Source organism: Hyperoodon ampullatus, assembly GCF_949752795.1.
Source record: "Hyperoodon ampullatus genome assembly, chromosome: 8".
Lineage (NCBI taxonomy): Eukaryota > Metazoa > Chordata > Mammalia > Artiodactyla > Ziphiidae > Hyperoodon > Hyperoodon ampullatus.
In genome coordinates, this window is record NC_136921.1 from 39,434,941 (window position 1) to 39,548,323 (window position 113,383).

At 36.4% G+C, this 113,383-nt stretch overlaps 1 protein-coding gene across 1 annotated transcript; it reads left to right on the plus strand.

The window, feature by feature from the left end:
* Positions 1-20,766: 20,766 nt before the first annotated feature.
* On the plus strand, positions 20,767-90,579 carry PGAP1 (post-GPI attachment to proteins inositol deacylase 1; the record flags this gene model as incomplete). Its single annotated transcript, XM_079710761.1, has 27 exons — positions 20,767-20,934; positions 26,555-26,708; positions 29,978-30,153; positions 39,403-39,574; positions 42,741-42,898; positions 45,750-45,802; positions 46,642-46,708; positions 48,517-48,622; positions 49,297-49,352; positions 50,800-50,883; positions 54,358-54,404; positions 55,382-55,433; positions 59,611-59,688; positions 63,058-63,133; positions 66,660-66,733; positions 66,841-66,892; positions 67,382-67,448; positions 67,881-67,989; positions 69,884-69,922; positions 73,359-73,452; positions 77,031-77,121; positions 77,935-78,132; positions 79,297-79,432; positions 80,712-80,762; positions 87,876-88,063; positions 89,268-89,372; positions 90,441-90,579. The coding sequence occupies exons 1-27, from the start codon at positions 20,788-20,790 to the stop codon at positions 90,577-90,579; spliced, it is 2,769 nt and encodes a 922-aa protein (XP_079566887.1). The 5' UTR covers positions 20,767-20,787.
* Positions 90,580-113,383: the final 22,804 nt, after the last annotated feature.

The window sequence follows — 113,383 nt, forward strand, 5'->3', positions numbered from 1 at the left end:
ACCAGCTCCAAACTCCCTAGTTAAGGACAAATGAAGAACACTTGGAGATGCTCCAATAAAAACCACAGATACATTAAGAATTGAAGAATACATCCTTTTAGGAAGAGTAAAAGGAACTGAATTTAAACAGCTTAAAGTGTTTCTCAACTGTAAAATGTGGAGATTTGAGTCAGTAACTTCTCATATTGTTCCAGCTCTGACTTTTTAAATTCTTAAGCTAGATCCATTAGTCAACAGAGTAACTGCCAACCACCTACAGCATCTGAAGCAGTAGAGTGGGCATATGCCTATGCTTGGGAATACACATGATTGAAGGCTGACTGCACTAATAGTCCTTCCACTAATAGATGAAGAATTTCTTTTAGACAGAAGAGATTATGGAGATGTGCCTTTCCTTCTCTGAGCAAGAAAATCAATGGGCTTTAACTACAGCAAAACAAATTTAAAATCATGAAAAGCTATCTAAAAAATGTGTAGTAAATGTAGACATGTTTCCTACAAGACTGATTGTAAAGTCCCTTCACTGAAGACTTTCAGACCATCACCACTCCAGGATGGTGTTAGAGAGATGTCAGATGGCCAATGTGCTCCATAGCTTAGAACTCTTTGAAGCACCATGTACACTATCTCCACCAGTTTCTTGTTCCATAGATACTCAAACACACTTTTTGTCCTCTCTTCCTTGAACAACCTAATTTCATTCTTTTACATGTAGCTGTCCAGTTTTCCCAGCACCACTTATTGAAGAGGCTGCCTTTTCTCCACTGTACATTCCTGCCTCCTTTATCAAAGATAAGGTAACCATATGTGCGTGGGTTTATCTCTGGGCTTTCTATCCTGTTCCATTGATATATATTTCTGTTTTTGTGCCAGTACCATACTGCCTTGATTACTGTAGCTTTGTAGTATAGTCTGAAGTCAGGGAGCCTGATTCCTCCAGCTCCGTTTTTCGTTCTCAAGATTGCTTTGGCTATTCAGGGTCTTTTGTGTTTCCATACAAATTGTGAAATTTTTTGTTCTAGTTCTGTGAAAAATGCCAGTGGTAGTTTGATAGGGATTGCATTGAATTTGTAGATTGCTTTGGGTAGTACAGTCATTTTCACAATGTTGATTCTTCCAATCCAAGAACACGGTATATCTCTCCATCTATTTGTATCATCTTTAATTTCTGTCATCAGTGTCTTATAATTACCTGCATACAGGTCTTTTGTCTCCTTAGGTAGGTTTATTCCTAGATACTTTATTCTTTTTGTTGCAATGGTAAATGGGAGTGTTTTCTTGATTTCACTTTCAGATTTTTCATCATTAGTGTTTAGGAGTGCCAGAGATTTCTGTGCATTAATTTTGTATCCTGCAACTTTACCAAATTCATTGATTAGCTCTAGTAGTTTTCTGGTAGCATCCTTAGGATTCTCTATGTATAGTATCATGTCATCTGCAAACAGTGACAGCTTTACTTCTTTTCCGATTTGGATTCCTTTTATTTCCTTTTCTTCTCTGATTGCTATGGCTAAAACTTCCAAAACTATGTTGAATAAGAGTGGTGAGAGTGGGCAACCTTGTCTTGTTCCTGATCTTAGTGGAAATGCTTTCAGTTTTTCACCATTGAGGATATTGTTGGCTGTGGGTTTGTCATATATGGCCTTTATTATGTTGAGGAAAGTTCCCTCTATGCCTACTTTCTGCAGGGCTTTTATCATAAATCGGTGTTGAATTTTGTCGAAAGCTTTCTCTGCATCTATTGAGACGATCATATGGTTTTTCTCCTTCAGTTTGTTAATATGGTGTATTACATTGATTGATTTGCATATATTGAAGAATCCTTGCATTCCTGGAATAAACCCCACTTGATCATGGTGTATGCTCCTTTTAATGTGCTGTTGGATTCTGCATAGACACATTTTTTTTCCATTTCCATGATAGTTCTAGCATAGAGGTTGAAGGAGAAGAGGAATGCTCTCTGCTGGGATTTGGGAGAGGGTTAAATGGCGGAGAATTAGATACATTTCTGATAGTCCAGGTTAGAAGTCAGAGCACAATTTAGCATAGAAACCATGTGATTAAATGTGTTAAATTTTATACTATTTTGTGTAAATGTACTGCATTTGAAGTGTAATCAAAAGCTAGTGAGCCTCCTTAAGAAACTGGAAATTTACCATACAGTCTGAATTCCAAAGGACTTGCAAGCAAACGGTGCTCCCAAAGTTCATTTGTAAATTGAGGACTTTGTTTTCATCAAATCAAGACAAAAGGGCAAGTGAAATAAAACATACCTTTGATGATGCATAATTAGAAGAATAATCCTTAAAATTAATTACCAGGGTAGCACGAAGACTTTTCACCAAAGCACTTTATATCCATTGAATTGTGGACCACATGCATGTGATAATTATTCCCCCAGTAAGATTTATTTTAGTTTAAAATTGTTAGAAAGAACTGCCAAATTACATATTTAGAACATTTCTCTAGAGTGCAGGTGGACAGATACTATTTCTTTAAATTCGGGTGTCTTTCTCTGTTCTACTGTTGAACTTGAACCAGCTTGGTTATGGTGCCAATAAATCTCAAGTGATCTACCGTTACTGTAAAAGTTACTCTGCATGCTGGCTACTGCTCCCTGTAAAAATAATTATACCACTATGGGGGTAACTGACTTTGCCTTAACTATAATATGGCTATCTTTAGCGGGAACACTTATTCCCCACCCCTGGTGTTTTCTTCCAGCTGAAGGGACATCAATTAGAGTAATTCTCTCCATCCCTACACTCTACCCTAGGAAGGAGAAGTGACTTGCCCGTGAATTTGGGAGCAATAACTGGGCAATCAGAGCACCACTCCTCCACCTCTCCTCCTCTTGGGGACCAGCTGCCCACAGGAAGCATCAATGTCTCCAAGCCACAGTATTACAAGACTAGACCCTGTGGAGGCAGCTAGGGTTGGTCCACACCTGAGTGGGGTGTCAGTCTAATTCTGGGGTTCAGTATAGCTCACAGACGTAAACCACATTCTCCAATATCTGCTTTATCAGTAATCAAAATGCTATGTCAATCTCCATCTATCTTACTCCATACCTACCTCATCAAAACTCATGCAAGAAAAGCAGGAGTGTTTTGTACCTGTCCCTGTGGATATCACCTGCTATACCTTTCTTCAGTGATGCCCTGAAGAAAAACAATTAGAAAAAATATTCAAGTAAGATGCACTGAAGACATATTAGCATTGGAAAGTAATTTGGAAAAGAATATTAAAATGAGGAAAATCTAATTTCAGACTGAATTTCCTGTGCTTTGTTCCTTCGTTTCTCTCTATCTTTGTCTCCTCCTATTATTTCCTGGCTGTAGGTACACTCTTATTTCCATATTCAGTTTTTCACTCACTACTCAATTCATCCATGTAGCAAATGTTTAGTTAACTTCTACATGCCAAGCAGTGAGGATACAGAATTCCAAGATGACCCAAACAGAATCTAGTGGGAGAGATAGACAGCTTGCTATTTAATATTGCTATGAAAGTGTAATTGGTTAAGTACAGTGGCAGAAAAGTGCACAGGGAATTATTGGTGCCTCCAACCAGCGGGAGTCAGAGAAGATGAAGCCCTGAGCAGCAACTTAAAAGATGGGTGGGAAAAATGAGTTCTGTTAAAAAACTTACATTTTTTCATTGCTACTTTTATCTCCAAGAGGGTACATTTGCACAAATGATATTTAAAACAAGTAACCCATGCACCATGAGTAAACTTTGCAAATGTGAGATCTGGCTCTGTCATGCTACTGGTAGCAGACGCTTGGTGCACCCTCAGCCTACTTCTGGTTTCAGCCACAGCTGTGGTGGACAGTTCCAGGCATGCTGGCGGGATTCACCTCCTGTACCACTGTATGCACAACACTTTTCTGCCTCTGGGTTTCTCCAAAAGCCTTGAGCCTCGTCCAAGTGCAAGTTCAGCCCAGAAGTATTTTTGCATCTATGTTCATCCATGTGATTAAGCTGTAATTTTTTTCCTTTTTTGTACCGGATTTCATATCAAGATTTTTTTTTTTTTTTGGTTGCATCACGCAGCTTGTGGGATATTAGTTCCCTGATCAGGGATTGAACCTGGGCCCTTGGCAGTGAAAACGTGGAGTCCCAACCTCTGGACCTCTGGGGAACACCCTCAAGATATTTTAATATCATAAAATGAACTGAGGAGTCTTTATTTCTATCCCCTGGAAATATTTGTGTAAGATTGAAATTATTCTAAGTCATCTTTATCCTTATTGATTTTTTTCTGCTTTTATATATCTATAAATTATTGACAGAATTGTGATATTCTTCCACTAAGGATGGATTTTTTTTCTCAAAATTGTTGAATTTAGTGTGTTTTACATTTATAGTAAGTATTGAGCATGTGACTTTATTTTTAGCTTGTTATATTGTGTTTTTTATTTATTCCACTTGAATATTTGCTAAAAGTTTTCTGGGTACAATGCTTTTCTTTCTGGAGCAGTTTTAAAATTCTGCTTTAATTTTTTTAAGGGATATAAGACAATTCAGCCTTCCTCCCTTTTGTGAGTCATATTTATAAGTTATATTTTTCTAAGAATTCATCTATTTCATATACGTTTTCAAATTTATTGTATAAAGTTGTTCATATGAAGAAACTAATATTTACTGAAGATATATTACGCATTGTATTATATACTATACACTTGTGTTCTAGATTCTATTTTTCTTTTTTAAAGTTTTTTTAACAGATTTTTCAAGATATAGTTGACAGACAATAAATTGTGCACATTAAAGTGTACAATGTAATATGTTTTGACATATGTAAATATCCATGAAACCATCACCACAATCAAGAGAGTGAAAATATCCATCATGCCCAAAAGTTTCATCATGTTGCTTGGTAATCCCTTCAGAGTACTCCATCCAGCGTCTGTGAACTATGAGATTTTCCAAACTGGCTGGTGGTAGCAGGCACTATTCCTGGCTCTTTGCAAACTCCCAGCCTGCTTCCCTTAAGGCCTTCCTATGTTCTTCTCTGGCCTCAGGTAGTTTCCTCACACTCATGTGCAGATGTACTAGGTTCTCTCTCTGCAAGGTTCTCATTGTCGAGTGCTACTGTCTTGCAAACTCTAGCTTCCTTAGTGTCCCTGGACTCACAGCTCTGTACTCCCTGCCAATCAACTTCTTAGCAACTCAGGGAACCTGCTGCGCTCCACCTTGATTCCCCTTCCCTGCACCGCCATGACCTGGAAATGCTCAAGGTAGTAATTTCCAATCACAGGGCTCTCCTCATTCGTTTTCCATCTCTTAGGGAACACTGTTCTTTGTTCTCTGATGTTCAGTGTCTTGGAAATCGTTATTTCATATATATTGTCTGTGTCAACTACAAATTGGCACTTGCCATCTACCTCTACGAGAATTACATCATGTGCTGCTACAGCTGCTGACTTTCAACACCCCCTGAAAGGAGCTCAAGGTGGAGAGCAGAGATGAGGCACTCTGTGCTCTGGGAAAAACTGACAGAACAGGGCTTCATATCTAACAGGGTTAGATATTTTCAGGAGCCGATTTTATGAGCCCAATTCTTATATTTCCTCATATTTAGAAAAGCACTAAAATCCTTCATGGTGACAACTGCTCCCCATGACTAGCAGAAACTTTCTGCAAAAAAATATGTGCTTGATTGCATGTACTCCCCCTTCACCAAAATCACATATATACTGACCTTCCCCCCTACCTCTCTGGAGCAGTTTCTCAGAGCTATCTGAAATGCTGTCTCCCGGGCCATAGTCCTCAATTTGCCCCAAATAAAACTTAACTCGCAACTCTCACATTGTGCATTTTTATAAGGTGGCATCTGGCTTTTTGGTTGTTTTAGACAGGATGATAAATCTTGTCCCTGTTACCCCATATTGGCCAGAAGTGGATCATAATATCCTTTTTTTTTTTTTAACATCTACAACATCTTGTTTGCTTTTTCATTTCCTTTATTCCTCCTCTTTTTCCTCCCTTGATTAAACTTGCCCAAGGTTTGTCTAATTAGTCATCTTGAGAAACCAGCTTTTGTTTGCTGATCTTTCCTTTTATATGTATATTTTCAATTTCATTCATTTCAGTTCTTATTTTTATTCCCTCCCTTTTATTTCTTCATTATTCATTCATTTCTAACTTAGATTCATAATACCATGTCCTCCTTATATTCTGGTATAAGCATTTAACACAATAAGTTTACCTCTCAGTAACATTTGAGCTGCATCTCATAAGGTTCATTATGTATTATTTTCATTGTTCAATTCTAAAGATTTCTAAATTTTATCACGATTTTCTTTGACTCATGAATTTTTAGAAATGTTTTAAAACTTCTATATGGATTTTTCCTAGTTTTCTTTTTATTATAAATTTCTAACTTAGTTACTTTGTAGTCAAAGAAAGTTATCTCTGAGGTATAGTTGATAATAAACTGCACATATTTAAAATGTATAATTTAATAAGTTGTGGCATATGTTAACACCCATGACACCATCACCACAGTCAAGATAGTGAAGTTATCCATCACTCATAAGATTTCTCATGTTCCTTTTTAATCTCTTTGACCAGGCTTCAAGTAGATCAGGCTGAATAACAGAATTTTTTTTTCTCTTTAAACTGTGTTTTAATGGGTTCCAAAATTCTGTAACAGATTTTCAACAGGTTGTTTCCATTACAAAGTATTGATTTTAGAAATAATAACTTAAAACTGCCACACACATACACACAAATGGTCCATAACACATTCTCCTTTTCTTCTGAAGGTTTTACAATGTATCTGTATCATTAATCAGCCTTTCACTTAAATGGCCAATTGAGACAATCAGTTCTGAGACCATCCCCCACCACTGACTAAGACAGAGTGGCAGGTATAGGGATGATATTCATTTAGCCTTCTGAGCTTCCTGAGCAGGCAGGTGAACCTACAAGCACCAACAACCTTCTTGTCCACTTCTTTGGTGACACTCGCAGAAACCATCTGTCTCATGTCACCAGTAGGAAGACAACTCAGAGGAGGATAGTCAGAGAAGCTCTCAACACATGTGGGCTTGCCAGGAACCATATCAATGATGGCAGTCAGCTCAATGAAATCTGATCATCAGATTTGATGATCATCAAATGATCAGATCATCAAATCTGATCATCAGATTTCAAGACTTTGGGACCATATTCCATCTTTTTCCTAGAATGATGGCTAATCTTCTCCTTCAGCTCAGCAAACCTGCAAGTAATGGAGCTGTGGGACAGTCCAGCACTGATTTGGCCTGGATGGTTCAGGTGATCACCTGGGCTATGAAGTCAGCTGCTTCCATTGTGGGCCATGTTTGCTGTCACCAGCCACATTGCCACAGTGAACATCTTTGACAGACATGTTCTTGACATTGAAGTCCATACTGTCACCAGGAAGAGCTTCGCTCAAAGCTTCATGGTGTATTTCAATAGACTGACTTCAGGTGAAATGCCGACTGGAGCAAAAGTGACCACCACACTGGGTTTGAGAATACCAGTCTCTTTGAATACTTCACCCAGTCAAGGATTGGTATCATATAGATGACTGTTAGGATAATGTTGTGTGCAAGTAACAAAAATCTAACTTAAAATAGGTCAAGCAGGGGCTTCCCTGGTGGCGCAGTGGTTGAGAGTCCGCCTGCCGATGCAGGGGACGCGGGTTCGTGCCCCGGTCTGGGAGGATCCCACGTGCCGCGGAGCGGCTTGGCCCATGAGCCATGGCCGTTGAGCCTGCGTGTCCGGAGCCTGTGCTCCGCAACGGGAGAGGCCACAACAGTGAGAGGCCCACATACCGCAAAAAAAAAAAAAAAAAAAAAAAAAAAAAAATAGGTCAAGCAATAGGGAAATTTTACTATCTTAACAAGGAGTCCTGAGGAAGGGTGCCTCTAGGGCTACTGAATTCAGCAGCTCAGTGACATCACCAAGCTCTTGGGACTTTTATATCCTTGTAGCCTTGCATCTTTTAGGCTAGCTCCCTTCCTGGTTACAAGATGGCTGCCTCTTATCCCAGTTCAGATGCAGACATAAACAAGCCCAGCAGATGAAGAGCTCATTTCATTCTTGTGTACCCTTTTTAAGAGTGAGGAATAGGGGGCAGGACAGGAATAAAGACGCAGACGTAGAGAATGGACTTGAGGACATGGGGGGAGGGGGGAGGGTAAGCTGGGATGAAGTGAGAGAGTGGCACGGACATATATACACTACCAAACGTAAAATAGATAGCTAGTGGGAAGCAGCCACATAGCACAGGGATATCAGCTCGGTGCTCTGTGACCACCTAGACAGTTGGGATAGGGAGGGTAGGAGGGAGATGCAAGAGGGAGGAGATATGGGGATATATGTACATGTATAGCTGATTCACTTTGTTATACAGCAGAAACTAACACACCATTGTAAAGCAATTATACTCCAGTAAAGATGTTAAAAAATAAAAATAAAAAAGAGTGAGGAAGTGTCCCCAGCAGACTTCCCCTCATCTCATCATAGCCAGAATTGTGTCACAAGCCCTTGTCACATGCCAATCTAAGATAAGAAATACACCCCATCCCCTCCCTTCACAGAGTTGGAACTGGGACTGGCCTCCCTGAAGGATAGGGCTATGTGGAAGAGAAAAGACAGTTCCCAAGGAAAGAAGGAAAGTATTACAGGTAGCAATGAAAGCTATCTGCTACATGAAGCCATCCAAAAGATATAATAAAAAGAGGAGCCATTTTACAAAAAGAACCCCAACAAACTCCAACCCTTAGAACACCATAGCCCGCTTGTGTATCCCTGGGGAGTGTACTTATGTAATGGAACCACATCAGTGCTCGTTTTCTTACGAGATTAAGGGGCAAGTGTAGGGGGCAAAGGTGTGCATTCCTCTAAAAGTTTATAGCTTATAAACTAGCCTTGAAGCCAATACCCAGAGTGTTCCCTCGGGATACAGTCAGTCCTCCTTGTCTGTGGGTTCCGCATCCGCAGATTCAACCAACCTTGCTGACTGTAAGGGACTTGAGCATCACAGATTTTGGTATCCTCGGGGTGTCCTGCAAGCAATTCCTGGTGCATTTTGGGGGAGGACTGCATATTTAAGAGAAATGATTAAACTGATCATTTCCCAACTACTATAAGTACACCCTCTAACAGAAGAGAACTAAAATTAGTCATTTGTTTTATTGAAATTAAAACTATTCTCTTCCCAATTTAATAATCTTTATTGAGTTTACAGGTAATTTTTTAAATTGCATTTCATACTATCAGCTGGTTTCAGCTTTTCATCACAAATTAAAGGACAGAAACCCTTTGCTTCACTTGAACACTTCTAGCCCAGTACTATGCATACAAGATACTGAATAATATTGCAATTGAAAACTAATTAATTCACTCAGGGAACCTCTGGATTTATTGTTCTCCTTCTCTAGTAACCACTGGAGGGAATACTCAAGGATTAAACATTTCCATAAAGACAATTTATATCCTTACATGTTTGCCTACAAATTACCAGCCACAGGATGAAATGGTTTCCATGGTAAATTGGGAGGATCATTGTGGTAGTTTATTATCTTGGCTTTGTTCCTTAGATTCAGATTTCAAATGGCTATACACAGTAGTGGAGAGGTAATTGGGACTGGTACAAAAGTAGCAGAGATGGATGCAAGGTTGCCCAAAACAAATGCCTGCTACATTTTCCACGTGCCATGGTACTGTGCTAAGTCCTTGTACATGTATTAACAATTTTATCTTTCCACAACCTCATTGGCTTGGTGCTATATTATTCTAATTTTACAGGTGAGGGAAATAGCTGTAAAATACCTGTAATAGGGGGTCATAAAGGTTAAGAAACTTGCCCAAAGACACACTGCTAGAAAGTGACACAGTCCTAGTCTGTCTGACTCAAGAGTTTACACTCTTAACTACTGCATTAAGACACCAAATTGTAGACAAGGTCTACCTGGATTTAAATATTTTCGGTCCCTTACTACAGTTCTTGCTTTGGGCCTTCCTTTTAAAGCATTAAAAAAAACTGTATGCAACCAATCACTAATATTCTATACCTCTTTAATTCTAGAGCCGTGGTTCTTATAGTGTGGTCCCCAAACCAATAGCATCTGGCATCACCTGGGAACTTGTTAGAAATGCAAATGTTTAGTTCCTAACTGAGATCTACTAAAGAAAAATCTCTGGGTGTGGGCATAGCAATCTCTATTTTAACAAGCCTTCCAGAGGATCCTGATGCAAACAAAAGTTGGAGCACTGTTCTAGAGAAAGCATATAAAGGTTGTTTAGGCCTCCTTTCTCCTACAGAGGGTTACAACAGCTCCCAGGTTGAGGGGGGCTGAGGTCCATGCTCAGTTTCTCTCTCTAGTCCTGTTTTGTTCCACAGTGTCTTCTCTGTTGAGCTCTTCTGCTGACAGATTATCGTGCCTTAACGTTCCATGGTCCTTGTCGTCAGGCTTGCTGCTGAGGGTTCACAGACTTCAGTAGAAAGCTACTGCTACATTTTCTTCTTTTTCATCAGATTTTATGTTGCTTTCTACTTTGCACTTCTGTTATCTTCATTTCCCCCTTTCCTCTATTTTTCTTTTCAGATTTTTCCTGAGAACATTGCATTCTGCATGACACACTATCCTAATCTGCCTCCTTTTCCTCTCCTGTTCTTTCTCATAGTAAGATGTGCTCCTAATTACTCCTTCAGAAGCTATCATTTTGACAGCAAAGTACTGGCTTCTTCGTGGTGCCTAAAGGAAGACACTTCCATTTGTAAGCGATTCTAAAAAATCCTAAAACTATCTTTCGATACTTTCTCTTTCCTGAGAACAAGAATCATTTGATTTCTCACTAAACTGAGAATGCTTTGAGGACAGGATTCATGTATAATTCACACCAGTTACCCATTGCTGTGAAAAGTGATAATCCTCCAAGGCAATCACTCCCTTTAAAAAATTGTGGTAAAATACATACAACATAAAATTTACTATCTTAACCATTTTTTAATGTACAGTTCAGTAGCATTAAATACATTCACATTGTCATGCAACCATCACCACCATTCATCACCAGAACTCTTTTCATCTTGAAAAACTGAAACTCTGTACTCATTACAGAGTACTATCCCCCCCTCCCAACCCCTGATAGCCACATTCTGCTTTCTACTGCTGTGAATTTGGCTACTCTAGGAGCCTCATGTAAGTGGAATCATATGGTATTTATCTTTTTGTGAGTGGCTTATTTCATTTTGCATGATGGCTTCAAGGTTCATCTATGTTGTAGCAGGTGTCAGAATTTCCTTACTTTTTAAGGCTGAATAATATTCCACTGTAGAAACACATATATTGTGTACACACACACACACCATATTTTGTTTATCCATTCATCTGTCAATGGACACTTGGGTTGCTTCTGCTTTTCGTTATTGTGAATAATGCTTATATGAACATGGGTGTACAAATATCTGTTTGGGGACCATCACCCACTTTTACACATGATATCAGCACCATTAATCCATGAGTGCTCCCTATATTTACGATGGACAGGTAGATATGGATGAGGAAGGGTAAAAGGCAGGCCCATAGAGGCATATCTAGGGCCTCCAAGGCATGCTGGCATCTGACCACAGTGCAAGTCCCTATAATCAACTTAACTATATTTTCAGTTCCCGTGCTCTTGTCTCTCTGCCAGAACCCACCAGGAATCATCTTCATTTTGTTCCTTAGACTCTGGCTCTCTCCTTTTCTTCTATTCAGACTTGGGGCCTCTGGTTGTTGTCTTGGTTCCTTGACTTTGTTCTGTTCCTCACTCTGCTTTTACTGATTACACTTTGGCCACTTGTCACCTCCTCAGTTTCTGACCTCAGTCTTGCCCCTACTTTTTGGATTCGTTTCATGAACTGCTTGAAGGGACCCATCTCAGCACCAGTTGTGAGAAAAGAGGATCCGTTATCTTCCATCCGGCTAGGCATCAGGGTAAGTCAGGAGCACTGGAGTAGGAGATGTTGGGCTAGACTGAGCAGACGTGGGTACCAGTACATACCTGTCTGCCTAAAGCTCATGGCATGTGACCCACCCACAAGACCCAGGAAAAGATAGATTGAAAATCAGGCTAACCCCCCCCCCAGACAGTCTGCTGGCTCTGTCTGTTCAAAGAACTAAATGGGTGTTAGCCATGCAGAGCCTCTCAGAGGAGAGTTCCTAGAGCCTTTATAATGTGACTCATTGAATTGAGGGTTTTAAGAACAGCAGAGCCAGGGACCCTTTCTGTGTACCTATCTCGGCACTGGCCTCTTTTGACATCCAGCAAGTGGGCCTGGAATCTTCCCGTGTGTTTCACTTCTTGGGGTCTTTGAAGCAGGGCTTTGCAGCTGGCAACTGCCCAGCAGAGAGGGCTTAAGAAGCATAACAGCAGCTGTAGGTTTGCAGTAAGTCTTGCAGTAGCAGAGGGAAAAAGTGTCAACACAGCTTTAGGAAGAGCCACTAAACAGAAAAACAGATACATGCTGGACAGCTGCCCTGGACCATAGGTGTGATAGGGGTCCAAAATCAACCGTCCACAGAAACTCTGTGCCTTCACTTGGGGAAATGTGCTTCCCTTGGGGAGACTCCCTAGCTCCTAAACATACTAAAAGATAGTGCATCTTTCTGCTGCCTGTAAGTAGAATGTACTCATTTCTCCTTTTAAGGACTTCCCACCTTCTTTTATTAAGTTTCTATTTCTGAATGTCAATGTGGTGCCATCCATCATGTTAGCCTCTTTGACAGATAGAAAGATGGTGGTCCTTATGTTCTGTTAGTTGTGTACCATTAGTCTTTCTTTTTTATTTTTCCTTTTGGTGCCAGGAATGTCTCTTTGACTTTACTGGGGCTAGTACTAGTTTTTCTAAATAGCCAAGTGTTATGAAGCTCATAGTAATACTAGTTACATTTTTTTGAGTGCCTATTACATATCAGGTACTTTACACAGATATTTGTAATCTTCCCAGCAATCCCCAGAGTAGAATTATTCTTCCTATTTTTCAGATGAGGAAACTGAGGCTCAAAAAAATTAATTTCCTAAGTCATAAAAATTGTGAGTCAGAGATAAAAACGGAAACAGGCCTCCTTACATTAAGCTATCAGTTGAGAAAATTTCATTTTGAAGTTTGGACTCCTTAGAAACTCCCTCTGCTTCTTATCAGGTCATAAGTAATTTAGCATTAAAAAGCTAACTAATCAAGGAAAACAAGATAACAATTCTTCCTAGAAATGTCAGTTTGCTTCCAGCATCGTCTCCCATTTACTGAGATTATCTTAAACAGGAGTTTGTCCCTCAAGTTCAATAGAAACCCTCTGCTCACCCTGTTTTTAGCATAAAAAATATTTAAACATGATTTTTTATCTCAGTAGTCTATCACCAGGACCAGGAGGAGTATGCATTAAGAATTTTGTAGATGAGACACTCATGGTAAGAAAGGCAACAGTAGAACTTTGTGCAGGCTTAGGTTTCTGATACTGCTCTATAAATGACCTAGCATATGAGTGGCTATTACTTTGGTCCCTATCTCTCTAAGAGGAAACTTAAGAGTCATAAAAACAAATAGTATTTATTTTGCCTTAAAGTTCCTTAGAGAGATTTCTTATATCCATATATGTTTGAATACACTTCATAAAATATATTAGGTAGTTATTTAAAATGGATCTATTAATAAGATTAGTCATAATACTATATCAAGCAGTGTCACAATATTTCATATATATATATATGCATGGTGATATTGAATAGAGAAAACTCTGGTTAAATTGACGCACATTTAGCTAAAGTTCAAATAACACTTAACACCTAAGTTTGTCTGCTATCTCACCATTAATCACATTTCTTGACCAATGTCTAACGAGTTTGGAAAATCAGAAAATCTGCATTGGCCAATGTTAATATTCACATATAGAATATTGAATCTGGAATATTGAATTAGAATCTTCTAGCCCAGGGATTAGCAAACTATGGCCAAGAGGCCAAGTTTGGCCCACTGCCTGTGTTTATAAATAAAGTTTTATTAGAACACAGCTACACTTATCCATTTACCTATTGTCTATAGGCCCATTCATGTTACAACAGAAGAGTCGAGTAGTTGTGACAGAAACTTTACAGCCCACAAGGCTGAAAATATTATCTGGCCTTTTACAGAAAGTTTGCCGACTCCTGATTTAGTCCATCCTCCTCAATATACAGATGAGGACACATTTCCAGATCCTTTGCTAATATTTCTATAGGTCTTACCAAGTTCCATACTTTGCTTAAATATATGAACAAGTCCTTTAGCCAAAACTCACCATCTTTTCCTATGTGCCTTACTGTTCTCAAGATAAGTACATGTTTGTTTCACATGTTGGTACTGTATTCTCTTTTAATATAAAGACTTTTATGTTAGCTAAGGTAAATTTCTGGATTAATATTTTATTCTCCAAGTCTTTTTCAAAAACTTTTTCAAATATTAAGTATTGTTTTACAAAAAGTAGTCTACTTTGGCTATTAGTGTTTACAATTAAAATGTGTTTGAATACCACAAATTCTGCATTTCATAGTAAAAGACCCAAATGTAGCTAAAACCTTTATTTAAAATATAGGGTATTAGTAAATAAATAAAAAATATTTATTCAAAAACACTTATGGAAGAATACCTCCAATTATTAGGCCCTGTACTGAGTGTAGGTATTAAAAATGATCAAGACCCTTGTATAGGCCATGCCTTTGAAAAGCTGGAATCCTTTGGAGGAAATAGACATATAAGTAGAAAACTGATGTAAGGAAGCCCCCAAACAATGATATGAATCATTCGTTCCCATTAGAGCTGTTATCTGAATTTCAGTATTCATTATCTGAAAATATTAATATGCCATCTAAAGCCTCTTAAACTGTACTTCCATTAAAGCAAATTTCTATTGTGCACTTCACCCAAAAGAGAATCCTCTGGCTTTAACTAAATTTTTAAATAGAGGAATACTGCTTTTTATTCCCCCAGCTTTATTGAGATATAATTAACACATAACACTGTGTAAATTTAAGATGCAAAATGTGTTGATTCGAGAGGAATACTGCTTTTATAAAACACATAGCACCACTAGGTAACATGAAAATGCTAAATCAAAATTTTGTTATCTATAGCTATCTATATTGTTCCAGATCATGATTTTTATCCACAGTAGATACAAATATGTAGAACAAAGAACAGTGTTATAATGGTATTTTGCTCTGTTGAACGGAAATACAATTATTTTCCCCTTGACTCCTATCATTTTTTTAATCCCGTCCTCTCTCTCTTTCTTATTTCTTTAAATAAAACATTTCATCCTAGAAGTCTTTATCCTTTTCTTAGAAATTCTCATTACTTACTTATATTATTCCCAAGAAATGTTAAATCTGAGATCAATAATTTGAATATTTGACAGTTTTGATGCAAAAACATATTAAGTTATTCAGCAAATGTACATAGTACTTTATATTCAAAAGGTATTCTTCATCCCTGGGAACGAGTTTAACTCTCTAGGAGAAAACCAACATGTAACCCAAGAGATTAAATTTTTTGCCTGCTTTTAATAGCAAGAGACAACACAAACAGAATCAAGAATCTGAATTGCAAGGTTGAGTTTATGTTGCCTTTCATTTTGCAGCAATGGAGACTGAACTGGTGAAAAAAAGGGTAATCAGGTTGAAAATCCTTACTTTGTTTTTGATGATCTATTCTCTGTTTCCTTGGAAACAGAGCTGGCAGCCACAGAGTTGCTGGCATTATGTTTTCTTTTTAAGCTTTGAAGCATCAAAGAAGAAGGTGAGGTTTTATGACTGTAATTCATAGAATCTGAGTTATTTTCAAGTAAATTAAAAACAAATATTATTGAATGCCTATTGCATATAAGGTATTAGGAGGTAAAAACTAACAAGTTTGAGAAAAAGTTTTAAACCAATTTAGGGGAGTAAATCTTAGTTTCTAAGAGCCAATCTATTATATACATATTTTTTTAAGAAAAAGAGGAAGTAAAGCTTATTTAAAAACCTATAGTGTGGGCTTCCCTGGTGGCGCAGTGGTTGAGAGTCCGCCTGCCGATGCAGGGGACACGGGTTCGTGCCCCGGTCTGGGAGGATCCCACGTGCCGCGGAGCGGCTGGGCCCGTGAGCCATGGCCGCTGGGCCTGTGCGTCCGGAGCCTGTGCTCCGCAACGGGAGAGGCCACGACAGTGAGAGGCCCACATAACGCAAAAAAAAAAAAAAAAAAAAAAAAAAAACCTATAGTGTGAGTGTAGTACATTGAGATCCGTATAATTTATTGAAATTAATTTTAGAAAGAAAATAGATTCCCACACCAAACAGCGTGATTCTTTCTCCCTGTATTCAAAACTAGATAATACAGGGGTGGTTACCATGTGTTGAGAGGACAGTTTTTGCCTCCTGTAAATAAAACGGACAAAAGCCAAGGGGAGCTTAAGCAGATCTAAAAGGTTTCCTAAAAAACTGATATATTAATGAATTTATTAAATATTTCAGTCGACGGGTGATTGTCAAATAATTATAATATGGTCATTGCCTTTATGAAAGCTGCATTAATTTAAGTTTAAAAAGCCATACCTTTAAAAACCCTGACTGAGATGAGCAGGTAAGATTTACAGGCAGTAGTTGCAGGGCGGATTTTTCTTTTTCTTTTAATAAGAGCTAATGCAAATCAAAACCACAGTGAGATATCACATCTGTCAGAATGGCTATTATCAAAGAGACAACAAACAACAAGTATTGGTGAGGTTGTGGTACTGTTGGTAGGAATGTAAATTGGTGCAACCACTATGGAAAACAGTATAGAGGTTCCTCAAAAAATAAAAATAGAACCACCCTATGATCTGGCAATTCCACTCCTGGGTATTTATCCAAAGAAAACAAAAACACGAATTCAAAAAGTTATATGTACCCCTGTGATCATTGCACCATTATTTACAGTAGCCAAGATATGGAAGCAACCCAAGTTCCCATCAATAGATGAATGGATAAAGAAGTTGTGATACACACACACACACACACACACAGACACATATATGTGTGTGTGTGTGTGTGTATATATATATATATATATATGTAATGGAATATTACTCAACCATAAAAAGAATGAAATCTTGCCATTTGCAACAACATGGATGGACCCAGAGGGTATTATGCTCAGTGAAATAAGTCAGACAGAGAAAGACAAATACTGTATGATTTCATTTATATGGAATCTAAAAAAGCAAAACAAATGAACAAACCTAACAAAACACAGAATCACAAATACAGAGAACAAACAAGTGGTTGCCAGAGGGAAGGTGGGGTGCAAGGATGAGAGAAATAGGTGAGGGAGATTAAGAGGTACAAACTTCCAGTTACAAAATAAATGAGCCACAGGTATGAAATGTACAGTGTAGGGAATATAGTCAATAATAACAGAATGTCTTTGTATGGTGAGAGATGGTACCTAGACTTATTGTGGTGATCATTTTGAAATGTATAGAAATATCAAATCACTACGTTGTACATCAGGAACTAACATAGTGTTGTAGATCAGTTATACTTCAAAATAACGCACAGAAGAAGAGACCAGATTTGTGGTTACCAGAGGCTGGGGTACAGGAAAGGGGAATTGGACAAAAGTAGTCAAAAGGTATAAACTTCCAGTTATAAATAAGTACTAGCGATATAACATACAACATGATAAATATAATGAACACGGCTGTATGTTACCTATGGAAGTGGTTAAGAGAGTAAATCCTAAAAGTTCTCATCACAAGGAAAAACACTTTTTTCTATTTAATTTTGTATCTATATGAGACGATGGATGTTCACTAAACTTATTGTGGAAATCATGTCATGATGTATGTAATTATGGGGTACACCTTAAACTTAAAATTGCTGTGTCAATTAGATCTCAATAAAACTTGAAGAAAAAATAAAATTAATAAGATCTAAGCATGCTTGTATGCTTCAGGGGAGAGAGAAAAGAAACAGAGAGATTGACAGAGACTTTATCCTGATAGAACTAATTTCCTGAAGAGAAAGGAAGGAATGGGAACTAAAACACAACTAGAGGGATTTGCTTTTGATGTCCTCTAACGACATCGTAATAATATTAATGCTTATTACTATGTGCCAGGCATTGTTCCAGGCACTTCAGATGTATTACCTGAATTAGGACTGGATGGAGATAATGAACTTGGAAATGAAGAGTTGAAAGAATGTGCACCTGAAAATCAAAATGATCACTGTGAATATGAATAGGAAGATAAAATTATGTACTGATAATCTGCTAAAAAAGAAAGAAAAGATGGTGTAGGCAGCCTAAAAAGAGGTGGTTTGAGGACTAGGAGAGGGAGTTGACCAGAAACATATAAAAGTATTTCTGAACAGTAATTCAAGTGACTGTGTCATTTTCTCCAGCAGTGCTCAGATACACTGGTGTCAGAGCTCAGAGCCAGACTATACTGACCCAGGGTTGGACGTTTATAAGCAGAGTAGGATTGAAAGACAAGAGTTCAGGAAGTTGACAGCACTGGCAGAGGGTGGTTAAGTGATGCTCTGGGTTAGGTTAGACATGAAATGAAGTGAAGCCAGGAGGGGGATAATAATAGGAAAAAAGAAAGTAAAAAGGTAGTGATAGAACAATTACAGACAGAGTCCATTGAGTCTCTCTCCTACTCCCTTCTGAGTGTACCATCAAGGCAGCAGGTTGCCACAACTCATGAAAGCCACCAGAACAGTAAGCTCTGTCATCTTCAGGTTCGGGGGTTTCTCCACGGAGCAGAGTCCTAGGAAAGGATAAAATCCTTGCTACTCAAAGTGTACTTGACTGACCAGCATCACTAACATCACTCAGGAGATGGTCAGAAATGCAGAATCTTGGGTTCCACTCCAAAACGGAATCAGAATCTGCTTTTTAAAACAGAATCTCCGGGCTTCCCTGGTGGCGCAGTGGTTGAGAGTCCGCCTGCCGATGAAGGGGACACGGGTTCGTGCCCCGGTCCGGGAAGATCCCACATGCCGCGGAAAGTCTGGGCCCGTGAGCCATGGCCGCTGAGCCTGCGCGTCCGGAGCCTGTGCTCCGCAACCGGAGAGGCCACAGCAGTGAGAGGCCCGCGTGCCGAAAAACAGACAAAAACCCCCCCAGAATCTCCAAGTGACTCATATGTACATTAAGTTTAAGAAACACTGGGATAAACAGATGAGAGTGTAGCTTCACCCTTGGTTTATTTGTGCTGAGCGTGATACGCTAGGGGAAACAAGGAGCAAACATCCTGCCTGTGATGTTCTTGAGATCCCAGACTATTGAGTATTCCCTTTTTAATGCATAATTTAAATCCTTTCTCAAATGACTCCTTACGCCCTTCACAAACTCCTGCCTAATTCCACCCCGGACCCCAGGTGCTCTCATATCTGAACATCACAGTATCCTATGAGATAAACTATAAGCTTCCTTTTAGTTTTAAAATTATTTGATTTTATGTATCATAGCCAAATTTCCTGTGCACAGAAAAATTGCCAGAAAATCAGCCCAAGCGAAATGAAATTCAGTTAGTGCCAAAAATAATCCTCAGAAGCATTCGGCAGTTAGCTACACACACGCACACACCCCATCTGCTGTTGGGTCAGCTTTAGAGGGTGCTACCGTGTCTTTCTAACTCCTAACAGACACTGTTTTGAAGCTGCTATACGTGATTGTGAATGGTTTTTGAGCTGCTTTTTTACCCCCCTTTTTGTGCAAAACCAAACCGAAATTCATCTAAATGAATTTAGTCACTTGAGGGAGTCTGAGTGGAAGCTTGAGCGAATTTGCCTCCACATGTTAATGTGGAACCAACTTCCAAAGAGGTGGAGGAGATTCTGAGGAGTAAGGCAAGTCAGCGATAAACGGATCACACAGATACCTATCGGGAGCATCAGTGTTCATGGAAACATTTGGTAACGTTAAAGACTAACGATGCTTTTTGTGATTCAGGCTTTCATCTTATACCAAGACCAGAATCTCGTCGACCTGCTGGTGGTTTTTTAAGAGTCCGTGCTTTTAAGCGCTGTTAACCTACTGGGCCGGCGTCGGCGGTCAAAGAGGGGGAGAAAAAGCCATTTGTTCCCTGTTTAAGCTAACTGGTCCAGAGAGCTGTGAATGTGCTCCGCCACCGCTGCGAGAACCGAAATCGCGGAGGCCTGAGGCGTTTCAAAATTGAACGGTTAGGGTTTTTAAGCTGCGCAGGAGAGGTGTTCGCGACGTGACAGCTGATGGTCTCCGGGCTCTGATGTCCCCCCTCCCGGTTGGCTCACCACCATTAATCGCCTCCGCGTCTCCAGGTTAGCGCTCCCGACGCCCACCCCCAGCCCTTCCCACTCCTCGCTTGCAGGACCCCGCGCTCCGCCCATCCCTCGCTAGTACCCCCCCGGTCCCCACTTCTTCTTTCCCTCCAGCCAGCCTCTCAATTGCCCTTCCCTCCCCTTTCTCCTTTTCCTTTTCCTCGCGCCCTTCCCTCTCTCCCCTCACCCTCCAACCCAGCCCACTTCGGTTTCTCCCTTCTCGGCCCTCTCATTCGCGCTCCCACAGCAAACGCCGCCTCCCCCCTCTGCAGGCTAGACGCCTGGCGGGAGGTGCGCCGAGAGGCTACGCGCAGGCGCACTGCGCGGAGGGCCCGCGGGCTGGCCGGGCATCCACGCAGGCGCGCGGTGCTTGGACTTAGCTCCCCGGCGGGCAGCCGGCCGTTCTTTGACTCCCTGAGTCAGGGCTGGGGGTCCCGCGGCGGCGGCGGCGGCGGCAGCACCATGTTCCTCCACTCCGTCAATCTCTGGAACCTGGCGTTTTATGCCCTCATGATCTTCATGGCGACCCTGGGGTTGTGGGACGTCTTCTTCGGCTTTGAGGAAAACAAGTGCAGTATGAGCTACATGTTTGAGTATCCGGAGTATCAGGTGAGGTTTCGCCCTCCCTTCGCTGGGCGCTCCGAGGCTCGGGCCCCTCCAGCCTGGCCCTTCTGTGTGTTTCCCCTGCGTCGGCTCCCCGCCCCTCTCCTGCCCCCTTAGCCCAACCTTGTCCCCGCTTGCTTCGCCCCGGAGGACTCCGCAGCCCCCCGCGGCCCCTTTTTCCTGCCCTTTGTGTCCTCTCTTCACGGTGGGGTGTTTGATAGATGGTTCCCCGAGCATGCTCCCCGCCCCCCTCGAGGTTGCTCCCCGGTTCCTTCGCGGTCCCAAATCCCAAGCACAGGCTCATCAGGAGGGCCGGGCCCAACGCCCCTCATCCCCAGAGACGCAGCTCCAGTCCCTCTCCCCAAACCCAGACCCCATCCTCCCCGCCTCCCTGCCTTAACAGGTGCCCCGGGCACTCCTTTGCTTCCCACGCACCGAAATTCTTCCCCTCCCGCCCAGGGGTTTGCGCGTCGGCTCTCGCTTTTCTAGAAAGGAACCGAGCTTCTGCAGAGCGTGTACTGGCTACACAGTTCCCAGGGTTGCCGTAGAGACTTAAGGGGTTTACGTCTGAAAGGCTAACCTGATGAGTAAATAAATGGGGAACTAGCGCAGTTGTCTCCTGTGAAGGTTTTGCGGAGCCCTCTTGTTTTGTAGGTCGTGGGTCGGTGCGTGTGCATGCATCCTGTGTTGATGCGTGTCGCCCCTTACCAGTTGCATACGAAATCTATTTCATGGTGTTATTTTTGTTTTCTCAACTGTGTTTGCAATTGAAGAGAGACCCGGCCCTTCTTCCTCTTCCTCTCTCCGCCGCCACCTCTTTCGTTCCGTTTAGGATATTTTCAGTCACAGTTGCTTTATCAGTTCAGCATAGTAGACGCTAGAATTTCATTCATGACCAGCTGTAAAAAGAGATGGTGACAAATTGCACAACCGTCCAAAGAAATTTCTTCCGAATGATCCTTTTCTTTATAAATGCATCTCCTAATTATGGAATATATATTGTAATAATAACTCCCTACCTTAGAAGTATATGTACTATAATACATATTGATACAATGCATTTAAAACCATAGCAGATTTATTCTTTGAGGTGAAGGATGCAGATCCTGATTGTTTCCGTGTACAGGTCATTATGAAGGAGCATATTATTTGATTATCCTGCTAGTATTTAGATCTTAAAACTACTTAAGGTTTAAATTGCTGAACAGTCTCCTTTCCCATGGGCAAAATTCGAATTTAGATTTCATTTGTTTTGAGATCTTTACCTTGGTTTTGCATCAGTGCTTTTAAGGAAGTGGAAGCATTTGATATCAGATTCTATTGAAGGAGCACATTTTAACATGTTACAGTTGTCTCTTAATTTCTAAATGAATATGCTGGTTTATGTTTATGTTTATCAGAGGCCACATATAGTTAAATATAGTTAAATATATGGGCTTTTAGTTTAGATTTTTTAAAAAAAATAGAGCCCTTATAGTCTCCTTTCATTTTTCTATGGTTTAATAATTAGGAAACTCCCAATAGATTGAAGTAGGTCAGTTTAGTTTTGTACTGCATTGAAGAGTTTGGTTAAAATAAAATCATTTTGGAACAATACAGTACTAATTCCCATTTATTTTTGGATTACCCACAATTATTGAAACTATTTTAATATTTGCAGTAGTAGAAATCACTTAGTGTTGGGAACAAAGCATATGGACCTCACAGATATATTTCGTGCCTCATAAAATTGACTGGAAAGACACAGAAAATTAGTGTAGCTAATGCAAAAGAGCTATTTGGGTTTTTTGGTGTTGTTAGGTAGTCTTATTTAGTTATTTTTGCTGTTTTGAGGTTTTACACTTCTGTTAATAATATGTTAGCACAATAATATTACAGTGGCAGGAGTTTTTGATACATATTTTCAGTAAATTTTTATTTTTATGATGTAAAAAGTGTTTATTCACCACAGTATTTGTCTTTGACTCTTAGTCTTTTTATTGTGCACACTAGGTTGCGTTATTTTAAAAATACAGTTAAAAGCTGCCTACAGAAATGATTCATTTTGAATATAATGTGAGCTTTCTGGATAATTGGGGTCAGCCAATTAAGAACCAATGGTTTGTTAAAAGTGTTCTAAACATATTTTTTATATTGCTTTTAATTATATTTTATAGTAAACTCTAATTGTTCACAGGTTGATATTCAGCATATGGGATGTCCTGGTTGTTGGGTTTTCTTCTCTTTCTTGATGATTTTCTTCTTTTTTACTGCTCGTTTGCATACTCTTTAGCGGAATTTTAGAGGCACTTGAAAGGTTAGTTGAAACATGCTCAATTTTATTCTCCATTTTAAAAATAAAATGTGGCCAGGAATTTGAAACTCTGAAAAAATTGTTTTGAATTTTAAATTGTTTGAGTATCTTTATTAATCCTCTACCTTTAGTTCTCCTAGATTCGCTTATTCAGAGTTAATTGAACATCTCACACACCTACCAAGCAAAATACACGCTATCCTTTAAAGCTTCTTGTATTATGACAGCAAGGCAGAGCTTGTATTTGGTAGCAAACAGTTTTAGACAAATTGTAGAATTCGATAAGAAAACATCTGTGTTGTGTTTTTTCATGCAACAGTTTGTTTGGCTCTCTTTAGATATGTGACCTGACAGTTGCTCTCTGAAAGGAAATGTTGATATTGGGAAATATGACTCATATATTTTGTTATTAAGTGTGAGTTTATTTAGCATATAATTTATTTAATGACTTCTCTGTGTAGATATATTCTAGATCCTGGGTATGGGTGAGAGGGAATTAGAGATGAATCACATCTTGTGCCTTTAAATTCATGTTTTTAAAATATAATGGGGGAGACAGGAGTGAAATGGGTAAGTAAAATATAATGTGTTAAATGTTATAATTTCACTGTAAGAGAGTGTGTACGAGGCTCTTCACAGAAGAGAGCAGCCGTGTTCATCTTGGGTAGTCAAAGGCTATCGAGAAGAGGTTGTGCACTGGGCAGTGGAGGGTATGTCTACAGTTCACAAGGTGCAGAAACAAGAAAATTGCAGGAATAAAGAACAGCATTTGTGAAGGTGGGAATACCAGGATACATTCCATAAGTAGTATTTATAGTATGTTATCATTTATGTAGAAAGGAGAAATAACCTAAAACAAATTTGCCTATATTTGTATATATGTAAAATACTGGTATTTCTGGAAGCACAAACTGCTAACATTGGTTACCTTCTGGGTAAGGAACTGGATGGCTAATGAACCAGGGGTAGGAGAGCCTTTTCAGTATATACTCTGTTGAATCTTGAATTTTGGAACATATTAAAAAATTTAAAATGTGGCATGTATAAATTATAAGGAAGTAGGTAAGAATAATTAGAGCAAGGTTATAAAGGACCTGTCTCTTAAGTGTTTATCATCTGTGTATGCAGTGAGGAAACACATAAGGTGTATGTCTTAACAAGGTTATTTCTTGACAGCAGTATGGATTGTTAAATTTTGCAGGGGAGAGGGTTCTCATTTAAAATAATCAATATAAAATAATTTAAAATATATTGGAGTCCTGTTACTATAAATGTGTTTTTTAAAAACCCCTTGACCCTTTTCTGTATCTTTCATCATTATCCTTTTTGTATGCCTACATCTTTTCTGTCCTCAGTCTAGTCAATACCCTTCCTGTCTTTTCCTGCCACTCACTCCCAACTTGAATTCTGTTGGAAATGCAACTTTGCCATTGCCTACAACTCCTGCTTTTTATTTTTGTTCTACCTCTTTTTTCCACCTTTATACTTTTTTCTACTCCACATTGTATGCCTTCATTTTTTTTTTGCGGTACGCGGGCCTCTCACTGTTGTGGCCTCTCCCATTGCAGAGCACAGGCTCCGGACGAGCAGGCTCAGCGGCCATGGCTCACAGGCCCAGCCACTCCGCGGCATGTGGGATCTTCCCGGGACCGGGGCACGAACCCGCGTCCCCTGCATTGGCAGGCGGACTCTCAACCACTGTGCCACCAGGAAAGCCCTGCCTTCATATTTTTAAATGTACATTGTCTCACTATAAAATTGCCTTTATAATAGTAGATTATGAAATATATCAAGTAATATTCTTTTGCTTGTTTTTCTGTCTCCAGAGAATTGAATATTTCTTTTTCTATATATTTGATAGTTCCTGTTCTTCTGAGTTAATTTTCAAGTAGTTCAAAACTTTTTTAGTTACTGTCCTAAAAAGAATAGTGATCTAATACACATGTACTGCTATATCAAATGGTGTACTAAATTGAGAGGAGTTAAGATAACCGTTCCCTTTTTCTCTCATATTTTCTTTTTGCTTAATTTGTACCTAAAGAAATAAAATATTACATCATTTTTATTTTTGATTATTTACTATGCATAATTAATATTGGGACTAATTTGAGTTGAAGTACATGTTCACATATAAAGCAAATAGTAGGGTTGGTATCTCTGTATTTTGAATATTTGAGAAGATAAAGTTGCTAGTATCTTAAACAATAAGGTCACAATCTCTAAAGATGTTTTCATGGTGTTATTGGCACAGATTGTTTATGGTACTATCCTCAAAGGAATATTCAGGAATTTGCATGAATGATCAGAATTATGCTTTCTAGAACAGTGATTTTTTTCAGTAGTCATTATCCATTTACCATTTTCAAAATTCATTCAGTAATTAAAATTTTTACCAAGCACGTGTACATTACTGCCAGATCATTAAATCTATTGATGTCTACTTAAATAAAATCTACTGTTCAATGTAACTGGTTTCATTTTTAACAGTCTCCATCCCTTCGGGGGAAAAAAGAAGAAGAGCTTATACTTTACTCCCACTTTTATAGATGCCTACCTTTTGGGGATGACATTAAGACTTCATTTGTATTTTGCTGAAAGAAATGTTATGTGAATTACTGGCTCATTTGGTATACAGTAATATGAATTGCAGAGTAGTTTTAGGCTTGCTGATAAACCATGCACCAAGTCCATGAAAACTGAAACAGATGCTAATTCACTGGTGAGAAGAGTGTACATGTCTCAACCAAGACATGGCTGTAAGGTTCAGATTAATTTGTTAAGCACATTGTAGGTCAAGCATATTAAGTTGAGAGGTCAGAAAGCTGCATTATAAAACAAACTTACTTTCCTTTGAATGATGTAACAGCTTGGAGTATATAGTTATATATAGGCCTGAGTGAAAGGAGAGAGACATTACAAACAGTTTAAAATAGCAAAAAAGAATTCATTTGATAATGGAAAGCTTTTATCATTTCTAAGTATAATTGATAACCGATACTAAATTAAATACATTTTCAATTATGTTAACATGGAACTTGCTGACATAAACCAGTGTTTTTCTCTTGCCAGTAGCTATTCTGAATAATTTGTATTTATTAGAATTTCAAGTAGTCCCATTTTATGCTTTCTTGAAGACTACATGGTTTAAAGCTCACATAATTCAAGACTGAGTCTTCATATGTGTGAACTAAAAGTAGAACTTGTGCATTAAGTGTAGTTTTATCATCAGTAATATTTTTATATTGTACTATTTCAAATTCAGAATTGGGTACGGTGAGACTGAATTGTATTAGTAAAACTGATTAAAGTGAAGTTCCTTTTTTTTCCCTATAGAAAATAGAACTTCCAAAGAAACTGGCAAAACGCTATCCTGCATATGAATTATATCTTTATGGAGAAGGATCCTATGCTGAAGAACACAAAGTTCTCCCTTTAACGGGTATTCCTGTTCTCTTTCTTCCCGGTAATGCTGGAAGTTATAAGCAGGGTAAGTGTTGCAGTTGTTCAGTCAGAGACGAAAATGAGTCCAACACACGAGATGTATGCGTTAAAGCACAGTGGTAGAGGGCTGTTGCTCGCTCAGGCAAAACAGCAAAGCCCTCAGTCCACTATGGCGTATTTATTTAAGCTTTATCTTACATCTATTATACTTTTTGTAATTAAAAGCACATTTTAAGAGCTAGATGTACTTTACTTATAACTTTATCTAATACAAAGAGTTCTATTTAGCGCAGGCTGTGCCTTCCTTGAACATCTAATCAGTGCACCTCCTTATTTCCTTATGTTCCCGATTATACCGAGGACATGCGTGGGTCAGTGCCCAGAACAATCAGTAGTGCTTGCAGTCCTGAAACATTCGCACGCACCCAGCTTGCTAGGTGAACCGATTCTTGGGTCACGTCTCTTCCCATGTCCTCAGTTACCCTTCTACAGTAAGTCTCAAAAGTAAATTTTGAAAGCTGTGAAATTCAATTGAAGAATTTATCAGGCATGTACTCTGTGTTAGGTATTACGCTGGGTATACTGGGAGACACAAATATATGACATTTTGTCTGAGAGAAGTACATGTGAGAAGTACACAAAAAAGAATAGCTGCAAGCCACTTTGCAGAGAGTAAGTCGGAGAAGATAAGATGGAGTGGAATGATAAATAGATGATATAGGGATTCAGGAATCAGCAGCAGAAAGAGGTTTATGTTAGAAGTGGAGGGTACAGAAAACAGAACCTAAAGCATTGATTAGAGAAGTAAATCAGTGGTTTATGTTATTGCTGAACAAGAGAAGAGACCGGTTTCTTTGTTTTGGAGCTATTTAAATTAGATCTAGAAATACTGAGGGAAACACAGAAAGGTGGGGGTAGGGAAGTTATGTGTACAGATTCCAAATTGAAATATAGCAGTTATTTTTGGCCTAACAGTCAGGCAATCTAGAAGTAATTTCAGCTAAAACCTGCTCTTTTTTTGTTGTTATTAAATGGTGTATTCTTTTGTACAATGAGAATAGAATTATTTCAGCATTTAGTATAATTACTTAACATGTTTATCTATTTAGCTAGCAAATATTTATGGGGTACCTACCATGAGCCAGGCAGTATTCTAGATATTCTAGATATTAGTATGCCAGTAATATTAAAAGTTAGAAAGAAAAATAAACCAGAGTAAGGGATAAAGGATAAACAGGGTCAGGAGGTGGCTAGTTTAGATGAAGTGGCCAGGGAAGGCCAGTATGAGGAGATGACATTTTGAGCCAAGGCTTGAATGTAGCAAGGGACTGAGATATGTGACTATTTGGGGAAGACCCGGAGGCAGGAACGTGCTTGGTGCGTTCAAGGCCACTGAGACTAGAGAAAGTGAAAACAGATGAGGATGGAAAAGTAGCCATAGGCTATGTCATAAAAGCTGTGGAAGAGACTTAGAATTTTGATCTAAGTGTGATGGGAAACTATTGGAGGGTTTGGGTAGGAAATGATATACTCTGATTTTTTAATTTAATCATTGTGTTTGAAGTATAACACATATACAGAGAAATGCATAGAATATGGCTATTAGGTTAAAATGATTATAAAGTGAGTACCCATGGAACCAAAACCCAAGTCAAGAAGTAGAAGGTTGCCAGCACCCTGGAAGCCTCCTGTGTGCCCCTTCCTGATTAAAACTCCCTCCCTTCCTAACTTTAAGGTAGTCATTTTCTTCACTTTCTTTATAGTTTTAGCATCTAATTATGCATCTCTAATACAGTCTACTTGTTTGGGGCTATTTTTTTTTCTTTTTTTTTTTTTTTTAAATTTTTTTCTTTCTTTATTTTATTTATTTATGGCTGTGTTGGGTCTTCGTTTCTGTATGAGGGCTTTCTCTAGTTGCGGCAAGTGGGGGGGCCACTCCTCATCGTGGTGCGCGGGCCTCTCACTATCGTGACCTCTCTTGTTGTGGAGCACAGGCTCCAGACACGCAGGCTCAGTAATTGTGGCTCACGGGGCCAGTTGCTCCGCGGCATGTGGGATCCTCCCAGACCAGGACCCGAACCCGTGTCCCCTGCATTGGCAGGCAGACTCCCAACCACTGTGCCACCAGGGAAGCCCCTGGGGCTATTTTTAAACGTCGCACTATAAATATAATCACTCAGTATGCATTGTTCTGTGTCTGGCTTCTTCCACCTAACATGGGGTTTTTGTTTTTTTATCTAGTAAAAATAACTTTTACTGTTTTTATTATCATCTTAGATTTTTTTTAAATTGAAGTATAGTTGATTTACAATGTTGTGTTAGTTTCAGTTATACAGCAAAGTGATTCAGTTCTCTCTCTATATATATATATGCACGCATATGTATATTAGTGCTTTCTAGGAATTAGGAGGAGAAGAGGAATGAGGAGTAACTGCTAATGAGTTCAGGGTTTTCTTTCTGGGGTGATTAAAAAATGTCTAAAGTTAGATTGCAGAAATGGTTGACTATACAAAATATCATTGAATTGTACACTTTACACAATGAGTTGTATAGTGCTTGAGTTATATATGTTAAAAAAAAAAGGAGTGGCAAACAGCTATTTTGTTTGCTAAACCCAAAACCTAGAGAGTACAAATGCAGGAAATGGGAATTGCATTTGAAATTAAGAGACCAGCAACTTAAAAAAAAAAGTTGTGTATATATGTAGACTACTTTATCAAAACCTAAAACAGTGGAAGCACAGAGACCATTTAGGAAACTGTTAGAGTAGTTCAGGCAAGAGATGATGGTGCCTGGATTAGGACCGTGGTGGTGGAGATGGTGAGAAGCCTTGATAGGGGATATATTTAGAAGGTAGAGCATGACAGGATTTACTCATGATTGGATGTCATGTGTAAGAAAAAGAGGCAAATTATGCATGAGTATTTACACCACTGTGATGAGCTGTAATGAGCAGACGTTTCTTGTAGGAATTTTCTCATTCTTAAAATCCTGAAGTGTGACAAAATTCCTATTTCTTATTCTTCAAGGAATCCTTCCTTCCCTTTTAGCTATTGTTGCCCCTACTGAAGGGGAAGCAGGTAGAGAATGAATGAACCATTCCCGTTATACTTAACTTAAAAAAATTTACAGGACAAGACACACAATTGCTAAGTTGGTTTGTTTTTCTAAATTGCTGTTGTTAAGGATGTCACCCTGAAATAGGTTGTATTCAGAATGTGGGATAAAGTTAGTTGTTAAGAGACTTTGAAGCAAGAATAGATGAAACTTTAAAAATTTTTTGTTTAATGTGCACTTCACCTTTTTCCTCTGCAGTTCGTTCTATTGGCTCTATTGCACTTAGAAAAGCTGAAGACATTGACTTCAAGTACCACTTTGACTTCTTTAGTGTGAATTTCAATGAAGAACTGGTGGCACTCTATGGTGGAAGTCTTCAGAAGCAGACCAAGTTTGTGCATGAATGCATTAAAACCATTCTCAAGCTCTATAAGGTACGAGATAATCATACAATTCAATAGTGATCAACCTATTGGGTTTTTTGTTTTTTTTTTTGGTTAAAGGGACTCAGCATATTTTAAATTATTTATTTGTTTGTATGGAAGTTGAAGCAAAGGTGGCACAAAGGTATTTTGTGTGGGACTCTGTCGTTTTGAACTCAGTGGTGGGTTTTGAAGTTCAAATTCAATTTACAAGAAATCTTTCTTGTGAATTTTGGAAAAAAAATTTTCTTACTTTATGTGTAAATTAGGAGTGCAGTGCATTTCCTAAAGCCATTAGTATGGATTTCTGCTTCTAGTTTTGGCTAAATAACTGGTACTAGAGTAGACTACTTCCATATGTAAACAACTATAAAACTAGCCAACGTATCTGAAGCACATGTTTTCAGGTGTTGGGCAACCAAGTGGTAAAGGACTGTGACCACTGAAAGAGGGGAAACGTGAGGTGAGCTCCGTGAGTGCCCGGCTTTCTGCCTGGAAGCATTTTCCAGACCATGGGGTAAATTTTTAGAGGTCAAGAATAGCAAATTGATATCACTAAGCTGAAGAAGGCAGAGATTGGAATTTGGGACTACTGAAATGGCTAGATTTGTGGTCAGGTAGGAGAAAGAAGAGAACTAGGCAGAGATGCGAGCTCTAGAAATTTGAATCTTTCAGTCTTTGAGTGCTATGCTACGTATGCACAGGGCAAGAGGCTACAAGGCAATAGCATACCAAGGAGGAAGTGGTGGGGTATGTCTACTTCAGGTGCAAGGAATAAGGGGGAATATGTGTCCCTAGAGAAATTTAAAAGAGCAGTACAACAGACTCAAATTCATCTGTGCCAGCAATTCTAAACAGCGTCAGGGATAATTCTACTACCTATTAGGATAAGTCATTTCCTCCCTTGGTATACCATTGTGCAAGTCCTGGCAAAAACAGCTCATGGAGAATTGTGCGTTGAATTGAGATTTGAGAGGCCACATGGTGCCCAGGAGTTCTGACCCGCTAGTTAGAAAGACTTACTTGAACATTGGGCATTCATTTGAGACCCAAGAAAGGACACGACTTAGGAATAGAGCTACTCTAGCCCTAAAGTAAGAGCTACTCTAGGATCCACCTTAACAATGCTTCCATATAAGCCTCAAAAACATCAAAGTTAAGGATTTAGAATAAAAGATGCAGACAACAAGGGAACAGATGAGGGAGCTCAGTAGAGACATGGAAACTATTAAAAAAGAAAAAGGACAGGGACTTCCCTGGTGGTGCAGTCGTTTGGAGTCTGCCTGCCAATGAAGGGAACGTGGGTTCAAGCCCTGGTCAGGGAAGATCCCACATGCCACGGAGCAACTAAGCCCGTGTGCCACTACTACTGAAGCCCGTGCCCCTAGAGCCCATGCTCCACAATGAGAAGCCCATGCACCGCAACGAAGAGTAGCCCTGCTCGCCACAACTAGAAAAGGCCTGTGTGCAGCAACGAAGACCCAATGCAGCCATAAATAAATAAATAAATAAATAAATAAATAAATAAATAAATAATGAATAAAAAGGAAAAATTGAGAACTGAAACAATAAAACAGAAATGAAAAATTCAGTACATAGGCTTTAAGCAGGTTGAACACTGCAGAACAAGAGATCATTGAATTTGAAGACAGGACAGTTAAAAACTATCCAAAATATGAAGGACAGAGGATAAAAGGATGGAAAGGACAGAGCCTCAGGAATCTGGGGGACAATACTAAGTAGGCTAACATATACATACCTGGAACCCCAGAAGAAGAAGAGAGAGAAATATAAGAGGAAAAAATATTCAAAGGACTGAAGGCCCCAAATTTACAATTCTGATTAAAATTTTCAACCGACAAATCAAGAAGGTCAATGGATGTCAAACAGGATAAACACAGAATCACACCCAAGTTTATCCTAGTCAAATTATTCAAAACCAAAGTAAAGAGAAAATCTTAAAAGCAGCCAGAGAAAAAAAGGCTCTTTACCTACAGGTAAAACAATAAAAATTATCGCTGGTCTCCATCAGAAATAATGAAAGCCCAAAACAATAGAACAGCATCTTAAAGGTTTTTGGAGGATGATGGGATGGGAGGGAACTCTTCAACTTAAAACTGCATATCTAGCAAAAAGGAGGGCAAAATAAAGACATTGTCAGAGTAACAAAAACTGGCAGTTTTGTGATTAGTAGAAGGAAAGAGGGAAATAAAAAATTCCTGTTAGGTGAACAGCACAGTAATAATTGCTACAGACAAGATTCATCATGGGTGCTAAAATGAGTAGGTGAAAGTTTGAGGAGGAAAAGGATATTCACATGGTTTCACGGTATCTTTTCTAAAATATTTATTACCTACAGAGGGAAAGAACTTCACAGTGAGAAACCTGGTAGACATCATCTCAACCAAGATTAACATTACCAGTAATAAGACATATTGATATCATGAATCTCCTGACATGATGCACCATAGTTTCTGTGGCATTATTGTCAAAAATGCATAACCTCATTCTAATCATGGGAAAACTTCAGACAAACCGAAATCAAGAGACATGCTGTAAAATAACTAACCAGTACTCTTCAAAAGCATCAAGGTCATAAAAAATGAGGAAAGACTGAAGAACTGTCACAGATTAGAGGAGACTAAGGAGAAATAACAATAAATGCAAGGTGGGATGCTGGATGGAACCCTGAAATGGAAAAAGTACATTAGTGGGAAAACTGGTGAAACTTAGATTAGGTCTGCAGTCAATTCTGTTGCTGCACCAATGTTAATTTCTTGATTTTGATAATTGTAGTATGGTTATATTAAATGTTAACATTGTAGGAAACTGGATGGGAGGTATATGGGAACTCTCTGTGCTATTTTTCCAACTTTCCTCTAATTGGTTCATAATTAAAAGGTTAAAAAGTTTATTTTCAGTAATGAATTCCTTATGAGGTTTATAATTTATTTAGAAGGAAAATATATACTAATGGTGAAAAGGATGGGAAGAGGAGTACATAGAATTATTCCACTGCAGTAAGAAGTATAATATTAATTCATGGTAGATAAGTTAAGGCTGCATATTGTAATTTCTAGAGTAACAACAATAAAAAAGCAGATGTAGCTAACAGCAAATGGAGGAGAAATACAGGTATACCTCAGAGATATTGCAGGTTCGGTTCCAGACTGCTGCAATAAAGCAGATAAGACCTAAATATAAGGCCAGACACTATAAAACTCTTAGAGGAAAACAGGAAGAACACTCTTTGACATAAATCACAGCAAGATCCTTTTTGACCCACCTTCTAGAGAAATGGAAATTTAAAAAATGAACAAATGGGACTTAATGAAACTTAAAAGCTTTTGTACAGCAAAGGAAACCATAAACAAGACAAAAAGACCACCCTCAGAATGGGAGAAGATATTTGTAAATGAAGCAACTGACAAAAGATTAATCTCCAAAATATACAAGCAGCTCATGCAGCTCAATATCAAAAAAACAAACAACCCAATCCAAAAATGGGCAGAAGATCTAAATAGACATTTCTCCAAAGAAGATATACAGATTGCCAACAAACACATGAAAGGATCTCAGAATCACTAATCTTTAGAGAAATGCAAATCAAAACTACAATGAGGTATCATCTCACACTGGTCAGAATGGCCATCATCAAAAAATCTACAAACAATAAATGCTGGAGAGGGTGTGGAGAAAAGGGAACACTCTTGCACTGTTATTGGGAATGTAAATTGGTACAGCCACTATGGAGAACAGTGTGGAGGTTCCTTGAAAAACTAAAAATAGAACTACCATACAACCCAGCAATCCCACTACCGGGCATATACCCTGAGAAAACCATAATTCAAAAAGAGTCATGCACCACAATGTTCATTGCAGCACTATTTACAATAGCCAGGACATGGAAGCAACCTAGGTGTCCATCAACAGATGAATGGATAAAGAAGATGTGGTACATATATACAATGGAATATTACTCAGCCATAAAAAGAAATGAAATTGAGTTATTTGTAGTGAGGTGGATGGACCTAGAGTCTGTCATACAGAGTGAAGTAAGTCAGAAAGAGAAAAACAAATACCGTATGCTAACACATATACATGGAATCTAAAAAAAAAAGAAAAAGGTTCTGAAGAACCTTGGGGCAGGACAGAAATAAGGACGCAGACATAGAGAATGGACTTGAGGACACAGGGAGGGGGAAGGGTAAGCTGGGACGAAGCGAGAGGGTAGCGTTGACATATATACACTACCAAGTGTAAAATAGATAGCTAGTGGGAAGCAGCTACATAGCACAGGGAGATCAGCTCAGTGCTTTGTGACCACCTAGAGGGGTGGGATAGGGAGGGTAGGAGGGAGACACAAGAGGGAGGGGATACGGGGATATATGTATACATATAGCTGGTTCGCTTTGTTATACAGCAGAAACTAACACACCATTGTAAAGCAATTATACTCTAATAAAGATGTTAAAAAAAAAAGCAGATGTCACAATAAAGCAAGTCTCATGAATTTTTTGGTTTCCCATTGCATATAAAACTTATGTTTACACTATACCATAATCTATTAAGTGTGCAATAGCATTATGTCTAAAAAAATGTACATACCTCAATTTTAAAGTATTGCTAAAAAATGCTGACCATCATTTGAGCCTTCATCAAGTTGTAGTAGTAACATTAGAGATCATGGATCACACAGCTCACCATAACAAATACAATAATAATGGAAAAGTTTGAAATATTGTGAGAATTACCAAAAATGTGATATAAAGACAAAGTGAGCAAATACTGTTAGAAAATGGCACCAATAGATTGCTCAGTGCCGAGTTGCCACAAACCTTTGATTTGTAAAAAATTCAGTATCAGTGAAGTACAATAAAGTGAAGCACAATGAAATGAGGTATGCCTGTATTCAGTCTGAAAGGAGGAAAGAACAGAAAGACAGATGAGACAAACAGAAAACAGATAGCAAAGTGATAGAGTTCAATGCAACTATATCAATAATTACATTAATTGTAGATGGATTAAACACTCCAATTTAGAAGAAAGATCTTGTCAGACTGGATTAAAAAAGCAAGACCCACCGAACTATATCTAATCTGGATACTGGAAAGCAAAAGCCACTTTAAATGTCAAGATCCTGATAGATTAACAGTAAAAGAATGGAAAAAATATACATAGAAACACAGATCGTATGAAAGCTGACATGGCTATCTTAGTGTAGATTCTAGGACAAATGATATTACAGGGATAAAGAGGGACATTTCATGATAATAAGAGTCATCTCATCAGCAAGGCAAAAGAATCTGAAGTGAGTGTGCACCTAATAACAGCTTCCAAATTCATGAAGCAGAATCTAACGAACTAAAGGGAAAAATAGGTAAATCCACATTTAGAGTTGACAATTTCAACAATCCTCTCTCAGTAATTGAGGAAATAACTAGAAAATCAGTAAAGTATGGAAGATTTGAACACTGTTAACCAGCTTAACCTGTTGACATTTATAGAACACACCCAACAAGTGTACAAACTGTGTTCTCTTTAAATGCACATGGAACATTTACTAAGGTATGCCATATGCTAAGCTGTAAAACAAGTCTCAATTTCAGAGGATTGAAATCATACAGCGTTTATTTTATGAATATAACAGAATTAAATTAGAAATCAACAAGAAAAAGATATCTGGAAAATCCTCAAATATTTGGAAATGACTTCTAGATAACCCAGAGGTCAAACAGAAAATCACAGGTAAAATTTGAAAGTGTTTTGAATTGAACTAAAATGAAAACACATCATCAGAATTTGTAAGGTTAAAGTAGAGTTAGAAGAAATATAGTTTTAAATGCTTTTATTAGGGACTTCCCTAGTGGCGCAGTCGTTAAGAATCCGCCTGCCAGTGCAGGGGACATGGGTTCGATCCCTGGTCCGCGAAGATCCCACATGCTGTGGAGCAACTAAGCCTGTGCGCCACAACTACTGAGCCTGTGCTCTAGAGCCCGCGAGCCACAACTCCTGAGCTCACATGCCTAGAGCCTGTGCTCCGCAACAAGAGAAGCCACTGCAATGAGAAGCCCGTGCACTGTAACAAAGAGTAACCCCCGCTTGCCACAACTAGAGAAAGCCCGTGCACAGCAGTGAAGATCCAACACAGCCAAAAACAAATAAACAAATAAATAAATAAATGCTTTTATTAGAAAAGAACAAGCTTTAAAAGCAATCATCTCACCTTCCAACTTAAGAAGCTAGAGAAAGGAGAACAAAGTAAACTCAAAGTAAGTAGAAATAAGGTAACAATAAAGATGAGAATGGGAATCAGCTAAATAGAAAACAGTCAAACAGTGGAGAAAAATTGATACCAATGGCTGATTCTTTGAAAAGATGTGTAAAATCAAATTTTGCCTTTTATTTTAAATGATATGGAAAGCCACTGAAGAGGTTTTTGAACAAAAGAATGACATGGTTTTAACAGTGTCATTCGTTATGCTCTTGAGCATAAACTGAAGGGACGTAAAGGTAGAAGCAGAGAGACCAGTTAGGAAGCTATTGCAGTAATTCAGACAAATAACTGTGATTTGGATCAAGTTGATAGCAGTGGAGGTGATAAGAAATGGTCAGATTGGTGTAAATCTTAAAGGCAACAGGATTTGCTGGCACATCAGGTATGGAGGGGTAATGTGAGAGAAAAAGAAGAGTTAAGGATGACCCAAACTAGAAAAACGACAAGGGTTGAATTATCATTAACCAGGATGGGGGGAAATGTAGGAGGAACAGATTTGAAGGATATTAAGAGTTTAGTTCTAGACAGGTTCTATTTAAGGTACATACTAGACATCCCAAGTGTAGCTAGCATGCAATTGGAGTTTAAGGTTAGAGTTCAGGAGAAGAGGTTCCGTCTGGAGATAATAACTTGAAGGTTGACAGCATTTGATAGAGCCATGAGACTGGATGAGATCACTAATGGATTCAAGATGTGAAAGAAGAGATCTAAGGACTGAGGTCTGAGTCACACCAGTATTAAGAGATGAGGGGAGATAAGAAGGAACCAGAAAGAGACTAAAAAGGAGCAGTCAGTGAGGTAAGGGGAGAACCAGAAGAGTATCTTGTCAAGGAAACCAAGCAAAGCATTTCAAAGAGGAAGAAGTGATCAACTATGTCAAATGCCATTGATAGGTCAAGTAAGATGAGGATTGAGAATTGATCATTAGATTCCTTGGTGATCAGATAAGAGCAGTTTTTAAAAAGTGTCGGGGAAAAGCCTGATCAGAGCGGGTTTAAGGGTGTATGAGAAATTGGAGACAGCGAGTACAGTGTAGACAACTGTTTTTGAAGAGTTGCACTGTAAAGAGGTATATAGAAAAAGATGTGGTCACTAAGGAAAAGTAAAAGCAAAAAGAGAGTTGTTTCTATTTTTTTTTTTTTTTTTTTTTTTGCGGTACGCGGGCCTCTCACTGCCGTGGCTCCTCCCGTTGCAGAGCACAGGCTCCGGACGCACAGGCCCAGCAGCCATAGCTCACGGGACCAGCCGCTCTGCGGCATGTAGGATCTTCCCAAACCAGGGCATGAACCCGTGTCCCCTGCATCGGCAGGCGGACTCTCAACCACTGCGCCACCAGTGAAGCCCTGTTTCTATTTTTTAAGGGAGAGTAACAGTATATTTATATGCTAGTGAGAATGATCTAGCAGAGAGGGAGGAACAGTGATGCAAGAAGAAAGTGAGAAGAATTGCCAGAGTGATGTATTGTACTTGAGAACGCCAAAGGGAATAGGTTTCAGAGCACATACGTAGGGTTTGGCTTTTGCTAAGATCAGGTATGTATTGGGGATCACCAGAACCATCCCCAGGCTCGATGTTCTCAAGGAGGACCCATAGGACTCAGCATATAGTTGTATTCATGGTTATGATTTATTACAGTGAAAGCAAAATCAGCAAAGAGAAAAGGTACATGGGGTGAAGTCCGGAGAAACCAGGTGCAAGCTTCCCAGTGTTCTCTTGCAGGAAAGTCACACTGGATGTGTTTAATTCCTACAGCAACGATTGTGACATGTATGAAATGTCATCTACGAGAGAAGCTCATTAGAGACCCAGTGACCCAGGTTTTTTATTGAGGGCTGGTCACCTAGACACCCTGTGCCTCTGCCTTCCGTCTACCAAAATCCCTACTAGAAGTATGAAGGTGTTCAACATAAACCATGTTGTTTACAAAACAGTTCTAGAACGACGAGCTATTCCTATCATTTAGGAATGATGAGAACCCTCCCAAAATCTGTGGTCCCACACTGCAGCCCAGAGCCAACCTTGAATGCAGTCTGCTCTAAGGAGAGCAGTCTCAGGCCTATTCTGTTAACTCTGTTCTGCACAAGGCCCAATTTATTCATAGTAACAGGAGAAGAGGCATAGATGAAGGATCAGTGTGGACGGTGATGAGGAGAAGTTTGGTAGTAGAACTGAGGATACTATGTGGAGACAGAAAAGATTTTTTAAAAAGAAAAACTTATTTTAAAAATATAATATGTAGGGCTTCCCTGGTGGCGCAGTGGTTGAGAGTCCGCCTGCCGATGCAGGGGACGCGGGTTCGTGCCCCGGTCCGGGAAGATCCCACATGCTGTGGAGTGGCTGGGCCCGTGAGCCATGGTCGCTGAACCTGCGCATCCGGAGCCTGTGCTCCGCAACGGGAGAGGCCACAGCGGTGAGAGGCCCACGTACCGCAAAGAAAAAAAAAAAAATATATATATATATATAATATGTAATTATCAGTGAATAGATGTTGTGGAATGCTGGCTTCTTTTTAAACCCAGGCACACAATAGAGAAATAATTTGATGAGATAGGATATATCAATATGATGAGGTAGTATATTGCTGTGGCAGTTGTAACTGTTCTGGCTTTTTTGTGCTATTTCCATTTTCAAATAAATGATTTGACTTTATATATCCTATGAAATCTAATATTCTGGTATACACCAAATATAATTACACCTCTTACATATAATATAACAAATGGTAAAAACATGATTTGCTAGACCAAGGTTCTGATTTTGGTTCAGAAAATCAAAGCCTAGCTGTTAAAAATGTTTGCAAAACACAAAATATGTATACACTAATTACAAATATATGAAAATGTATTTCTGTATCTTATTATGAGAGGTTATATAAATAGTTTAATTTTCTTTTTTCTATGAAATTGCTCATATGTAGAGAGAAGTATTTAGTATATTTATTATGATATTAATCCTTAATCATGCCTTGGTGATTTTTGAAATAGGGTCAAGAATTTGCTCCAAAAAGTGTGGCAATAATTGGTCATTCTATGGGTGGCCTTGTTGCAAGAGCATTGCTTACGTTGAAAAATTTTAAGCAGGATCTGATCAATCTTCTTATTACACAAGCAACACCTCATGTTGCTCCTGTGATGCCATTAGATCGTTTCATTACAGGTGAGTACTGTTACATAAACACTAACTGACCTCCCCATTGTTGTTTAGGATTAAACAGATCCTTGCAGCTACTACTCCCTTTAGAGTATACTACAGGTTTATCCATGTGTGAAGCAGCTTAGGTTTAAATCAGCACCTCCAATTCTGAGCATCTCTTTTTGTGACTTTCAACTTAGGCTCATAACTGAAACTGCTGTTAATTTTCTCTCCCTTTTGCATCTTAACATGGAAAACATGTGTCTTATAACCCCTGGGCACTTGAGCTTCATTTTAGTTATTCTTGAGGATGACTCTTGGTCTCTTAAAGTGTGTTTATACTTCCTTTTTTTTGTTAACTCCTCTGGGTACTTCATTCAAAATAACCTTATATTTAAGTAAAATAGTAGAAATGCCTTTTAAAAAAATAATAAATAGGTCTGCTAACACCTTATTGAATGAGGTAAGGTAGGATTGCTAATCTTTATAGAGCTCTTATTATATTTTGGATATTGTGGTAAGAACTTTACATGATTATTGTATCATTTGATCCTTATGGCAGTTCTTTGAGGTAGGTACCACTGTTATTGCCACGTTCATGGACAGAAAAAAGAGGCCAAGATAAAGTTATTGCCCAAAGTCACATGGCAAGAAAATAGTGGTACTCCAGCAAGCTTGTTTCTGGGCCTGTACTTTTAACATTTACGTATGCTGCCTCTGAATTGAGTTACATTATGATAACAGAGGAAATAAAATTACGGATAATACTGTAATGTTGCAGGGAATTTTGAGTGAACAGTAGGAGTTTATGATTGTTGTCATCTAATTAAATAGGGATAATGTCACAGAATAAGAATTAAATGCCTACTATCTCAACTTTTTATTAAAGTCAAGTATGATCTTCACTGCTTTTTGGAATGCCGTATGTGTAGAAGAAAATCTTCAGAAAGAAATAATTATTTTTCCTAATCAGTAAATTTACACAACTTCTTACCCTATAAAATTTGCATTATCTTAATTGTGGTGAAAATTTTGTTTACAGATAAGTGAGACATATACCCTAGTGACTCCAAACCAAAGTAGTTTTCCAAAGCACCCATCTTAACATAACATTGCCAAGGAGTAACTTACTTGCTAGAATATCTGGTGCAGTAGCACTTAAAGAGAAGTTTGATTTTTTTCCTTATTACATTTAAAACTTTGCCTGTAGAACTCTTCTAATAAAAATTTTTCGTTTTATTATTGAAATTGGTTAAATATGCTTTACTGATTCTAATAATTATAAATTATTATTTATAATAGGTTTAGGAAAAAATTAAAGGTATAGACAAGTCATAATACTTGTCATCACAATTGAGAATTCTTTCTCTTACTGCATTTTATGTGGTGTATGTAGATGAGTCATGCAGGTTAAATTATAATTACTCAAAATGCATTTAAAAAATCTCTTTGAGGAAAGAACTGTCAAGAGAGTCAGGTTTACTGTTTTTGAAGGATACTGATGGTCTGTCTCTAAATGGCTTAGGCTGAAAATGCTTCTTAGGGTCAGGGAGCCTCTCCAGTAATTAGCAAGCTTCTATGCCATTTATTCTGTATTTATTTTTTATTGAATTAAGCCAGAATTAGAATGAAAAAACAAAAGTTCAAGGGTGGATTTTAAGTTTTTAGGAGACCCATATGACCTTCAGAAGTAGATTCCCTATTTATACTTGGTGGAAATACTGTCCTTAAATAGGGGAAAGGAAGCCTTGCACTGAGCTCTGTACTTCAGAGAGCCCTGCTCTCGTGTTGCCATTCCCCACAGGGTGTGGAGTGTACAGGCCAAGAAGCCTCCCCACTTACAGGCTGTACCTTTACTTCTGGACTATGATCCAGGTAGCCAGTCCTTCAGACTTTTCTTGCCCATATGCCTGAAGCCCACTTCCTTAGCCTCTTACTTGGATCTGTCCTGAGGACAGGTATATAGAATCCTGAACCTGAGTTATGGCCAAGGGGTGGCTCTGCATGAGGTACAGACAGAATTTTGATGTGCACAGGAGGTCTTTCTGATGCAGGATGGAATGTGGATGGGAAGAAGAAGAGAGCACAGTGATCTGTTCCCACTTTGCTGCAGATCTCCACAGCAATCTGTGGCCAGAGATACGTTCTCCCTATGCTGCCATAATCCGGTGTCCAACTCTGAGGTGTCCTAGAATTCTTAATTTGAACCTGGCCTTCCAGGTTATTTCAATGACATATTTGTCAAGGTAGGCAGAGAAAATACATTTGATTTAAGTTTGTTAGCTGGAATTTTGACTTTTAAGTATTTAGACATATGGCATGTATACCTCATTGGAACTCTTATCCCAAGCTCTGGAGATATTAGGAATGGGTCTGCTTTGTCTCAATCTAAGTGAATACTACTGAGATCTTTAATGAGAAGAGTTTGCTGTTCCAAAATGTTAAAAGCCATCAATGGGATCAAATGCCAGGATAAAAAATGCAGTAAGTTTTGGTAATCAGAATAGGAAATGAGAACTCCCTGCCCTGGCCTCAGATCTTCGACACTAAATTTTTCTCATCTTCCTTAGATAAAGTGGAAAAACTGTGTGCACCGCTTGTTACACTAAATGGGTAGAATCTTCTTAAGCATCAGATCTTCCGCAGCGGAGAGTCCCAAGACTAATGTGACTGTCATTGTCCTGATAGATTGTATTTTAAGAACTTAAATAGTACTTTGTTTGGTCACCAGTACTACAGTGGCTGCAGTAGAGAGTTGCTAAGCCCTTATAAGCAGGGACACAGCCATAATTAGGAAGATCTATTGATATAACTCCTTAGCATAGTAAACTTATATTTTTGAAAGAATTTTGGGGGTTTCTTTCTATACTATGTGGCTCGTAAACAAGCAGCATCCTTGTGGAATGTAGAGACCTGTTTGCTATGGACTTGTCAAAGCTAATAAAATTGGGTTATCTTTTTTCTTTATTGATACCTTTACTAACTCTTAATATTTGTACCCTGATGGGGAAAGTAGAGTATGTGTAAAGATACTGACTTTACCCAAAATAGAGAAATGTGGATGGCATTGCTTATAGACAATTCAGATGGCTTAAACAGGAATTCAGTTTAATATTAGTATTATAGATGGGTTATTGTTGCAGGGCATGGTTACTGATTTTTAATGTATGTCTTTTTTATTTCCCACCAGATTTTTATATGACTGTAAACAACTATTGGATTCTGAATGCTAGACACATAAATTTAACCACACTATCTGTAGCTGGAGGATTCCGGGATTACCAAGTTCGTTCAGGACTGACTTTTCTACCAAAATTAAGCCATCATACCAGTGCCTTATCTGTTGTGGTAATCTTTTTAAAGATTCTACTAAAGTAGTAACATGATGGACACAGTGGGGCATGAAAGGAGAAATGATATGTAATCGGTTAGAAATGATTCCTGAGTTGGTCTGGTATACTGTGTGTGTGCAAGTGTGCATGTGTATGTGTATGTGAATGTGAGAGAGACAGGACATGAAACAATGAATATGAATATTTGGGGAAGACAGAGGCATGGATACTTACATCCATGGAAGGTGAAAAGGATCTTAGAAACTTTGTGCAAATGACTCTTATTTATGAAGATGATTGTTTCTTGTTCAAAGTAAGTGCCTATCCATTGATTAGAGTTTTAAGTATAAAAAAGTATGGGCTGAAGCCCAGGGGCTCCAGATGTATCTCAGTGGTATGCTGTATACAGTGGTAATGGAAGATCAAACATTTCACATACTCTTGAATTTTAAACTTGAATGAAAGTTTACTGGTTTTAAAATTTAAAAATTAGCTTTGATAGTATAGATAGAGCTCTGATTAATTAATTTGCTAATTATTCTTCCCTACTAGGACATCAAGTATTTGGTCTTTAACTGGGATACACAGCTTCTGTAAAATAAGTTCAGGTTTCCTTTTAGGACTTATTTTTGTATGCTTAAACTTTGTCTTTAGTTAAGAGCTTAACTTTTAAACTCAGTATACATGTCATCTCCAAATATAACTTAATTTCTAAAAAGAAAATTTATAGCATTTCTTCTGCTTTTTAGATGATAGTTCTTTGTTTCATAGTTGTTCTCTTAATAGATACTCCTTTGCTCAGTTCACCTACTGCTGTTCATTCAGTAAATAGGTATTACTGAATGCTTGCCATACACAGAACAAAAATTATTAAGCTCTTCTGCTATTATCTACCATTTTCTTATAACTGAAGGAGTTGTGAGGTAGCCATAATAGCTTTGGAACTAATTAGTACTAATTTACTAATAGGTAAATCTCTCAAACCTCATCATCAGTAGGAATCTTGTTTTTTGTTTTTTTTTTTTGCGGTACGCGGGCCTCTCACCGCTGTGGCCTCTCCCGTTGCGGAGCACAGGCTCCGGACGCGCAGGCTCAGTGGCCATGGCTCACAGGCCCAGCCGCTCCGCGGCATGTGGGATCTTCCCTGACCAGGGCACGAACCCGTGTCCCCTGCATCGGCAGGCGGACTCTCAACCACTGCGCCACCAGGGAAGCCCTGCAACTACCTTTATAATGTGTGTTGACTTTCCTTTTTTCAGCTCTAACACAGATGCATTCATTAGACTGAATGAAAGTAAACTGGCTTTTGTCCTTGTTAATAGTAAATGATGTCTACTGTGAGTTCTTACTTTACTGAGCATCTAACCTTAATACCACAGTGAACTCTGGTTGTCTTAATTTTTTAAAGTAAGTTGCCAGCAGCAATTCCTAAATAAGATAGCTAATGCTTATAAGTTCATTAAGTAATCTATAGATTTTTTCAACTTTAGAGCCTCCAACCCAAATACACATTGATAGTTGCAGAGTACAATGGTGACAATGACTCAACGACTCCTTAGAAGTTATAAATACCTTTTTTTGTTACAAATACCTGTTTTTTTTAATTAAAGAGGCATAGGGCTTCCCTGGTGGTACAGTGGTTAAGAATCCACCTGCCAATGCAGGGGACGTGGGTTTGAGCCCTGGTCCAGGAAGATCCCACATGCCGCGGAGCAAGTAAGCCCGTGCGCCACAACTACTGAGCCTGCGCGCTAGAGCCCGCAAGCCACAACTACTGAGCCTGCATGCTACAATTACTGAAGCCCGCACGCCTAGAGCCTGTGCTCCGCAACAAGAGAAGGCACTGCAATGAGAAGCCTGTGCACCACAACGAAGAGTAGCCCCCGCTTGCCACAACTAGAGAAAGCCCATGCGCAGCAACAAAGACCCAATGGAGCCAAAAGAAAAATAAATAAATAAATTTATTTAAAAAAAACAAAAACAAAGAGGCATGTTAGGCCTCTAAATTTTCTTGCATACAGCATTGTTAGTTTCCTATTTTCATTTTGTTTTGACAGTTCTAGTGAGGGCATCTCATTGTGTCTTTGACAGTGTAGAGAGAGAGATGACATGAATAATAATATCAGATTTACTTAATGTTTCCCCATTGTATGTAAGATGCTGTTCACAGAGAGGTCATTACCCTGTATAAATAGAAGTCTCTAGTTCTTGGAGGGTGCTGTGCCACTGTTAGGAAGCCTTCTGAAAATAGTTATATTTTTTACTAGGCTTTTGCCCTTCTGTCTCTAACCAGTAGTATATATGCTAATCATCTAGGGATTTTTTTCCTAATAAGTCTGGACCCCACTTATAAAAGTCCGATTTGGTAGTTTTGTGATTAGGCATATTTATTTAGAAAAATCTCCTCAGGCCTAGATCTCTCTCAGGCACATCCTGATTAGAATTAACATCTTAGAACTTAGTAAGTGATAGTCTAGTCAGAACTAAAATTACTGAAATATCTATTATAATTTATATATACACTATGATTTATTAAAGAATCATAAACTTAACCTCTTTTTAGAGTAATGAAGAGTTAGACAGTAAACTTCAGTAAGTAATCTGTGGATGTTTTAATAATTTTAAAGTGTAATTTAAGCTTGACTAAGTAGTAATGACAAATAATTATTTTATGCAGGAAATATTCAATATCTTAATATTTTTGGGTCGCCTTTTACAAGAGTGCATTGGTTAAAAATTTCTGCGCATCATAAAATAGTGAAACTAATGTTACATGTTTCTAAATATTAGCCTATAAGAATTTCAAGCCTTTTGGAGAATAACAAGTGCATTTTTCTTAAGTATGATTTTTGTTTCTTTCCATTTAGAGTTCAGCAGTGCCTAAGACCTGGGTTTCAACAGACCACCTCTCCATTGTATGGTAAGTTAATATAACTTATTTTGGCAATTTGTGGTGGTCCTCTTTTCTCATCAATGAATTGATTGGTTTGTTAGCTTTCTTAGAGCTTTATCCATAAATAAATAAGGATTTGGGAGAAAGATTAACTTAGGGGTTTAGAACTTCAGCCTTTGTTCTTGTCTCAGTTTAACCAAGGTGTCCTTGACAACCTATAAAATCATCTCCTGAAGAACCAGTAGCATCAGTCTCAAATGATAATGTCAAAATTTTAGAATTTGTCAGAGCTGGGCAGAATCAAAGATACTTGTGGTAGGACTTTCTGAGCTCTTGGCCAATCACCAAACTCAGACTTGATTAATGCAGCATTGCCTATTCTAGAGCAACACATGGAAAACCAAGTAGGAATTAGATTTACCCTTAATATAAATAAAGAAATAGGTTAAATAAGGGTCAAGAAATATATAAATCCTAGTATTTTATCTCTATATGCATTGGCTTAAAGATTCTCTTTTCACCTTCCTCTGGTTGTGCAATCAGTAGTGTTTGCAAGGACCACAACAGTTCAGACATATGAAGATGGGGCAGACAATATGTCATATCTGGGGTAGACAGGAAGATTTAGGGAAGACGGGGGCCTGACACTTATACTCTCAAATATCCAGGAAGATTTAATTTACTTTATTTTTAAAGGTTTCAGCTTTAAGATGTATGCTTAATAATGATAATTTGTTAAATAATTTTAGAGTTTGCAGCATTAAAGGAAATTCATATATTCCATTAAATAATAGAATTATTTATGTTTGTATTAAAAGTATATTTTTGAAGAAAGTTTCATTTGTAACATTTATTTTATTCTTTAGGTGTAAACAATTACAATTGACTACAATTCGAGCATTCTTTGATCTTATTGATGCTGATACTAAACAAGTATGTATTTTTAAACTAAAAGTTATTTTAGTGAAGTAAAAGCTTTTGTTAGAGCAGTGATAGATTTAATACGTTTTTTTACTTTGATGAAAATAGAAGCCTACACCTTATACTGACTAATTAGTTTGAAAATGGAAATACCTGTATTTTTATCTGTAATCTTGGATAACTATTAATAATTAAGAATGCAATAAAAATGAAAAAGTGAAAGAATACCTTAAATCTTCCTCAGTTCTTCCCCTTTACTGTTTAAAATTTGATATATGTCCTTCTGACTTTTTTTTTTTACCTTAAGGGAAATACTTATTACAAATATCTTTATGCAGTAGGATCAAAATGTCTACATTCATTGAATAACACAAGCTCACCAGAACTTAAATTGTGTACTTCTAGAGTCAGACCTTTTCTGTATTGATATTTTACATATAAACTCTCCCAACTAGTGATTTTCTAAGTTGTTCAGTTAGCAGGATACCTGGTAATCATATTACTCATTCATCTCTTTCTTGTCTGCCAGCAGATGAATAGTAGTGGGCACCAAGGATTTCAGCAAAATTCAGAGAATTCTATTAACTTAATTTTTTTTTCCTGTGAATTGGGAACAGATTGCCATTATTCATCGTAAGCAGCCTTTCACCTCAGGTCACTTTGCAGTGCATCACTGTTCCATAGGAGCATGTTTTGAGAACTACAGCTCTGGCTTCTCTTTTTGGAGAAAACGTTCCTTGTATTTTTGGTAATTTTTTCCATTATGGCATATATTTTTGGATTCTTTTTCCTGAAGGCCCCAGATCTTTGAGAGACTATTATGTGTGGCTTCTTTCTCAGTAAATCTCTGGGTAATGCTTCCTTGTCATTGTGTCTTAACCTTGCTCCTAAGTATTCTCTCTTAGGAGTAGGGTAGTGTCTATATTTTTTTCCTTAACCCTTCAGAAAGCTGCATAACTATTATTAGGGAGAATGATAGATATTTAGCTCTCTCCTGAAGAATGCAGTAAAAGAGAGACACAAGTTGATCTGTTTTACCATGTTTTAAACCACAAGATACCATATTTAAGTTAGTATATTTATTAAAGTAAATCAGCTTCATAGAGTTAACACTGTTAACATTGGAATCATGTAGTCATGGAATGTAAATGTTTTTCAGTTTTTCAACCTTGTTTTAATTGTGACTCTATCGCAAATGTGTTTAATCTGTTCAACTATATACAACAGTAGAATCAATTAAAATTTGTATTTGACCAGTTTGTATTTTAAATGACATTTGGTAGGTTTAGGAAAAACCCCATTTCAACTAATGAAGAACAGGTGAATCTCAGGTATATTATTTAAAAATTATACATCAAACTAATTTTAACAAATCAAATCTTGTTTTCCATTAAATTCTAAGGTGAGAAAATGCTAATACTAGCATGTAATAAATTATAATTCTGGATGGATAAGTATTTTACCGACACATTTTAAGGGACAAATGAGAAATTTTTGACTAATACTGCTAAGAATCAAAATAATATGAATCTGAGCTCTCTTTCACAAACTCAGTATATATGATATACTAAACTAAATATTAGACAATAAAATGTTAGGATATGATTCTTACTCCTCAAGAAGCATATAGTTGAGGAGGAGAAACAAACATATATACAGGGAAACTAACTCAAAGCATAGTTAGTCCCATGTTAAGCACTTAGAACAGTGCCTGGCCCACAGTAAGTAACTGTTGGCTCTTACTATTACTTGAAACAAAGTTTCATTAGGTCATCACAGTGGATATAAAAGGATACAGAATGTATCAATGTTCTTTCCAGATAACGCAAAATCCCAAGAAGAAATTGTCAGTTTTGAATCACCACTTCATAAGACACCCAGCAAAACACTTTGAGGAAAATCCATCAATAATTTCTGACTTAACAGGTCAGTAGTAATATCATGTTTTAATTTTAAGTAGAGTTTTGAGTATTATTTTTAGGTAAATTTGTCATTAGCAGGCAAATTCTTTGAAACTGTAATGCTTCAGGTATTACTATCCTATTATATTTTATTAATTTCCCTATGCTGGTTTCTTATAAGGTTCTTGGCTAAGGAGGGGAAAAGTAAAAAATGTAAAAGTAAAAAGATGTTGCTGATAAAATTTTGTACTGAAAATAACATGACAGTAGAAAAATTTTAAAGTGTTAAATGTCTCTATTCTCCTGACAGCCACGTAAAATAAATTCTGTATTATTCTTGACTTAGTTTCTTAGTATCATTCTTCAGTCTTTTGGTTTAACAGCATATCTTTTGCTGGTAAATTTTGTTTTTATATGTATCTGTCATGCTCTACTTAGTTTGGAAAATGAAATATTTGTTTTCTTCTGTTGATACTTCTTAGAGTTAGACATCAGAAAGATTTTAAATGCTTTACATGATCTGAATGCTCCTTGGTGATGAGCATATAGAGAACATCTCATTAGATTTTCTATTTTAAAATAGCCAGTGTTCAGGAAACTGCTTCTTTTTCAAATCCTGTTATGATTGAGAAGGATTCAGTAAAAGAAATCACTTAATGTTTTTTAAAAAGCCAAACAAATTAATTTCTTTTACCTTAGGGACATCCATGTGGGTTCCAGTAAAAGTGTCCAAATGGACCTATGTGGCTTACAATGTAAGTATACCACCCATGGATTTAAAATTTTTTTTCAAGAATATTTTAGTATTTATTTTTCAAAGCTAGACTTTTTAAAGAAGATAACAATGTTATTTTCCCATACTAAATCAGTTTAGTAATAATTCCTTAATATCTAGTCAGTGTTCAATTTTCCAGTTTTATCATAACTGTCAAATTTTTTGTTCTTTGTTTTCCAATTTGTTTAAATCAGGGTACAAACAAGGTGTACGTATTATTTGTTGATATGTCTCTTATTCCTCCTTTAATATCTAATACTTCCATCACCCTTTTTTTTCCTTGCAGTTTATTTGTTGGGAAAAAAAAAAAAAACTAGTCATTTGTCCTATAGAGTTTCACACAGTCTTGATTTTGCTGATTGCACTCCTGTAATGTCATCCAGTATATTCCTTTCCCTACTCTTTCCTGTGACTTGGTAGCTGGATCTTGGATCTAGATGCTTCATCAGATTCAGGTTTTTGTTTTGTTTTTGTTTTTACTAGACTCTCTCTCTTTTTGTGATGTTAGCAGCTATTGATGAAGAAGGCCTAGAGTCATTAATAGGGAGTACAAAAGCAATGAGACTCTGATTATTCCTTCTTCATTTATTAACTGAAACACTGTATAGAAAAACTTCTCATCTACTAAATTTATCAAAAGTAGAACAAATTACAAAGGAAAAAAATGATAATTCTTTGGATCTTATATTTACTGGTTTTTAGAGTGGTGAGTTGGCTCACAAACACCCTCCATCAGTGACCATAAGATGTTTTGGGGGGTTTTTCCTCCAGTATTATTATGAGCTTAAACATTTTTGTGTTTCTGTCTAAACTAAAATACTAAAATTGTTCTATCTTTGATACTAAAATTGCTATTAAAACTGTTCTGTCCTTGACCAGTGGAAGCCATTTCAAGGTAGGCTCCTGAATCTTTTTGATATAGCTGCTCTTTAGTTGTCTTTGATATTTTCCTCACTGTCTAGTATGAGAAAGTATTTTAGCTCATTGTGTACCATTTCCCATCCCAGACCTTGAATCTGCTTTTTCTCAAAGAAGCTCTTTCTATTATTTGGGAAACAGTATCTGAAAACCATAATTTGGGTACTAGAGATGTTTATGGCTAGTGAGTTAGCATTTCTAAGGCCTTTTCAGTGAACAGAGCTAAGAAATGTATTTTATCTTGGTCATAAGGCCAAAAACCAAACCCAAACAAAAAAAAATGCATTCAAACTGATACTTCCAAGACAAATTCAGGTCTACAGAGTTTATACCTGATCTATCTTGCATCTGTGTCTTCTTCTTCCCATTCCTAGATTATTGGTTCTCAACAACACCAAGAATGATAGAATTAAAATAATTAATTAGAACAATTATTCATTACTTTATCTGAATTTTTGAATGATGAAATTATCTACTCATAATTTATTGTGTTTTCCCTCTTTTTTTAGGAATCTGATAAGATATATTTTACATTTCCCCTTGCAAATCATAGAAAAATCTACACTCATGTCTATTGTCAGAGCACCATGCTGGTAAGATAATTGATACACTTTATGTAAATTTAAAAGGCTAACTGTTGTTTATTTTTAAGATTCAACTAGTATCTAGTGGATATCATCTTTAGCTATGAACTATTATTAAATCTAATTAGTTGAAAAACATTTATCTGGAACAGACAGTATTGATTGAAAAGTACTAATCAAAATGCTTCTGTAACTGATAATATATCTATACTATTAGCTTGTACCTCTGCCTCTAGTTTAGGTTTTTCTACTTTAGTTTCACTATGTTTAGGATGAAGGAATTCAGTTCAGAGCTCCTTTAATTCTAAAATTCTATTAGTATTTTAAAGAATAGATATATTTAAGCAAAGCTATCCTTTGTTTTATAAAGTAAATCCTGTTTTTCCCATGGCTTCCATACTCAAATTTGCAGTACTTTTTATACCAAATATTCTCTAAAATAGTATAGTAACTTTCTGTTACAGTGTTATCTAGACTTACAGTATCAGTATGATGATTTTGTTTGTGCATTTCTTTTTAATGAGTACCTACTATGCTAGAAATGTGTTAGATGCTTTAGCATGCTTTTGTTGTATTAGGTCTGTTTAAGTAATAATTTATCAGCACTTCTTACTTTCAGGAATTTGTTTCCCAATTTGGGTTCCTTTCTCTCTATTCTGATTTTTTCCCCTCATGTCCTAGGATTCTTCACTTTATATTTGCATCTTTCATAATTTAAGTTCCCTCGTTTCCCTTTGGTTGGATTATTTGTATTTTTTAGGACTAGGATCTAATATATTACTTATTTGGTTGATACCACCATTTGATATATAGTAAAGTCTTTAGAAAAGATGGTAGGCAGGCACTGTGGGCTAGGTGCTAATGAATACTAATTTTAGTGGAATTGCCACAGTTTTTGCATCTCTCACCAAAAACAGACTACCATCTCTCAGCCTAAAATTTGGATGGGTAGTTTATCCCAAGAGAATCTGGCCCTGAGAGTGATGGCTTAAAATATCCACACTCCTACTAAATTCCAAATCAGAATGTCAGTATTATATTGAGAAAAATCCTTGCCAAAGTGCAAATTATCCATTTGGCTTATTGGAGGATCCCTTTTCTGTAATTAAGGCCCATGGGTGAGTATTACTAGTCATGTGGAGAATTTGTTTTAAATGTTTTCAATTTTTATCATAGAAGTTTTCAAACATACAAAAGTAGAGAGAGAATATAATAATAAATTCTCATTTAGCCATCACACAGCTTTAACAGTTATCAATATTCTGCCATTCTTACTTGATTTATCCCTTCCTCACTTTTTTTGAGTGAAGCATTTTTAAAGCAAAATCCAGGCATTTTATCATTTTATCCATACATATTTCAGTATGTTTTTATAACAGATAAGAATTTTACATATTATTATAATACTAATAATATTATATTATATAATAATAACATTATTATATTATTTTATCCAACAAAATTAATTACTTATTCCTTAATATCATGTGGTATCCAGTCCATGTTCAGTTTTCCTCTGTTCATTTAAGTTTTAAGTTAGCTTGTTTGAATAAGAATCCAAAAAGTACGTACATTGCATTTGATTCATATGTCTTATGTCATTTTTTAACAGCCCCCTCTTTTTTTCCCCCATGCCATACATTTGTTCTGGGTTTAGTTGATTGTATTGTGGTATCTTTTAACATGTATTTCTATCCATTGTTTTGTGTAAACTGGTAGTTAGATCTAGAATCTTGAATAGATTCATTTTTTTATGGTATAAATGTTTTATAAGTAGAACTGCGTACTATCATATCAGGAGGTATATAATATCTGGTTGTCCCACTTTTAGTGACAAAAATCAGTGGACTGATATATCAGTGGACTCAGGTCATATTGGCATGATCCATTCATTATAAAGTTCCTAGTCAGTCTTTCACCTAATGATTTTAGCAGCCATCGAGGACATATTTTTTTTACTGTAGATAGATTTTTTTTTAGATCTATAAATTTTATAATCAAGTAGCATTTTCTTTTCTGTGCACTTTAGGAGTTAGTAAATTCTGAGTGACATTTTCTAAGATTTTTAATACAGGTTTTAAAATTAGCTGAGTTAGGGGTGTTTACTAGATGACCTGAAATTGTTCTTTGACACCTTCTAGGTTATAACAACATGGTGTTTTAGGGTGGATTTAAATAATACTTTATTCAGTCTGTTAGTGAATGAATCAGAATTCCCTAGACACCAAAGTAAGTAGTGTGCAATATTGACAATTTTCATAATAAGGGCTGTCTTTGAGTTGCAATAGCTGCAAAAACCTATTACAAAAGTGAGTTGGATCTTGAGAGGTTGCTAGATTCTCTTTGTCTAGGCTATGCAGATCTGTTCTGTTGCCTTGCTTTATAATGTCACGTGGTTGTTCTGGTAAACACAGGTAACTGATAAAAGAGTTTACCGAAGTATTTTGCCAGCAGTGGAGAGGGGAGAAATACCACATTGTGTTTGTTTTCTTTCAGCTTGCTTTTCTGAATTCTTGAAAAATATCTTAAAATTTTATTTAAGCTTGATGAGGGCAGAGGCTATGTCTGCTTGATTCATCATTTTTTCTTGAGGGCTTAGCATAATTCCTTGGCCCTGGAATGGACTTTATAAATATTAATTGAATGAAAGGATTGATATTTTTATTGTCCTGTCTGTATACTAAGGAAAAATATATGTAGCTGTCTCAGCAGTGTTTCTCATTCTCTTATGCCCTGGTAGGTTTTCAGTAGTTGGATCGTTAGATCTTGGAGCATTGCTCTTACTACTTCATGAAAAGTTAGAGTGAAGACCTTGGGTCATACTGCTTTTAAATGACTGAAGCTGAATACATAATATTGTTAAAATACCACAACCATCTCTGCAGCATTCCCAGTCTGCGCTAGTAAAGTAACAACTAGCTTTAGTCTTAAACCCTTGGAATTGTGCTTCAATCCAAGCACATTCTCGGTTGCATAAAAGTTATCTGCCTAGTAATCAAATGAGAACTCAAATGATAAACTAAAAAGCTGTACTTAGATTGTTATTTTTAATTACTTGGCTCTGGATTTTTTTTTTCTGTTTGTGTGAAAGTCTACCTCTAGTTGTTCTCTTCTAGTTTTGTTAAAATATAGGTTACTTTCTATGTAAGTTCCTAATTAAAGTGTGGACATTGCTGAACTCTAAAAGTGTTAGTTCAGAAATTAAAATTGCTTAACAGTATGCTGTGGAGAGCTAACCCATCAGGTCACTCTCTCATACTGCTGCTCCAGGTGCTTTACCTGTCTTTGTTGACATTAGACTTCTTTGCCTCACCTTGACCTGTTTGACTTTTGAGAACATTTTGAATACATTTCTAAACAATAAGTTGTTATTTTATGTTTCCATTGTGCCTACTGACCCTATCATAAACAGTGAAATGCCTGTTTTATATAATTATTTTCTACAATATTTAGTGTGCTTTATTTTGTGTTATTAATCAATAGGATACAAATAGCTGGATTTTTGGCTGCATAAACAGCACTTCTATGTGGTAAGTGTTTTGAACATAAGGCCCTCTGTTCATTTTTCTCAACATAAGGTATACTCAAATCACACTTTCAGAATAGCTTCAGATATTTTTGTTTGTTTGTTTTTGTTTATTGCGGTACGCAGGCCTCTCACTGTTGTGGCCTCTCCCGTTGCGGAGCACAGGCTCCAGACGCGCAGGCTCAGCGGCCATGGCTCACGGGCCCAGCCGCTCCGTGGCATGTGGGATCCTCCCGGACCGGGGCACAAACCCGTGTCCCCTGCATTGGCAGGCGGACTCTCAACCACTGTGCCACCAGGGAAGCCCCAGATTTTTTTTTTTTTAAAGCTTAACAGTTTGCTTTTTTCTTTTTAATATAAATTTATTTCTTTATGGCTGTGTTGGGTCTTTGTTGCTGCGTGCGGGTTTTCTCTAGTTGCAGTGAGCGGGGGCTATTCTTCGTTTTGGTGTGCCAGCTTTTCATTGCAGTGGCTTCTCTTGTTGTGGAGCACGGACTGTAGGCGCACGGGCTTCAGTAGTTGTAGCTTGCGGGCTCTAGAGCACAAGCTCAGTAGTTGTGACGCATGGGCTTAGTTGCTCCGCAGTATATGGGATCTTCTGGACCAGGGATCGAACCTGTGTCCCCTGCATTGGCAGGAGGATTCTTAACCACTGTGCCACCAGGGAAGTTCCACTTCAGATATTCTTAAGCTCATTTTGCTACTAAACTAAATTATAGTATTGATTTTAAAATTAAAAATAAAGAAAATTAACATACTAGTAATTTTTGCAAACATTGATAGTTGGTTGCTAGGAAAAACTACGTTTTGTTCCCCAAAGGACTATGTGGATAAAGTGTATTGTGTTAGAACTATTAGACCTGAGTTCATTAGAACTATCTTTGGTAGGTCTGTAGATGGTTTCTTTTTGCTCTGAAGCTTATTTATAATTTATAATACTTTAATATATTTGTCTTTTATATTTTCATATTTATTTCCAAGCCGGCAAGGGGTTGATTTATCATGGAAAGCTGAACTGCTGCCAACAATTAAGGTAAATTGTGGATTTTTAATGTTAATATCCAGGTGAAAAAATATTTGAGCATATAGGCATGTACAGTATGTTCTTTGATTAATTCTAGGTATTAAATAAACTTGAAATTTGCTAATATACATTTTAGAAATACCTTCTCTGGAAATACGTTTAATGGAGAATAACATGCAATTCTTTTTTAGCTTTCAGAGGTGAAAACTATAAGTCATCAATCCTAAATAAAATTAAATCTATATGTTATAGCTTCATACTAAGAGGTAGATAAATTTTTAAGATTCAATTTGAGGGTTTGTTTGGAATGGTCTGTCTTAAAATATTAAGTTGAATATACTCAGAATTCATTTTGGGGAGGACCTACAGTAGGTAAGTAAGCATCTCAAAAAGACACAAAGCAATTTTCAGTTTCAGTATCATCTGTGGTTAAGCACTTCAGTAATTATCTACCTTTATCTAGTACTCCATGGAATTTATTTAATAATTGTTAGTGATTTCCTTAAGCAACTGTGGTAGGTCAGCACATCTTTACAAAAGGCTAATTTGCACACTCACAAAATCTATTGTTGAGAAAATAAAACAGTTCTAAAATTTGATGAAAATATCTGTTCTAATTTTCAAATTGTATTTATTATAACTGATAATCATATGCCAGAGTTGATAGTTTTTAATCTTCAAGTAAATCTATACTTTAGAATATATTGTCATAATGAATACTATATTCATAGGGTTGAATGTGAAGTCCTCTGGTTGGTCCCGATCATCTCCCAACTCCAGTTAGTTATTTGTGCTCATGAATGTTTATTTAGCTGTATGTTTAGTCAACTCTGTCCTATACCAATGAGAGGAATGATGACAGGATGAATAATTGCAAGTCACTTACACTTGACTTTGGAATGATTGCAGTTATTTTTTGTGTCACCTTGGTCAGTCTTTGTGCATGTTCATTCATGTGGCTTTGTATTGATAAGACAAATAAGTGATTTGACTCATAAGAACATTTTTAAGGTCTCTCACTAGTTCTATCCTAACTGTCTAGGCAGGAGCAAAGCAAAAACAGAAGTATTAGGGTATACTTACTGATCAATCATTCATAAGATATATTAAATATTTCCTTGAATTTCCAGTTTGGATATCCTTTCCAGTCTGTAATTTAAGATTTAGGAAGAAATAAATCATAAAAAACCCGATAAAATGTTACTTTGCTACTATTTTTTCAAAATTCTTTCTTTTTTTTTTTTAATTTATTTTTTTTTGCTTTATAACAAATTTAATCAGTTATACATATACATATGTTCCCATATCCCCTCCCTTTTGCGTCTCCCTCCCACCCTCCCTATCCCACCCCTCCAGGCGGTCATAAAGCACCGAGCTGATCTCCCTGTGCTATGCGGCTGCTTCCCACTAGCTATCTACCTTACGTTTGGTAGTGTATATATGTCCATGCCGCTCTTTCACTTTGTCACAGCTTACCCTTCCCCCTCCCCATATCCTCAAGTCCATTCTCTAGTAGGTCTGTGTCTTTATTCCTGTCTTACCCCTATGTTCTTCATGACATTTTTTTTTCTTAAATTCCATATATATGTGTCAGCATACAGTATTTGTCTTTCTCTTTCTGACTTACTTCACTCTGTATGACAGACTCTAGGTCCATCCACCTCATAAATCATAATATCCTTATTTTTTTTTTAAGTCTCAAAGATTTAACAATGTATTCGTCTAGTTCTAGACCCCTGTGTTGTTTTTTCTAAGTGTAAGAAACAGCTGGCTGAGTAGTAGAACAAGTTCTTCCAGCTGCTTACTTTTTTAAAAAATTTATTTATTGTATTTATTTTATTTTTGGCTGTGTTGGGTCTTCGTTGCTGCACGTGGGCTTTCTCTAGTTGTGGCGAGTGGGGGCTACTCTTCGTTGCAGTGCATGGGTTTCTCATTGCAATGGCTTCTCTTTGTTTTGGAGCATGGGCTCTAGGCACGCGGGCTTTAGTAGTTGTGCATGGGCTTAGTTGCTCCGTGGCATGTGGGATCTTCCTGGACCAGGGCTTGAACCCGTGTCCCCTGCATTGGCAGGCGGATTCTTAACCACTGCACCACCAGGGAAGCCCCAGCTGCTTACTTTTTATAGTGGATACTAGAAGAAAGTGCCAGGCAGCATTAAAAGCCTACTGGAATTTAGGGAGAAAACTGGAAGAGAATAGTTAGAAAATGAGGATTATAATACTCTGCTATCTTAAGCATTCTCAGTTGAAAAGGATTATAATTATTAAATGCAAATAAACTTTTCCATTGTAATGAAAATCAAAATTATATATATATGTGTGTGTTAGCCCATTTATAAAAAGCACACAAAATTATTTTGCTATGAAGTTGAAGGGAGAGATTGAAGTGAAAAAATCTTGTGGGTTTTACTCATATTTATATCATCTCAACAAAGGTAATGTAAGATGAGAATCATACCGCCTTTGGCACCTCTGATGACTGAACTGTTAATAAATAGATGGAATCCTCCAGCAAAGCACTTGTAAATTCAGTTTAGGGCCTTAACAGCATCAGTCACATGGAACTTTTCTGTCATGGTACAATGAAGACAGCAACCACAGCAGACCAACAATTGGGTAAGCCCAAATGGACTTATTGCTAAAAACAAACAAAACAATTAACTTTGAAAAGAAAACTAAGTTAATGAGAAGAATTACCTAGTCACTATTGTGCCTAAATCATACTTTAGCACCACAGCTTTGCCCTACACACAGCAGCAGAACTTGAAGGGTTTCTGACATCCAAACGCTGGTGTTTGATTTTCTGTGTGTGTTGCCTCAGCATTAAGGTCATTTTACCCTTAAAACACTGAAAAATTTCCAAACTTCCTTATTAACCTTCATAATAGTAACAATTTCATGAATATTATCTTCCCAAATTCCTACTGACATTGTAACTATATGGGAACTTAACTTTATAAGTAAATGTATTTTGACACACTGATATCTTTTTAAAGTATTCTGATCCTAAAAAAAAAATTCTTGAGGAAAAAAGTTATTCTTGAGAATAAATAACAAAAGCTCTCAGTGGATAGCTACACAGAGTAACCGTGGTTCTTTCTAATTAATTTATCTTTCATATTGTCTACCACCTGTCTGGTTAGTTTCAGTTGCCTTTAGCTTTGGTTTGTGTGGCTCTTTTAAGGCCCTTTAATTTACATTAGAATATATAAGTGTGTTGCAGAGACTTTGCTGAGTAAGTTGAGGTGCAGCCCAGGAGTTTAACAAGCACTCCCAGGTGAATCTGGTCAGGTTGTTTGAGGACCATTCATTGACAGTTCTCTTTAGAACCTCTATCCAACTTGCCCACATTGGTGCTTCGGAAGAACAGTGGAGAGTACTAAGTGCAGAAATTTCTTAATGTGCACAGATTGTCTGTCACAGCATATAACTACTCACACCCTCGCCACATCTACTGTCAGAAAAAAAAAAAAAAACAGACTTGAAAACTGTATTTGGTGGCCTGGCTTTTCATTAGGTAGACCAGTCTCCAATCTATTCATTCCTCAAAATATGGACTGTAAGATAAGGTCTTTAGTTTTAAGAAAAGAATAGATGCTCATTCGGTGAGGTGCATTATTAGACTTACTGGGTTCATGTCACTTACTGAATAAGTTCCAGGGAATGATGTTCATACACATCATTAGCCAGCAACTGTTTATTACTTGGGCTAGATCAGAATCATTTGAGATTAAGTTGCAATTCTTCCATCATATTGAGCATCCATTCATTCATCAACTATTGAATGCTCTTTGTCATATACTAGCAAAATAACTGTAGAAATCATACTGTAACATTATACAAAACAAGTAGACAAATTGTAAGAAACATCAAATCTGGAAATAATTATGTAAAATAATTAAATTTAATGTTAAATGTCATTTATTTTACACGAAGGGATACAGTTCAAGGAATATTTTTGGCAGTCCATATTTACATAATTATTAGAAATTTGACCTTCAGCAGGCTCATTGACCTGAAAATGTAAACATGGGCATTTTATGAAGTACTGAACATTAAGTTTGAAGTCAGTTTTTTCATGACTTACTAGGTAAGAAATAAATGTTTGTAATTTATCTTGCTTTTAACTTGCTTTAAGCTCTATATATCCTGAGAAATAAAATCAGCTTTTTCTCATCCTTTTTTAGTCTCTGACGTTAAGACTTCAAGACTATCCATCTTTGTCTCATCTTGTTGTTTATGTACCATCTATTCATGGAAGTAAGGTAACAAACAAATTAAGGTTGTTTTCAGAATGTTTTGGGGATACTCATGCTAAATATTTTAAATTATTTTTTGATGAATTCTTCAGCTTAGGTCTTACCTGAAACAGTGGCCAGGTTGGTGATCCACCTAAGACTGTTTAAAGCATTAGGATCATCTACTCTAACTTGAACTAAGCAGAATAAATCCAAGTCTCTTTGTTTCAAGTGGGAATTAGTTCTATTTTATCAGTCTTTCAAAATCTGTTAATTATTGAGTACTCTCTTATGTGCAAGACTATGTGCCAGGAATTATAGGAGGCACACAAATGAGAAAGACGTGAACCCTGTTCTCGAAAAGCTACATACTGTTGGACAGGGGGAGAGAAATATATTTCGTGGCCAGGGAAAGGGTGAGAATGAAAGAGTTATCCAAAATGTATAAAACAAATCAGAATATAACAAATCCATGAAAAGTGTTAAAGGGGGAGATATCTCTGATTGATGAAATCAAAAAGACATTATTATGAGGTGATATTTAAAATTGCCTTAAAGGATAGTTAGGGTTTTTATAGGTAGAATGAATATTCTAGACCTGGGATATCTAATATGGGAGCCACTAGCACATGTAGCTATTTAAATTTAAATTAATTAAAATTAAATAAAGGTAAAAATTCAGTTCCTTAGTTGTATTAGCCACATTCCAGATGCTCAGTAGTAACATCATTGCACAAAGTTATAATGAACAGCACTGTTGAGACAAAGAAATAGTAAGAGCCAAACATGGACAGTGTAGAGTACATTTGGAAAATAGTGAATAGGTAAATAGTAGTTTTAAAAGGATGGCTACCATGGGTAGAATAGTAGTGGAAGAAAAGCCTGGAAAAGTAGTTAATGGCCATATTCTGGAGGGCCTTGATTGGAAGATTCAGGACTTTATAGAATTCAGGAGTCAGTAGGGAACTGAAAGATTTTTCTCCATAGTAGTAATGGGATCAGAGCTATTTATTTTGGAAAATGAATCTATTTATGGTATAGGATAGATTAGAAAAAGAGAGAACAGGCACCTCATATACGATTATGAAAGCTTGTACTAGTGAAGTGGGAGTAGAAATAAAAGGATGGTGATTTCTGAGAGAAGTAGGCAGGGAAAGAAGAAGATGGAGGTAAAAGACCTGCTACTCCCCTTTCCACATTTCACCCAGCAAACTTACCCTTCAAGATCTAGCCAAAGTGTCCCTTGTTTTCCTTTTCTAGACTACTCCGGTAACCTCTTACTTATTCCCAGGATACTTTGTTTATGACTTCTTTGAGGAATATATTATACCGAATTATAATTTATTTGTTTACGTCTTTATTGCCACCACCACAGTATGAATGCATTCAGAGTAAGGACCAGATAGGTTTTACTCTACTTTGCATCTTCAACCTTTAGTGACTGCCACATAAATGCTCAAAAAAGTGTTTTTTGAATGTGAAAGTTAATGAGATTTGGGGCCAATATCATAGGAAAATTTAAAGGAAAAAAGAAAAGGGGATGTAGTTAGGAGAAGTCTCAAAGGTTGAGTCTCACGAGTACCTTATAATGGATTCATTGTTTTGTTTTGCTTAGCTCAAGTGAGAGGTATTTCAACATCTTCAATACTAAAAGCTCTCTTTAAGGGTTTTTCTTTCAGGTAAGTTGGTTTTGAATGAATTTAACATCTTCCCAAACTTGGAAAGGGCTTCCTTGGTTATTCCAAGAAATTAATGAGCATTTCGCAAATAGCCAGTCTTAGTGGCCTAATAAATACTTAATGTGTCTTAACGCTCTTTGGAAAGTAACACTGCTGACTCTAGTGTTGCGTACCCAATCTCACAAGGATGGAAACTTAGGCCTTTCATAATTTCTATGTGTCTGTTATAGCTCATCATCAGGATACATATATTTAAATAGGCAGTTCAAAATTTTCTTGAGTCAACTAATCATCTTAATATAGTTTTCCAAATGTAAATATGGAATTACTTGCATTCTTTGATGAGAGAAAACAAAATAATTAAGTCCATTAGAAATTTACTTACCTTGTATATTTCAGAGACAGACTCTTGAATTCTTTCTTTTTTGGGTAAGGGTTTATTCCATAAAGAAATGGCCAAATTTTTAAAGCAATAATAAAAGTTGTATTATTTTAAATACCTGTTAAAGTGATTTAAAATTGCTTCCCTGTCTCAGGCAATGTCTCACCCAAAGATACTTGTAAAAATATAATGAATTATCCTGTTGAATAAATGATTTCTCTATAACAGCTGTTTTCTATAGTGAAAATATCTGACAGTGTTCTTTGCCTTCTAATTAAAGAGGGAAAAATAAAAGCAGAGCCCCTTAGTTTTTTTTCTTTTATTCCCTCGTGTGTGTACATTCTAATAGCATTTTCCCTCATCTGTTTTCCATTTTCAAAAACAGTCAAAACTCCACCCAAGAGGCAAACAACGTAACACAGCTTAAAATACAATCCAAGGTGTAGTTACCAGAAAAGCCTAGGATAGACCCCACTGACTTTCCACTTATTGTAGACAGCAAACTACTTGCTAGCTACAGTTAGGCATCAGATTAATTTCTTCCTCAGCTCGTATAAATAGATCAGAGTAATTTGGTTGGATGTGGAAATGATTTTAATGAAACTGTTATTGTAGACAGCTGACAGCAAAGTTCGTTATGCCACTGTAGAAACGTTATTAGATAAGAAACGCCATTACAGAAATCGTAGTGATGCAGATGTCACGTTGTAGGTTCACTTTTTTTGAGATAGTGTTTTTTTTTCTTTGTACACAGTGAATCTCTTGTCCATTTATTATAACCTCTGTTTAGCCTGAAATAATCTTACGTGAATAACATTAGCCATCTGTAGATGAATAGCAGTATGTCTCCAAAAGCCTTTTGTAGTCTAATTAGACTGCTGAAACATACTAAATATGCAATTTTTAAAAAGATGTAACAAAATCACATTTCTTTTTGAGTATGAAAGAATTCAGAGATATATTACCTAAATTCTTAATTAATCTTGAGTTAATCTTGGCTCTTAATGCTTTGATCCATCGTTTATGGTCCCTCTTCTATAAACACCTAAAACTAGCTGCAAGAAAACTTTGCTGTACATCTGCTCTTATAGAAATGACCCTCTAATAATTTATCTATTAAGTTAAGCTTTGTCACCAAATTCTCTTAGCTTAGCATCTCTCCTTGAGGAATTCATGCCCCCTAAATATAACCAGGGTTAGAGTGTGATAGATAATAATACCTTCTACAAAACTGAAGTTTATAGATTTTTGTTTTCTACTCAAATATCAAGTGAAGATATTTTACTATAAATTTAATTCTATTTTTTCCTAATAAATCAATGTTTTATATTCCAGTTTGTTGTAGATTGTGAATTCTTTAAAAAAGAGACAAGATCCATACAGCTTCCTGTAACTCATCTTTTTTCCTTTGGTAAGTACTTTGATTTTGGAAATCTTAAGAATTGCTTTTATTTTTAAGAGTGTTGATTTATTTTGCCAGTTAGTTGCAATAATGCAGAGCCCTAACATTAAGTGTTTTTGTGTATTTCAAGTGTAGTTCTTAGAATAACCACGTGATATGGCTCAGTGGTTTGATTTTTAACTGGGCCAGCAATCATTTTCTGAGAAATGAACCTTATTTTTTTATAGACTTTATTTATTTAAATATTTATTATTTATTAATTTCATTTATTTTTGGCCATGTTGGGTCTTAGTTGCAGCACGCAGGATCTTCATTGAGGCATGCAGGATCTTTCATTGTGGCACCCAGGCTCTTCGTTGTGGTACACGGTCTTCTCTCTAGTTGTGGCGTGTGGGTTTTCTCTCTCTAGTTGTGGTGTGCAGGCTCCAGGGCGTGTGGGCTCTGTAGCTGTGGCGCACAGGTTCCAGAGCATGTGGGCTCTGTAGTTTGCAGCATGTGTGCTCTCCAGTTGAGGCACACGAGCTCAGCAGTTCTGGTGCGCGGGCTTAGTTGCCCCACGGCATGTGGGATCTTAGTTCCCTGACCAGGGATCGAACCCACGTCACTTACATTGTAAGGCGGATCCTTTAGCCCTGGACCATGAGAGAAGTCCCAGAAATGAACTTTAAAATAAACTTATCCGTGATCATATACATTTGCAGGTGATTGTCTGTGTGTATGTGTTTTCACGTGAACTTATACTACATGTAGGCCCTTTTTATAAAAGGTTTATTCTAAGATATAAATTACTACCTGCCATCTGAAGGTTTCAAGATTGCTCTAAATATTTCCCTTTTTTTGTTTTGGTAACATACACATAACTAAATATTCCTTTAAATTTTATTTTGAAATAATTTTAGACTTACAGAAAAACCACAGAAAGAGTAGAGTTCCCATATAGCTCTCATTCACTTTAACATAAACAATAAAGTTGTCAAAACTAAGACATTAGCACTGGTACAATACTGTTAACTACAGTTGTATTTGGTTTTCATTGGATTTTCCACCAGTGTTCTCCAGGTTCCCATATTGCATTTAGTTGTCATGTCTCCCTAGTTTCCTCTGATCTTTGATAGTTCCTCAGTCTTCCTTTGTCTTTTATAACTTTGAGGCCCTTGAAGAGTACTGATCAGTTATTTTGTAGAATATCTCTCTATTTGGCTTTGTCTAATGCTTTCTTATAATTAGATTGAGGTTATGCATTTAGGGCAAGAATATGACAGGAGCAATGTGAACTTCTCAGTGTATCATTTCAGAGGATACATGATGTCACTATGTCTAATTACTAATGATGTGGACCTTGATCACTTCTTGGTTAATGTGTTGTCTGCCAGGTTTCTTCACTGTAACGTTACTGCTTTGCTTTTCTCATTGTGATTAATAAATATCTTGGGGGAGATACTTTGAGAATGTGTAAGTATCCTGTTTTTCTTCAAAATAACCCACTAATTTTAGCATCCATTGGTTTATCTAGTCTGAAGCAATTATTACTGGCATTCTGTAATTATTGGAATTCTTCCTAAGGGAAAGTTGTCCCTTTTCCCCCATTTATTCAATTTTTATTTATGTCACTATGGACTTATGGATATTTATTTTATTTATTGGGTTATAATGCAATATTATTGTTACTTTTTTTTTTTTTTTTTTTTTTTGCTTAAGTTGCTCCAGCTTTGGATGTGGGAGCTCTTTTTAAGTTGGCTCTTGTGCTCTTTTGGCATGCCCAATTTTTTCAATATTTTTCTTTTGTATTCCATTCGTGAAAAGAATCTGTTACTTGAGAGAGGAAACTTCCTTTAAGATTTTTATCCCTCCCCCACCTTTTTTTTTTTTTTTGGTTAAAGAATACACAGAACAATACAGAAATGACAACTCTAAACCACCTACCTCATTAAAAATAGCAAGCTTATAAAATAAGAGATCTACCCTCCCTAGCTCAAATTTTTGTAATTGTGACTCCATGATTACACATACCATATTCAGTTCCATGTTCATAGAGGCAAATTCTCCTTGTTTTAATTTATGCTCAGCTAAACTGATTAATACTGTATAATGATAGGAAACTGGTTTCCTAGACATAATGGATATAGGTGCTTCTGGAATATGCTAAGCAATTTTAAAGTTAATCTATTAAAAGAAAAATGGGTCTTGATTTCTTCAGGTGACAAAATGAAATTTTTATTGTTGCTAAAATATACTCTGACAATAGTATGTAACTGATGTCAACTAATACTTTTGATATCTTAGATTTAATAATAAATTAAGACTTGAACTGTTTTAAAAGTGAGAACATTCAGGGAAATTTATGCTTTGATTACTGGTGAATGTCTCACATTTTAAATTATAGTACAGTCGAACACTTGTGGTTTATTTGTTGATGTTAAACAATCTTCCAAATGGGCCTATCAACATTTTAATAATGATGTTCTTTCTAAAATCTTCAAGGTGTGAGTCAGGCTAAAAAAAAAATTTTTTTTTTAATTAGTAAAGTGTTCAGCTTCTGATTTTCCTTTTGCCATAGTGGAAAGCAAAATTTTAAATTATTTCTTACCTCCTGTTAGAATTTTTTAAACACCCAAAAGTTAGACCATCTTACTTGTGAAGAAGGGTACCACAGTGAATGGTATTTTAAATTAGATTAAGTAGAATGTGAAGTATACTTCATATTTACTAGTTTTTCTCCTGTTGTTCATTTTGAGGTGCCTTAAATTCAGTGCTGTATTTTAAAATATTGGTTACATTAGGTACTCATTAAAATGGTTTGTAGTTGAATGTGTAAGTTAGCATTGTATCTTAAAAGTGATTTATTAATCACAGATTAATGGTACACCTTGTACTTAGCAAATTTGTTTACATGTTGATAAAATTTCCTAAGTCTTTTTTTCTTAACTCCAAGTATGCATCCTATAATATAGTTATGATAATGCAACATTATGAAAAAACTGGTTATGTGTTTTAACTGGTGCTAAATGTGACTGACAGAATCTTAACATCATACAGTATTTATTTTTTAATTAATAGAATTTCAGTGATATACTTGGTAAAATATTTCAAGCCTTTTCTGTCTATTGCACAGCGGTGGTTTGTCTTATTGTTTTCTCTTTTCAAAGAAGCATCTGAACACTTGCATTTGCATATTCTTATCCAAAGGCATTCACATGTAAGTGGATGCGATTTTTAAAATTTTATTAAAATGTTAAAAAAAAAACTACCAAGAAAGCATACCTTTTTGAAATTGGAACTATGTAGTGATTTTTTAAAACACATAAATGTCATTGAAAGTCACTATAAATGTTATGCTTTGTTCAAAGTTTATTGGAGGAGGATTGGAGTTTTAGGAGTTCACTCCTCCATACTGAAAGCAAGAACCTATAAACTATTTTCTAATGCTAAAAATCTGTTGACATTATTTTAGACATTGTTTAAGCAGTCAGTACTCCTGTACTTTAAAAAAATTTTTTTTGGTATTCTAAGTAATACAGTACTTTTAATTCAATAGGATTGTCTTCAAGGAAAGTGATATTAAATACAAGTGGCCTGTTCTATAATATAGAGCTTCTGAACTTTGGACAGGTAATTAATTATCTTGACAATAACAGGACTTGATTTTACTTTACTGTTTAGTTAAACAAACTTATAAACTTGTTTTTTTTTAAATTTTTGTGGTCAAACTCTATTAGATATACCAAGCTTTTAAAATCAACGTGGTAAGCAAGTGCTCAGGAGTGAAAGGTAAGTGTATTTCTGAAAAAATAGTACTGTCATTTGAAGAATCATTAGGTCTTCACTTGAATTTTCTGTGATACTTATTTTTCCATATATTTTATGTAAATTAATATTAAATATATGATAATAGAAAAGCTGTTTATATTTCCAAATGGATTTAACATAGACCCTTTCTTAACAGTAAGCATCTTTGTCTGTTTCAGTTTAAATATCCATGTTTTAAAAATACTGTATTTCTTGCTGTTTTATTGTAGTAATAATTGAGATTTAGCTGTTTAATGTTTTTCCAGTTTCTTATACTTCCCATATGCTCTAATATCTTGTTGTAGGTCTAATTAAACATTATTATTAAGTAATTCTCCATAATTTATTGTGTGATATAAGTCTTACTGATTATTTTTTAATGAAATGAGTATTGTGTAAATAGTTAGGTATTATAGTAGTAACCTTAGTAACATAAGGTTAGTAATACATATTTCCTTTATGTTTCCACAGAAGAAATTACTAGTATCTATAAACTTCATATTCCCTGGTCTTATGAAGATTCACTAACCATTGCACAGTAAGTATATGAAAGAATTTACCTTAAACTGTGTTGTTTTTGAATAATACATATTCTACTTAGTCTGTTTATTTAAATCATAATAAAATTTTAGAGAAATTATTACAGGGCCTCTTAGTAAAATGTAGGTATCCTTTATGTAACATTGTGCCCATAAGATAATATAATATTATAAGATACCATATAGTATTCTTATTTAAGCAATCTAGAATTTAAACCTTACTTGCTTCAGACATGAACCCCTTTCCACCCTCTCCCCCAGTTTCTGTGTCCTAGAAGGAGCTGTGATATGACTGGAAAAGTGTCAATCCATAGTAACATATGTGGCATCTAGCCTCCTTAACGTTATTTCACTGTGTTGTGCTGAGGATTGACTTAGCCATGGTTATTTCACAGCATTTTGTATTTGAGAACTGATATTTATCTTTTCAGGGTTCCATCTTCCACAGAAATTTCTGTGAAACTCCATATTGCTCAACCAGAAAATGACAGCCATGTAGCATTATTAAAAATGTATACATCATCAGACTGTCAATATGAGGTAAGTTATATGTTTGCTTAATTTTTAGGATTTAGTTATAGAATAAACTGGAAATATATTTTTATATTTGCCTCAGATATATGGTGATGCAAAAGCCAATTAATATGAGAGAGTTAGTTACTTATGATACTTTAAATAGTCTCCATTTTGCCTGTTAGCACCACCTCAGTATTTCCTTAGCTGGACCATTGAAAGTATGTATCTTAATAAGTAATAGAAAATAAAATAAAAATTGAGACTGCAGATTAACCTTCTCAGTTTGGAAGCCCAAGTCCAGAATCCTCCATAAACTGAAGAACTTCATGAAATCAGCTGACATGGCTATACTGCAGTAACTGGCATGATATATATTCTCCAGCACTACTGGATAAGCTTAAGGATCTTCTTTTCACTCATTATTTTAAGCTCTATTAATCATTAACATGTGCAATTTAGTACCTGTTGGGTTTGTTATACAATCACAGTAGATCTCTTTGCACTGAGAGAAGGGAAATGGACTCAAGAATAACATTTTATTTACATATAGATTCGTGAACTAAAAGAGTTCCTCTTTGTATAAGAACACACCAGCTTCTAAGGATTCCAGATTTAAGTGCTTGAAGTATACATTTCAGTGGTGGTTTTGGTTTATGTGAAATATCTTATTTCTACTCAGTTGCTTTAATTTGGATTCTTTATTAGAGCTAACTTTCTTAGGGTAGACTAGAATTGGTAGGTCAAGTGAATATAATCTGTCCTACAAGCTTCAGTTTGACCTATATTATGAGTTATTTTAGATTTCATGGAATTTATTAATGCTTTGATATCTTGCTTTCTGTTTCTAGCATTGAAGGATTTTGCAGGGATATAATGGTTTTCAGCTTGTGCCTTCATATTTCTAATATTACTATAGAGATAGAAAGAATTGTGTTAGTAATTTGGCTGTACTGCACATTCTCTTAATGTCCATATTTTTACAAATACTTTATTTTTTTTAAAAGTCCATGTATTGGGGGCTTCCCTGGTGGCGCAGTGGTTGGGAGTCCGCCTGCTGATGCAGGGGACGTGGGTTTGTGCCCCGGTCTGGGAGGATCCCACATGCCACGGAGCGGCTGGGCCCGTGAGCCATGGCCGCTGAGCCTGCGCGTCCGGAGCCTGTGCTCCACAGGGGGAGAGGCCACAGCGGTGAGAGGCCCGCGTACCGCAAAAAAAAAAAAAAGTCCACGTATTGACAAAATATAGTTATTTTACAACTTCTCTATGAAAGATGAATTTCCTTTTTCCAGACTTCCTAATATCAAAAGAGGTATATTTATGGCAGAGATAATTAATGATGAATTTCTTTTTAAAGTGTTGTCTTGGCTCAAATTTTATTACATGTGATCTGTTTGTTCCTGGTATTATATCATGTGAAACCTATTTTTATGACATTTACTCAGAAGTGGTTTAGCTTAACTATATTTAGTACCATATGATTGCAGGTTTGAGATTTTAAAGTACGAGTTACATAAGTAAGTTGATTAATTTGTGCTTAATTTTTCAGCAAACATACATATAGTTTCTGACTCAATCATTCAATAAATTCCTTTAGCTTGTATGATCTGGTAATAAGATATTCTGATTAATTAAATATTCTAGTTAGTAAAGGGTTACCACGTATCACGGTATCATATGACCACATATCATAGCATTCATCCAATTGGGAAAGAATTAGATTACAGAAAAAATATTGAACAGCAAAACCACAGTTGATACAAATTAAACGTTGATGGTTCAGAGAATTCTTTTAAGATCTTGAGTACCTTTAGGTTCATCATTATAAAAAAATTAATGATTATGCTTAATGCTCAGTTTAATAAAATGTGAACTAGAGTTTAGGGAAAATAACCTTTTTTTAATAATTGTTTTAAACTAGGTGACAGTTAAGACTTCCTTTTCACAAATACTTGGACAGGTAAGAGAGACTCCTTGTCGATTATTTATTGCCTTGTGAATAGAGACTGTAAGGCAGGGTTTGTAAACGTTTTCTGTAAAGCACCAGGTATTAGTATTTCAGCAGACCATATATAGTCTCTTGCCACTGCTGCCACTACTGCAGCTACTTCTTTTTTCTTCTTTCTCCTTTTTTCTTCTTTTTCTCATGTTAATAAAATCTGAAAGCCATTCTTGGCATACAGGCCATAGTTGGCCACCCCTGGCTTTAAGGTGATGCTTTCATGTTTGATACTTCCTAAGAATGAAAGTTGATTCCTGATTTTCAAGAAAATTAATATTTTTGGCTAAATGGTATCATATTAAGATTTCATGTTGCTCATACGATGCTATAATTCATAATCCAATAAAATCTGTGGGCTCTGTCATATAAATGAGCTTTTTGCAAGAACTTTTTATGTTGTGCAAGCTCAGTTTGTAAAAGGTAAAAGTAAATTATATTAAAAATAAACATGCTGAAATAGGTTAAATTCATTTGGGGAGTATCTTTAATTCATAGGCAAATAGTGTTACAAAAATAATTTATCAAGTCGTAGAACTACTATATTATTATTCAACATCATTATAATTTGCAGAATTGTGCAATCTGGACATAAATAGATAATACTGATTAGTCAGAGAAATTATAGTTTTAAAATTCACTAAAAATTTTATTGTGTCTTTTATTACTTTCACTTTATTTTTTTGGTCTCTTATGTTTTGCAGTCTAGGCATAGCAGAATTTTTAAGTCATTTAATTCTATAATTATAATAAAACTCACAAGTTAAAAGTAAATCAGAAACTTTTTATGTATGTTATCTCATTTGATCCTGACAACAACCTGGTAAGAACTAGATTGTGATTATTAATAAATTTGTGAACATTAGAAAATTCTAAGCTAATGTGTAAAAATTTTGTGCTACATTAGAAAGAGAAGATTAAATGTTAGTGTAAGTTGGAAAATAGCATCATGGATAGTTATAATAAATACTCTAAAATGTTAAGAGATCAATTATTAAGAAAAATTATATCTTGGAATAAAAGGGAAGAATTCATGCTATTGTATTTTTAGTATGTCACTGTACATGGTGGTATGGCTGAGGATATAACACACACTCTTATCCATATCATCCCTGGGGTTCATAATTCAGATTAGTGACAAGAAAAGTCAAGTTTGCTTGATACTGTATAATCAGGTGTAATTATATGTACACCAAAAAAACCCAGACTAATAGTCTTGTTTAGACATGGAAATTTTTCTAAAAAATGATGATGTGTGGGTGTTGCAGGATCAGAGGTAGGTACTTTTTTAAATGTTGAAGAATTCATGGCAATTGAGTTAAGTCCTCAAATGTTTGGAATGAAATAAGATGCTCTTCCTTCATGTTTGTTTCAAAATTTAGCTTGAGAACAGTAGGAGAATGAATTAGGTTTTGTATATCTTATTTGTCTTTTAAAAATCATACATATTTTCAGTGTTAACTGATTCAGTCAAAGAAGACTGGAAAGAGGACTAAAGAGAAACCACTTAGGAGAATCTTTAGCCTTTGATTAGATAATTTTTTCATAAAATTAATTTTTTTTAAAAAAAGGAAAGAGGAAAATATACTTACATATTGTTTAGTCTACTCTTATGAAAGAGAGGACAGAAAATAAACTGAAAGTTGCTTTCTCAAGAGAATTATTTAAACTCTTAATAAATCATTTCCATGTAGGAATGAAGCCCAATGTTGCCCAATCTTTAGATTTTAAGAGAAACTAGAAATCTGAATTTTTAGATAAAATATTTTAATTTTTCAATGTTGGCATCTAATTCAAAATGTAAAGAAATACTATGCCAAGTACTAAACCAAATGAAGCACATATACAATTTGAATATGACCCATGGAGGCCAGTTTATGATTGTTGATTGTTGTATCTGTGGCCTAGTATCATATTTACTACTCATAACAATGACACTCAGTCATTAAAAAGAAATTTTATGTAGGACCTCTTTCAAGATTTCTGAAAACAGTGAAGGGCATTAAAGGTTAATAATAACAGTGAATATTTTCTGATCACCTACTTGTGCCAGTTACTATTCCAAATGATTTACACAAATGAACACATTTAAGCCTCAAACTCCCTGTGAGATAGTGCTATTTAACTCCATTTTACTGATAAGGGCCTAGAGAGAAGGAGGGGTAAAATAAGTTGCCTAAGAGCTAGTGAAAGGCAAAGCTGTAGTCTGAACTCAGGAGTACGACTCTGAGCCTGTTATGCTACTTAACTATCCTTCCAACACACTTAATAACTAAAGTATGCTATATATTTCCTAGCATGTCTTTAGCAGGCAGTGAGCATCATTTAGTAGCAGGTAGGAAAATGACCTTTTCCCTTTCACTCAACTCTCCTCTCCTTTCAGTCAAAGCTACAAACTGTAAATCATGAGTATGAGCTTTATGTTTTTTGAGTCTTATCAATTTTAATCTGGGAATCCTCAGAGGAGCTTCAGGGAGACCTTGAACTTTTACTTAACATTTTGTGTAAGCATTCATTTCCATAGTTTTCATTAGATTGACAGGGGAGTCTGTACATTTTCTTAAAAATTCTGTGGATTGGAGAACATGCTTTAAAGTAATTTCCTTTTAAAACTTTAACATTAAAAGAAGAACTTACACTATGTTTTTGTTATATGTATTTTTTTTATGTAGATTGGATCAGCTGATAGAATGACTTGAGGTGCTATAACATAATGGTTATGAACTTAGGCTTTGAGTTAAATTCCATTCTACAACATTTCCAAAGATGGTGAAGGACATAAAAGCCTAACAATAGCAGCTCATATTTTTGATAGTTTATCATGTTCAAGTTAATATTCTAAATGCTTTACACAAATGAACATGTTTAAATCCTTAAAACCACCTATAAGGTAAGTACTATTATTGTCCCTATCTTACTGTTAAGAGCAAAGAGAGGTAACAAGTAAGTAAGTAACTTGCTTGTCTCTTAATTGTGCAAGTTACTTGGGCCCCCTGTACCTGAATTTCTTCATCTGTAAAATAAGGATAAGAACTATATGGAAGGATTTTTGGGAGGAGAGCATGAGATAATGCATATAAGATGTTTAGTATTATACCTGGAACATATTAAATGCTCGATAAACATTCCTTGTAAAAAATTTTGTAGCATATGCTACACAATTATATATTGCCTCTATTATGCCTTTGATGAAAAATTCAGATAACATGTTTCTAATATGCGATGTATTCTTAGCATTTATTTTGCTTAGAATTTTTATACCCATTACTCAAGATATCTTTTAGTCATGTCAGAAAATGTATAAAGTGAAAAACAACTTTTTTATTTCATGTGAAAGTATATATATTTCATTAACATGAACATTCAGAAGTTGCCCATTGATTTGCCTGTTTTCTAGGTAGTTAGATTTCATGGTGGAACTCTTCCTGCCTATGTTATATCTAGTATCCTTCTTGCTTATGGAGGACAGTTATACTCTCTTTTCTCAACAGGTAAGAATGTTTCTATTCCTCCCTCCCTCTCTTTCTTCCTCAATGCTTCATTACTACTTTTTTTATCCTACGTGTAGCTAATGAAGACACATCTACTTCTTGAAAATTCACCACCCTTCTCTCTCAAGGTTACAGGAGTTTGAGATCCTCTTAAGTTTTAAGAGATTACCAAGAAAATTCCTTACTTGTTTTCTCCATTTTATACCCTTGTGTCTAAAGTTTATTCCCTCTGTTCTGAGGATCTCTTAAGAGATAGAAGCTGGTTGACAGGGATTTTGTTCTCCATTCTGTTCCCGGTGCCTGACATAGGGCCAAGCACATAGTTGGCAGTCAGTGTAATATTTGGGCTGTATCAACTGTATCATTTAGGTCTTGGTACCCTGAATGGAATAATTAAGAGTTTAATTGAAGGGACTATTTCAAAGGTATGTATAGGGTTAAGGGAAACCAACAACAAATGATAAAATACCAAATTAGCAACAGAGCCATCTGATACTCCTAGGTATCAGGGCAAGGGAGGGAGCAAATCTAGAGAGGGTGCAGAAATGCTGTGGCCACTGTCAGCGTGTGGCTCAGCGGGGAGAAAGCAGGGAAATAAATACACTAACTTTATTTCCTTCTATCCTCCTATCTGCCAGTGCTTCTCATTCACTGAACCCAACTAGAAGCCAGTTCCTAAAAGTCAGCCTCCCAGAATTCAGAGCAAAGTAAAGGGTAGAATATGGATCTGGAGAAGAAAATATAGACTGTATAGTACATTGGACAAAGCCTTCTCTAGAGTATAGCAGTTAGAACAATTTCCCAGGAGCCTCACACACTTGCCAGGCTTGTACAATGATAATCAGAGGAGGCAAGAGGGAAAGAGAGTGGGGACAAAACATACAAAAGCAGTCCAAAAATCCCCTCCACCGTTTCCATGGTGCCAAATCCTTTCACAGCTACTCGTTTCCTTTCAGTGACTTTTTTGCAGTTTCAAGTCTGCCTTTAGTGTTCATTTTAACCTGATTTAACCTGTTATATTCCAGGAAGAAGTAAGCAACATTTAATGTGATCTGCCCAGATCCAACCTTTTAATTAAAAGATTATTCTGGCAATATGACATCTCCTATACTTGAATATAATTTTTGGAAATTTAAAAGAGACACCTCATTCTTCTCAGTTTTAAGTGACTTGACAATTGATTTTCAAGCATTTGGGATTTATATCTAGATAGTCCACAGAGACCCTGGGGATATATGATATTGGTTAATCTAGAGGACTTAAGTATGGGATTGTGTCTCAAATCAATTAAAGAAGTAGTTCTGAACCAAAGATGCTTGTTAGAAATCACTGGAATGGCTATAATAGAAAAGACAGATAATAACAAGTGTTAATGAGGATTTGTAGAATTGCAACCTTCTGTATACTGTTAGTGAGAATGTAAAGTGGTATAGCTGTTTTGGAAAGCAGTCTGGCAGTTCATCAAAAGGTTAAACAGAGTTACCATATGACTCAGCAACTCTACTCATGGGTATATACCCAAGAGAACTGAAAACACACATCCACACTAAACACTGTTTATAATAGCCAAAAAGTGGAAACAACCAAAATGTCCATCAACTGATGAACAGATAATGTGCTGAATGCTACAAGATAGATGAATCTTGGAAATATGCTAAGTTGAAGGAGCCAGTCACAAAGGACCATATATGATTCCATTTTTATGAAATCTTCAGAGTAAGCCAATCTGTAGAGACAGAAAGTAGATTAGTGGTTGCCTAGGAATGGGGAGGCATTGGAGGTGACAGTTAAGGGGACCAGTTTCTTTTGGGAGTAATGAAAATGTTTTAAGACTGACTGGTTGATAATGCACACTCTATGAATATACAAAAAACCACTGAATTGGATACACTTTAAATGGATGAATTTAAATGGAATTATAAGAATTATATCTCAGTAAAACAGTTTTTAAAAAATAGCTCACCGGGCTTCCCTGGTGGCGCAGTGGTTGAGAGTCCGCCTGCTGATGCAGGGGATACGGGTTCATGCCCTGGTCCGGGAGGATCCCACATGCCGCGGAGCAGCTGGGCCTGTGAGCCATGGCCACTGAGCCTGCGCGTCCAGAGCCTGTGCTCCGCAACGGGAGAGGCCACAACAGTGAGAGGCCTGCGTACCGCAAAAAAAAAAATAGCTCACCTGTGGAGCTTTGTAAAAATACAAATGACAAAACCATAGCCTTGGCTTCCTGAATCTGTTTCACAAATGATGATTGGCTATGTACTTTTGTATGAGAACCAGTAAATTAGAGTAAATTTTTATGGTAGGTTTATGTTTATTTTTTTTCCTTTTTTTTTAACTTTTTTAAATTGATGTATAGTTGATTTATAATGTGTTAACTTCTGCTGTACAGCAAAGTGATTCAGTTATACACACACACACATATATATATATACATTCTTTTTTATATTCTTTTCCATTTTGGTTTTTCATAGGGTATATAGTTCTCTGTGCTATACATTAGGACCTTGTTGTTTATCCATTCTATATATAAAAGCTTCAATCTGCTAATTCCAAACTCCCACTCCATCCCTCCCCCAACCCCCTCCCCCTTGGTAACCACAAGTCTGTTCTCTATGTCCATGAGTCTGTTTCTCTTTCCTAGATTGGTTCATTTGTGTCATATTTTAGATTCCACATATAAGTGCTATCATATATTTGTCTTTCTTTTCCTGACTGACTTCACTTAGTATGATAATCTCTAGTTGCATCCACATTACTGCAAATGGCATTATTTTGTTCTTCTTTATGGCTAATATCTCATTGTATATATGTACCACATCTTTATCTATTCGTCTGTTGATGGACATTTAGGTTGTTTCCACATCTTGGCTGTAGTGAATAGTGCTGCTATGAACATAGGGGTGCATGTATCTTTTTGAATTAGAGTTTTGTCTGGATATATACCCAGGAGTGGGATTGCTGGATCATATGTTATTTCTATTTTTCAGTTTTTTGAGGAACCTCCATACTGTTTCCCATAGTGGCTGCACCAATTTACAATCCCACCAACAGTGTAGCAGGGTTCCCTTTTCTCCATATCCTCTCCAGCATTTGCTATTTGTAGAGTTTTTTTTTTTTTTTTTTTTTTTTTTTTTTTTTTTTTTGCGGTACGCGGGCCTTTCACTGTTGTGGCCTCTCCCGTTGCGGAGCACAGGCTCCAGACGCGCAGGCTCAGCGGCCATGGCTCACGGGCCCAGCCGCTCCGCAGCACGTGGGATCCTCCCAGACCGGGGCACGAACCCACGTCCCCTGCATCGGCAGGCGGACTCTCAACCACTGCGCCACCAGGGAAGCCCTGTAGAGTTTTTAATGATGGCCATTCTGACCAGTGTGAGGTGGTACCTCATTGTAGTTTTGATTTGTCTTTCAAATTAGGGTAATTTTTAATCTTTTGAGAAGAGTCTCTGTGGTAGTAATAAAGACCCTTGCTTTCTATGACATGAAATATGTTGCTCTTACGAACAATGCAGCATATAATATGTCTCATACTTAATTACTTTGAATTCTCTACTACATATAATTTTTTTTTAAATCACTAGGTCACTGCTTAGATTATGCTGCTATGTTGGATAAAGAAGCCAAACCATACAAAGTTGATCCTTTTGTAATTATGGTTAAGTTTCTGTTGGGGTAAGTTTTATTATCTGTGATAATGATTTTAATTTTGTTTTATATATAAAGTATTATGTTTGGCTCAAATATGAAGGATAAATTTCCATACAAATAAGGCAATTGACTTGTTTTATTAAATGGACTTTTTCTCTTAGGCAAAGGCCTAATAAGTACATCAACATTTACTTCAATAGTTTAGAAGTAATTATTGAACTTATATATATAATATATATACACATATATCAGTCTAAATTTAGACTATAAATATACCAGGACTTTAACATTTTCAAAAGAATGTATGTGGTACATGAGCTTTGGGTATCCCAGATTCATGGACACAAAGCAATATAGGATATTGGTGAAACAGTGCCTCAGAACACTTTTTATTACTTCCCATACAAAGTATATTTTAGATCTCTCTACCCTACTTAACATCGCATTCTTAATTTATTCATCTTTTGTTTTTGTTTTTGTTTGGTTAAAAACCATTACTTAGATGTCTTTTCTTCTGTCTTTATAACTAGCTATTGGCTTTCTAACTTAAAAAAAAGACCAGTTATTACTTCATTACAAGGATCAATGAGAGCAGTAAAGCTGCATTGAGACTTGAGACTCAGATCCTTGAAGATCACTTGACTCAGTAGTTCCCTACCAGGAATTGAAGTTTGTTTTTTCAGTATAATTATAAATGAAATATCATGGTATTCTGGGGACTGTAGTGAATGGTCAAACACTTCAAATATTAAATCCTTTAATGAGAGTTGTTGGGGGTTTTTTTGCTTTTATTGTATTATTTGCTTTTATTTTTTGTATGTTTTCTTTTATCCACAGATACAAATGGTTTAAAGAATTTTGGGATATGTTATTGTTACCAGAATTAGATGCCATCGTTTTAACTAGTCAGAGTATGTGTTTCCCCCTTGTATCTTTGATTCTTTTTCTGTTTGGAACATGTACTGCCTACTGGGGTGGCCTACTCTCTTCTACATCTGTGAGACTCCTTTCTTCATTGTGGCTGACTTTGAAAAGGTAAAGAATGAATGACAAAAACCTTCCTTATTGCTCTTAAGAAAAAAACTGTATTCTGATAGGGAACCTTAAAATTAACTTGCTTTCACTAAACTATAATTTCTGAGGAAAAATGTATAACTAGTAAAACACGGGGTTAGTGTTCAAACTTATGTTATTTGTCATAGGTTATCATTTATTTCAAGTTAAATGCTACATTTGATTTTGACCATAGTGCTCAAGAGTTAATCAAAAAAGTTTGACAGTTTACACAAGTATTTTTAAATTTCACTGTTGTAAGTCTTTCCAAGGGCGAAGTGTTTCTCTGGCAATGCTTTTATATGTTGATTTTCAATCAAACCTGAGACTCCAATCTTGATATTTAGGGTCAGATTAGATGAAATGTATAAGAGCTCCAAAAACATTGCCTAGAGGTTTATTATGATCCAAAGACAGTTTGAAGTTGCTGGTATGCTCTTTTGGTAAACCAGTGATCTAGTTTCCATTTCCTCACCAGCCGTGTTATGTGATTTACTGTCACAGAGGGAATTATGGTATGATGCTTCTTCCTCCACCCTTCTGAGGTGCTTCTGACATTAACACCATCACATGTCTGAGTGACCTCAAGACTTTAAGAACAAAAGTATTTCTCTTCCTATCAAAATTGGAATTGTATGGCACAGGGCCTATAATTAATAATTATCTTTAATAATATTTTTTTCTTTTTTAGTACACGTATTACCCATAGTATATATAAATGCAAGAGAAACTATCACAGTGTATAAAAGAATTTTAAAATATGTGTCACCCCTCACCTTTATTTTAAAAAGCCTGTTTACCTTATAGTAATACTTGCACATTAATAAGGAGAGCCTGGCAGAGCACTGTATTGTTTTCTGTTTATATGTGACTGTGTAAATAACTGTTAATATGCTTTTTTTTTTTTTTTTTTTTTTGTGGTACGCGGGCCTCTCACTGTTGTGGCCTCTCCCGTTGCGGAGCACAGGCTCTGGACGCACAGGCTCAGCGGCCATGGCTCACGGGCCTAGCTGCTCTGCGGCATGTGGGATCTTCCCGGACCGGGGCACGAACCTGTGTCGCCTGCATCGGCAGGCGGACTCTCAACCACTGCGCCACCAGGGAAGCCCTAATATGCTTTTGAAAGCTTTACTCTTGTTATTCCAGGCCCTCTGAACTTCCTAAAGATATGAAGATAATATCACCAGACTTGCCCATTTTGACAGTTGTTTTGATCATAGTTAGTTGGACAACTTGTGGAGCATTTGCCATCCTTCTTACTTATCTTTACTATGTGTTTAAGGTATGTCAAATCAGTAAAGTCAGAAGACCTGAGCTTTGTATCAGACAGGCATAGACTTTCCCATGGGTGTTGTTAAAAAAATTTTTTTGATCACTGCTGTTATATAACAGGCCTATGTGTAAAGTTTTTTTTAACATCTTAGCTATTTCAAATATATATAGTTAACTGTAGAACTGAAGTTACTAATCTGAGTGGGTTTCTTTGTTAAAAACAAAGGGAGGGGAGGAGATATAATCTGTTCCATATTGCTTGATGCTCTGGCAAGTAATGATAACTTTTTAAAAAACATTTTACTAGAACGGTTTTTATTCACACCTCCCTTTAAACGTGGATAATAGACAAAACAAAAAGTTATGTCAGTGGGATCAGTCTGTCAATCATGCTGAAATAATGTAGAATGTTACAAATGTTGCTAAAGAATCACAAGACAGGATAAAAGTAATTAAGCTGACAATTTTACTGAGGAAATGAAAAACACTTCTAAGAAGGCTGACAGCTTTTCAGGAAAATCTACACTATACAACTGCTTGTTCTCCACATTAGTCTTATGTAGAGACAGTTGATACTGGAAAAGATAATAATTTTTTCCTTTTTTTAACAAAGGTTTATTTGCATCTGCATTTAACACTAATACATGCACATTATAGATTACTTTCAGTTTACAAAGGAAAAATATGTCCATCAGAAAAAACTATTTAGAATTATTTTGATTTACAAATATAAATTAATTTGATTTATAAATATAATATTTTTAGTTTTTTAAGGTGGATATTTCAAACAACTGACACAATAAGCAGAACTTTCTCAAATACTTAAGCAAACCTAGTAAATTTATAGACTTTCTCAGGTTCTTGTAAACATTTCACCACCCTATATAATTGAGTTCCACATTTTCAAAGATTTAGATTATATAACACATGTTCAACTCTTTATACTATGCTGAATATAATCAAATTTTTGACTCGCATGACACTTCAAGTTGCGATAGCAAGGCACCATTCAAGCATAGGCTCACACAGTGTGGAAGATACAGCATTATATCCTGGCCCCAACATACTCTGGAATTTTGTATTATTTTGTTTGTTTTTTAATCCATGATAGCAAGCACATGTAGTTATTATTTATCTTTTCTAAAAGAATGTTTTTACATGTTTAAATGAATTTTTATTTATTTAGGTTTTTAAAATTTCAAATTATAGTGCTTCTCAATTTCAGTAAAAATGGTTATGTTTTTTTATTTCAAAATAAAAGTAAAATTAAAGTCTTTCCTTTTTCATAGATTGTTCATCTGCAAGCCAGCTTAACAACTTTTAAAAATAGCCAGACTGTGGTAAGTTTTATTTTCAAAACGCTATATCACTTTAGTATGAAAGAACATGAAAAAATATAAAAGTTGATTTTTGTAAAAGAAGGTTAGGACTTTACAGTATTTAAAAGGTTTTATGAATTTAAATAACTTTAAGAAAAGCAAGCCTAGAGACTTCCGGGTAAGATGGCGGAAGAGTAAGACTCGGAGATCACCTTCCTCCCCACGGATACACCAGAAATACAGCTACACGTGGAACAACTCCTACAGAACACCTACTGAACGCTGGCAGAAGACCCCAGACCTCCCAAAAGGCAAGAAACTCCCCACATACCTGGGTAGGGCAAAGCGGAGAGATTCCCGCACAGAGGATCGGTGCCGAGCGGCACTCACCAGCCCGAGAGGCTTGTCTGCTCGCCCGCCGGGGCGGGCGGCGCTGGAAGCTGAGGCTCGGGCTTCGGTCAGAGCACAGGGAGAGGACTGGGGCTGGCGGCGAGAACTCAGCCTGAAGGGGGCTAATGCGCCACAGCTAGCCGGGAGGGAGTCCGGGAAAACTCTGGAGCTGCCGAAGAGGCAAGAGACTTTTTCTTCCCTCTTGGTTTCCTGGTGCGCGAGGAGAGGGGATTAAGAGCGCTGCTTAAAGGGGCTCCACAGACGGGCGCGAGTCACGACTGAAAGCGCGGAGCCCAGTGACGGGCGTGGGACGCTGGGGCTGCTGCTGCCGCCGCCAAGAAACCTGTGTGCGAGCGCAGGTCACTGTCCACACCGCCCTTCCGGGAGCCTGTGCAGCCCGCCACTGCCGGGGTCCCGGGATCCAGGGGCGGCTTCCCTGGGAAAACGCACGGCGCGCCTCGAGCTGGTGCAACGTCACGCCGACCTCTGCCACTGCAGGCTCGCCCCGCACTCCGTGCCCCTCCCTCCCGCCCGGCCTGAGTGAGCCAGAGTCCCCGAAGAGGCTGCTCCTTTAACCCTGTCCTGTCTGAGCGAAGAACAGACGCCCTCCGGCGACCTACACGCAGAGGCGGGGCCAAATCCAAAGCTGAGACCCAGGAGCTGTGGGAACAAAGAAGAGAAAGGGAAACCTCTCCCAGCAGCCTCAGAAGCAGCGGATTAAAGCTCCATAATCAACTTGATGTACCCTGCATCTGTGGAATACATGAATAGACAACAAATCATCCCAAATTGAGGAGCCAGGAGTCAGTGCTGTGCCTCTGAGGTGGGAGAGCCAACCTCAGGACACTGGTCCACAAGAGACCTCCCAGCTCCACATAATATCAAACGGCGAAAATCTTCCAGAGATCTCCATCTCAACACCAGCACCCAGCTTCACTCAACGACCAGCAAGCTACAGTGCTGGACACCCTATGCCAAACAACTAGCAAGACAGGAACACAACGCCACCCATTAGCAGAGAGGTGGCCTAAAATCATAAAAAGTCCGCAGACACCCCAAAACACACCACCAGACGTGGACCTGCCCACCAGAAAGACAAGATCCAGCCTCATCCACCAGAACACAGGCACTAGTCCCCTCCACCAGGAAGCCTACACAACCCACTAAACCAACCTTAGCCACTGGGGACAGACACCAAAAACAACGGGAACCACGAACCTGCAGCCTGCAAAAAGGAGACCCCAAACACAGTAACATAAGCAAAATGAGAAGACAGAAAAACACACAGCAGGAGAAGGAGCAAGATAAAAACCCACCAGACCTAACAAACGAAGAGGTACTAGGCAGTCTACCTGAAAAAGAATTCAGAATAATGATGGTAAAAATGATCCAAGATTCTATTTCCCAGATCCAAAATCTTGGAAATAGAATAGACAAAATGCAAGAAACAGTTAACAAGGACCTAGAAGAACTAAAGATGAACCAAGCATTGATTAAAAACACAATAAATGAAATAAAAAATACTGTAGACGGGATCAATAGCAGAATAACTGAGGCAGAAGAACGGATAAGTGAGGTGGAAGATAAAATAGTGGCAATAACTGCTGCAGAGCAAAATAAAGAAAAAAGAATGAAAAGAACAGAGGACAGTCTCAGAGACCTCTGGGACAACATTAAACGCACCAACATTCGAATTATAGGGGTTCCAGAAGAAGAAGAGAAAAAGAAAGGGACTGAGAAAATATTTGAAGAGATTATAGTTGAAAACTTCCCTAATATGGGAAAGGAAATAGTTAATCAAGTCCAGGAGGCACAGAGAGTCCCATACAGAATAAATCCAAGGAGAAATACACCAAGACACATATTAATCAAACTGTCAAAAATTAAACACAAAGAAATCATATTAAAAGCAGCAAGGGAAAAACAACAAGTAACACACAAGGGAATCCCCATCAGGATAACAGCTGATCTCTCAGCAGAAACTCTACAAGCCAGAAGGGAGTGGCAGGACATAATTAAAGTGATGAAGGAGAAAAACCTGCAACCAAGACTACTCTACCCAGCAAGGATCTCATTCAGATTTGATGGAGAAATTAAAACGTTTACAGACAAGCAAAAGCTGAGAGAGTTCAGCACCACCAAACCAGCTTTACAACAAATGCTAAAGGAACTTTTCTAGGCAAGAAACACAACAGAAGGAAAAGACCTACAATAACGAACCCAAAACAATTAAGAAAATGGGAATAGGAACATACATATCGATAATTACCTTAAATGTAAATGGACTAAATGCTCCCACCAAAAGACACAGATTGGCTGAATGGATACAAAAACAAGACCCATATATATGCTGTCTACAAGAGACCCACTTCAGACCTAGAGACACATACAGACTGAAAGTAAGGGGATGGAAAAAGATATTCCATGCAAATGGAAACCAAAAGAAAGCTGGAGTAGCAATTCTCATATCAGACAAAATAGACTTTAAAATAAAGACTACTAGAAGAGACAAAGAAGGACACTACATAATGATCAAGGGGTCGATCCAAGAAGAAGATATAACAATTGTAAATATTTATGCACCAAACATAGGAGCACCTCAATACATAAGGCAAATACTAACAGCCATAAAAGGAGAAATCGACAGTAACACAATCATAGTAGGGGACTTTAACACCCCACTTTCACCAATGGACAGATCATCCAAAATGAAAATAAATAAGGAAACACAAGCTTTAAATGATACATTAAACAAGATGGACTTAATTGATATTTATAGGACATTCCATCCAAAAACAACAGAATACACATTTTTCTCAAGTGCTCATGGAACATTCTCCAGGATAGATCATATCTTAGGTCACAAATCAAGCCTTGGTAAATTTAAGAAAATTGAAATTGTATCAAGTATCTTTTCCGACCACAATGCTATGAGACTAGATATCAATTACAGGAAAAGATCTGTAAAAAATACAAACACATGGAGGCTAAACAATACACTACTTAATAACACAGTGATCACTGAAGAAATCAAAGAGGAAATTAAAAAATACCTAGAAACAAATGACAATGGAGACACGACGACCCAAAACCTATGGGATGCAGCAAAAGCAGTTCTAAGAGGGAAGTTTATAGCAATACAATCCCACCTTAAGAAACAGGAAACATCTCGAATAAACAACCTAACCTTGCACCTAAAGCAATTAGAGAAAGAAGAACAAAAACATCCCAAAGTTAGCAGAAGGAAAGAAATCATAAAAATCAGATCAGAAATAAATGAAAAAGAAATGAAGGAAACGATAGCAAAGATCAATAAAACTAAAAGCTGGTTCTTTGAGAAGATAAACAAAATTGATAAACCATTAGCCAGACTCATCAAGAAAAAAAGGGAGAAGACTCAAATCAATAGAATTAGAAATGAAAAAGGAGAAGTAACAACTGACACTGCAGAAATACAAAAGATCATGAGAGATTACTATAAGCAACTCTATGCCAATAAAATGGACAACCTGGAAGAAATGGACAAATTCTTAGAAATGCACAACCTGCCAAGACTGAATCAGGAAGAAATAGAAAATATGAGCAGACCAATCACAAGCACTGAAATTGAAACTGTGATAAAAAATCTTCCAACAAACAAAAGCCCAGGACCAGATGGCTTCACAGGCGAATTCTATCAAGCATTTAGAGAAGAGCTAACACCTATCCTTCTCAAACTCTTCCAAAATATAGCAGAGGGAGGAACACTCCCAAACTCATTCTACGAGGCCACCATCACCTTGATACCAAAACCAGACAAGGATGTCACAAAGAAAGAAAACTACAGGCCAATATCACTGATGAACATAGATGCAAAAATCCTCAACAAAATACTAGCAAACAGAATCCAACAGCACATTAAAAGGATCATACACCATGATCAAGTGGGGTTTATTCCAGGAATGCAAGGATTCTTCAATATACGCAAATCAATCAACGTGATACACCATATTAACAAATTGAAGGAGAAAAACCATATGATCATCTCAATAGATGCAGAGAAAGCTTTCGACAAAATTCAACACCCATTTATGATAAAAACCCTGCAGAAAGTAGGCATAGAGGGAACTTTCCTCAACATAATAAAGGCCATATATGACAAACCCATGGCCAGCATCGTCCTCAATGGTGAAAAACTGAAACCATTTCCACTAAGATCAGGAACAAGACAAGGTTGCCCACTCTCACCACTCTTATTCAACATAGTTTTGGAAGTTTTAGCCGCAGCAATCAGAGAAGAAAAGGAAATAAAAGGAATCCAAATCGGAAAAGAAGAAGTAAAGCTGTCACTGTTTGCAGATGACATGATACTGTACATAGAGAATCCTAAAGATGCTACCAGAAAACTACTAGAGCTAATCAATGAATTTGGTAAAGTTGCAGGATACAAAATTAATGCACAGAAATCTCTGGCATTCCTATATACTAATGATGAAAAATCTGAAAGTGAAATCAAGGAAACACTCCCATTTACCATTGCAACAAAAAGAATAAAGTATCTAGGAATAAACCTACCTAAGGAGACAAAAGACCTGTATGCAGAAAATTATAAGACACTGATGAAAGAAATTAAAGATGATACAAATAGATGGAGAGATGTACCATGTTCTTGGATTGGAAGAATCAACATTGTGAAAATGACTCTACTACCCAAAGCAATCTACAGATTCAATGCAATCCCTATCAAACTACCACTGGCATTTTTCACAGAACTAGAGCAAAAAATTTCACAATTTGTATGGAAACACAAAAGACCCCGAATAGCCAAAGCAATCTTGAGAACGAAAAATGGAGCTGGAGGAATCAGGCTCCCTGACTTCAGACTATACTACAAAGCTACAGTAATCAAGACAGTATGGTACTGGCACAAAAACAGAAAGATAGATCAATGGAACAGGATAGAAAGCCCAGAGATAAACCCACGGACATATGGTCACCTTATCTTTGATAAAGGAGGCAGGAATGTACAGTGGAGAAAGGACAGTCTCTTCAATAAGTGGTGCTGGGAAAACTGGACAGGGACATGTAAAAGTATGAGATTAGATCACTCCCTAACACCATACACAAAAATAAGCTCAAAATGGATTAAAGACCTAAATGTAAGGCCAGACACTATCAAACTCTTAGAGGAAAACATAGGCAGAACACTCTATGACATAAATCACAGCAAGATCCTTTTGGACCCACCTCCTAGAGAAATGGAAATAAAGACAAAAATAAACACATGGGACCTAATGAAACTTAAAAGCTTTTGCACAGCAAAGGAAACCATAAACAAGACCAAAAGACAACCCTCAGAATGGGAGAAAATATTTGCCAATGAAGCAACTGACAAAGGATTAATCTCCAAAATTTATAAGCAGCTCATGCAGCTCAATAACAAAAAAACAAACAGCCCAATCCAAAAATGGGCAGAAGACCTAAATAGACATTTCTCCACAGAAGATATACAGACTGCCAACAAACACATGAAAGGATGCTCAACATCTTTACTCATTAGAGAAATGCAAATCAAAACTACAATGAGATATCATCTCACACCAGTCAGAATGGCCATCATCAAAAAATCTAGAAACAATAAATGCTGGAGAGGGTGTGGAAAAAAGGGAACACTCTTGCACTGCTGGTGGGAATGTGAATTGGTACAGCCACTATGGAGAACGGTATGGAGGTTCCTTAAAAAACTACAAATAGAACTACCATATGACCCAGCAATCCCACTACTGGGCATATACCCTGAGAAAACCATAATTCAAAAAGAGACATGTACCAAAATGTTCATAGCAGCCCTATTTACAATAGCCCAGAGATGGAAACAACCTAAGTGTCCATCATCGGATGAATGGGTAAAGAAGATGTGGCACATATATACAATGGAATATTACTCAGCCATAAAAAGAAATGAAATTGAGCTATTTGTAATGAGGTGGATGGACCTAGAGTCTGTCATACAGAGTGAAGTAAGTCAGAAAGAGAAAGACAAATACTGTATGCTGACACATATATATGGAATTTAAGAAAAAAAAATGTCATGAAGAACATAGGGGTAAGACAGGAATAAAGACACAGACCTACTAGAGAATGGACTTGAGGATATGGGGAGGGGGAAGGGTAAGCTGTGACAAAGTGAAAGAGCGGCATGGACATATATACACTACCAAACGTAAGGTAGATAGCTAGTGGGAAGCAGCCGCATAGCACAGGGAGATCAGCTCGGTGCTTTGTGACCGCCTGGAGGGGTGGGATAGGGAGGGTGGGAGGGAGACGCAAAAGGGAGGGGATATGGGAACATATGTATATGTATAACTGATTAAATTTGTTATAAAGCAAAATAAAAAAAAAAAAAGAAAAAAAAAAGAAAAGCAAGCCTAATGAATATTAAAGTAAGACTTAGATTGTCATTTAATTTGATCTTTGTCAGTCCTTAAGTTGTTTTTATCACAATTATCTTTTAAATTTTATTTCAAGTAATTACGTAAGAGGATATATTCTTAGCAGTGGAAATAGCAAGTCAAAGGAATAAAAATTTTATAACTGATAACTGCTTTAAAATACTTTCAAACAAGATAATTCAGTATTTTATATCAATTTGGTAGTGGAAAGATGTATTTATTTAGCTGTTAGATAATTGAGTATGATTCTAAATAAAATAATAAACTTAAATTTTATTTAATATCTTGATATTTTTACTTTATTGCTTTGTAGAACCCCAAACACTCTAGAAGAAGTGAAAAAAAATCCAATCACCATAAAGACTCTACAGTATACCATCTCCGTTTATCTGCCAGTGATGCTGAAGATAGTCTTCGCATGCACAGTACCGTGATTAACTTATTAACGTGGATTGTATTACTCAGCATGCCATCTTTAATTTATTGGCTGAAGAATCTTAGGTGTGTTTTATTTATATAATTATAATTTATGTGGTTCAAACTATAAATATCTGTAAGTAGAGACTTGCAGGATTCCTAATGTTTCATAAAACTTTCTCAAGAACAAGAAGCTAACACCTGAAATTTATTTTCAACGTATTCACATTTTCTTCTTTTCCTTGAGAATATAAACTTTCCCAAAATCTGCCCAAAAGGGGAGGGATTGTATTTTCTTTAACGTTCTTTGAGTCTAGAAATATGTGAAAATGTGCTTTATTTTGCTGACTTACAGTATTCATAATGCTAGTGCTTTATATATTTTTCAATTCACGACCAATTTTTTATTTTCTTAAATTTAAGGGGAAGAAAAATGCTTACATTTAAAATAATAGAAATAACGAAGGAAGTGCGTACTTTTCTGATGTGTCCTATACGTTAAACTAAAATAAATGATCAGCTGTTTTACTGGAAAACTGTCATTTGCTTTGTTACCTGATAAGTGTCCTAGGTTAAATGAGAGCCTAAAAATGCTCTCTAAGGTTATTTCTAGAATATTTAGTTATTGGTAAATTGTCTTTTAAAAGCCACGTTATCCAGTTAATAGTTAACCCCTGCTTAATATAGTTTTTAGAAATGATGTAAAACTTTCAGATCATCTAAATACTGGAATTTTTTTTTAAGTTGGCTGAATCAAAATAAGTTCAGTAAATTAAATCACAGGTCACCAAATATTAATATCTTTCCTTTGTCCCTTATCTTAATCAAGGTGCAAATTTTTGTCCACAGATTTGGGGAGGAAGTTACTTGAGGAGCACAAATTTATGATTCTAGAAGGCTGTAGACAGTTACTTTATATAAGCCTTCATTTTTTCATCTTTTTTAAATAGAGCAGTTTAAATATGTTTTAAATAATTTGTTTTATAAAATATTATTTATATATGAGCTTTCAGGCATATACTTATTGTAAAAAGGAAATGCTTCCAGATGGGATATTTTCATTTCCTTTAGTAGTTTCTGAACATAATTCTCCATATAAAACCTTGAGTATAAAGATGATGTAGAGCAAAATTTATTTATCAATGATTTCTTGAGCTGTTTAGAGCTCTCTTATATCCATATAGCTATAGGAACGTTTTGAAATGTATTTAATTGATTGATTCTGAGAATTTAAAATGATTGGCAATGCTTTGTTGATTTATGTTTTATTTTTTTCTTTTTGACATAGGTATTACTTTAAACTTAATCCTGATCCATGTAAACCTTTGGCATTTATCCTTATTCCAACTATGGCAGTTCTTGGAAATACTTACACTGCTTCAATAAAATCAAGGTATAGTATTTTAATCTTTTTTTTTTCTCACATCTGTTCCTGGTCTTTATCATACTTTCATGTCTGAAACATGTCTTTCGTTCCTAATTACTTGGACTGTTCCTGAAGGTAAAGCTATAATAGTAATTATGGTTTATGTGCAAATACAGTTTATATGCAAATGTATTATATTTGTTTCCTTAATTATGCATTTTATTTGTTAGGATATAATCATTTTTTTTCTTTAAAAAGTTAACCCTTGAAAGATATGATATCTAAGGTTTGCTTCCAAAAAATATAGGAGGAGTGGAAGTGGGCAGTAATATAGGTAAAGTAAGATTGGCCATGACTTGATAATTTTTGAAGCTGGTTGATGGGTCCATGAGGTTCATTATACTGTTAATCTACTTATGTATATGTTTAAAATTTTCCATAATAAAACTTTACTTTTCATTGACTGCTTGTTTTCTCTGGGAGCCTTTTCAGTTGATTCTGGCAGATAGTTGCAGATATTCTAAAGTCAGGCAGATCTGGGGTTTCAATCTAAGGCTCTGTGTCCTTAGGTAAGTTTCTTAACCCCTCAGTTTCTCTGTTTTCAGAGTAAAAAGGTGATAGCCTTTCGTGATAATATTTTTCTTTTAAAAATAGTGTCTTATCTTACATGCTCCTGTTAGGAATTAAAGATGGTTCCTTTTTTATTTGGTTGAAGTTTTTTGCTGATATTAAATAGGGTGAAAATAAATATTTCTGTAGCTATATCTTAGTAAACATTGATTTTTTTCTTATTAGGATAAATCTCTAGAGGTAGCATAGCTGAATAAAAGTCCTACTAATATTTTTCTGTGGTTAAAATTTAAAAGAATAAACAAAACTGGTTATTTACTTGCTAGAATATTTTTCTCTTTTCTAGCCAAAATTGACTTGTATTTATCTTTTAAAAAATTTTGAACCGTTAAATTCATTATGCAAAAAATTACTTTATCTAAAATCACTTAGAACACTTTCTCAAAACTGTATAAAAGATTGACATGTTCAGTTTTTGCTCACAATGTATGTTACATTATAATGTATATTTCTGTCTCTTTACAGTAAATTGTTGAAGACTACTTCACAGTTTCCACTTCCTCTGGCTGTTGGTGTGATTGCTTTTGGGTCAGCACACTTATACAGGGTTCCATGCTTTGTCTTCATTCCTCTTTTACTCCATGCATTATGCAACTTTATGTAAGATTGGATTTAAGGAATGATAAAGATCAGTTATGCCTTTAGGTCCAGTAATAAGAGGGAACACACAGATCCATCAGTGTGGGCAGCAAGATCCTTTGGAGAAGACAAGTCTATTTTTACAATGTTGAAAATAGGAAATTAGTTTTGTAATGCTTGAGGAAAGTAGTTGAAGCATGGTTTTGTTTTGTGGTATGACATCTGTGTACTAGTCATTATGAAAAATCAGTAAAAGGATATGGTAGCCTCTGTCTTTGAGGACTCTGCATATCAGCTAGTCTGCTTGATTGGCCATACCAAGATCTTCTCCTAAACACTCAGTAAATGTAGCATTGTTTGTATCCTCACCTCAAGTATTCTCATTTCATCAAACTTTCTTCTGAAAAGTGGGTTACTTTGTATTTGCTACAGTATACATGTTGAAAAATAAGTCTTAAAAGATTAATGAAATTTAAACTGTTTGCTTTCTCAGAAATGAAATAGCCACAGTCTTTAGTCAGTTTTTGGCAGCCATAGTGAACAAAATAGATCTTTTGTTTTCTTACACCTATGAAAATACAACTTTAAATTCTAAGGAGACATGTTTTCTTGGTAACCAGCAAGATTGATGAATGGAAACGTAATTCAAATTCAAAACTCAATGAAATTTTGTTTCTTTTCAAATAAGAATCTTATTTTGTATTCTTAGTGAATATCAGGAGACTACTGAAGAGATGTATTGCTAAATTTGAAGAAAATTTTCATAGATATTTACTTATAGGCATTGGAGCAGTTCAGTCATTCAGTCTATACCATTTTATTCAATTCACTGACCCCATGGTTGTCAAAAGTGCCTCGGGTCATGGTGGATTGTTAAAATAACTAAATTGCAGTGGTCAGAAAAAGCTCTACATTTGCACAGTTTTTATCTACTATGGAAAGAAAATCAACATGATGAAGTGCAGTACCACATTTAATGTATAAAATTATACTATTAATGGAATAACAGTGGAAAAACTGTTACCCCATTAATAGCATAAGTATAAACAATGAATACCTGAATAAGTTGGAGTGTTTAGCCACTAGGTTTAACAGTGGAATCTTAATTTGCCAAGGTGATTACTATTTGACAGATAAAGAGTAATATTTATATTTCAGATTTCAGCTCACTTTTTGGAAGTAGGTAATGGAGGTAGGTATCTTCGCCTTAAGATAGGATTAACTCAAGGCTGGGGTATACCTGAGTGATAGAGCCCTTCCTTTAGATGTGTATGCTGTAAATACCCCAAACCTTGCAAGTGTAGTCCTTAAGTCCCAGTAACTCCACAGTTGTACCTGTGAACTTGTGTCCTTGTTACTGCCCAGGGATGTCCTAGAGTACCAGGTTCATTTTACGTGCCATTGCATCTGGATTCCGTTACAGCCTCTCAGCTGTTACTGCCTATTAGAAGGTTGCTCCCACTTTACTGCCTGTAGAGGGTTACCTCACTTCTTTTCTCATTTGTTCTTTGGGTTCTTGCTGCTTCATCATCAGTTGAAGATGGTCTTGCTGTCATCTATGAGAGTTTTAAGTTTGTTTGATTCCATTGTTGTCTTTCCCAGCTTCATGTTCAGTATTCATATTTTCACTTACTGAGATCATTAAAGGTAAGTGATAACCTCATAGTAGACATGGCAGGCATACCAGGCTCTTGTTTGTTTGATAGAAGCAGCAAAAGGGATAAAATACAGAATACTTGTGTGTTCAAACCTGAAAGGAAAGAGAACTTACCAGATTATATATGCACTTTCCCATGGCATACCACATATGTATTTAAACAAGGACACATCTGCCTAGGTTTAGTTTATACATATACTCATAACAACTTGTGTACATATGGTGTTGTATTTCAAGTTTTCACCCATATGTAGTTGTATTTCACGTTACAGGTTAAATATGTCATTTAACTATTTCTGAATTTGAACTTAGGTCCATATACAGAACTTAAGAAAATTCATTAATTTGAATCTTCTATTGACAGCCATAATCAATGTGTTTAGATGATCTAAAGTCTCCTTGTTTAGTCATTCCTGCTCATGAATAAAATGTAACAAGCTTAAATTTCTCATTTGTTAGTAGTACATTAGCTTTTTAAAGCAGCAGACTAGGCACATTAGTTTCCATGAAAATTTCATGTGAGTGTCATTATCATCAAGTCCTAAAGTCTTATTTATTCCAACAAAATATTTTATTTTAGGACTACAAAAAGGATTCTCATTAAGCATGTTATAAACAGCAGTAGTTTGGGTTTTTTTTAACATATATTTAATATTATAAGTATATGTATACACACACACACACACACACACACACACATTTTGACAGAGTCTTCATCAAGTCCTAATGCACTTTAAAACCAAATAACTACCAGAGATGAGAAAGTAGGCTCTGTCTGAAAATTAACAAAACTGATGTTTCTATCACTTGAGAAAAGGAAAGTCCTTTGTCTTTAAATTCACATTATTTGAACCATGCCTACAATCTATATTATTAGCTGGCAAAACAGCACAGGTTTATCAGAAATGTTACCGAAAATGAAATTGTTCATTGGCAGTTAGGGATTATCTAATTTAGCAAACCTCTGAGCTCTATTGTTATGACATTTTTATTTAGATTTTTTTTTGAGTTTTGAGTAAGTTTTGAACTTATAAAAATTACTCCTGGGGCTTCCCTGGTGGCGCAGTGGTTGGGAGTCCGCCTGCCGATGCAGGGGACACGGGTTCGTGCCCCGGTCCGGGAAGATCCCACATGCCGCGGAGCGGCTGTGCTTGTGAGCCATGGCCGCTGAGCCTGTGCGTCCGGAGCCTGTGCTCCGCAACGGGAGAGGCCACAGCGCTGAGAGGCCCACGTACCGCAAAAAAAAAAAAAAAAAAAAAAAATTACTCCTGGATCCTATTGTTGATACCTAGACCAAATATAGACTGGACAGGACAAACAGTGAGCACTTTCAGTGTCTCTGAAGAGTCCTCTGGAGTCACTACTTTTATAATTTGGAACAGATAATATGATAGAAATCATTAATACTCTCTTTTCTTTATCTTTTTCATGTTGGGAATTACACAGGTTCTGCTAGCTCTTCTCTTGGTTGTCACCAGAATGAAAGTATTTAAAACAGTAGTCCTAAAAAAAAAGCATTTGTGCCTGGTTAACACTGATTTTGAGTCTCTTCAATATATATATTGATCATGTGTTAATTAATCTTTAATTTTTTTTCATATTTTGCTCAGATAGATTCAGGTGTATATAATAGAATACGTTTTCTTGTTTGAACTACACTATAGTATCTGCATGATTATACAGTAAGGAAAAGAAATAAAGAACTATAGTAGGCCTAGTAAATGTTTGTTGTTGATTATCCTGTCACTCATGCAGATGGTACACATTTCCACCACACACACATACTTACATGAGGCAGATTGTCTGATTTGTTCATTATCTAGTTCCCATTCTTTTCTAAACTCTTCAGACTTTTCACTTATAGCATAGTGTGTTCTTTTTACCTCACTGCTTATTAGCATCTCTTACAGAAGGTGGTCAAGGGAAATAAAACTCAATAAAAGGTAAAACTCAATTTTCAGTTTATTCTTGAGAGCTCTGGGGAAATAGGGTAAACACAAAGATGATGAGATAAACTAGGGCTGTTGATTCCCAAATCCCCAGACAATTCAATTAGCCTGTATTTTCATCTTAAGCGTTAGGTCTAAATTAGTGTAGTATCTTGCTTTATTGTGAGGTTTAGTGCAAAACCTTACAGTGCTGCATTTGCAATTTTTTAGGAACTTGTTATGAAAATCAGTTGGGAAAATCTGTTTCAATGTGTTGAGACCTTCTATGACTAAGGCATTTGTTGATTTCATCATCACTTTTTTCTCTGTTTTATTTTTATAAATTTATTTTATTTATTTATTTTTGGTTGCATTGGGTCTTTGTTGCTATGTGCGGGCTTTCTTTAGTTGCAGCGAGTCGGGGCTACTCTTTGTTGCGGTGCACGGGCTTCTCATTGCAGTGGCTTCTCTTGTTGCAGAGCACGGGCTCTAGGCACGCAGGTTTCAGTAGTTGTGGCTCACAGGCTCTAGAGCACAGGCTCAGTAGTTGTGGCACACGGGCTTAGTTGCTCTGCGGCATGTGGGATCTTCCCGGGCCAGGGATCAACCCTCTGTCCCCTGTATTGGCAGGCAGATTCTTAACCACTGTGCCACCAGGGAAGCCCTTCTCTGTGTTTTAGATTTGTGAAATTACAGGAAACAAGATACCTTGTGTAGTTTTGGGGGGGTCAATTTGGAGAGTATAGCACTCCCCAGGAAAAAGGAAGCAATAAAAGTATCTTTGTATCATGAAATTAGACTCAGACAGAAAACGTCTTGCCACATAAGGTAAATGTAGAAGATACTATTACAAAATAATAAGATGATTGGGAGCTGAAATTTTATTTTGGTCTTTTTGAACAAAGAACATTTCAAGTTCTGTAATGAACTTTTACTTACACATTATTAATCATGCATTCTTTCACAATATATTTTAACAGCCTGAGGAAATAGAAGGTTTGTGAGGCTACTCACATTCTTTACTTTTAGTAAGGATAATAGGAAAGAAAAGTCAGACCCGTAATCCAAATCTGAGTATGTATACTCTTAAATGCTCAAGAATTCACATTTTTGATAAATAAATTATATTATGAATACAGATGACTGAATTTTATAATTAATAACTTAGTCTTAAGAATGGAATAAAATTTGGAAATAGAATAAACTGTTATTTAATTTATAGTAGAAGTGTAACAGTACCCCTGAATTGGTAATGTTGCTTTCAAAAGTTAGATGATATTCTGAGCTACACCTTGATTACATTGTCTGAAGTTGAAAAATTTTAAATCAAATACAGGACTTTCTAAAAGTGTTTGGCATGTTAACATTGCCAAAAATGACTATGTTTTAGAATACCAAGTAACCAGTTAATTTCTGATGACTTTGTATAGGACTTGATATATGTGAGTCAGATTTATTCTGTACTCATTCTGTACATTGTAACTTTGAACACTTATGAAAAACTGTATCTGTTGATGTAGTTTTATTAGTTAGTATAAATTTGTTTGCATATTTGAACATTAATCTTAGTTTAGGAAATCTAAACCTAACCATTTTTGTAAGGTTCATATGCTATTTTTTTCAGTATTATCTTGGTTTTTAGTATTTATATAGTAGAAATGTTACTAGTAAAAATTTATAGACAAAGCATAGAACTATTAACTGTTCAAAAGCCTAAGTGTTAGGCATATTTTGTATTTCATGTTGCACTTGTTTCATATTGGACTTTTAAAAACATCCCTTTTTTAGGGAAAAAAAAAGATGCGTTTGAATTTTTTTTAGCATAAAACTCTACGTTGGAAAATAGAACTGTTTTCATATGGTTAGCAAAAACACACCTTTTGTCACCAAAGCTAAATGAAACAGTAAAATACCTCCAGATATTTGTGCTAATGAACTTTTCTTACCATATTGGGATTAAAGCAAAAATAATCTTTTCAGTATTTTTCTTCTAGGACTTATATTAAATACACATCATCAAAACTTATATTCCATATCCTAATTTTTCTTTCAAAATATGTAAAGCTTATAGCATAGTGTATTCTATTTTGTCTGATTTCTGGAATAGTGTTTTCTGGTTTTATTGGGTGAAAGTTAGTTTACCCAATAAGGATCTTTCAGTAATTAGTTGAAGAAATCATTTAGGTAATCTTGCTTCAGATTCATTCTGTAAAACTTTAAATTCTGTTGCCCAGATCATTTTTAGTACAGGTGTCTCCCATTTATGTAATAGAAAGTTTATTGTGGAATTTCTATGGTTTTCTATGTGTTTCCATTCAGTCCCTCTATACAGTCACATGTTTCATAGGGGAGAATTATCCACTAGAACTAAACATAATACAATGAAATAAACATTGTAAAATGCATCTTAAAGGAAAATATAAGAACAAGATGTTAATGCTAAAATGTTAACATTGATGTGGTAGTGTACTCATGAGAGAAAGCAGAAATATGATAGATTCAGAAACTGTTGTGTTTATATGGTTGACATTCTTTAATTTCTCTCCTACAGAAATTTTCAGAGGGAATTTCAGTCCCTCATATTATGGTTTTTCCCGTAATTTAATGTCACTTAACTGTTTCTCTGCCCAGTCATGTTGAGGTAGTTTGCATAAGTAGCCTTGGAAGTAAAGAGACAGAAGAGAAAGCCAAATATTAAAATGTTTGGCCTTGATTTAGTTACAGTTTATCCAACTATCTTGTAGGGACATGGATGATATTAATAAAAAGATGATATACGAGACCTAAAAATTCAGTGAACATTATTTTTGGAATGAGTTTGTCCTTTTTGTTGAATAATTTTATCCTAAGTAGGAGATGCCTGTATTTAACATAACCATGCTTTCTACATAAGCAGATAATGTATTTGTTGGAATATTGGTAGAAATAATCTTCTCTGCCTCCACTATGGAACTGGAAAAATCCAATTTTTAGTGTATATAAATTAGGAAATTGTATATTTACATTTTTAAAACTATAAAAATGACTTAGATATATTATTTTGAAGTGATTGTATTACCATTTCTTAAACTTATGACTAACTATTAATGTAGCCACATACCCATGAGAAACCAGACCAAAATTGAATGCATATTTTCACTGTGACCTTGAACTTACAGTTTGGGATAAAACAGACTGTGCCTTAAAATGATGAAGGAATGCCCTGCAGTTTTATAACTATATATTTATTATGGGTGGTCTTCTCAAAGTGGCCCCAAATTCTTTTCTTTGAGGTTGGTGAAGTAAAAATTTTAAGTAAAAATTGATCAGTATTTCCCTTAGTATCTGCTGAAGTATTGCTCTAGAGGCCTCCTTTAATTTCCACAGTTCCCGTTTCAGATTAAAATTGATTTACACTTCATAGGTGTAGAAAATTAAGGTTGGTTAAAGTTTCTGAAAATAAATTTATTTTAGGAGAAGGTGCTGGCACTTCTGAACTTATTAGGCATGGAAAAATTAATCTTCAAATGTAATTTTTTGTCTTTTTAGTGAATACTCTTATCAAAAACATGAATTCTTCCCTAAAACCTGTACTTATTGTTCCTCAAATTATTGAGGCTTGTATTTGTATATCCAATAAAGTTAATTTAGTCAATAATAATTTCTCAGTAGTTAAATATAAACTCACATTCATGCATATTTTTAAACATTTTCTCTTTTACTTTTTCCTTCCTAATTATTTTTAATGTATCAAGAGAGAACTGGCTCCAGATTTTTGTGGGTTTTTCTTTTAATGTAAAGACTGACATTTTTACTGTGCTTATTTAAAATAACGTACAATTTCTATCAAAACAGATTATTCCATTCATAGGACATTCATGGTCTCGGCCAAAAGATGCCCACATCTCTGTGTGGCATCTCAGAATTTTTTTGTATATTTTTCTATTTCAATTTTGAACATAAACTCTACAATTTTCTTCTCATTTTACCTCCACTGCCTCCCATCAAAGACAAAAATATAGGTTTCTCTAAAAGCATGTAAAAAGAAAACATGTCTTTCCTTAAAGCATGGTCAAATTGAGATGGAAATAGTTTGGGGAAATGTATGTAATACAATAAAATACATGGCTGTCAACTCACATCAGTTTCTATATTATAGTTAAAAGTTTATAGAGGACAAACTATGTGTTTTACTGAGACTCAGTAATCATTTATTTGCAAATCAATAATTTTACTCTCATCCAGAAAATGCAGTGCATAGTAATTATACTTAACAGTGCAAAACAATTTGTCCTATAGAATATACTGAAAAATGATTGTCACCTTGCAGATTTTTCTTTTTAAACATGCATGATCTTCTCCAGTACTTTGTACAATGTATGGTATACTAAATACATTTATGTGTAATTTTGTGTGTATTTTTTATGGTATAATTAACTTTATTACATTTAACTGGTTGTAATGCACAAAAAGTGCTATTTATTGTACTCTGTAGAGTGTTGTGAATGTTTTTATCTGTGTTTCAACATTATGATGTAGGGTTTAATAGATGAATATTTGCCTTCAGTCTCCGCTCAGGTATTAATGTGTAGCAATTTTTGGTGCTTTCTTTTTTAACTGTCATAATCTGGTGTTCGGAATGTTCAACAATAAATTTGGTGAACAAGAACACGTGGTGCAGAATTGCTTACCAGTTCACATACTCCACAATACCATCTCAGGAAAAACCCTTAAAATGATTTCTTTATAGCATGTCTAGCATTTCAGAAGTTTGAATGCCTAAGCATGGGACATGATAAACAAGATACATCACAGGTAAATATTGGAAGCAAGATAATTTCTAGTATTTCCCAACTTGATATCTTGTAGCTTCCCATATGCATTTGTATGGACATTTTATGGTTCACGTTCTATTTTAAAGAATTGCACAGTCATGTTTCTCCCAGAGACCGTGCTTTCCACTTTTCTTATGCTAACTTAATATATATTCTTGGGTGCCCCATTTCCCAAATTACGTGAGAATAATTTAGACATTTTTTGAAAACAGATTCCCTAGTCATCTTAGAAGTACTAAATTTGATCTGTAAGGAGGAGACCTGGGATTCTGTTTTAACAAGTGCCTCAAACCTTGCTTTAGTCAATAAAATTTAACTTGTTAGAGCTCCTAGAAGCAACTAGAAAGGCTGTCTTTAGGATTACAAGATACTAAAGTGACACTACATAATTTGAGAATTTAGTATAGATCTAAACTTTATTATAGAATGGATGACAGGAGTCAAATGGGGTAGGACATCTTTTGAGGATTAGTGTCTTCTTACACATTGATTAGAACAGTGTTTTCTAAATTATTTTAACCAGCATCTCTAAATATATGAACATATATAAATTATCTGCATGTGTTAACATTGTGTATATTATTAAATATATCCCAAAGGGTAAATGTTTAAAGATGAGAAATATACAACTAGAAGCTTTAATATTGATATTTTCCTTGGATACTTAGAGGATTATCTTGAAACCACCCAATGTGGAGGCCACTAGAGTGTACAGCATGAAAGCCTCATAGACCTTTCCCACTAGTTTTTCTTTAATCAATTCCCACTTCATCTTCACTTTCTTTCTGTAAGATAGATAGATAGGTAGGTAGGTAGATGGATAGATAGATTACAAATTTAACAGCTTAAAACAACACCTATTTATTTACTCAATTCTGTAGGTCAGAAGTCTGGGCACAGACCAGCTGGGTTCTCTGCTCAGAATCACACTTCTGAAATCAAGGTAACAGGACTGCAGTCCCATCTGAGATTCATTCAGGTTGTTACAGGTGGAGGTTCCTGTTTTCTTGCTGGCTGTCAACTTCTTAGCTCCCTGTGTCTTTCCCTGCTGTGTAGCCCTCCAAAAGGTTGGTTTACTCCTTCAAGACCAGCAGGAGAATTCCTCTCACATTTTGAATCTCTTCAACTTCCTTTGTATCTGACCTTTAGACCCAGATTTAGAGGTCTCTTGTTAGCAGCTCAGATCCACTTGAGATAGTTTCTCTTTTGATTAACTCAAGGTCAACCTTAATTATACCTGCAGACTCCTTTTTGCCATATAAGGTAACATCATATTCCCATATACACATTGTCCGCTCACACTCAAGAGGCATGGATGATACAAGGTGTATACACTAGAGAGAGAGACTCTTGGGGGCCATTTTAGAAGTATGCCTTCCATGCAATATTAGGGAACTAAAGTCTTTTTCATAATTGCTGTGCTTAAATAATATTCCATAGTTTTAATTGAAAGAGCTGATAAATATAAAATATTTCAGGGAAAGAAAAGCCCCTCAATTCTTGGACTGAATTTTAAACAACGCTTAGAGATGAAAACAGTCTCCCATCCCTGGGTTACTCTGTGTGTGTGTGTGTGTGTGTGTGTGTGTGAGATTATAATTAGTTTAGAGATTGTTTTGTTCCTTCTTGTTTCTTTTCAACAGTTAGAACTTGGAAATGGCCTGAAATTAAGGAATAGTAGACTAGCTTACCTTATCAAGTGAATGGAAACATTTTACTGTACTTAATAGATACAAGTTCATACTGGGTATAGGTCAAGAGTAATGATCAAACAACATTACATAAAATATTAAAATTAAACTTTTAAAAATACTTCTGGTGATTTGCTTTTCTCTTGAATATGTTTGGAGAAAGAATTGAGTTTCATTAGACTTCCTAGATGTGCTTAAATCGTCGTATACAGTGTAAATGGAAATCTTCAGGTTTTGCAGTTGTGTGCTCATTTGAATATCCATGTATGTAAATCAGCCTATCCTTCAGTATCAAATAGTTCTATAAGATATGTTCACATGCTAAAAAAGATTCAATCATTATGCTTTTTACCCTTAGTATTTGTGCCATTCTGATCAAGAAAGAATTATAGAAGGTTGAGAAAAATAGCTAGAATGATCTAGGGACTGGAGTGTAAGATTTGACTGAAACAATAAAGGCCTTTTTACTCTGGAATTGCAGATATTTAGTTAGAAGGTGTTTGAAGAGGAAACTTCATGATTCACACTCTTTTTGTTCCCTGGCTTACAGGAAATAACAGTATTTTATGTGGTAGACATTACAGAGATGGTTGGTTGCCCTTAAGAAAGTGATACAAGATTGGGATGGAGGAGAGAGGAAGAAAACCTTTCTATAAAATGTTTGACCTACTGGAGAAAAAAGGAATTTAGTTAAGAAAGGAACTTGGTTTACTCTTCTTAGAAAACCAAAGTGTGCAATATAGTTGTATTTTAAACTAGGAATGTGTAACAGTCACTGCACTTAAAAAATCTTTATTCTAGCTAATTTTTAAGTAGAATAAATAAAAGGTTTAGTTACATATATAAATTACAGATCCACACAGTACTGTAAAAGGAAATATGATTGTTTTGGACAGTGATCTCCAAACTTTTTTGATTGCACTCCCTTATCATTAAAAAAGTTTGAACTTTACCCCCATAAACATACTACTAATATAATAATATGTAAACTTTAATTATATGTAACTTTTACATATAATTTTATTGTATATAGTAATTAATATATGTAATTTTAATAGAGGAATAACATCAGATATGGTTAAATTATTGTTTTTAATTCTTCTTTTAAGATTTATTATTTATCTATTTTGGGCTGTGTTGGGTCTTAGTTGAAGCATGCGGGATCTTTCGCTGTGGCATGTGAACTTCTCTCTAGTTGTGGCATGCGGGTTTTCTCTTCTCTAGCTGTTGTGGGCAGGCTCCAGGGCGCATGGGCTCTGTAGTTGTGGTGCACGGGTTCCAGAACGCGTGGGCTCTAGTTGAGGCACGCAAGCTCGGTAGTTGTGGCCCGTGGGCTGAGTTGTCCCGTGGCACGTGGGATCTCAGTTCCCTGACCAGGGATCTAACCCACGTCCCCTGCATTGGAAGGCGGATTCTTTACCACTGGACCACCAGGGAGGTCCCTGTTGTTTTTAATGCTTAATGAGCCTGACAAAAGAGTAGAAGTGTAGACACTGGTAAATTTTCTTTTGTTAGTTTGCATTAATGGTATTATTTTCAAATTTTGTTGTAAGGAGTAGTGTCTTATAAGGTATATTTTTAAGCTGCTTATTCATTTTGTGATAGTTATGTTAGTTAAAACCAGATAATGTGATAAATACTTAATATAATGAATGGATTTTAACTGGCTCATAGATGTTACCATGTCACAATATGCTTAAGTGAATGAAAAAAACTAGTGGGGTGCCCTGTCATCCTCCAACAAACTGTATAATTCCCACTCTTCTCTCAGAATATATCTCACGCTCTATGTATGATCAGCTATGAAGAAGGCTGAGTAAGGGCATTGGTATCAATTCATGTATAAAATGCTGGTACACTAATCTGTTAGATTAAAAACATGAAAATGAATTGTTTTCCTCCCACATCCCAACATGTTGCCTTGCACACCACTTCGAATGTACACAACCCCCTTCTGAAGACACTTAGTTTAGAATATATTTTTGTAAGCCTTTGAAGTCTTTAATAGGTTTTAATATCTATATTTATATTATCCTGAAAGCAAAAAAATGAGGTTTCTGGATCAGGAACCAACTATAATTACTTAAAGCAATAACCACGGCAGTTCCCCTTGCCCCGTTCTTCCCCCTTGAGGGCAGCGTGAGGAGGGCCAGGTGAACCCTGAATGTTCAAATGGGGTTTTCTGTTTTGTTCTGCACCACAGGAAAGGAACTCTGAAATTATAAATCTGGGAGTTTATATAAGCTACATGCTGCCCTCTTTCCCTCCTGAGAGAGGAAGTAAAGCCTTTGTTCACAAATGTTTTACAGCCTTTTAGAATGTAAGCAGACGGCTCCAGGTTTCATCTTCCCGTAAAATGTAAGTGTGTGGCTCCACCAAACAGGAGGCAAGGGGAAGAAGAGCACTGGAGAGTAAATGTTTATCTTTCTGGGAAAAGGAGACATGTCTTGATAGCATGTCAATTTCCTTTGCTCAGGAAGCCAAACCGTGCAGAAACATGAAAATATACATGAGGCATTGTTCCCCTGATAGCCTTCTTGGGGCACAGAAGTCATGCCTTGCTCCAAGCTGGCTTACTGTTAGAAACATTTAATGACCAAAGGAATTGAGTAGGGCACCTTAAACGTCATGACTTACAATCCTTCAGCTGTGATCTATTGGGTAGGGTAGACAGGAATGAAACTGGTAGAGCCAGCATTGGGGAGTTCTTTTCTGATACTGAAGTTTGTAAAATCTTTGTGTGTAAAAAAATTAATGGGAATAAAATACGCAGGATGGAAGGGAAGTAGGTGAGACAAGGAGAAGGAGATCATTTATCAAACTGCTACAAAATTTGGAATACTAGTAATGATGATTTAAACTAGGTTGGGAGCCAAAAAAAGAGTGAAACAATGTAAGGGGACTCTTTAGGGGTTAGCAACTAATTGGATGTGGTAGACAAGCCTCTTTCTGCGTTAGATTTGACGTGGGACCTTGCCTGACTCCCTGTGTGTAGCATATTATGAACACAACCAAAATGTCTTAAGTTGCTGCCAGCCAATAGCCTATCTTAATTTTCATTTTTCCCAAGATCCTAGGTACCTTAACTACAGCAGACCAAGTGGAGAATGGATTTTCTGAATCTCCATTTTGTTCTTTCTTCGTCTTGTTGCAGTACCTTATAGTTTTAAATTAACTTTTTTTTATTGTTCCAGTGAGACTAAAATGCAGTAAGATCTTTAGGTGCCAAAATGCAACTAACTGGAATCCTTAATCAGAAATATACTCTGTAATTCAACTTTGAAAGAAAAGAAACAAATCATAGAAAAACTAAAAAGTATAAGCAATTTCTTTCAATAAAAACATTCCAGACCATACTATGGGGTTTCTACAGACCACCTTGTCGCCTATACTTTATTCTCTCAGCAGACATTCACTAAGTACCTATTGTACCAGAATCCATGCCAGACACATTCACGTTCAGTTTCTCATTTCATTCTCCATAAAAACCTTTAGAGGGAGGATTATTATCCTCCATTACAATAAAAGAAATAGTCTCAGAGAAATTAAGCAATTTGCCCATAGTAGAATTCAAACCAGACTGTCTGAGTTCTGCAATATGTAATTATCAATACTAGTTCACTTCCTACTCTCTGAAAATCTTTTCTGACCATACTAGTTACTCCTTTTGCTTTGGAAAAGAATGTTTCCAACGATATACCCACAGCTTTCCTTATTACTCTTTCTATATTTTCCATTAGAGATTTCATCTGTGACTTCAGTGTTATATTCTTGGTTGATGATTCACCAAGTCAGACAGGCTTGCTCCCTCAGTTCCATATCTAAGTATTTCTGAATCAGTGGTAATGTATTTAGCCTTCCTGAGACTGTATCCTCATCCATAAATTGTGACAATATTATCTTAAGTATTACCATTAAATGAGATAATGAACCAAATACATCTGACACCTTTGTGTACAAGAAATGATAGGTGCTTTCTTCCAGCTCTCCAATCTCTAGTTTCCTCCAAACTAAACAAATTCAGTTGCAACTCATTGTTGAAATTTAACCTTATGATTTCTCTCCCTCCCTAATTAACAACTCCTTTCAGTTTCCAAATTTCTCTTAAATCCTCCAGCTACTAAAGTTGAACCTCCATTCATTTTGATCATGTCTCCTTTGCCTACTATCTAGTTCCTCCTTGCATACCACAGGCCCTGAAGAGTCCAGCACTTTAGGGCCACCCTTACATTGGTTCACTCTTTTCTGACTCCCACCCTAATTCAGACCATCATTACTAGTATTCCTAATTTTGCAGCAGCTTCACAAATGATCTTCTCATTGTCTCACCCTCTTCCTTTTTATCCTGCTTATTCCCATTAATCCTTTTTAAAACAGCAGTTTAGCATTATCACTCTCTTTTTCAAAACCTTTTAATCTTCCCCCATGTTTGATAGGAAACAGTCTGAACTCCTTGATAGTTTGATCCACTTCCAGCCTTCTCTCCTACCGTTTCCTAAAGACACCCATCTCCTCCCCACACAGGCTGTTTCAGTTAGGATTAGTTTGCAAGAAACAGGAAGCCTGAGAAATAATTGCTTAAACAATCAAATTTTCAGGTAGAAAGTCCAGGATAAGACTCCATGAAGTCATCAAGAACCAAAGTTCCTTCTATCACATTTGTTCTTCATCCTTAATGTGTGGCTTTCATAACAAGACCGTGGCTGCATGATATTTCCATTCCAGGAAGGAGGGGAAAGGAGCAAAAGGAAGTTTGCCTTTTATTTGGAAAGGATTCTCCCTCTCCTCTCCCTTTCCCACTCTCAGGGACTTCCATTCCAGGCCAGAATAATATCGCATCACCACTAAAGAAATGCAAGGGAGATGGCGGAATCAAGTTTTTAAGCTGGGTTTGTGCTACCCCAAACAAAATCTAAGAAGAAAGGTGTATTTCTTGGGCTGCTATTATAGGATTCCACAGACTCCGTGGCTTAAGCAACAGAAATTTATGTCTTCAAGTTCTGGAGGCTGAGAAGTCCAAGATCAATGTGCCAGCTGATAGGGGGTTAGGACTTCAACATATGAAACTTTGGGGGGAGGGGAACACAATTCCACCCATAACAAAAGGGATAAAATGAAACAATGAGCCAAGTCTGCCACACACGCAAACTTGGCTACTGCATCTCCTTTGTCTTCTTCCTTTTGCTACTTCGCTGCCTTTGCTCAAGGACTTCTTCCTCCCACATCTTTGCTGTCAAAACTTTCTCCGTAAAAATCTACCAATTGCCAGTCAGGACTAATCTTATCCCTGCTTCTAGCTCTTGCTGTCATAGTTTCATATCCTATGGGAATCATCACATTAGGTCACATTATATGCAGTTCTTAGTAATAGTGACATTTATTTAGCATCTACATGTCAAGTGCCCTTTATATGTAACATTTCTAAATCTTACAACAACACTGCAAAGTAGGATTACTTCACAGATGAGGAAATTGAGGTGCAGAGAGATTAAATAATATTTGCCCAGGAGAATGGCAGAGTCCAGTTTTGAACATGGTTAAATTTGGTTCTGAAACTCCACCACACCATGCTGTTTCTCCATATAGATTGTTTGTTCCTAGCAGGCAGGGATCGTGTCCCTTTCCATACACCTATTTGTAGTCCCACACTTAGCAATGCATATTTTACATGGTAGAAATTTGTTAAATATTTTTTCAAATGAGTAATCATAACAGTGACCCAAGATAATTCAAAACCTGATTTAACAACAAAAAAAATTATGTCTGTAACAAAATTGCCTATGTGTTGATAATTGCTGAAGCTGAGTGGTAAGTACGTGGACTTGAATTATTCTTTTCTCCTTACTTTTGTATATATTGGAGTTTTATATAACAGAAATTTTAATTATGGTCCAGTTATTATATTTACTAAATAGATTAATACATTTAGAAAAACTTTCAGAAATAATTGAAGTTGTTCTTTTTACAATTGACCCCAGATAATTTGAAAGTATTATTACCTGTGGTTCCCTATGTGTAAGATTACATATTATAATCCCTAAAGCAACCATTAAAATAATAATTCAAAGAGGTATAGCTAGAATGCCAATGGAGAAATTAAAATAGAAATTTTAAAATATTTTTAAAGCCCAAATCATAAAAGACAAAAATTGATGAATTAGATTTCACCAAAAATAAAAACTTCAACACTGTTCAAAAACAGTGTTAAGAAAACGAAAACACAATTCGCAAGTGAGAGAAAACCAAACATATCTGATAAAGAACTTGTACGTAAAATATATATAAAGAATTTTCAAAATTCACCAACAAGAAAACAACTAAATTTATAATGAGCAAAATACTTAAACACTTCACCAGAGAAGATACATGGATGACAAACTAAGTACATGAAAAGATGCCCAACATAGTCACTAGAAAAATGCTAATTATAACCACAATGCCTAAAATAAAAATTTTCAAAAACTGGCAATCGTGCTGGTAAAGATTTGAAGCAACTAGAATTCTCATACATTGCTGGTGGGAATGCAAAAGAGAATGTCACTTTAGAAAACAGTGGCAATTTCTTAGAAAGTGAAACATACCTTTAGCATATGAACCAGCAATACCACTTCCATATGTTTACTCAAAAGAAATGAAAACCTATGTCAAAACAAAGACCTGTATGTAGATATTTATGGCAACTTTGTTAATAATTTCCCCAAGCTGGAAGCAAACCAAGTGTCTGTCAACTGGTGTATGGATAGAAAATTTGTGGCACATCCATAAAATAGAATATTACTTGGCAAGTAAAAAGAAGTGAACAGCTGATATGTGAAATAATATTGATGACTCTTAAGTTCAGTATGCTAACATGCCATATTGTGTGATTCTACTTATATGAGAGAAAAAGGAAAAACTGTAGTGACAGAAAACATAAGAGTGGTTACAGGGGAACTGACTCCAAAGGGGCTTGAGGGTAATTTTGGGGGTGATGGAAATGTTCTAAATCTTGATTGTGATGGTGGTTACATAGCTATACAAAATTTGTGGAACTTTTTACTAAAAGGATATATAAGTTACATGCTAATAAACCTGACTTAGAAAAATTAAAGCTTCCCACAAAGAAAACTCCAGGCCCAGTTGATTTCAGTGGTGAATTGTATTGAAGTTTTAATTCTGTTGAACATTGGGTAACACCAATGTTGACAACTCTTTTGGAAAATAAAAGAGGAGGCACCACTTCCCAAATCATGTTATGAGGCAAGCATAGCCTGATATCAAAGCATGACAAAGAAATTACAAAAAGTTACTGACCAACATTCCTTGTTAACATAAATGTGAAAGTTCTTAATGAAATACCAGCAAATTAAACCCAGTAATTTATAAAAGCCCTCAGGAATATATAAATCAACTACTAGGACTGGTATGGTCACAGAATTTAAGGTCAATATATAAAAAATATTTTCCATATTCAAATATCAAACAACTGTAAAATAATTTTTATAAAATGCCATTTATAAGATACTTAGGAATAAATAAAAATATGTACAAGGTCTCTCCACCAAAAACTACAAAATATTGCTTAGAGAAAAATTTAAAGCCCTAAGATAAAGAGAGATAATATTCATTGATTGGAAGACTCACTATTTTTAAGATGTCATTTTTCTCCAAAATGATACATACATTAAATGCAATCTCAATAAAAATTCCAGCAGGCTATTTTTCTAAAACTCTACAAGCTGATTCTAAAATGTATATAGAAAAGCAAACAATTGCAAATAGTCACAACAATTTTGGAAAAGAATCACACCAATACGTGACTTCAAGACTTACTATAAAGCTACGGTAATCAAGGCAGTGTGGTATTGGCAAAAGGATAGATAAGTGGTAAGTACATCAGTGGAACAGAACAAAGAGTTCAAAAATAAACCCACGTGTTTATGGTCAATTGATTATTGACAAAGGTGCCAAAACATTCCAATGGGAAAAGAAAATCTTTTCAACATACAGTTCTGGAGTAACTGGATACTTATATGGAAAAAAAAAATAAGCCTGGACCCTTCCTCACATCATATACAAAACTAACGAGATGAATCATAAACCTAAATGTAAAAGCTAAACTATAAAGCTTCTAGAAGAAAATATAGGAGAAAACTTTGAGATGTGATGGTAGGCAAATGTGCATAGTTAGGTTAAAGAAATCAACGACAATTTAAAAATTGTTATGGGGACTTCCCTGGTGGTGCAGTGGTTAAGAATCCACCTGCCAATTCAGAGGACACGAGTTTGATCCCTGTTCCGAGAAGATCCCACGTGCCATGGAGCAACTAAGCCCGTGAACCACAGCTACTGAGCCCATGTGCTGCAACTACTGAAGCCCGCGCACCTAGAGCCTGTGCTCCACGACAAGAGAAGCCACCACAATGAGAAGCCCATGCACAGCAACTAAGAGTAGCCCCTGCTCTCCGCAACTAGAGAAAGCCCACGTGCAGCAATGAAGACCCAACGCAGCCAAAAAAAAAAAAAATTGTTAAATAATAGTTCATCATAATTAAAGACTGCTCATCAAAAGACGTCATTAAGAAAGTATACAGGCAAACCACAGACAGAGAAACATATTTCTATAAAGGATTTGTTTTCAGAATATATAAAATACTTCTACAACTCAATCATAAAACCTCAAATAACCCAATTTTTAGAAGTAGAATTTTTAAAGACGGAAGTCAGGAGGTAGTATTTTTAGCAGAAACCTAGAACTTCCTCACTGCCACTTGGAAGCACAGTATTGTTGGAGGGTTAAGATGACATCATCTCTGCTGCTGAGATTTCTTGGGAGTTTCCCCAGGGCTAGACTTACAGAATGCACTTTTGAAGAGTAAAGGTCTGCTATTTATTTTATTTTGTTTAAAATAATTGTATAACACTTTATGTACCTAGAGAACTAAAGAGTTCCCAGAATACTAGGAATTAATCATCGATTTGGCGGGGTGGGGGGGATTGTTTCAGGGAGAGGGGTTTGTTGATTTTTTAAAAATAAAAACTCACTGGCTCTATTTCAGAGCTCACAATTGATGAATAGCACTAAGAAAAGGAATCATTTGCCCATTATGCCCCAAAATATCCAAAGAAATACCCATCTGAATTGTCCTCAATTTTTCCCCTTTTCTGAAACTACTCCCTTTATCATGCAAAATATGTACCTGGAAATTTAGGTTATATTTTAAGAATGGTGTTTCTTCCAGGTGTTTAAATAATTTTATCAATGGGTTAAAATATGAGGTCCATTACAAAATTATGTAACTCAGGGGTGGGGTCTTATCTAATTCAAGAGTCTAAGATGGAAACTTTTCTCATCCCTTTCATGTCAAAAAGACATTTTATAGTATAGTTTTCCTCATGTAGAACCTCAGGTTCATAATAGACATTTCAACCCAAATCCATTTTGTATTGTGAACTGGAAGACAGATGAAGCTTCACCTTTCTTAAAAGGGAAGAGAGACAGCTTCTAGGTCTCTCCATGGTGCAATGTATTCAGTAGAGGCTAAAGCAGTTGTGGCGAGTTATGGGTCTTTCTCCTTTGTGATTGGCCTGACATCTTGACATTCCTTGTCTTAGTTTCCAATGGCTACTGTAAAAAATTACCAAAACGTGGGTGGCTTAAAACAACAGAAAGTTACTCTGTCACAGTTCTGGAGGCCAAAAGTCTGAAATCAGTATCACTGAGCCAAAATCAAGGTGTGGACAAGGCCATGCTCCTTCTGGAGACTCTAGGGAAGAATCTGTTCCTTTCCTTCTCCAGCATCTGGTGGCTGCCCACATTCCTTGGCTTGTGGCCTCAGCTCCAGAACAATTTAAATAGAAAGGCGTGTGTGGTCATAAAAGTGCCACACTCCAGTCTCCGTTGGTTTGTGTGCAACAGCTAGACTGAATGTTAATTTACACTTTACTAGTCCACTGAATATTCAAGTCAAATCAAAAAAATATTTATTGCCTACCTACAGTTATCTCTTCCCTCCTTATTAAAATATGGCATTATGTAAATCTTTAGATGAACAGTACAAAATAGAAATGTAACAAGGCTCAAATTTCAAAAGAAAATTGCAAGAATCTGAACTCAAGTTTTACCTAAAGAATGATTAATTCTATAAGCATTTGTGATATGCTGGCCTATTCTATGCCAGGCCTTATGCCAAACCCTGAAGAATTAATGATAAAAAAGACATGATGCCAACTTTAAGGAACTCACATTGGAACAGTGAGACATGTGGAAGCAAATATCATCATCCAAATTCAGCAAGGTAAAAGCTGTTGAAGTAACTAAGTGGTTTCTTTTTCTCAGAAGATGTGACATTTGAGGTGGGCCTTGAAGGACAGGGAGAAGTTCTGAGAACACACAAGGGTTAGAGAAGGCATTCTAGGCAGAAGCAACAGTGTGTTCAAAGGCACTGAGGTATATGTGTGGGTGGTGTTCATTAGAGAGGTCAAATGGCTTGAATGGTAGGACTGGGTCATATTGAGGGTCTTTACATCACAGTCAAGAGCTTAGACTTTATCTTATGGGCATCCTGAAGCCACTAGAGGTAGATGTGATGCTAGTAAGCTTTTTTTTTGAGCTCTGTGACCTTTTTATTCTGTTGTCTCTCCACCAGGGTCAGTTGCAAAAACAAACTTGTTATCAACTACCTCAGACTCTGCTACAAAAACATACTGCCTGCTGAAAAGCTTTTTGCAAAGTCATAAGAAATGATTTAAGCTTTTATATTTTAGGAAAAATCCTTAACTTATTTATGACTTTGGAGACACCAGTGTGGCCTGAGGTGGCAAGGGTTTGGGGACCTGGTTCTCAAACTCAGGCTGAGAGAGTTTGGTTGATACTTCAGTCACCTTGTGAATCTACATGTCCCTTTTCTTGCTCTGTGTCTCCCAGCTGGTTTCAGATCAAGCATGATTGTCATCATGTCTACCTTTTGTTGCCTCTACTTCATCTTAGTTGCAGGAGAAATAGCTGGAACTTGGGGCAGCATTGAAAGATATGTGCTGGCTGTCCCTCTCTAACTAGCCCATGGTGTTTGTGTTTCAGGAAGGCCGGTGGCAGGGAGGAAGACCAACAAGGGGAGGGACCTTGGGAAGAAGGGAGGCCACTGCTGAAGCCCCAGCTGATGATAACGGAGAGACCTGACAAAAGCAGAGGCCTTGAGACCAAGCTGGGCTTGAAAGCAAATGCTCTCAGGGAAGGATGACCACCCCACTTGGCCTTGGCTTCTAGGATTGGCACACACCCTGGCCCTAAACAGCTGTAATATGTTTTTGGAGGAAGATCTCTTTTTCTCTTCAAAATACTCCTTTCACATTTTTAAAACAAAATAGAGGATAGCAAAGAATAAAACAGATTTTTCCATAGTAAATAGCTAGAGAATTCTGAGGGTCAGGTCTCTACAGTCAGAGGTACTTACCCTGTACTGATACTGCCGAAAGGAACAAACAGTCAGCTGTATTGTGGAGGTGTTAGAGAATGTCATGGGTTTTTTAAAACCAACTTGTCTGCTCTAAGCCCCTTTCCGAATGGGGTTGGGGAGCAAAGATCCAATTTCAGCAGTTTCTGGACCTTCCCTCACCTCCCCAGGGTCTCACAGGATCTGGAAACTTTATGTGGCCCCAGGATATGAGGGGTGAGCCTCTCCCATCCATCGAGGTCACAGTGGGTTCTCTTTGCTTCTGTTCTATGCTTGGCAAGAGCCTTATCCCTTTTTCCCCTCTTCTCTTGAGTCTATTTTCACACTGAAATCTGCCCACTGCCACAAAAAGCAGTTACGATTGCTGTGAGCAGAAAGCTGCCTCGCATACTCTATTAGTCATGTAAGCAACTTTTCTGTTATCTCTGAAGTTCTCGTCATCACTGAGGAAGCAGTCTATAAATAGCAATTTTCCCTTTCCCTTACTCAGACTAGAGGGAAGAAAAAGGAGGTAAAATTCTCATTCCTGTTCATGATACAGCTAAATAGCTATACCAGCTCTGTCTTTTTTTTTTTTTCCTAATAAGGACAAGAAGGGTTTGGATAGGTTATAGAGTCCAACAGTCCAATAGTTTTAAAATTCATCTGTGCCTGCCACAATATCCTCTTTATTCCTCTCCTCATCTTTACCATTATGTTTGAATTTATTTATTTTAATATCTTTATTGGAGTATAATTGCTTTACAATGGTGTGTTAGTTTCTGCTTTATAACAAAGTGAATCAGCTATACATATACATATATCCCCGTATCTCTTCCCTCTTGCACCTTCCTCCCTCCCACCCTCCCTATCCCACCCTTCTAGGTGGTCACAAAGCACTGAGTTGGTCTCTCTGTGCTATGCGGCTGCTTCCCACTACCTATCTGTTTTACATTTGGTAGTGTATGTATGTCCATGCCACGCTCTCACTCACTTCACCCAGCTTACCCTTTCCCCTCCCCATGTCCTCAAATCCATTCTCTACGTCTGCATCTTTATTCCTGTCCTGCCCCTAGGTTCTTCAGAACCTTTTTTTTTAGATTCCATATATATGCGTTAGCATACGATATTTGTTTTTCTCTTTCTGACTTACTTCACTCTGTATGACAGACTCTAGGTCCGTCCACCTCACTTACAAATAACTCAGTTTCGTTTCTTTTTATGGCTGAGTAATATTCCATTGTATATATGTGCCACATCTTCTTTATCCATTCATCTGTCGATGGACAGTTAGGTTGCTTCCATGTCCTAGCTATTGTAAATAGAGC